At 43.8% G+C, this 117,397-nt stretch overlaps 2 protein-coding genes, 1 long non-coding RNA gene and 2 gene segments (V, D, J or C); all 5 read left to right on the plus strand.

Moving 5' to 3' along the window:
• Window positions 1–19,977: 19,977 nt before the first annotated feature.
• LOC125741966 (SCAN domain-containing protein 3-like) lies at window positions 19,978–23,538 on the plus strand. The gene is made up of 2 exons (XM_049013556.1): window positions 19,978–22,344; window positions 22,625–23,538. The coding sequence occupies exon 1, from the start codon at window positions 20,665–20,667 to the stop codon at window positions 21,940–21,942; it is 1,278 nt and encodes a 425-aa protein (XP_048869513.1). The 5' UTR covers window positions 19,978–20,664; the 3' UTR covers window positions 21,943–22,344; window positions 22,625–23,538.
• Window positions 23,539–31,302: 7,764 nt separating this feature from the next.
• On the plus strand, window positions 31,303–71,719 carry LOC125741972 (immunoglobulin heavy variable 3-30-like). The segment is given in 3 exon segments: window positions 31,303–31,636; window positions 46,855–47,099; window positions 71,377–71,719. Coding segments are annotated over 3 exon segments (531 nt in total).
• Window positions 71,720–83,086: 11,367 nt separating this feature from the next.
• LOC125741978 (probable non-functional immunoglobulin heavy variable 3-38-3) lies at window positions 83,087–114,192 on the plus strand. The segment is given in 2 exon segments: window positions 83,087–83,167; window positions 113,860–114,192. Coding segments are annotated over 2 exon segments (360 nt in total).
• On the plus strand, window positions 96,883–97,784 carry LOC125741971 (uncharacterized). The gene has a single exon (XM_049013562.1). It carries the CDS (start codon window positions 96,897–96,899, stop codon window positions 97,770–97,772), a length of 876 nt encoding a protein of 291 aa, XP_048869519.1. The 5' UTR covers window positions 96,883–96,896; the 3' UTR covers window positions 97,773–97,784.
• On the plus strand, window positions 99,868–109,140 carry LOC125741989 (uncharacterized). Of its 2 annotated transcripts, none has more exons than XR_007397956.1 (3): window positions 99,868–100,644; window positions 106,738–107,533; window positions 108,476–109,140. It is a non-coding gene; the product is annotated as an uncharacterized LOC125741989 (long non-coding RNA). The 2 variants fall into 2 exon arrangements; XR_007397955.1 differs by having other exon boundaries at window positions 99,869–100,644; window positions 104,463–107,533.
• Window positions 114,193–117,397: the final 3,205 nt, after the last annotated feature.

Genomic DNA, 117,397 nt, shown 5'->3' on the forward strand with positions numbered 1-117,397 from the left:
TATTTATTTCATTATGTTTTACCTTAATAAAATTTCATATATTTGGAAAATTGTAATTAATGCAAACTGAACAATGAAAAATGTATATTTATGAAATTGTTTGTGTCCACTTTTTGGCCACTAAAATAGACGAGGCGACACACCAGGTTGTTACCGGAAAAAAATCAAAAGGAAAATATGGAAAAGAAAGAACAATATTTTCCATTTTTTCGGCAAATGACAGAACCCAAGCTGAGCAGAAATTCCATCCATCCATCCATTTTCTTAACCACTTATCCTACTGGGTCACGGGGGGTCCGGAGCCTATCCCGGAAGCAATGGGCATGACGCAGGGAACAACCCAGGATGGGGGGCCAGCCCATCGCAGGGCACAGTCACACACCATTCACTCACACACCATTCACTCACACACCAATCACTCCTACAGGCAATTTATTAAGTCCAATTAGCCTCAGCATGTCCTTGGACTGTGGGGGGAAACCGGAGTACCCGGAGGAAACCCCACGACGACATGGGGAGAACATGCAAACTCCGCACACATGTGACCCAGGCGGAGACTCGAACCCGGGTCCCAGAGGTGTGAGGCAGCAGTGCTAACCACTGCACCACCATGCCACCCCTTACAGTGCTAACCACTGCACCACCATGCCGCCCCCTGAGCAGAAATGAACAATAAAATCTGTCAGGAGAAGAAGCAGAAACGTAAAGGAGCAGCATTTAGTGGAGGCTAATGCTAATGAGACAGATCTCAGGAAGGAGTAAGAAAAGTGCGACGCAGGTAAAAAGTTTGATGTAACCTGCAGGTGGCGATAGTGTATATCACATTGCTGCATGTTTAAGTAACTAATAACACATTATCATTATGTGAATGACGCCATCATGGTCTTTATGAGCTCCCACACCTCAGAGTTTATATATTAATCACTTCCTATAGGGCACCAACAAACGGCTTATGCAAAGGTACAAAATGGCTGCATAGAACATGGAGAAGTCCTGGTCCTGCCAGTTAGAGTAGCTGTGTGACATTCACAAACGACTGGTTCATAGGGAGCAGGTTCCTTACAAGAACTGTACTCTTGAACACTGTGCGGCATGTTCTCCGCATGTCGTCGTGGTACTCCGGGTTCCCCCCACAGTCCAAAAACATACTTAGGTTAATTGGAGTTACGAAATTTCCCATATGTGTGAGTGAATGGTGTGTGAGTGTGCCCTGCGATGGGCTGGCCCCCCATCCTGGGTTGTTCCCTGCCCATTGCTTCTGGGATAGGCTCCGGACTCCCTGCGACCCAGTATGATAAGCGGTTTGGAAAATGGATGGATGGATAAACCTGGGTCTATTAAAAGAAGGTGATGCTGCCTGAACCACCAACCAAGGCTGGGAGGAAAGGGAGGAACACTAGTCAAATGAAGGAAGAAAAACAGCCCACCCTATCTCATGGTCACGGATACAAAAGTCAGGTAGTGTTATGAAGAAGACACCACACTTAAGACCATTGGTTTTATGCAGTGAATTACACCAGAGAGAGTTTTTGCATTTTAGCTGTGTTATGTAACATTCCTCAGACTTCATTTTAATGTTTTCTTCAACACAACAAAGTCCCACGGTAACAAAAGCGCTGAGGCCAGGATCGTTAAATGCAATGTGGGGAGTGCAGACCAGCTGCGCTGGGGGATCGTGCTCAGTCACGGTAAAAGGCAAACGGGTAATTTGTGAATAAGCTCATAATCTAACTACAGCTTCTTGTATTGTGGGAGGCGTGTGTAACATAACGTTGTTCCACATACCAATATCACTACGTATCAGTATCACAAAACAAAATATTAAATGTTAAGATTCTGTCATTCTTAAAATCTGAGTATTTAACATTATGTTCCATAGCGATTTGTGGAGATAAATGCCCTCGGACAGTAGCGTTCATTTCACAATTAAGTCTCTTTAAGTCATTGTTTTATGTTATGCAGGATGAATGTGCGATTTTTAATTAATCAACCTTTAAGGGTTATATGCTTACGGTGTTGTATACTATTCTCGGTGTACAAGTCAATTTATAAAAGTTTGTTCCTCTATTTATAGAATAATATATAGAATAATTATACAAGAGCTATAATTATTATGATGTTATTATTTAATTGTGTGGGCCGTGCTGCTTGATTACATTTGACTCCTCGGCACGTGGGACGCTGCCGGTTTGAAAGACGCGGCTTCACTTGTTTTCTGCGCCAAGATGACGAGGTGGGTTGCCATTCTGCTCCCATTTTATCAGATAATTTATCTTATTATTTAGTATCTGTCAAATTTGCATATATATTAAAATATGTTTGGTGAGGGCTCTGTTGAACAACTCCGCTTTGACCAGAAGGGGGACCACTAGCAGGTTCTGCTTTACTTGTCCCTGTATGAGGTGTTGCGGTGTTAAGCTGGTGATGCAGGTGGAGAGGTTTGAACACTATCAGGTGTCCCTCCTGAACAGGGCACGTCCCACAAGCTCAATCCCAGCCAAGCAGGCCTGAGTCCAGCTCTCACTCCCCCGATCCCCAGCAATGTCAACTTGGAAGGGGGTGTTCTGTACGCACAACTGAGACAACCCAGGTGGGGCTCAGCTTATCGACTGCACTACCTGAGGCCTGACTCGACCAAGGTTGGCAAAATGGCCTTTAGGTATCACCCACCCTAGTGAGTGTCCAAGCTAGGGCCGTTCTCAGAACTCACCCTAGACGAGGTCCTGCTCAAAAGTTGTAATGACCGCCTGAGGTACCTGTCAGCCTTGCCCTTAATGAGTCAGTGGGTGCAGCCGGGCTGGCACACTTTTGGGCGTCCAATTGCTGAGAACTCCCCTTCGGTTCTGACAAACTGTACGATCGCAAGCAGTGACAGCAGAGCCACAGACAAGCTCAACCAACAGAGAGCGAATGGTAAGCACCTAGCACAGGAAGAGCTCAACCGATTAGGTCCAGAACGACTCCCTGATGTGATTGTGTATGTAACTGGTTGATTGTTGTTAATAGTGATTGAACTTCTATGCAAGTCACCTTGTTGGGGGAGAGGGAATGAATGACAGCATGAAATGAAATAAAACCTAAATTAAATCAAAAAGGTAAAACATAAATCAAACCAAATGAATTGTGTTTCTTATTCAATTGTAAACATCAATTAGTTATGCAGCAATAACCAAATTAGATGTTAATGTGTTGTAATCAAATTGATTTAGTTCGTGAAGTTGATTAATGCTTTCCGGCAAGAACCTGTGTGTCCAATTATGCGTGTTGGTATTACCGCAGTTGACCACCAGAGACCCAACTCAGATGTTATTAACCTACTATGGCTGACCACTAGAGGTGCAATTTCAATGGAGTGGCGCTGCTCTGGCTTGCCACTAGAAGTGCAATTTCGAAATGGAGTGGTAGTTTTATGCCTGACCACTGGAAGCGCGATTTCGTAATGGAGTGGTAGTTCTATGCCTGACCACTAGAGGCGCGATTTCGTAATGGAGTGGTAGTTCTATGCCTGACCACTAGAGGCGCGATTTCGTAATGGAGTGGTAGTTCTATGCCTGACCACTAGAGGCGCGATATCGAAAGAGTGGTAGTTCTCCGGCTGACCACTAGAGGCGCGATTTCGAAATGGAGTGGTAGTTCTACGTCTGACCACTAGAGGCGCGATTTCGAAAGAGTGGTAGTTCTACGGCTGACCACTAGAGGCGCGATTTCGAAAGAGTGGTAGCTCTACGTCTGACCACTAGAGGCGCGATTTCGAAAGAGTGGTAGTTCTACGCCTGACCACTAGAGGCGCGATTTCGAAAGAGTGGTAGTTCTACGCCTGACCACTAGAGGCTCAATGGGGCGTTGCTCCTTCTGTGGGGGGGGGGGGTCCCAGGCAAGTGAGCCTAAGGGGTAACAAAACAAATGGCGTCAGGCAGGCCTTCAGGGCTCTGACCTCTAAGTGGTTAGAGTGGCGTTCGCTGACTGCACGCGTAACCAAAGATATAGCTTGGCGGTTGCCAACGCTAAATGAGTGACTTTTACTGCATGCGCATGCCGCTTGCGGCCTTCTTCTGCGTCTTGTGCAGTTTAACCCATTAAAACAATTACTGAAGCGAGACAGCGCTCGCGTTACGGCGACGGATCTAAATGGTGAGTGCACTGTATCTCGTCGCAAATGGTGCTTAAACCACGGCGGGTCGCAAGCATAGGAGACTCCCAATTTCTAAATGACACACACACTTGGCTCACAGCGAAAGTGGTGTTAAACTTACTTTGTCTAAAGCAGGCACACACATATGAGTAAGATCCTGATAGGTAGCTGAGCTATCGGTCTTATCTCAGGGAGTCCAAGCGCAACAGAATTCAGGTTAGAACCTCGTAACAAGATTTCCTGTTCGCTAATAGAGAGATCTCTGCCAGGATATATAGAAACGGAGAAACTCGTCCGAGTCGATCCTAGAAACAACGCGCTATATCTGAGAATCTCGTCAGATATAGGGTTAAGGTTTACTGCAGTTTAAAACGAAATAAACTAAAATAAAATAACCAAAAATAAAACAAAATAATATAACTACTAATAACAGAAATAAAATAACTATAATAAGCCCGTATGATCCCGCTTAAATGCCTTCAGATTGCACAGAGTGCGATTGATCCTCAACTTTTGCAACCAGTTAACAGTAGCGCTTATTCAACTGTACGTTCGATCATAAAAAGTTAAAATTGTGTGCTCACAATAAGTTTAAAGCTTGTGCCCGCATTCTTCACCAATAAATGTAGGAATTATTAGTTCAGGTAAATTTTAATATCTCCACCAATATGTTTTGAAATTAATTAACTTAATTATTATTTAATGCTGATTATTAACCAATTGTTATGCCGAATGTTATGCTCCTCCAAACTCAATTGTGAATCGCCGTGAGTCTGTTAATGTGAGACTTAAATGGGATTCATTAATAACCAGTATCGCTCAATAACCTGGGTTAGAAGGCTGGTCCAGCGAGCTGCGTCAGCAGGTAATGTAAATGCTCGGTAGCGAAGCTCCCCTCACGGCCGATGAGAGAGAGTCTCGCGATATTTCAGGCGAGTTTGAGGTTTCAGAGCGTAGTAGCCAGATCGCACAGAGGCAGGTACTATTGTTGAGCACTGAATGACGGAGGCTGAAGTTGTGTAAAAGACATGCATTTATTCCTACAACTAACATAAGACAGACATTACACCTAACAAACAATAAACATGAAATTACGGAATACACACAATGTAATCATGAAAATGCAATGCCCAGATTTAAAATGAGTAACCTAAAAAGGGAAAAACTGTTCTGCAAAGCAAGCAGTTTATGGAAACACGACCCTAAAGCAATATAGTAGGTGAATAGGACAGTTTAGCTTGTTAGAAATGAAAGGAAGTTAGTTTATTTGGCTGCAGGAAAGGGGGGGGGGGCTCTTGGCAGTTGCTTGCAGTGGCTGATGAGCTGATGGGTGATGGCACTCAGGGAGGCGCGGTGTTTGCAGCGGTTGTTGGAGTGGAGCCCCTCTGATTCTCTCTCCTGGTGAATCTTGGGCTTGGTTGCAGTTCTCTGTCCAGCTGGGCCTTCACTGGCAGGCTTCAGGAGGGCTTCTTGTTGGCTTCTCTTCTCTTGGGCTGATGTTCTCTGCCTCTCTTTGGGCTGATGGTATTTTGTTTTCTCCTCCCTTCTGTTTCTCCTCTCCTGGCTTTGTTCGGAGGTGCCAGGTTTTATAGTGTAAAGTTCGTGAATAGGAGTGACCAGGAATTCCACTCCTGGACCAATGGCTGACCATCCATTTGGCGGCTTTCAGAAGGGGGTCTCTATCAGTCCTTTTGAGATTTATGACCAGACTGATTTCCCTTGTATTGATGATTTTCGTTAGGCTGGTGTAACTTTTGATATATTCACTTTCGTGGTGACCACTGACCAGATTTGTAAACTGAAGTGATTTTCCATCGGTTTGATACCAAACATGCCGTACCAGCCTAGCGGTTCACACCGAATACCATCTGTAATGATTAATTAATGATTACTTATATTATGTCATTATGTTATATTACTCACACCAGTACCTGGTCCAGGTGGTCTAGGTTGCACCTCAATCAGAGGTTACCCTTTATACAGACATTATATGATATATTCTCATTCCAACAACACATCTCACCCTTAGGCATGGTAGAATACAAAGATCAGATAAGGGCTGCTGAGGAATGTGGAAAAGAAAAGGGGGACGAAGGTTTGTCAGTCAAGGAAAAAGAATCTGTGAAAGTTAGGACACATTACAAACATAACCTATCTGTATATTGAGACTAGTAGTCATGAGTAAATAAGTATACAGATATACAACAGCCAGACTTAAAAGAAACTTTCTTTAGGGTGTTGGGTGAGTGGTATGTAAGGCAGGATGTCTGGGGAGGGGGTTGTGTGCCAAGTCGAGGGACCCCTGTCCTTGAGGTCCACTCTGCTGTCTGTAGGTCGTTAAAACTTTGAGCAATAAAAGTTGGAGTGCTGGCCTCCCTTGTTATCTGTGTGTGTTTAAGTGTGTCTGTGTGTGGGGTCACGAACCCCCTTTGAGGCCTTGGCCAACGTGTGCCTCTCGTACCAGGGTAGGCCTTGTCTCAGGCCATCTGGAATTTAAGCTTTGTGATATGTGCATGTGTGATCCTACAGGGGCTTCAAGCATGCTGAGGCAATCCAGGACGATCATCAGCAGAAGATGACCCTGGGGTTAGAGTGGGGGGAGGGATTTTATATTCCCTGGCCTGCTCGTCGTCATGTGAATGATAAGAGCATCTGTCTTTTTCGTTTTTAAAAGAAGCAAACTTATTATTAAGCTACATCCAGAAAAGACGCTACACACTGAATACAGTACAGCTGCAGGCTGCACACGACATCTGCTCCTAACGGGACAGTGTGAAACAATGAGGCGAAGCTGCAGTGATATTTCATTTTGCGTCGCCCCAGTTCGTTTGATATGGGCATTTTAACGCTACTGTTTCGATGAGTGATTAGGTCACGCTGACGTTTCTCTGCAGTCCCTCACAAACTTTGTGTCACGTAGACTTCTGCGTCACATGGAAAATGTTGTACTGACACATTTTGACTTGAAAAGATGCTGGGCAGTTTACGTCGTGATACCGCACCAAGGTTGAATCCTTATAATAGTAATGGGTGGAGTGGGGACCCTGTAATGCACCTTCGTCCCCAAAAGCATGTGATTGGTCAAATGAGGTCTGCAAATTTCTCATAATGGCTGCACTGTTAATGATTCATAATAATGATGCAGCTAATACGCTACATCATGGCCATGTGGTTTCGGCTGATGTCAGAACGTAAAGCCCCTCCCACTGGACTAGTCAGGAAAGATGAAAACCTAAAGACTCAGATTTAGGAGCACAGGATTGAGGGTGGGATAGGAGCAGCCGCAGCAGAATTGGCATCTCACCGGGACGGCTTTTTCCGGAAGCTGGGCGCTCTCCTCCAGACGCTTGCTTCTCACATGGCTGCTGTCTGTGCACACTGAACAATCCATGTGGCAATTTGCTCAGACTTTTTATTTTCATCCAAGACTGTTACAGAATCCTATTTTAAAAACAGATTTTAAAAGCAATTGTCAACTGTTGCAGCTGCAAGAATTCCTAAAACAAATGTGCCATGTCTTTTATAGTATCAGTAAAGAATGCAAATTCTTTATGATTCACTCTCTGATATGCTTAGTTACTTCTGGAAGTGCAGAGAGACTCCCTGGGTGGGCTGCTGGTCTGTTTTAGGGTTCATCCATTTGGATATAAATTCAGTTCTATAGATTACCTATTACAAAGCACACAAGCACAGCCAACAACTATCCTGGGCTCCATGAATTTACTTATTTATGGAGGTTAGGTGACAAAGAGAAGAAGTTGCAGAAGCCCTCAACTGCACAAGACAAATCTAGCTGAGCTTCTTCATGACATTTTTAGTCAGAACGAACTCCAGGCTGTACCCTTCAAATCCTAGTCCTACACCTCCTTCAAACTGACCAAACCTCAGTGTAGCTCCTCCTTCAAACTGACCAAACCTCAGTGTAGCTCCTCTTTCAAACTGACCAAACCTCAGTGTAGCTCCTCCTTCAAACTGACCAAACCTCAGTGTAGCTCCTCTTTCAAACTGGTCAAACCTCAATGTCGCTCCTCCTTCAAACTGGCCAAACCCCAATGTTGCTCCTCCTTCAAACTGGCCAAACCCCAGTGTCGCTCCTCCTTCAAACTGGCCAAACCCCAGTGTAGCTCCCCCTTCAAACTGGTCAAACCCCAGTGTAGCTCCTCATTCAAACTGGCCAAATCCCAGTACAGCACCTCTTCCAAAGTAACCAAAGTACAGTACCCCGGCTCTGTTTGTGAAATATTGTGGTGAGTCCGCATTTCTGCAGTCAGTGTACCGTTCTAGCTTTGCTGTATCTGGTTTAAATAAAAATGTAAATGAAACGGTCTTGAGCCTTTCGGATGCGGCTCTGAAGGGATCTGAGCTACCATGTTTGCTCCTGTTGCTGCACAGCATGTTTCAAAAGCCAGCAAATTTGTTTCTGTAACACAGTGACATTTGTTTCATGGCCATGACAGGTCCTTCTCCCAGATTTAATCACAGGAGCCTGGCTCTAAATCACCCCGCAAAATCCTTTTGTCGGGCTTGTTTTAGGGCTCAGCCACACCCCATGTCCCTTCATCTGCTATTGTTTGAGACAAAAATCATCATTTAAATCTGAAGTTATTCAGGATGCAACGCATCACTGATTTTCTGAGCGTTCATCACAAAATCTCCATTCATTTTCAGCACTCCAAAGGTCTGGACACCTTTGAAACAGGATGTTTCTCTGGTAGTCGGAAGTATGTGTTGAGTGTAGAGCCGTCCTGTTGTTCAGCTGCTCTCCGTTTGCATCCGATGGTGCAGCCTATAGACTCGACGACTACAGAACATTGGGAAAACAACACTGACAGCCTGCATACCTGCTGGTGGTGGCTGCCCCAGGGAGACCCTGATTGGTCAGAAAGCCTGGCTCAGTTTGCCTTTCAAAGGAGGCACAAGGTGTGGACATTCTCGCTGGAGCTGACGGCTGATTGACAGATAGCGGCGGAGGTCCCTGGGGCTTGTTCTGAGTCGTCACTGGCAGGCAGTGACAGCACAGCTGTGCTTGTGTGGATGGTGCTGGGAATCCATAAATGGACTGCAAGCTCTTCTGCAAGTTACTGGCCCACAGCCAAAGGAGCCGTCTCCCTGTAACTGTAGTGGGTAGGGACTGGTGAATACGGACGGGCAGACAGATGGATATTTTTATTATTAGTGCTCTTAAAGGTGTGATTATGAGCTTTTTCAAATAGAAAAAGAGCATCTTTCATTAGCATACTGGGGCCAGAAGACAGGAAGCTGCTCGGCTTCCCAGCAGGACGGCCGCTGAGCGTGAATAACGGTGGCTGTTTAAAGGCTGTCCTGTAACTCACTCTATTCGGTTAACAGAAATGTTCAGGACACCATGTCCTAAAATGTAATAAGCTTGCTCCCCTGCAAATGTTTGGCTTATTACCAAGGTTCGGAAAAACATCATTAAAATAACTCTCAGTAAAGCTGAAAGTAGACAAACTGGTGGTATTATGGTAAATGAGTCAACCGAAGCTGGAAACAAAGGCAATGTAAAAATGGCAGGTGATAGATTTTTAGCTTTTCGAAGCCGTGTGGAAAGAACATTTAACCCGCATTTTATCTCTGCTGTACACCGACTCCACGCTCTGTCTCCATCCCTACCTAACCTCTGACACCAGCATTTCTCTCAGGGCATTTTGATGTTTTGTTGACCAAAGTGGGAATGTTTTGAGGGTGCTGGAATAGTGGTGGCTGATTTTCTGCTTATTTACGTGACTGTGGAGGCCATGCGGTCGAGTCCATTTCAGACCACATCATTAACACATCATTGATGTGTTAACAAACATAGTTAGGACTGATGACTCAACTTTGAAGACAAGTTCATCAAATTCTGATAGATCTTCTTATTTCTAGGCTACTAGTAGCATAAGGAAAGTGCATTCCTATAGTTACCTATCCACGGTGATATGACTTTCAGACTAAGGTCTTTACAGCACACATTGGAACAGGGCACCGAATCTTAATGAGGTTCTCCTCGTCTAATGAGCTGTGGCTAAGATCACATCCTTCTGCAGGCAGGATTATCTCCTTAGGTTATTCGGTTTTGGAGCATATGATGTGGCCTTGAGCAATAACAGTATGCTGGCTTTAGACGGCTCCTATTGACTTACGGGGAGAGTACCATTCCATCAAGGAAAGGGGACAGAGGGTCATTACACACTCAGGTAGGTAATAGGGTTTTTCAGAAGCTTTACACATTTCTTGGAATTGTACGACAATTTCGAAAGACTTTGAAGTTGAGAAGCTAACAAATTGCGGGAAGATGTTCTGATATTCAGTTGAAAAGGCAGCAAACATGGGTCACTGAATCCTTCTATGCAGCCCAGTGACTGTTACGTAATGGATAAAAGGGGAACATTGCCAGTTGTTCCAGGTTTTCTTTTGTTTACTACCATATTACACCTAGAATTTTGCTGCTGTAGGTTTCTGTAATGTAGGAAGGCCAGTTTAACCAAAGAACCAGCCGCCAGGTGATGGGTCACAGCAAGGAGGGGTATGGGGTTGGGTGTCAGTGTTTGGGTACATTTAATAGAGGTGAGATAGGAATATAACAATGAAAAGATACAAACATCAGGATTTTATAGGGCATATTTAGGGATTTGCAATCAAATTTTCCAGCATTTTACAAAAATACCCAGAGGATGACATTCAGCGCCAGTACTGGCAGCAAACAGCCATTCAGCCCCAGTGTCCTGCCTTCCGAGTCAGACGGCCATGCTTATCACTTTTGTTACTGATTCGTGGTAGCAGGAATGATGTTCGCTTGTGTGTGTGTCACCCAGTCATGGTGTGCCTTCATTACTGTGTCCCCAGCAAACTTTTTCTGTGCTGTAATTTCCTGCAGTGATTACAGTCCGCGCTACACTACATACTAATGAAGCGTAATGCTTCAGAGTGTGAAAACATACTTCACTCGCTCTGCTCCTTCACTCCTAAGGTGGACCAGGTGAATTTTCTTTATTGAAAGCCAACTGTGGTATAGAATGAGGTCATTTTGGACCTGATTTTTAAAATGTCCTTGCAGTGTGATGTATATAGGTTCCAATGCGTGCAGATAGCAAATTTGGATCATTTGATGCAAACCGAAGCCTGCGTTTGATGGCAGCCGTATTCTGCTATTCCTGTTAGACCTGTGCTTTTAAGTTCCCCTTGGAAACAGCCATCAGCTTACAATGAATGTGCCATAATGATGCGGACTGCTGGGTCACTTTCTGAGCTGAAATAGCCAGGATGGGGGCAAACGTTCTCAAGGAAAGTTCCTCCAGGGATGGCAGACTGAGCTCCAGTGGATCAGGAAGGGCTCACAAGCTGGGCTTTAATCCCCTGGTGAAGCTGGTGGCGGATGTGATCTTGGCATGGCGAGCCAGAGTTGGAGTGACAGCGAGCCCTATGCCTGCCAAGTTTCCTTTTTACATCCCATCATAACGTGGAAACCAACCCCTCCCGACTGCAGCTTGGCCAACCAATCAGAGGCTCCAATTACTTGTGAAGGATTTCTTTTCACTACTTCTGCAAAGAAGTCTGACATCACTAAGAATCGCAGATGACCTTGGCGTGCAAACGTGGCTCTCACCATGCTTAAATCTGCAGGCCTGCTCTTCGTTGAATAAAAGATGTGAGTCGTCACTTCTACTCCTCTTTCGTCATCCTCATGGATCTTTCCATCACCCTTATTTCTGACTCTCTCCTGTTCCATCTTCATTTTAGAGAATGCTGCCACAATACCTAATGGTGAAACACGCAAATTGGTGAGATGAATAAAAAATTCTGGAAGAGAACACCTGGGATTGGGTTTGATATTATTCTGAAAATATGACACTTTCAAAATACACAGTAGCAGTTCTAACTAATTATAGTTTTTGGTAACACTTTATTTGAGGGGGCAGAAATAATATAGTATTATGCTATTACTGATGTATTAATTAACCACAATATACATCTCAGTTACACAAGGATCTCATGTTTGTTCATCGTTAATGAATAAGACAAGTGAAATACTGATCTGATGTTTGCATCATTAATATATCGTGAGGCATCTCAAGCTGTTACTATATTTGTTACTGTGTTTGTTCTGTAACCCTTTGTGAGCTACTTACTAATTACTGAAGGTGAAATGCACAATATATGCTCATCTGTTCATCATAAAAAATCATGATGCATCATTTATCTAAAGCAGTGACTATATTTGTCCATGATTTGTACTTCAGTAGTAACTGACTTACTTCTAAGTAATTTGTGGCCGACTGTCTTTGGGGAGGTGGCCATAACCTTATAAGAGTGTCATATTCCATTCCTGTTGGGTTTCTTATTAAACGTTAAATAAAGAGCAAATGAATCACAGTTAATACAATCTTTAATTTACGGGCAGGTTTTACTTTACTGACAACTTACACATGCCTCACTGTTATGCCTTCGTTTGCACACGTCACGACCCAGTTTAGACCGGAAACCCGAACTGGACTGTGCATGAGTAGATAAGTATCATTTCCGCTCACTACTTCTTCACGGCGGCTGGGCGATTTCACAAATTGATTTATTGCAGTTTATTTAAACATAGGTTGTACTTTGCACTTATTTGAATTATTGTGTATATATGTGTTTTTAGGAGGTGGTGCAGTGGTTAGCTCTTTTGCCTCACATCTCTGGGACCTGGGTTCGAGTCTCCACCGGGGTCACATGGTGTGTGAGTGTGCCCTGCGATGGGCTGATTGGCCGAGGGGTTATCTCCATATACCATACATTGCCGATAGGGGGCCATATGGTTTGGGTGATAAGGGTTGCCGTTAAACTTTAATAGAATAAAAATACATTACATGTATTTATTTGTGTTATTTTTAATTACGTTTTCAAGGAATAATAAAACATATGGCAGGATGAATGCAAGCTAGTGCATACACGTCCAGCGGGGCCCGTCCGGCCGCAGGCATGGGCTGTTAGGAGTAGGCACAAGCGCCACAGCGTATTTTAAAAGAATGTGGGGATCTGAACGGGCTGGTAGGAGTAGTTGCACGGCACTGGTAATTACACCATATTGGCAACCACTTGAGCCAGGTCATATGACCTACCAGGAAGTTATAAAAGGCTGCCAAGATGGACTCTCATTCTCTTGCTGCTGTGTTTTACAACTGGACATGGGATGGGTTCTTCTTCCCTGTGGGTAAGGAAAAGAGGAGAGGGTTTGTTTGAGAACTTGAATGTTTAATTTTAATTTTACCAGGGTGACTGCTAGCAGCATGTAACTCTTCATGGAGGACGCGGAGGTGACTGGAATTTTATCATTTGACGTGATCCCCTACGGGCTGCTGGACTACAGACATTGAGGCTCTGGTAACTTGGGTTATACTGTGGGATTTAAAAGGGTCTATGTTTCTTTGTTGATTGTTTCTTTGTACCTGTAGTATTGGAACGCTTCCTTTTGGTGTTGCTGTGCTGCGAGGGCATTATGCATTCCTGCAAAGGACCAGAGTAGCTGCTGTTTTAGGCTTATTTGATAGGCTTTTGGTTTTCTTTTTAGTGCCCTGGTTGTTGCTATGGGCTAAGTTGTAACTAATTTTAGTATTGTATTTTGGGCGGTGGACATCGGCCGCTACCCTCCCCTTATGTTTGTACATGGGATCTTTCTGTACAAGGTCGGATCCACACAGGCTTTTGCTCTCTGCTGTTGGGGTGCCACACTGAGCGGACACTGTACTGTTGTGTGTAGTGTTTGTCGTGTTGCATGCTGTGGTTTTGCTCTTTTCTTTGTCACCAGGGGCCTCCTGAGCTGAGAGCTGCGCGTGCCGATCTGACCTTACTATCTGGAGGATAGTCAGCCGCCCCCCAACCCTACCCCCCCAGCAACCTTCTTTGTCTAATAGTTTTTAGATATTTGTAATAAAGTGGATTGGGTTTTATTTTTACATGCCTCTTTGTTATTATCCTTTGCGGGGAGGGTTCGAACTTAGCCACGTTACAGAAGGAACATTAGCAGTTCCTCCTGCCCTTACCAGGAGGTGGCGTAGTCAGAGCAGTGTGGGTATTCTGTGCTTTGGGCACCACAAGAAAGCACCGAAATGTTTTAAAGAAAAACTTTAGCGTTATTTTAAAAGAAAACAATCAAGGAAATAAACCTGTTAATTCTTGTTTAAATAAATTAACGCAAGAGAGTCGGCTCTTTAAAGAAAATACTGTGTGGCTCTATGAGCATGCGCTACATGAGAGCGAGCCAGAGAGGAGAGCGCATGCGCTCATTAACCGCGTTATTTCTTGATTATTGAAATGCTTCGAGCGTTTTACTTTATTATTCACATTGGCAGAAAAGTGCTTCATTACTTAAAAAACGTTATGGTTATAGGGGTTTATTTGAAATAACAGGCGCTCCGCTGGTGTCGCCATTTTGAAACGGGCTGGCCACTTCGGTCTATCATTTGACCGCATTGTTCAAACAGACCTGCCGATTATGGCCGAGCTCTGGGACTCGGTCATTTAGCCTTTTGGCCTATTAAAGTTTGCTGTTAAAATGCTTTCTTCAACCTAACACTGGTAAATACCGCTAAAGTTTTTCTTCTTATTCTTTAAGCATGTTGATTAAATGTAACGAGTTGAAGTGCTTTCTTTTAAAACGACGTGCTGTATGTTGGTTTCACTTGTGCTTGTTTAAACTCGGCATTTGCTCTTTTGCTTCTTTCGGGCATGTTTGTACTTGTTTAAATTCCGCCTGCTTTTCTTTTAAAATAACACTAAAGTTCTTTAAAACATTTTGGTGCTTTTAAAATACGCCGTGGCGCTTGTGCCGCCTACTAACACTACATGGCTGCGGCCGGACGGGTCCCCGCTGGACGTGTATCTTACATTCGTCCCGTTTGTTTTATTCCTTAAACGTAATTAAAAATACAATATGAATACATGTAATGTATTTTCATTCTATTAAAGTTCAAAGGCAAGGGGCCATACTTTATTAAGTACGCACGAAAGGGGAAGGGGTCTAAAAATTTGACCGAATTTTGCGTGCGTATGCTGGGGGGGGGGGGTGAACCAATTTGAGAAATTTCAAATGTAAGCGTTTCGTTCCCGATACCTGACCTGCTGGATTGCATTCCATACGTGCATATAACTCAAAATGCAACATGAGATTTTTAAGACGATCGGACTGTTTAAACAATATCTCATAAATTATCTAAAAAAAATACAGGTTGGCAATGCACCACGGACCTCCGAAATATCTGGTTTAGAAGGTGCTATAACATTATGGAAATGGCGACCCATTTAGTTTTATTTGAAAGTGATTTTATTACGGTAAATCTCATGACATCCCATCTCATTTGTTATCCCTAAAGTTAACAGGAACGTTTGTAGTTCCAAAAAGCAGTGCATAAGTCGACTGACGATCGCCCGTGCGTACGTACGCGGGGGGGTCAACTACCCAGCGCACGTGTGCTTACGGGGGATGGGGGTTACAAAAATCGGTAAAATGTGCGTACGTACTAAAAGTATGGCCCCAACCCTTATCACCCAAACCATATGCCCCCCTATCGGCAACACGTGTAATAGACTTTTGGAATATTCCTGACACCTACTCACATTCAAATGAAAACACCTGTCTCTTCTTCGTTTTTAATGCTTTATTTACAAGAATTTACATATTTAAATAGAACTTTGACTATCAGTACTATGTTCTCATCCACTATTGGCATATTCATCTTGCATCATCTCCTCCATTGCCTTGCCTTGTACTCCTCCATTGCCTTATACTCCTCCTCAATTGCCTTATTCTCCTCCTCCATTGCCTTTCTCTCCTCCTCCTCCCTTGCCTTGTACGCCTCCTCCATTGCCTTGTTCTCCTCCTCCATTGCCTTTCTCTCCTCCTCCTCCCTTGCCTTGTACTCCTTCACCATTGCCTTGTACGCCTCCTCCATTGCCTTGTTCTCCTCCTCCATTGCCTTTCTCTCCTCCTCCTCCCTTGCCTTGTACTCCTTCACCATTGCCTTGTTCTCCTCCATTGCCTTGCTCTCCTCCTCCTCCCTTGCCTTGTACTCCTTCACCATTGCCTTGTACTCCTCCTCCATTGCCTTGCTCTCCTCCTCCTCCATTGCCTTGCTCTCCTCCTCCTCCCTTGCCTTGTACTCCTTCACCATTGCCTTGCACTCCTCCATTGCCTTGCTGTCCTCCTCCTCCCTTGCCTTGTACTCCTTCACTATTGCCTTATACTCCTTCACCATTGCCTTGTACTCTTTCACTGTTGCCTTGTACTCCTTCTCCATTGCCTTGCACTCCTCCTCCATTGCCTTGCACTCCTCCTCCATTGCCTTGCACTCCTCCATTGCCTTGCACTCCTCCTCCTCCCTTGCTTTGTACTCCTTAACCATTGCCTCCTCCACCACCACTGCTTGGCTGTCCACCACCACTGCCTGGCTCTCCTCCTCCACCACCACTGCCTGGCTCTCCTCCTCCACCACCACTGCCTGGCTCTCCTCCTCCTCCTCCACCACTGCCGGGCTCTCCTCCTCCTCCCTTGCCTTGTACTCCTCCTCCATTGCCTTGTACTCCTCCTCCATTGCCTTTCTCTCCTCCTCCTCCCTTGCCTTGTACTCCTTCACCATTGCCTTGTACTCTTCCTCCATTGCCTTGTTCTCCTCCTCCATTGCCTTGTTCTCCTCCTCCATTGCCTTGCTCTCCTCCTCCATTGCCTTGCACTCCTCCACCAATCCCTTGCACTCCTCCTCTATTGCCTTGTACTCCTCCTCTATTGCCTTGTACTCCTCCATTATTGCCTTGCACTCCTCCACCAATCCCTTGCACTCCTCCTCCATTGCCTTGTACTCCTCCTTCATTGCCTTGCACTCCACCACCACTGCCTGGCTCTCCTCCTCCTCCACCTCTGACTGGCTCTCCTCCTCCACCACCCTTGCCTGGCTCTCCTCCTCCACCACCCTTGCCTGACTCTCCTCTTCCACCACCCTTGCCTGGCTCTCCTCTTCCTCCACCCTTGCCTGGCTCTCCTCCTCCACCACCCTTGCCTGGCTCTCCTCTTCCACCACCCTTGCCTGGCTCTCCTCTTCCTCCACCCTTGCCTGGCTCTCCTCCTCCACCACCATTGCCTGGCTCTCCACCACCATTGCCTTTTTTCCTTTCCCTTTTTTTGAAAAAAACTTCTTTATCCAGGATATCTTTTTTTTCCCTCCATTTTCCTTCCTTTCTTTAGCTTCCCCAGCATCGTTTGGTACCGCTGGCAGCCTAAAGCAGTTCAGAGTAAAACACTTCATTTTGAGATGTGTCTCGCTCGATGTCTGATTTGTTTTGAAGTGGTATTAGTGCCTACAGCTCAGTTTATACCTTCAGAATGATAACATCAGAGTTGTCACGGTAACATTCTGTTCTAGAATTCTATTTGAAAAACAACTATAGGTGCCATATTTGGTCAGTGGTTCATTTTTTTTAATTCTTTGCATTTTTAATATGCTTTATTCAGCTCATATTCTACAGCATATATTGTATGAATTTCCATATTTATCTTAATTAGGTTACGCGCAGATAATATTCTGTACTTGCAAACAATGCAGAAACCTACCAAACATTGCCGGGCCGTTCCTGTGCTCACAGAGCGTAGTGAGCTTTACTTTACTCAGGAAGAGGACAGGCTCACATTTTCTGACCGTGGCCATGCCTTGTGAAAGGTGCTGAACTTAGTGATGAGACAGTTAATACCGAGATTCTGGAGATCGCCTCCTCAAAGTGAGGCCCAGCGACTTCAAGCTGGGAATCAGGGCTTGCTAAGTTTATGCAATATCACGTGACCGATGACTTCCGATTCATCCTGAGGTGTAAGAGGCTTTGAATCCTGTTGGCTCTTCAAAACTTTTATATGAGTGAGATGATTCTGATTAGCAATGGTAGTGGGGGCCAGTTTAACCAAGGAACCAGCCGTCAGGTGATGGGTCACAGCAAGGAGGGGTATGAAGTTGGGTATCAGTGTTTGGGTACATTTAGTGGAGGTGAGATAAAACATTTGGTAAGGTTTAGCACCGTCTGTAATGTCCCTGCATTGTAGACAGAGCTTTCTGGATAGATTCTGGACACACACACCCCTGTATTGGACAAATGAAATCAGATAATTGATGGATTGCAGTGTTTTTCATGTTTTCATGAGTGGAAGTGAACTTTTACAGAACTGAGTATTTGATTAAAATCCATTTTTGATTAATCTCATTGCCTGTAATTTTGCCCCTTATTTTGAGTTGTTTTAAATGCTGCACTGTTCTGTTGCAAATGGTAGGTCCCTCTGAATCCCATCTTCGCTTTTCTCCACCTCATGTTATTCACAGGTATCTGACTCTTGAATCTGGCTGAAATGATCCCAGTCGATTTTCCAAACTCCGCCTTTTCTATTTGGCCGAATGCACAGCCTGGATCCAAACTGCCTTCCTTCCCAGTTGGACTAACAGTTGGCTCCACCTGACACTTTATACCATTTAAACCTCAGCTGATCACAGAACTTATTGCAGGATGTGCGTTTATTCCTCTCCATGTGTAGTGGGGCTGCCTTGCCTAACCCCTATAGTAAGGAGAAGGTCATAAACTTGTGGTCTTATGTTTTATTAATTATGAAATGGGTAAGAAATGAGCAGCAGGACAATATAGAGCTAAAAGGTGCGATTTTTCTAGCACTGCGATGTAATCCAAGGAGAAAGGCAGCACTGACTTGCTGAATGTAATTTCTGTGGCAAAAAGATGGTGATATTGATGGCAAGCGGTCTTTTTATGAAACTCAAATGTAACTCTGTCAAAGTACAATTTTACCAGGGTCCCTGAATTCGCTTGAGACGCTCTGTTAAAATAACCCCCCAGAAGACAGAATGAAGCTGTAATTCATACAGGTGGCAAAACTAAAATGTCTCTTGGTAATTTCATCAGGGCGGTGATGGAATTACAAATGTGCATGTTTTCGGCGAGTGATGGATGAGGTGATATGAAACATGCAGTTGTCTGTAATCGCTGCAGCTTCGGGGAAAAGACTAGCATCCCTTTAAAATTCATTACATTAGGATGGCAGGCAGAGGTCACTGCAGTTTGGACGTGCCAGGAACAGAGGAATAAAGCCAAGTAGAATGTATGGAACTTGCAGTCTGTAATATGTCATAGAGTAAGGCATAACTAAACGCACTGCTGAGCGTAGAGGATTTCAGTAGTATAATGCTAATCCCTACTATATACACGCCATATACGATACACATTTTATATACATTTTATTATGTATACATATTTTATATACAGCTCTGGAAACAAGAGACCGCATGTTAGAAAGGCTCTTGTAGCTTTAAGGAACACCGGTAAGTGCAAAGGACTGTGGGCGCATGCGTGACGAGAGCGCGCGGGAGAGCCTGCAGGAATAGGCAGCACGTCGGCGAGCTGCAGTTTATGTGTAGTTAGTTTAGTTGTTCCTGGCAGTAAATAGAGTCACTGACTAATGTAAGTACTAAGTTTATTGATTATGAGTGATAAGTGACGCTGTACTAATTTAGTTTACTTAATTGCGCGGCTAGGTTAACGTGACCTAGCTTGCGTACTGTTATAATTATCGCTGACGAGTGTTCCGTTGTATACCTCGGAAAAATATTTGCGTTTATTTCCCGCCCAATCATTCCCTCTAATACGAATTGCTGCTAATGTAATGTATTGTTGTGGGTATAGCCCAACTGTTAAGGCGATATGGTAAAATTATGCATTATGTTAGTGTATTATGGTAATAACCATTGTAAGCACTGTGGTAATTTGTTTTTCCTGTTTATTTGTTATAGAACCATACATAAATACAAACCTACTTACCAACCCACTTCGTCTGAGTGTGCATCCAACTGACCTCTAATAAGATAAGCCAGGGTACAACTAATTGCTCCCCCCTCCTGATTGAGAACATGTATCTGGTGAAATACGGTTAGCAGCCCCCCCCCCCCCCGAATCATGTTTATCCTGAATCGTGACTGATATCCCACAGCGAGTACTACCCTCCTGCAGCAACCCCTTACAGTTTCCCAGGGGAGTGTGGCCCCCCTTTCCCTCACCGCATCAAATTTTTCAGTTTCACTCATTTCTCAGTTTATGGATTAGGGGTATGAGCCCGTGTAAAATACACATTTTTTTTTGCAAACTCCAGCCTGGCTCTTCCCTGCTTCTCATTGATGAAGGGCTTCTTCCTTGCTTAATGGGTCTTCACCACTGCTTCTAGGACAGTGATTCCCAACCGGGGGTACGCGTACCCCTAGTGGTACGCGAGCACATTACAGGGGGTACGTGGAAAAAATTTTTATATTTAATTTCCCTGATGATGGGTAAATATTATCAGCCATTCCATTAGCTGTGCCCTGGTATAGAAAGAAAATCTATCTGGGATGTGTTGCTTAATGAATAACAAACCCAGCTTTTATCAATGAAAAGAGCAAAAAAAGACATAAACAACAACTACATGACGGAAAGACTAGAGCAGGGCTGTGCATCTGCACGACGCTCCGCTACCGACAGAGGGCATGAGAGAAAGTACAAGACAGACAAAAGTCACTGACGGGTCAAAGCAGCCACAGTCAAATATGGATAAATGGCTGAAACGTCCCGTTGCTCTGGATCCAGGAGAGGGTTCAGCAGACCCCAAGACACGCAAAATAGAAACCAAACGTAAACCTAGGCAGTACAATGACAATTATATTTTCTTCGGGTTCACTTCTACGTCTGCGGACCTGCCACAGCCTCAGTGCTTCTTTTGCGGGGAAATCCTAGCAAATAGCGCAATGAAGCCGGCCCATTTACAACGACATCAGAGCACCAAACACTCGGGAAGTATCGGTAAAACAGAGGCTTTTTACAAACGAAAGTTATCGGAATTTAGGTCAGGTCAGACTGTAATGATGAAAGCTACGTCTGTATCAAGCAAAGCACTGGAGGCATCATACGCCGTATCCCTGCTTGTGGCTAAGTCAAAAAAGCCACACTCAATTGTCGAAGAGCTCATTCTCCCTGCAGCTAGTGTTATGGCTGAAATTATGATTGACAAGAAAGCAGCTGACACACTAAAAAAAGTCCCCCTGTCGAACAACACTGTGTCCCGTCGGATCAACAATATGTCAGTTAATATTATTGGACAAGTGGTGAAGAAAATAAAACAAGCCGGTCAGTTCGCTTTGCAGCTGGATGAAATGACAGATGTGAGTGGAGATGCTCAGCTCCTGGCTTTCGTTCGTTACAAAGATGTGTCGGACATAAATGAGCATATTTTATTTTGTAAAAAGCTGCCAGGAAAGACAACCGGAGGAGAAATGTTCCAGGTTATAGACAGCTTTTTCAAAGAACATGATCTGCAGTGGAATACATGCAGCCACGTCTGTACTGATGGTGCGGCTGCGATGACGGGAAGCGGGAAGGGACTGTTCGGACACATCAAAAAGGTAAACAACGACATTAAATGGATGCACTGTATTATTCATCGTGAAGCACTCGCTAGTAAGAGGGTTTGTCCTGATTTATGTGCTGTTATGGATGATGCTGTGAAGATGATAAACTTCATCCAATCCCGACCACTGAATCATAGACTGTTTGAAACTCTCTGTCATGAGAATGGCGCAGAGCACGAACAGCTATTGCTCCACACAGACGTGCGCTGGCTTTCACGCGGAAAAACGCTCCTGAGACTCTATGAGCTTCGCAATGAAGTTTTTATGTTCCTCAAGGAGCATCTGCATCCTCTTGCTGTGGTGTTTGAGGATGCAAACTGGGTGGCACGCCTTGCATATCTCGTTGATGTGTTGACCTAACTTAACGAGCTCAACCAATCACTTCAGGGGAAGGAGTCACACATCCTTAAAATGTATGACAGAGTGAAAGGATTCACTAAGAAGCTCGAACTATGGGAGAGGAAATGTGATGAGGGAGATGTGAGCCGTTTCCCACTACTTGATGCCCATCTTGCCACCACTGATGTTGCCCGGGGTCCAGTGGTCAAACTGGTGAAAGCACATCTGTCCAAACTCAGCATGTATTTTAGCCAGTATTTTCAGGACATTGAAAAAAATTCAGAAAGACTGGACTGGGTGAGGGACCCATTCATTGTGAGTGAGAGCAGCAGCAACCTTCATGCAAGGCTGCAGGAGCATCTCATGGATTTGTCATCTGACCGTGGGCTGAAAATAGCATTTGCTGAGAAGACATTGACTGAGGTTTGCATGTTCTCCCCATGTCGTCGTGGGGTTTCCTCCGGGTACTCCGGTTTCCCCCCACAGTCCAAAAACATGCTGGGGCTAATTGGAGTTGCTGAATTGCCCGTAGGTGTGTGTGTGTGAGTGGATGGTGTGTGAGTGTGCCCTGCGATGGGCTGGCCCCCCATCCTGGGTTGTTCCCTGCCTCGTGCCCATTGATTCTGGGATAGGCTCCGGACCCCCCGCGACCCAATAGGATAAGCGGTTTGGAAAATGGATGGATGGATGGACATTGACTGAGTTTTGGTGTGATGTGGAGAAGGAATATCCTGAACTGGGAAAACATGCACTGTTTGAACTTTTACCTTTTGGTTCTACCTATATGTGTGAGGTGACCTTCTCAGCTTTGACACACATCAAAACCAAGCAGAGGAATAGACTGGATGTGGAGAACAGCCTGGTAACAGCTGTTTCCACACTGCCCCCAGATCTATCAGAGCTTATCAAAGATAAGCAAGCTCAGGTGTCTCATTAAACTAAACTAAGTTGAATGATGAAAACAAAGTAAAACTGATATGGTTATTTATTTTAGTGTTTTGCTCCTGATGTTCTAAGTTTAAATGTCTGTTTAAAGGGGACTCATTCAGCTTTTGTTATAACAAAGGGAGGTTTCTTTACTTTTTTTTAAATTTAGTATTTATTTTCAGATTTATCATTCACTTTCGTGGCAACATATATATTTATGTTAAATTTAAACTGAAAAGAATAAAATGCCCAATAATTAAATGTTCAAGTTATGGAGATTTAATAAAATGTTTTAAATTTGATAATCAGTTGTACGTTCTACTTTTATTGAATCATCAACACATTTGACAAAGGGGGTACTTGTGGTATGAGAAAATCTCTCAGGGGGTACACAATTCAAAAAAGGTTGGGAAACACTGTTCTAGGAGCCTGTCCTACCAGTACACTTCACACTTAATGTTTTCTATTCCTTTTGAAGGTCACTTGAGGTCATCCTCCGATTTGTTAGACACTGACGGATAAGTTGATGGTCATCTGTGGCATTAGAAGGTTACTTCTGCCCACTACCTGGCTGGTTTTTGATTTTTCCCAGTGTCTCCTGCTTCTTCACCCTGTTCTTGTGTACTGCAGTCTTAGAAACTCATGAGCATGGAAGCAGCCTGCCTCACAGTGTAGCCTTCTGCCAGCAGAACCAGGATTAAACCAGAATTTAACAATGCAGATTTTAAAAAAGTATATAGAGTGGTCTCTTAATGTTTTACAGAGCTGTGTATTGTTTATATGTATTTATTTTATGTTATAGCTGCATGTTTGAACCTGAGACCAGTTTTGAAATGCAATCTGTTTCAGAATACTACATTCACACCCCCAATGCCTTCATATCCCAAATACTGCATCATGAAAGGTGAAAATTGGTAGGTTTATGCTGGTGAAATAATGAAGATAGATGCTGCTGCTTTTAAATCATTCACAAGGTTGTTTATTGAAATGGTTTATTGAAAGGCATCTAACAATTTGAAACACATATGGAGATATAATAGACATTCGCCTCAGAATTATATTTCTGGTATGTAATTTTATCTTTAAAGTGACCTTATTAAATTTGTTCCCCGAAGTAATAATTTCATCCCACACCCTGAGGGCTTTTGCACGCTGGTTATATGTGCTGTTAGTATGCTAACAGCATTTTCTACCCAGGGAGTCTGATCGAAAACCAAAATCAAGCTGCTGCTGTGAGCTCCTGCTGAGCACCCTGCTTGGAGGCATGTAGACTCGACGGACGCTACGGAGTGTTCCAGTGACCGCCCACTAATACATATCTGCATCATATATGTGGGAATGATGAGATTCCTCCCATTGTTCAGCTTAATCTTAATCATTAACAATTGTTTGTTTATAAGTAAATGAATTTTCTCTCTGTGTTCTTCCTATCACGTTCCCTTGGGGTGTATCGTATTACATTTTTAAATGTTTTAATGACATATAGTTTTAGGAACATCAGCACCTGCACTGTAGTATTCAATTTATTTTATATAGCGCCTTTTAATAAAGAAAGCCAGAAGACAATGGAGGAGAGGAACCAAAAGCTCCCAAGTAAGGAGAAAAAAAACCTCTGGGGGTCCAAGATCAACTGTCTGCCGAACCCCCCTGGGAAAACTAACATTACCGAAAACAGAAAAGAGTGGACATGCTTGTGAAAAGAGAGATTTATGCTGGGATTAAGAATGAAGACAAAGTCCATCAATGAGTCCATTCTCCACGTTGGGCTGTGCCAGGTGGCACTGAAGGCTGCACCCACGGTGATATATTTGGTATGACCCATTCGTGATGTCACCCCTCCATGGGACTGACCCAGGACTCCAGCTCAGATGCTGCCCACTTCGGGCTCCACCCAGACATGTGGGAAGGCAGAGAGTATGGATGGTCAGAACATGTGTTAACACATAAACGGACAAGCATAGTAGATAAAAATGACATGTACAGCAGCACCAGCAGCCATAGTTATGGTGCGGTAGGTCGTGGGCAAGATAAACTGAAGTAATGGGTCTTAAAGGCCGAGAATGAATCGGCATCCCGAACATAGGCTGGTAAACCATTCCACAAGTATCACTCCTACAGTAGTTTGTAAATCTTCCGGAACATCAGCACCTGCACTGTAGTATCACTCCTCCTGTCCTTTAATACTACAAAGGGCATTTCATACTCCACCCCTGTGCAAATGAGTCCCTGTTTCCTTCCTCCCTCCTCATTTAAACAGCACATTGTTGACTCTCTTTAAACCCTCAGTAGTTCCTAAGGAACACGGTGAAGAGCAGCTCACAGCAGATCATCTTCAGCACCGACCATGATCTCTGTGTCTCTGCTGCTGCTGGCAGCTGCATCCTGTGAGTCTCTGTGTTTCTTCAAAAAGAACAAAGATCAACAGAACAACAGAAGAGTGAATAAAGAACCAGCAGTGATGTATGTTAATGATATTGTCTGTTTCACACTCATATGTACTTTGCTTTCTTCTTGATTACAGGTGTTCACTGTAATGTTCAACTCTCACAGCCAGGATCTATGACAGTGAGACCAGGAGAGTCTCTGACCATCTCCTGTAAAGTCTCTGGTTATTCACTGACTGACAGCAGCTATGCTACACTCTGGATCCGACAGCCTGTGGGGAAAGAGCTGGAGTGGGTTTGTGGTATATGGTCTGGTGGAAACACTTATTTCAAGGATTCACTTAAGAATAAATTCACCATCTCCAGAGACACCTCCAGCAGCACAGTGTCCTTACAGGGGAGGAGCCTGCAGACTGAAGACACAGCTGTGTACTACTGTGCACGACAATCACAGCGAGAGAATGTAATGGGAGAGTGATACAAAAACTGATTCATAAGAGATGAGACACGATAATACTAGTAATTGACTTTCCGTCATTTTACCCACAAATTTATTTTTTTTACATGTTTATACTGTATTACTTTATGTCATCTGCCACTTGTGTTGAATTTCTCTTCTTTCTAAACACTTCCACTTTGCAATAATACCACATACAGCTGACTGTGGAGTATCTAGCAGGGAAGAAATTCACAGCCTGACTTATTACAAAGTTGGCATCCTGTGACAGTATCACGCCTGAATTCACTGAGCTCTTCAGAACATCCCATTCCTTCCCAGAAGTTTGTAAACCTGACTGTATGACTAAGCGCTTGATGTTATACAGCTGTGGCAATGAGCCTGAAGAAAAGACCTGAATTCAGTGATTAAGACGACTGTCTCAATACGTCCATATAGTGTGTGTCAAATCCTCCATAACAGCAGATACTATTAATCAGTAATCTGCCCTATAATAATGAAAATGATGCTGATGTAAGGCTCTGCTCCCCCCGCTACCCTGAATTGGACAAGAGGCTACAGAAAGTGGATGGATGGATTTATGTTCATGTATAATATAATTTATCTATAAAAAGACTTACATTTGACAATGATTTTTAATGACTGAGGATTCAAACGTTTTGAGGCTCCCTGACATTTGACTTTTCATTTCTTTTTAAAGTAATGAGTTTACAGGGTGTGTGAGTCTGAACACTTCTGATGAAGCTACACCCAAGCGGCCAGGACAGGACAACTTAATAACTATGTTTATTGTGAGGGATACTCGGACAGGAAGACACGGATCCAGGAATGCAAGCGTTTTATTGGCGAGATCAGATCGGTGGTACAGGTAGGGAAAAGCAAAGATCATGGTCGGTAATGGAGAGCGGGGGTCGAAAACCAGGAAATCTGTCCTACGAGAAGGCACGGGACAGGACCACACAGGGGAGCGGGAACGGGACGTGCCGGTCTTGGCAGGGGAGTCAGGTCAGGAGCGGTTCTGGGGAAGGAAAGGGGAGCAGGTAAGGAGAACACACCAGGCAGACAGAACATGCGCGGGAACCGGGGAAGACAATAGACAAAGAATCGCTCAGTGTGGCACAAAGACATTCGCCTCAGTACTTCACGTGTGCTGGGGTAAGTTGGTTTCTTTTGTTAATCAGCTGTAACACAGCAACACCCGGTAGGTCCTGCCTGAGTGGGCGTGTCATTTATAGTTTTACAAAATCTTTGCTAAAATCATGACTTTTTTAAAACCTAGACTCAATGTGTATAGAGCCACTCAGCTTACTGTAAATGCCAGGATAAAAAGCCTTAAGATGATGAGAAAAAGAAATTAATTTTGAAAAGTGTTTAATATAATTCCTGTGGTCTATAGAACGGGTTATCCTAGGATTTGGGTTGATACTTTTCTGTAACAAAAAATTCAGATGGGCTGAGAAAAAAAATAAGATGAAGTGTGTGGAATCGCCTGTGGCCTGTGGAAACAGAACGATTATAATCATCAACCTACAAACAATCACTGCAGTTCCAGCAGGAACCACAAGATGTCCTCAGTGTGACAGTAAATGTAGGCAGCAGAGGGACACAAATATCAGACTGAGACCCATTTTAGATAGACTGTAGCAACTGTGTTAAATTTTTTAATGTTAAATTGTGTTTAAAATGTGTAAATTGTGTAATATAGTTGTTATAATTTTAAATATGAATTGCTTCATACTTATATTCCATTTTATTCTGTTAAAAACGGATTAACTGATTTGGTAAAAGAATATAAGAAAACATTTCAACTCTACACAACACACAATAACACAAATTAATTTAATAAAATCTCTTCCCTTTTGCTGTAGCAGCTGTACTGCTTTATAAACTGCTGTTGTGAATCATGCCAAAATGTTGTAATATGGTTCTTATAGTTATTATGAATTCCCTACAAAACCTCTTCAAACAACAAATCTTTATTCGAAACAATAAATTCTTCATTAAAATTCTAAAAGCATATAATGTTGAATCATTGACCATGAAATCCAGCACTACAACGTGTTAACATGAACATAGAGGTATGAATGTAAATAGTTGAACTCTTACAGTATATTTTATTCTATTAAAAACATAGTAAATGACTTGGTAAAAATGTGAGAAAATAATATTTTTACTTTGCACAACACATAATAAAAAAAGTAATTAAATACATGTTATTACCTATTAATGCATTTCATGACATTTAGAAATTTAGGATGAGGTCATAGTGAAATTGGTTTTACTACAAAAATTGAGCGATTATCACTTTTGGAGTGCATTGTCCAAAGATAATGTTTGTATAGTAAGTCTCTGCAGAGCAAATTAATCATGTGATGATTTCCCCCCCAAACCACCCCACGCCCATCAGAGGAGGATCCTGTACAAACCTGCCACAGCTTTTAAAGGAGCCAGTGTCAGTGTGTGACAGAGAGCAGCAGTCACTGGGACTCAGTGTGTACTTTACCTCAGTGCTCCTCCCTCTGTCCTGCAGCCATGAAGCTCCTACCAGCCCTGCTCACCCTCACAGCACTGGCTCTCTCAGGTCCCTGTCTCTCTCCTCTCTGTCTCTCTTTCTCTCTGCATCTTTCTTTGTGCTCATCTAAAAGTTTGCTTTACCTCTTTATTTACAGGTGCGAAGGCTCAGATTGTACTGACTGAGTCTGAACCAGCAGTGAAGAGACCAGGAGAATCACACAGACTGACATGTACAACCTCTGGGTTCACAATCAGTAGCAACTGGATGAGCTGGATCAGACAGGCTCCTGGGAAGGGACTGGAGTGGATCGCTGCCCATGCTAGTGGTAGCACTTACTACTCCCAGTCCTTTCAGGGCAGATTCACCATCTCTGGAGACAACAGCAGGAACCAGGTGTATTTAGAGATGAACAGCCTGAAAGCTGAAGACACGGCTGTGTACTACTGTGCCAGAGAGTCACAGTGGTGGGGGCTGTGGGGAAGCCGTACAAATACTACTTCCTCAAACATGTATTTCAAATATTGCAAATCTTTTGACACACTTTAGGAAAGAACAGGATGGCCAGTGACAGCTGTCGGCCAAACAGGAAAACAGGCAGAACAGATCAAGGCAGAGACTGACCCCGACACATGATGGAGAAAAATGAGAGAGATTAAGTTTTCACACCCATTGTAACAGGCCAGTCTCTTTTAGTTTTTTTAATGGAACTAAATAATGAAGGAACATCATGACAAGTAAATCGTAAGAAATCATAAGAAATAAACCAGCTGGTTTACTGGTTAAATTACGTAACTGTATTGACCCAAGGGAGGAATTCATGAAAACTTCGCTTAAATGTACATGCAAAAAAAACATGAGATTGCTCTGCTGGGTAACAGAACTATTTTATTAAAAAATAAAAATATGTAATGCATATTTTATATAGTGTTTTGAATACATAGGAAGCTTTATAATGGAATTTTACTGGTATAGTTTTATTAACATTTCATGTATTATCCAATGTGCTATTATTTCTTTTTCTTTGAGAAGGCAGGATCAGAGAGCCCCTTGAGCTGTCAGATAAGCGCATTGTGCAGGGGCTGAATGGTGAAATCACTCTATTGACCTGGGGATTTGAACTATCAGCCTTCCGATCTCAAACCGCTGATTCACACACCTCCCCCAATGCTGTCTGTGCAGGTGGAAAGTCTGGGTGTGTTTGTGTTTAAACAGTGTTGCTTATGAATCAAAGCACAAGTGTATTAATATTTCCAGTCTGACATCACTAGTGATGCCCACAGCAGCTCTACTCCTGTGTCCCGTTTAGCCGCCTCAGCTTGGTGCCTCACAGTCGGCGGCTCCAGGCCTCTCAGCACTGAGCACTCAGAGGCTCCCCTGCTGATGAGCAAAGGGCTGGCAGGCAGAAGACCTGCCATGTGGGTGTGTGCAGGTTGGCTGTGACCTTCTGCCTCTGTCTGTGCATCTTGTCGATAAACTCTTAGGTCACTCAGGGTACAAGGCTGGGGGCACTATGGACAGGATGCCAGTTAATCAAAATAAATAAATATAAATAAATGCTAAAAGTATAATGAATGTAGGTGGATATGAGCAGCTGTACAGCCATGAAGTCCATCAGAACGTGTCTCCATATGATCTCCATCTGAGGCCCCACACTGACTTTGACCAGCTGTGTTTGTGCTTTTCTTGCTCACAACCAAATTCCCCAGAGATTCAATATTTCAGTAGGATGTATGAAAGCAACTGTGATGTCATCAGCTACAGAGTAACTGAGGGCTCTCTTCTGTCAGAATGCTTACAGTAACACAGCTACAGTGGGAATGATGAGATCCCACCCTCTATTCATCTTAATCCTTAATATTCACAATTGTTTGTTCATAAGTAAATAAACTTTATGTTTTTTTCTATCCCACGCCCGTGGGCTTTATCATTTTGACTTTTTAAATGTATCAATGATATATAGTCTTGTACAATGTTTATTTCTCTTTTACTGGGTAAAATATTGAAGTGTCCTTATGGTAAAACTTCCTTTTACTATATGTGGCAGGTTTAGTGTGTAAATCTTCCGGAACATCAGCACCTGCACTGTAGTATCACTCCTCCTGTCCTTTAATACTACAAAGATCATTTCATACTCCACCCCTGTGCAAATGAGTCCCTGTTTCCTTCCTCCCTCCTCATTTAAACAGCACATTCTTGACTCTCTTTAAACCCTCAGTAGTTCCTAAGGAACACGGTGAAGAGCAGCTCACAGCAGATCATCTTCAGCACCGACCATGATCTCTGTGTCTCTGCTGCTGCTGGCAGCTGCATCCTGTGAGTCTCTGTGTTTCTTCAAAAAGAACAAAGATCAACAGAACAACAGAAGAGTGAATAAATAACCAGCAGTGATGTATGATGATGATATTGTCTGTTTCACACTCATATGTACTTTGCTTTCTTCTTGATTACAGGTGTTCACTGTAATGTTCAACTCACACAGCCAGGATCTATGACAGTGAGACCAGGAGAGTCTCTGACCATCTCCTGTAAAGTCTCTGGTTATTCACTGACTGACAGCAGCTATGTTACACACTGGATCCGACAACCCGAAGGGAAAGCACTGGAGTGGATAGGATATATTAACAGTGGCGGAGGCACTGGTTACAAAGAGTCTCTTAAGAATAAATTCACCATCTCCAGAGACACCTCCAGCAGAACAGTGTCCTTACAAGGGAGGAGCCTGCAGACTGAAGACACAGCTGTGTACTATTGTGCACGACAATCACAGTGAGAGAATGTAATGGGAGAGTGATACAAAAACTCACTGAGGCCTAATGTGATGCAGGTCTTATGGCTCCCCTGGAGTCTCTAACCAGCAGGCCTGTCCTTTCCCCACCAGACCCGAATACAGCTGTTGGCGGCGGTGACCATGATCCGCCACTTCCGCTGTGATTTCTGTGACCAGCCTTTCACCCTTTGCACTGATCTCGCCACACTGCAGTGGCTCTTGCTGATTAAAGATCCAGAAGGACAGGTGGTGCACTGGATATAGCAGAGCTTCAGTCTTATTCTCTCACAGTAGCCCATCGCGCTGGGGAATGGCACAGCAGTGTGGATGCACTGTCAGGGTGAGAGGCAAGAGGGCAGGGAACGGGGGTCAGATAATAGTGAGGGTGAAGAGGCACAGGAATGCAGTGGACTGGGAGGCCCTGCAGCCAGTGTTGCAGTGACTGGGGGCAATGCAGAGGCCGAGGTGGGAAGGAGTGGTGGGGCTGTCCCCCGTCACTAAGGGATTGTGGTCAATGTGGGACGTTATGCGGTTGCAGGTTGGGGTGGGGGGTCTGGAAGGAACCTGCGACGGTGGAAGAGAGGTGGGAAGTCATGGTACCATGGGGGCTGCAGAAAGCTGTACTGCGTGCTATGCATGGCCCTGCGGGGTCGAGGAACTTCAAGGTGATGAAGACATTCCATTGTGACTGTCAGAGTTTGTACTGGGGCCGGTTGCGTTGCGATGTAGAAGATTACTGCAGGCACTTTAATATCTGCACAGCACATTCAGGCACCCAGGGCCAAGTACTGTGTGCAATATAGAAGAAATTAATTATTTCTCTATACGTAATTTATAGTAATTTAACATTATTTCCTGAAAATATTCCTTATTTTTGCAGACCTTCACCATATGGGGGCGCCAGAGCCCCTTATAGAGGGCAGTACAGTATGACCATCAGTGATTATGAAGACACTTCCACACTCCCCCAGAGAGATAAACAAGTGCATCCATCTGAGCTTCATATAAATCAGCTTCCCCTAAACATGCAGGCTTTACCCACAGCTGAATGACAATAGGAGGCCTCATACTTTTAAAGGCTTTTTTCATGCAAGATCTTGCTTCCTGGTAATTGATTGCTTACATGTAGTTTGCATTGTACTTGAATACTTCTGTTTTCTGAATTTTACTAAACACTTTTATATACTGTGTCTGTCAGAGTATAGTGCTGTATTTAAATTTTGTATAATGAAGGTGCACAATGAAATTATGTATTATAACTTGTTATTGAATATTGATATTGTAACAACAGTACCCCTTTATCTAATAGGATACATTTGTCTTTGGTTTTAGCTCACTTATTAGCATGAGTTAAGGTGCTGAACCCACCTTTTCATTCTCTGGGAAGATCCAAGCAAGAAACACACAAAGGGTATCAGAGATATGCTCTTCCTTAAATATATCGCAGTTGTAGGGCTTTCCAGAGGGCAAACCTAACCAGGTACAGGGAAGCAGCATACTCTAGGTCAGGGGCGGCCAGTCTTATGCGTTTTCTCACATGAGTCCCTGTATAATAGTACAGATCCTGTTTCTCATACGAGTCCCTGTATAATAGTACAGATCCTGTTTCTCATATGAGATCCCTGTATAATAGTACAGATCCTGTTTCTCATATGAGATCCCGCACTGCCCTGACTCTGCCACTTGCCTTCAGTATATCTGCCCACCCAGTGAGGAGGAGTTCATGCAAATCCTGACATCATCATCATATATTTATCTCTCTGCACTGACAGGTGACTGGATCTGAATCTGTCAGTCATGGCGTCTTTAACACGATTTCCAGTAGTTCTGATGGTTATATACTTAACAGGTAAATATTCAGTAACAGGTTTATATTTCAATGATAGATGTCAGTAATTCTCATTTCTTGATTCTCTCTGTTTCTCTAGGTGTTGATACACAGACTCTGACTGAGTCTGAACCAGCAGTTAAAAAGCCTGGAGAATCACACAGACTGACATGTACAGCCTCCGGCATCACAATCAGTGGTTGGTGGATGAGCTGGATCAGACAGGCTCCTGGGAAGGGACTGGAGTGGATCGCTAATGTTAGGAGTAATGGTAACACTGACTACTCCCAGTCTGTTCAGGGCAGATTCACCATCTCCAGAGACGACGGCAGGAACCAGGTGTATTTACAGATGAACAGCCTGAAAGCTGAAGACACAGCTGTGTACTACTGTGCCAGAGACTCACAGTGATGGGGGCTGTGGGGAAGCTGTACAAATACTACTTCCTCAAAAACCATGAGGAAGACCCATTATTGATTTATTTAGGTATTTTAATAATTTAATATAGTATTTGAATCTAGAAATAAGTTGAATCTTATTTCTAAGTTGTTTGTGCTGTGGGACTTACATTCAGATTTATATCGAACAAATATGTCTGAAACTTCATTTCTTATACTTCATAAAACAGAAACACGTGCCTGACATTAGTCTGTGTACCACTCTCCTGTGCAGCCGCTCTGCCCCCCCTCCCATCTCCCACACATGGTCCATCGCTGTTCCGTGGGGGGGGGGGCTGCTGTCCCCAGCCTCTGTATATAATACTGAGTCATCCTTTGGGAGGATTGGGGTGAATCCCACGGCGGACCTCCCTTGTCACGAATGACACACGTGATTATTTTTAAATTGCATTTTGTTCTACTGACTACCTATATTTTGCATTATAGTACTATATTTAAATGCAGTTTCCCCCAACAGAAGCAGTTTCTTTTCCTACAGGTGCCCAGTGTCATACTGAGCTCATTATCCAGCTGCTATGATTGTTAAACCAGGAGAGTCTCTGATCATCTCCTGTAAAGTCTCTGCTTATTCACTCACTGACAGCAGCTACTGTAGCAGCTTCATTCGACAGCCGACAGGAGAAGCACTGGGGTGGTTTGCTGGGGTTTGTGGTGATGGGGACACTTATTACAGGGCCTCACTAAAGAATAAAACCCACAGTCCTGCGATTAATTAATGTACTATAGATAAAACTGAGAAGTACACAGTATGTCCTTAGTAATGTATGGTCATTTTAACATAAATGTAAATATAAAAACTAATATAAAACTATTAATCTATAAATTTTAATTTAATAGCAATACTTTGAAATATGTCAATTAAGAATGTCTTAGGGAACAAGATATATATGTAGTGAAATGTCCCAAAGTATGAATCATTTCACCCATTTCGTACATGAACACAACAGACTGCCAGGATAAAAAGCTTTATGATAAGAAAAATAAATTTCAAAGACATTTAATATAATTCCTGTGTTCTCAGTGTTCTGTAACAGGGGTGATTATATGGATCAGGGCTGCCACTGTCAGTCTAAGGAAATATGGGATCCAATTCATATGAAATGTGAAAATAGGCTGAAGGGTGTAGAATCGCCTGTGGTCTGTAGAAACAGAAGGATTATTAAACTACGAACAATCACTGCAGTTCCAGCAGGAACCACAAGATGTCATTAGTGTGACAGTAAATTCAGGCAGCAGGACACAAATATCAGACTGAGAGCCATTTTAGATAGACTGTAGAGACTGTGTTAATTTCCTCTTGTAAATCATTGCCTAAATTGTGCTTAAAATGTGTAAATTGTGTAATACAGTTGTTATAGTTTAAAATATGAATAGCTTCATACTTATATTCCATTCTATTCTGTTAAAAACTGAGTAACTGATTTGGTAAAAGAATATAAGAAAATAACATTTCAATTATACACAACACACAATAACACAAATTAATTTAATAAAATATATTCCCTATTGCTGAATTTCAATATGGATTTAATATTAGACGCTGGGCAATGTAGATTACACAAAAGGTGTTATTATTATTTGTGGACTGTATCGCACATGAACTATTTGTTTATTTATGTTTTACATATCAAATTGATCTGATTATCACATGACCACGCCCACTACATGCATGGCAGAGGAGGATCCTGTACAAACCTGCCACAGCTTTTAAAGGAGCCAGTGTCAGTGTGTGACAGAGAGCAGCAGTCACTGGGACTCAGTGTGTACTTTACCTCAGTGCTCCTCCCTCTGTCCTGCAGCCATGAAGCTCCTACCAGCCCTGCTCACCCTCACAGCACTGGCTCTCTCAGGTCCCTGTCTCTCTCCTCTCTCTCTCTCTTTCTCCTTGCATCTTTCTTTTTGCTCATCTGAAAGTCTGCTCTACCTCTTTATTTACAGGTGTGAAGGCTCAGATTGTACTGACTGAGTCTGAACCAGTGGTGAAGCGACCAGGAGAATCACATAAACTGACATGTACAGTCTCTGGGTTCACAATCAGTAGCAACTGGATGAGCTGGATCAGACAGGCTCCTGGGAAGGGACTGGAGTGGATCGCTGGCATTGACCCTGCAGATGACAGCACTTACTACTCCCAGACTTTTCAGGGAAGATTCACCATCTCCTGTGACAACAGCAAGAATCAGGTGTATTTACAGATGAACAGCCTGAAAGCTGAAGACACGGCTGTGTACTACTGTGCCGGAGAGTCACAGTGATGGGGGCTGTGGGGAAGCCGTACAAATACTACTTCCTCACAGAGAGTAAGGATGTGACATTATTATTTATCCTGGAGCTGGCAGTATCTGTTCATTTTTTGACATTCAAATGAGGTTGTAAAAAACTTAATTATTAGAAATATAAATTAAAAAAATGACAATATTTCAATTTCGTAAAGACAGAGACTTTCTCCTATATCGACATTTAAGAGTCACAATTCTTAAAAATTGTAGCCTCTGCAGCCAAATGACCAGAGATGGTCATACTTTACCCGCTGTGGGGTGATCAGGATGGGCGCTGTGACTCTGTCCCAAACCATCACTTCTAATTTCAGGGTCTGTATAATGACTGTCTGAGCTTTGCTCCAGGCTCAGCCATGTTTGCTGTTGTTCTGGACAGGATGTACAGCCGCTGTGAACCTCCCTGTAATCCGTCAGCTAGATTTTCAGTTCCTGTTGTAATTCTGAGCTGTGTCTCATAGCCCCTAGTCCACTGGAGACCCCTTTCCTGGTCTGGTTCCACACTTTTCCTTGTATCCTGTGACCATCAGCCCTCCTCACTTGAGTCCTGCCTCACAGAACTTGTTCCCCAGCCGTTTGACCCCTCAGAAGCCCAAAGCCTGGTTGGCTGCCTGTTTCCCACAGTGTGGCTTTTGCCAAAGGACTAAGGGACTGTCATTACTGTGCTCGACAGTGACAGTGACAAGAGAGACTGCAGGGCTTTACAGAACCTTCAGCTCTGAGGGTCCCTCAGGATGTCGGAGGCAGTGTCCCACATAGTAGACAGGTCTGGCCCGGATCAGGCATCAACCCGGCACTGCTGGCTGAGTTCTGGCATGGCAAGTGGTATGTCAACCAGATATGGGCCAGGTCTGACAATGATAGCACTGTTTATATTATGGCATGCCAGATGTGGTCCAATTGTGGTTTGGTCTATGTGGCCCAGGCACATAGAAAACAGGGCTGGCCCAGATTTGGCCTCAATCTGGCTGAGTTCTGGCATAGCAAGTGGTATGTCAGCCAGATATGGGCCAAGTCTGGCAATTAAGACACTGTTCCCAGTTACGCACGGCGAGCGATTCTGGCTGACTGTCTGACTTTTCTTGTCGGACGACTTTGGCTGACAGTCATCCATTTCAGCATTGTGCAGTACCTAGCCCTCACCTGGCGAAAATTCTGGCCTGATGTCAGACAAATATTCTCCAAAAAATTCAAACCAGAACTAGTCTTAACATGGAAGATCATTCTGACTACAGTCTATAGCAGGGCTCACCAACATATAGGGCCAATGGTCGACATACAAAAAGACTCAAGCAGCAGCTGCTGGCATAGTACAGTCCCACTGATATGATCATTCTTTGTTTAGCATTGGAAAACCATTAAAACTTATTGGATTTTTTTAAACTATATCGTCAATCATTATTTCTTCTTTTGACTCTTCTCTAAAATCTTGTCTGTTAAAAATATAAATCTGTTTGGAATACTTTGTGTATAGGGCATTTCCTATTGACCGTTTAGTATTTGGTCAGCTATGCTGAATAACCAATCCTGAAATAGGTGGGCTTTAACGTTTCAGTTTAGACCAATCAATGTCTTTTAGGCATCACTGCAATTTGACCAGACTCCATTTGAGGCTGTTGACGGCATCGATTGACTTCAGATTGCTGATTCAGTTCGAATAATGACGAGCGATTTGTGGTAAGTGAAATACTTCAGTTACTTTTAAAGTTCCATTTAAAATGTGTGTTTGCGGGGTGTCTGTGTGGATGGTGGGGGCCTGGGTCCAGGGCTTGCTGCTCCGTCCTGGGTGCAGTTGGTCTCCTGGGCATGGTTGCTGGCTCCTTTCTTCAGGGTGGTGGCCCGGGGGGGGGGGGCTCGGGCCTCCCCGGCATGGATGGGGCTCTCTACCGGGGGCAGGTCGCACCCGGCCGCCTGGGGTCCCAGGGGCCCTGGCCTTGGCTCGTACGGGAGCGGCCGCGCCCTCGCGGGGTTGGCTACCTGTTGCCTCTGGCTCTCTGGGTCTCATGCCCTTTTGGCTGCGGGGGCTGCGTCTTATATGCTTGTATAGTTGTGTTACTGTCTGCACGCTTTAATTTTGTTTACTCCTTTCTGAATCTATCCACACCTTTTTTTCTTTATTTTTTCTTCTCCTTTTCCTTTTTTCCTTCTTTTTTCCCTCCTCCTAATATGTCCCTCCTCTACAGCCAGCTCACCCACTGCAATGTTTTTATATGTGTGAAAAATGGAATAAATAAAATTCAAATAAAAAGAAATCGATCAACATGAGGGGTCTATACAGAGCTTATAGAGCCCCTCATGGTAAAGCAAACATGTTTGGCACAGCAGTGCATTCAGACCATGATTCTGCTAAAGCTACCGGACAGGACAAAGGGAAAAAAAGTTCCATTTAACCTTTTTAGTCAGAGATTTCAGCTTAAGACTCTGTCGGGACGGTATGTTGGAAATGATCGTTCATTTTAAAAAGCCGGTTCAAAAAAGTCACACACCTTGACGTAACATAAACACAGGGCTCAAGTTTAATCAGATGTTTAACGTTAGATTACATCTGCAGAGCTCTCAAGTCCCATGTATTGTCTGTGGGACACACGCATTTAGCACAACACTCTGCCACGCCGAACGACATTTCTCTCTCTGAGAAGTGATAAAGCTTGCACCACAGAAACTAACAGCTAATCCAAACCTGCACCCTCTATTTTTTCTGTTCATGGAGGACATGACAGTTCTGTCCATATTTATATGCGTCTAATGTCAAATTGATCAATCGATAGATTTATCAGTTATGCATGATCGTAAATTGGTCAAGTTGTGTGTCATATTGAAGTCACAGCAAAGAAAATCAGGGATGAAATTCGTATGGAAAAATCAGGGGCATACTGTCTATCCTGTGCAGTGTTGGATATCGCAGCCTTCTGGACAGTTACAGTTCAAGAATAAGTGTTTATTTTTGTCAGGCCAAAACAGAGATTACAGACCAGATTGCATACCTACATGCATACAATTACTTTGACTTGTTATTGTGAATAAAATGGTGAAATGAATAACCCTGTTTATTGTTTACTTGTTTATGACATTCTGTCATGGATATAATGATTCATATTTCCTTATTTGTGTACTACTGTATGTGTTTTGGAATAGTTTTATCCTAAAAATGCCGGGTGCTGTCTTGATCTTGAAGGTATGATTTATTTTCTATGCTTTAGAACCAGGTGGCATTAATAGTTTTGTGTTGTGTGTTTTAGAACCACTTCTGGGCCATCACTGGGCCTGTTATGGCCCAAATCGGGAAGAACTACTTCTGGGCCGTAACTGGGCCTGTTATGGCCCAAATCACGAAGAACCACTTCTGGGCCGTCACTGGGCCTGTTATGGCCCAAATCGGGAAGAAGTACTTCTGGGCCGTAACTGGGCCTGTTATGGCCCAAATCGGGAAGAACTACTTCTGGGCCGTCACTGGGCCTGTTATGGCCCAAATCGGGAAGAGCCACTTCTGGGCCGTCACTGGGCCTGTTATGGCCCAAATCGGGAAGAACTACTTCTGGGCCGTAACTGGGCCTGTTATGGCCCAAAATGGGAAGAACTACTTCTGGGCCGTCACTGGGCCTGTTATGGCCCAAATCCGGAAGAACAACTTCTGGGCCTTCACTGGGCCGGTTATGGCCCAAATCCGGAAGAACCACTTCTGGGTCGTAACTGGGCCGGTTATGGCCCAAATCCGGAAGAACCACTTCTGGGCCGTCACTGGGCCTCTTATGGCCCAAATCCGGAAGAACCACTTCTGGGCCGTCACTGGGCCTCTTATGGCCCAAATCCGGAAGAACCACTTCTGGGTCGTAACTGGGCCGGTTATGGCCCAAATCCGGAAGAACCACTTCTGGGCCGTCACTGGGCCGGTTATGGCCCAAATCAGAAAATCCATGTCTAAGTCATCACTGGGCCGTCATTCATTGCAGTATCTGGGCCAGAGGAAAATGAATAGTGTGGCCCAAAATAATTTAGCTATCTGGGCTGTGGCTCAGTGGGTTACGACCATGATCAGATGGTCGCTGGTATAAATCCTGCGACAGCGAGCTCTAGCTGCAGGATGCTGGTGGGCTGCGCGGCTGTGGGCTGCAACCTGCAGGGAGTCGGTGGTCTTCTTCCACTTGATCCCCCCTTTTCTCTGGTCAGGGGAGCTCATCGGAAAAGCCACTTAGCGTTTAGATCCTGTTTACTAAAGAATGAAACAATGGTCATATTAAATTTGAAATTTACAGTATGGATGGGGCGGGGGGGATGGGCCACTGTGCCCATGATCTGAAGGTTGCCAGTGAGAGCCCCCGCCTCAGCAAAACAATCACATGTCTTTGGCAAGGCCTTTAACCACCCAAAATGCTTCAGCGCACCTGAAAAATGCCCCAACCCTGCATCCAAACCCCCAGGCTTTGCTGTCAGCTGTAAATATGTAAATATGTCAAAAAGGAAAGTGTGGTGGGAGACGTGAGAAGAAGCGCTCCAGTGTACCTGCACTCACACCTCTGCTAATGGCGGATTAAGCTTCAATTCATTTCAAATCAATAAACCTTTTTAAAATGTGAAAAACAGAAAAATAGAAGACAGGGGAAGCAAACTGTAAGTGTCAGAACATGAACACAGAATTACTCAAAACTGTATAGAAACTTATTTGGCTCCATGTGTGTGGAGTTTCCATGTTCTCCGCATGTCCTCATGGAGTTTCCATGTTCTCCTCATGTCCTCATGGAGTTTCCATGTTCTCCCCATGTCGTCATGGAGTATCCATGTTCTCCACATGTCCTCATGCAGTTTCCATGTTCTCCGCATGTCCTCATGGAGTTTCCTCAGGGTTCTGATGATTCCCATCCTCAGGAAAACTAGGATTGTCAAATTGTTTGTAGGTGTAAATGTGCGTGTGAATAATGCGAGTGACCTACGATGGGTTGGTGCCTCATCCTGGGTCATTCCCAGGATTGTGCCCATAGCTTCTGGACCATTGTGACCCTGCATAGGCCAAGCAGTGTTAGAAGATGGATGGATGGATGGATGGATGAATGGATGGATGTAAACCAATTTTGAACCATCTTGTACAGTTTTTTTAAACAGTGAAATATTTCCAGATCCATGTGACCCTGTCGTGAAATACGTAAAAATCCATAATTTATTTTAAATTAAGTACTTCATACACTGTAAGGGGACTAGGATAATAACGCATTTCTATATAATATTAGTAGTATGCAAATGATTAGAAAAGATATTTGCAACGTGTTCACCAGCAGACCTTGTCCTGTTCACACTCATGCTGACAGACTCTTCCTCTGTGTCGTCTCTGGCGTGTGGCTCAGTGCCTTAGGACTCATGATCGGAAACTCAGCAGCTGCAAAAGCCTGGCTGACAGAGCGATGCCACTGCTGGGCGCCTTGAGCAAGACCCTAAATCCCAATAGGGCCCTTAATCCCAAATGGGCCCTTAATCCCAATCTGGCCCTTAATCCCAAATGGGCCCTAAATCCCAAATGGGCCCTAAATCCCAATCTGGCCCTTAATCCCAAATGGGCCCTTAATCCCAATCTGGCCCTAGAGTATATTTGCTCATTCATTATAAACAGTGACATTTTTTAAATACTTTTTTTAATATAGAAAAGTCATACATTAATTTATAATAAAGTTCAAAATTAAGAGTGGTTATCATTCTTAATAATGATGATAATCTTCATCCATCCATCTTCTTACTGATTATGCTGGTCAGGGTCTCATGCAGTTCTGTTTCCCTTCTCCAAATTTAAAAGCAGTATTTTTTACATTTATCCTTTACTTGATAAATTCCTCCCAGTGTATGATCATCAGAGCAGCTTATGAAGGGAAGTATGACCATCTGTCTTTAATAAGCTAAGAGGCTCCTTCAACCCCCCAGGGAGGTAAACAAATTCACCCACCTGCCCGTCATATAAATGAGGTTCCTCTAAACACACAGACTTCACCATCAAATCAGCCAAAGACTTTGTGTTACAATGGAAGCTCTGAGAGTCCTGATACTTTTAATGCCTTTATTTCCATGTAAGATAACGACCTTCTGGATGGTTTTTATAGTTTTTATCATACTTTTGTACTTACTTTGTTCCTATATACAATTATATACTGTATTCACAGCATGTTACTGCATTTAAAATGACTTTTAATTAAACATGTTAATTCTCTACAGGTGCACAGTGTAATATTGAATTCTCTCAGCCAGTTTCTAAGACTGTTAAACCAGGAGAGTCTCTGACCATCTCCTGTAAGGTCTCTGGATACTCAGTGACTGATGACAGCTATGCTACAAACTGGATCCGACAGCCTGCAGGGAAAGAGCTGGAGTGGGTTGGTATAATATGGTATGATGGAGACACAGATTACAAAGAGTCACTTAAGAATAAATTCACCATCACCAGAGACACTTCCAGCAGCACAGTGTCCTTACAAGGGAGGAGCCTGCAGACTGAAGACACAGCTGTGTACTACTGTGCCAGATACTCACAGTGAGAGAATGTAATGGGAGAGTGATACAAAAACTCACTGAGGCCTAATGTGATGCAGGTCTTATGGCTCCCCTGGAGTCTCTAACCAGCAGGCCTGTCCTTTCCCCACCAGACCCGAATACAGCTGTTGGCGGCGGTGACCATGATCCGCCCCTTCTGCTGTGATTCCTGTGACCAGCCTTTCACCCTTTGCACTGATCTCGCCGCACTGCAGTGGCTCTTGCTGATTAAAGATCCAGAAGGACAGGTGGTGCACTGGCTATAGCAGAGCTTCATTCTTATCTTCTCACAGTAGCCCATCGTGCTGGGGAATGGCACAGCAATGTGGATGCACTGTCAGGGTGAGAGGCAGGAGGCCAGGGAACGGGGGTCGGATAATAGCGAGGGTGAAGAGGCACAGGAATGCAGTGGACTGGGAGGCCCTGCAGCCAGTGTTGCAGTGACTGGGGGCATAAGAGATGAGACACAATAATACTGATAATGATTAGCTGAAATTTCGACATTTTACCCTCAAATTTAATTATTTTACATGTTTATAATGTATTACTTTATGTCATCTGCCACTTTGTGGTTGAATTTCTCTTCTTCCTAAACACTTCCACTTTGCAATAATACCACATACAGCTGACTGTGGAATATCTAGCAGGGAAGAAATTCACAGCCTGACTCATTACAAAGGTGCCATCCTGTGACAGTATCACGCCTGAATTCACTGAGCTCTTCAGAACATCCCATTCCTTCCCAGAAGTTTGTAAACCTGACTGTATGACTCGGTGCTTGATGTTATACAGCTGTGGCAATGAGCCTGAAGAAAAGACCTGAATTCAGTGATTAAGACGTCTGACTCAATACGTCCATAGAGTGTATGTCAAATCCTCCATAGCGGCAGATACTATTAATCACTAATCTGCCCTATAATAATAAAAATGATGCTGATGTAAGGCTCTGGATCCCCCGCTACCCTGAATTGGACAAGAGGCTACAGACAGTGGAGGGAGGGATGGATGTCGATGTATAATATAATTTATCTATAAAAAGACTTACATTTAACAATGATTTTGATGACTGATGATTCAAACGTTTTGAGGCTCCCTGACATTTGACTATTCATTTTTTTTTTAAAGTAATGGGTTTACAGGGTGTGTGAGTCTGAACTCTTCTGATGAAGCTACACCCAAGCAGCCTGGACAGGACAACTTAATAATTAAGTTATAAGTTAAGTTATTAGTTAATAACTAAGTTTTGCAAAATCTTTGATAAAAGAAATGACTTTTTTTAATCCAGATGTAATGAGTATAGAGCCGCTCATTTTAATTAAATTTCAGGATAAAAAGCATTAAGATGATAAGACAAAGAGATAAATTTCAAAAAGTGTTTAATATAATTCCTGTGATCTGTAGCAGGCGTGATTATATGGATCAGGGCTGCGGCTTTCAGTCTAAGGAAATATGGGATCCAATTCGTATGAAATGTGAAAAAAGTCTGAAGGGTGTAGAATTGCCTGTGGTCTGTAGAAACAGAAGGATTATCAAACTACAAACAATCACTGCAGTTCCAGCAGGAGGCGCCAGAACTACTTATGGAGGGTCATACAGACTTCTGTGTTCAGGGTGACTCAGAACAGCAGGCTGTAAAGCTTATGGCACTGCAGTGTGTTACTCTACTCAGGATTCAGTGAGAGACGTCTGACTATAATCCTCTGTCTGTGACCTTCATCACACAGGAATCATTAGGGAATCCAATCTAATTCTGGCCCTTAGATTCAGAAGTTTATTTAAGTTTAACTTATCTATCAAACACTTTATTCCAAAGTGGCATAAGAGGGAAGAAAGCTTGTGGTCAGAGAGCAGGTCAGCCAGCGTCCCTGGAACAGTCAGAGTTAAGGGTCGTGCTCAAGGGCCCAACAGTGATATAAATACTCAGAGCAGCTGAACCCATGACCTTCCAGACATGGGCGCAGAGCCCTACCCTGCTGGGCTGTACACTCTGTGTTAATGTCATTATGGCTACATGCATATTTATGTTGCATGTGAAAGCTATATTATCTCAAATTATTTGCACAGAATTTATTATTATTGTTAAACAACAACCAGGAGTCTCATTACAATGTTGATTCTCCAGCCTCATGAGTGTGTGTCCCATCCCTGACTGTCAGGTTCTTTTATTGGAATTGTAGGCAGTTGCCATGTTACTATTAACTTATTACAAGTAATAACTATTAGTCAGAATTGAAGTGCCAGTTCTGAAAGGTCATTGAGATAATGGCAACTGGGGTTTATAAGTAGGCAACTAAGTCAAACATACTGTACCTACTACACCTTCTGCAAAGTTAAAAAGAGCTATTTTATACATTATCAAATACCAAAGGTAATCAGACACGATTAGACCATCAGCAGATCTATAAGCCATTAATGCTCATTCTTCAGCTTGTGTCCATCTCAAACAGCACAGTTATCCATATACAGCAGTACAGCCATCTGTCTTTCTGCTTCACTTGATTTCAATCAACAATCCCCAGAGATTCATTTGCTTCTGCTGGACTTTGTATAAAAGCCAGAGTGACACCTTCAAACACACAGACAACAGTCACATTCAAGGACGCCTCTGTAACACAATGGCTGCTACAGCCACTTTATTCTTTTTACTGGGTGTTTTCACATGAAAGTCTATCTGCTGTAGTCAGTTAAACATGAAATTTAAGTGCAGTTCTTGGTAATGATTTGTTCTGTATTTCTTGACGTACAAAAACACTCTTTTTCCCTTCAGGTGTTTATTGTAATGTTGAACTCACCCAGTCAGAGTCCATCACTGTGAAACCTGGAGGATCTCCAAGCATCTCATGTAAAGTCTCTTACTCAGTAACTAGCTATGACACACACTGGATCCGACAACCTGAAGGGAAAGCACTGGAGTGGATTGGAGTAATATGGGCTAGTGGGAGCACTGCTTACAAAGAGTCACTTAAGAATAAATTCACCATCTCCAGAGACACCTCCAGCAACACAGTGTCCTTACAGGGGAGGAGCCTGCAGACTGAAGACACAGCTGTGTACTACTGTGCACGAAACTCACAGTGAGAGAATGTAATGGGAGAGTGATACAAAAACTCCCTGAGGCCTAATGTGATGCAGGTCTTATGGCTCCCCTGGAGTCTCTAACCAGCAGGCCTGTCCTTTCCCCACCAGACCCGAATACAGCTGTTTGTCAGAGTTTGTACTAGGGTACTGTAATATCTGCACAGCACATTCAGGCACCCAGGGCCAAGTACTGTGTGCAATATAGAAGAAATTAATTATTTCTCTATACGTAATTTATAGTAAATTAACATTATTTCCAGAAAATATTCCTTATTTTTGCAGACCTTCACCATGTGGGGGCGCCAGAGCCCCTTATAGAGGGCAGTACAGTATGACCATCAGTGATTATGAAGACACTTCCACACTCCCCCAGAGAGATAAACAAGTGCATCCATCTGAGCTTCATATAAATTAGTTTCCCCTAAACATGCAGGCTTTATCCACAGCTGAATGACAATAGGAGGCCTCATACTTTTAAAGGCTTTTTTCATGCAAGATCTTGCTTCCTGGTAATTGATTGCTTACATTTGGTTTGCATTGTACCTGAATACTTCTGTTTTCTGAATTTTACTAAATACTTTTAAATACTGCATCTGTCAGAGTATAGTGATGTATTTAAATTTTGTATAATGAAGGTGCACAGTGTAATTATGTATTATAACTTGTTATTCAATTTTGATATTGTAACAACAGAATCCCTTTTTCTAATAGGATACATTTATCTTTGGTTTTAGCTCACTTATTAGCATGAGTTAAGGTGCTGAACCCACCTTTTCATTCTCTTGGAAGATCCAAGCAAAAAACACGCAAAGGGTATCAGAAATATGCTCTTCCTTAAATATATCGCAGTTGTAGGGCTTTCCAGAGGGCAAACCTAACCAGGTACAGGGAAGCAGCATACTCTAGGTCAGGGGCGGCCAGTCTTAGCCAGAAAGGGCCGCTGTGTGTGCAGGTTTTCGCTGCAACTCCCTAATTAAATGACTAATTAGAGGACTGATTGGCTGAAGAGTCCTCACACCTGGGTTTGAACAGCTGACCCAAAGGTTACCCCAAAAACCCGCACACACACCGGCCCGTTTCTCTGGTTACTCTGTGCAATATTGCACCTCCACTGTAAGGTATGTCTGTCTTTACATGTACATTACAACTTTTAGAGAAGCAGTAGTAAAACAAATAAGCAAATAAACAAATGCACTGCAATATTTTTGTAAAATATAACGTACAATATTCGTATGCAACAACTGCCTATATAACGTGCAATATTTTGTGTCTGTTAGACTGTACATTTAAAACATTTACAATGAGATCATATTGAAATTGGATTTTGGATTCTACTGAAAGTGTGTGATTATCGCTTGTGGACTGAACTGCACATAGATAATGTTTGTATAATAAGCCTTTGCATAGCAAATATATCACTTTATCATGTGACCATTTTCCCCCCACAACCCCCCCCCCCCCCCACGCCCATCAGAGGAGGATCCTGTACAAACCTGCCACAGCTTTTAAAGGAGCCAGTGTCAGTGTGTGACAGAGAGCAGCAGTCACTGGGACTCAGTGTGTACTTTACCTCAGTGCTCCTCCCTCTGTCCTGCAGCCATGAAGCTCCTACCAGCCCTGCTCACCCTCACAGCACTGGCTCTCTCAGGTCCCTGTCTCTCTCCTCTCTGTCTCTCTTTCTCTCTGCATCTTTCTTTGTGCTCATCTAAAAGTCAGCTCTACCTCTTTATTTACAGGTGTGAAGGCTGAGATTGTACTGACTGAGTCTGAACCAGCGGTGAAGAGACCAGGAGAATCACACAGACTGACATGTACAGCATCTGGCTTCACATTCAGTAGCTATGGCATGCACTGGGTCAGACAGGCTACTGGAAAGGGACTGGAGTGGATCGCTACTATTATCAATGACGGTAGCAGCACCTGGTACTCCCAGTCCGTTCAGGGCAGATTCACCATCTCCAGAGACAACAGCAAGAACAAGGTGTATTTACAGATAAACAGCCTGAAAACTGAAGACACGGCTGTGCACTACTGTGCCAGATACTCACAGTGATGGGGGCTGTGGGGAAGCCGTACAAATACTACTTCCTCAAACATGCATTTCAAATATTGCAGATCGTTTGACACACTTTAGCTCCAAAATATAGAACATTTTTTTTCATCACTGGAAGGTGAGGGTACCTAATAATATAATTAATCAAACACCAGGAACTATGAGTAATGAGAAAGAAGTGGATAATTACAATTAGTCAAACACTAGGGCTACACCGGAAACATGGGGAACAAAGGTGAGAGAATTACAGACTAGATGCAAAGTGGATAGAGTAACTGTCACGGGAAGCGTTCGGCGATAGTGGGCAGAGCGGCGATCGTGCGGGTAAGGAGCAGACAGGCAAGCGGGATACGGGGAAAACGGGGGTTTATTTGGAGCAGGACGGGAAACAGGCATTGACTCTCACAAACATCAATGACGGACGAAGGACTAAGGTAAGACACGGACTGAAATACACTGGACTGATTGAAAAGAAGCAGACACAGCTGGGTACAATCGGGAAAGAACACGTGGGTAATCCGGGGGCGTGGCACACAGGAGGAGCGGACGAGCCGGGCATGACTGTAACAAAGAAAAAAGAACAAAGATTCATACAAAACTTAACAAGATGCATAAGACAAAAAATCCAAAATGGTTGTAGTGGGTCTCTAGCTCAACCCATAATGGGGGAAATAATTGCTTCCTACCTGCTCACTTAGTCCATCCAGCCACACGGCATCCTGGGGCACAGAAGAACACACTGGGAACCACAGAAGAGGCCACAACACTGAGGAAAGAACAGGATGACCAGTGACAGCTGTCGGCCAAACAGGAAAACAGGCAGAACAGATCAAGGCAGAGACCGACCCCGACACATGATGGTGAAAAATGAGAGAGATTAAGTTTTCACACCCGTTGTAAGAGGCCAGTCTCTTTTGGTTTTTTTATTGGAACCAAATAATGAAATAACATCATGACAAGTAAATCGTAAGAAATCATAAGAAATAAACCAACTGGTTTACTGGTTAAATTACGTAACTGTATTGACCAAAGGGAGGAATCCATGAAAACTTTGCTTAAATGTATATGCAAAAAAAAAAAAAACATCAGATTGCTCTGCTGGGTAACAGAACTATTTTATTAAAAAGTAAAAACATGTAATGCATATTTTATATAGTGTTTTGAATACATAGGAAGCTTTATAATGGAATTTTAGTTATTAACATTTCATGTATTATCCAACGTACTATAATTTCTTTTTCTTTGAGAAGGCAGGATCAGAGAGCCCCTTGAGCTGTCGGCACATTGTGCAGGGGCTGAATGGTGAAATCACTCTATTGACCTGGGGATTATCAGCCTTCCGATCCCAAACCGCTGATTCACACACCTCCCCCAATGCTGTCTGTGCAGGTGGAAAGTCTGGGTGTGTTTGTGTTTAAACAGTGTTTCTTATGAATCAAAGCACAAGTGTATTAATATTTCCAGTCTGACATCCCTAGTGATGCCCACAGCAGCTCTACTCCTGTGTCCCGTTTAGCCGCCTCAGCTTGGTGCCTCACAGTCGGCGGCTCCAGGCCTCTCAGCACTGAGCACTCAGAGGCTCCCCTGCTGATGAGCAAAGGGCTGGCAGGCAGAAGACCTGCCATGTGGGTGTGTGCAGGTTGGCTGTGACCTTCTGCCTCTGTCTGTGCACCTTGTCGATAAACTCTTAGGTCACTCAGGGTACAAGGCTGGGGGCACCATGGACAGGATGCCAGTCGATCAAAATAAATAAACATAAATAAATGCTAAAAGTACAATTAATGTAGGTGGATATGAGCAGCTGTACAGTCATGAAGTCCATCAGAACGTGTCTCCATATGATCTCCATCTGAGGCCCCACACTGACTTTGACCAGCTGTGTTTGTGCTTTTCTTGCTCACAACCAAATTCCCCAGAGATTCAATATTTCAGTAGGATGTATGAAAGCAACTGTGATGTCATCAGCTACAGAGTAACTGAGGGCTCTCTTCTGTCAGAATGCTTACAGTAACACAGCTGCAGTGGTAATGATGAGATCCCACCCTCTGTTCAGCTTAATCCTTAATATTCACAATTGTTTGTTCATAAGTAAATAAACTTTCTCTATCTGCTTTTCCATCTCATCTCCGTGGGCTTTATCATATTGACATGAACGTTTTAAATGTGTCAAAGACTTATGGTTTTATATAGTGTTTTCTCTTTCTCTTTTACTGGGTAAAATACTGAAGTGTCCTTATGGTAAAACTTCCTTTTACTCTATGTGGCAGGTTTAGTGTGTAAATCTTCCGGAACATCAACACCTGCACTGTAGTATCACTCCTCCTGTCCTTTAATACTACAAAGGGCATTTCATACTCCACCCCTGTGCAAATGAGTCCCTGTTTCCTTCCTCCCTCCTCATTTAAACAGCACATTGTTGACTCTCTTTAAACCCTCAGTAGTTCCTAAGGAACACGGTGAAGAGCAGCTCACAGCAGATCATCTTCAGCACCGACCATGATCTCTGTGTCTCTGCTGCTGCTGGCAGCTGCATCCTGTGAGTCTCTGTGTTTCTTCAAAAAGAACAAAGATCAACAGAACAACAGAAGAGTGAATAAAGAACCAGCAGTGATGTGTGATGATGATATTGTCTGTTTCACACTCATATGTACTTTGCTTTCTTCTTGATTACAGGTGTTCACTGTAATGTTCAACTCACACAGCCAGGATCTATGACAGTGAGACCAGGAGAGTCTCTGACCATCTCCTGTAACGTCTCTGGTTATTCACTGACTGACAGCAGCTATGCTACACACTGGATCAGACAACCTGCGGGGAAAGAACTGGAATGGGTTGGTGGTATATGGTATGATGGGAGCACTGCTTACAAAGAGTCTCTTAAGAATAAATTCACCATCTCCAGAGACACCTCCAGCAGCACAGTGTCCTTACAGGGGAGGAGCCTGCAGACTGAAGACACAGCTGTGTACTACTGTGTACGAGACTCACAGTGAGAGAATGTAATGGGAGAGTGATACAAAAACTGATGTATGTGAGATGAGACACAATAATAGTGAAAAAGCTTAACTAAAATTATGCCATTTTAGTCTCAAATTTAATTGTTTTACATGTTTATACTGTATTACTTTATGTCATCTGCCACTTTGTGGCTGAATTTCTCTTCTTCCTAAACACTTCCACTTTGCAATAATACCACATACAGCTGACTGTGGAATATCTAGCAGGGAAGAAATTCACAGCCTGACTCATTACAAAGGTGGCATCTTGTGACAGTATCACACTTGAATTCACTGAGCTCTTCAGAACATCCCATTCCTTCCCAGAAGTTTGTAAACCTGACTGTATGACTAGGTGCTTGATGTTAAACAGCTGTGGCAATGAGCCTGAAGAAAAGACCTGAATTCAGTGATTAAGACGTCTGACTCAATACGTCCATATAGTGTGTGTCAAATCCTCCATAGCGGCAGATACTATTGATCAGTAATTTGGTTGATAATAATGAAAATGATGCTGATGTAAGGCTCTGGATCCCCCGCTACCCTGAGTTGGACAAGAGGCTACAGGAAGTGTATGGATGGATGGATGTTGATGTATAATATGATTTATCTATAAAAAGACTTACATTTAACAATGATTTTGATGACTGAGGATTGAAAAGTTTTGAGGCTCCCTGACATTTATTTATTAAATTCTTTTTAAAGTAATGAGTTTACAGGGTGTGTGAGTCTGAACATTTCTGATGAAGCTACACCCAAGCGGCAACTTAATAACTATCTTTATACTTTTACAAAATCTTTGATAAAATCATGATGTATTTAATCCAGATGTAATGTATATGGAGCTGCTCATTTTAATTGGAATGCCAGGATAAAAATGTCATGCCCGGCTCCTCTGATCCTCGTGTGTGAAACACCCCCTGATTATCCACGTGTGCTTCCCCGATCTTGCCCAGCTGTGTCCTGTTATTTTTGCCCAGTCTTATCTATTTGAGTCCATGTCTTGCCCTGGATTTTGTCCGTTATTGATGTTAGTCGATGTCAGTGCTATTGTTTTGCTCTGTTCTGTCCTGCCCCGCAATAAATTTCCTTTTTCCCCCAACTTTCGCCTGCCTGCCTGATCCTTCCATGCCTCCTTCCTGCCCGCCTGCCAACCGCAACCGCGATCCTGACAGAATGACGGACCTACCGAAGAGAGCATCTTCCGTGATCGAGGAGGAGTACCTTGGTATTGTCGACCAGATGCTATTCTGGATCACCCAGCCCGGCATCCGGGAAGATCCCAGGGCGTGAGATCTGCTGAGCCAGAACCGGGACATCCAAGAGGGGCTGTCCCTCGAGGAGGACACACACCTCACGGAGGAGGTGCACGAAAACCTCCGGCAGCTGGCCCAGCGCAGGACGGAGCGGTGGGTCGCACCGCGCGTCGCGGGGACTGTCCTCCCGCCATCCGCCATGTCAAACAGTGCGCAGCCTCCCTCCCCGATCGTGACCCGTAGGTGGAAGAGGAGGAGAAAGCCGGCGATTGCCCCGACGATCGTCCTGGAGGCGTGCGCGCTCGTCCCCGCTTCCCTCCCAGCTGGTGAGCGGGAGGACTCCCCGGTCGAGCCTGACGTCACCACCGCCACTGTGCAGGCAGCTCCTCCTTTGCCTGTCTCTCGCCCTGCCTCCTCAGCCCCTTCGAGGTCCCCTCCTGCTCCAGCCTCCCGGCCGCCTGTGGCCACTCTGGCTTCTGCCCGTCGCCCGCCGTGGCTCCCTCGGGCTCCCCTCTGTCCACCGACTTTTCCCGTCTGGCCTCCTGTCTCTGCTCCTCGTCCCCCTGTGTTCCCTCCTCTGTTTGTTCCTCGTCCCTTTGTTCTTCCTGTCTCTGCTCCTCATCCTCCGTGTTCCCTCCGTTCACTCATGGCCCTTTCATCCCACCTGTTCCCTCAGTGTTTCCTTTCCTGATCTGTCTGTCCGCGTTCCCCATCCTGTGTCAGGTCCTGTTGTGGCTTTTGCCCCTATGCCAGTTTTGTCTGTCCGTTCTGTTCCCTGTTTCTCGTTAATGGTTCTGTTCTTGTTTTCCAGGTCCCGTATTCCTCGTCTCGTCCGTTGCCTCCCCTTTGGGGGGGGGGGGGGGGGGGGGGGGGGGGTTCTGTCATGCCCGGCTCGTCCACTGCTCGTGTGTGCCACACACCCCCTGATTTATCCACGTGTCCTTCCCTGATCTTACCCAGCTGTGTCCTATTATTTTCGCCAGGTCTTGTCTATTTGAGTTCACGTCTTGCCCTAGTTTTTGTCCGTCATTGATGTTAGTCGATGGCAGCACTCTGTTCTGTCCGATCCCATCCCATCCCATCCCATCCCATCCCATCCCATAATAAATCCCCAGTTTCCCCGACTTTCGCCTGCCTGCCTGATCCTTCCTGCCAGCCTGCCCATCGCGCACCCGCAATCCTGACAAAAAAAGCTTTAACATGATAGGGAAAAGAAACACATTTCTGTGGTCTGTAGCAGGGGTGATTCTAGGATTTGGGTTGATACTTTCATCTAATGAAATATGGGATGCCAATTTATACAAATCAGGGGGAAAAAATTCAGATTGGCTGAGAAAAAAATAAGCTGAAGGGTGTAGAATCGCCTGTGGTCTGTAGAAACAGAACGATTATCAAACTACAAACAATCACTGCAGTTCCAGCAGGAAGCACAAGATGTCCTCAGTGTGACAGTAAATGCAGGCAGCAGAGGGACACAAATATCAGACTGAGACCCATTTTAGATAGACTGTAGCAGCTGCACTACTTTATAAACTGCTGTTGTGAATCATGCCAAAATGTTGTAATATGATATATGATATGAGAAACATTTATTGCTGTTGCAATACACCATGTCACTAGTCACAAGTACCAGCGAAAAAACTGGCCATCAACCCGACCATACATATACACAGACATCACAGTAGGGGGAGACAGGTCGGAAGACAGGGGCAAACAGAAAGAAGATAAGAAAGAGAATAACATGAGGAGAGAGGAGGAGAATAAAAAAACAGCCCCCAGACTGTACTCCAGTGGGAAGGACATTGTAGGAACCGAAAAAAACACCTCAGCAACATAAGCACATGGTCACTACACCTTACAACATAAAATGACACAACTTGCAACAGGTGAGGGAGTTGGGGAGGTGGAGGTAGTCCAGCATAGACAGACAGCCATCCGGTCCTGCAGCCATGTGGGGGCGCTGGTCAACAGATCAGCCTGTCCACGCTGGGGGAATGAAGCGGCGAAGGCGTGGGATGGGGGGAGGGTGCGGTAGTCTTTGGGATTGGGGGAGAGGAATGCAAGAGAGTCTCGCTGCCTTCTTATTCTGGGGGAGTTGTTAGTTCAGCAGCGGCCTTGGCCGAGGCCAATGCTGACTGGGGGGAGCCAAAACCTGATAGGATAGGGTTGTTTGGGTTTCCGGGCGAGAAGCTGTAATTTCCAGCTCCCTTAATGTCCACGCTGGTCTCCGCCATCCAATAATTTTTGCAAAGCCGTGAGCTTCTCCGTGATGTTATCCAATTTGCGATCCATGGTCACAGTGATGTTATCCAGTTTGCGATCAATTGTCACAGTCTGAGTGCTGACAGCTCTGCCCACTCCATCAATCATTCCGGCCAGCCTAGTGGGGCTTTGAGCGGCTGTCACTGTCTTCTTCAATCTTTGATAAACCAGGGCAATGCCTAATCCAATCAGCATAATACCTGTAATCATGGTTCCGAATAGGTAGATGTCTTCAATGTCCTCCACGGAAAGAGCTGCCAGGCACACGACCCTCCACTTCCCCCATCTGTCCATCGTGTAGCCAGCTGCATCCGTTCCTGCTGGACAGTTAGGTTCCCCCGAACCTAGGCTTCTCGTCGAGAAGATGGTGTCAATTGCGTTGAGAGACCAGCTGATCAAATCCATCATTTTACTTAGTTTGGAGAGCAGGGTTGAGAGAGTCTCTCAAGTATAAGACAGTAGACTAGACGAGACGAGAGGAGAAAAGCAGGGAAGATAAGGGGAGGGAGAGGGAGAGAAGTGCGTCCGCCTCCACTGAGAGCCAAAGGAGAATATGGTTCTTATAGTTATCATGAATTCCCTACAAAACCCCTTCAAACATCAAACCTTCAATCAAAACAAATTTGTTGAATCATTGATTCTGACATTCAGCAGTACAACATGTTAACATGAACATATGAATATAAATAGTTTAACAATTACAGTATATTAAATTCTATTAAAAACAGAATAATTGAATTTGCAAAATTTTAAGAAAATAACATTTTAACCTTGTAAAACACAATAACACAAAGTAATTCAAAATATACTGTTAACCATTAATGCAATTCAAAAAACTTACAATGAGATTGTAGTGAAACTGGATTTTGGATTCTACTGAAAGTGTATGATTATCGCTTGTAGACCGAATTGCCCAAATATAATGTTTGTATAATAAGTCTTGACATCGTAAATGAATCTCTTCATCATGTGACCATTTTCCCCCCACGCCCATCAGAGGAGGATCCTGTACAAACCGGCCACAGCTTTTAAAGGAGCCAGTGTCAGTGTGTGACAGAGAGCAGCAGTCACTGGGACTCAGTGTGTACTTTACCTCAGTGCTCCTCCCTCTGTCCTGCAGCCATGAAGCTCCTACCAGCCCTGCTCACCCTCACAGCACTGGCTCTCTCAGGTCCCTGTCTCTCTCCTCTCTGTCTCTCTTTCTCTCTGCATCTTTCTTTGTGCTCATCTAAAAGTCTGCTCTACCTCTTTATTTACAGGTGTGAAGGCTGAGATTGTACTGACTGAGTCTGAACCAGTGGTGAAGAGACCAGGAGAATCACACAGACTGACATGTACAGCCTCTGGGTTCACATTCAGTAGCTACTGGATGAGCTGGATCAGACAGGCTCCTGGGAAGGGACTGGAGTGGATCGCTTATGCACATGGCAGTAGCACTTACTACTCCCAGATTTTTCAGGGCAGATTCACCATCTCCAGAGACGACAGCAGGAACCAGCTGTATTTACAGATGAACAGCCTGAAAGCTGAAGACACGGCTGTGTACTACTGTGCCAGATACTCACAGTGATGGGGGCTGTGGGGAAGCCGTACAAATAATACTTCCTCAAAAACCATGAGGAAGACCCAATATTGATTTATTTAGGTATTTTAATAATTTAATATAGTATTTGAATCTAGAAATAAGTTGAATCTTATTTCTAAGTTGTTTGTGTTGTGGGGCTTTCATTCAGATTTATATCGAACAAATATGTCTTAAACTTCGTTTCTTATACTTTATAAAACAGAAACACATGCCTGACATTAGTCTGTGTACCACTCTCCTGTCCATCACTGTTCCATGGGGGGGGGCTGCTGTCCCCAGCCTCTGTATATAATACTGAGTCATCCTTTGGGAGGATTGGGGTGAATCCCACGGCGGACCTCCCTTGTCACAAATGACACACGTGATTATTTTTTAATTGCTTTTTGTTCTACTGACTACCTATATTTTGCATTATAGTACTATATTTAAATGCAGTTTCCCTCAACAGAAGCAGTTTCTTTTCCTACAGGTGCCCAGTGTCATACTGAGCTCATTATCCAGCTGCTATGATTGTTAAACCAGGAGAGTCTCTGACCATCTCCTGTAAAGTCTCTGCTTATTCACTCACTGACAGCAGCTACTGTAGCAGCTTCATTCGACAGCCGACAGGAAAAGCACTGGGGTGGTTTGCTGGGGTCTGTGGTGATGGGGACACTTATTACAGGGCCTCACTAAGGAATAATAAATATAGATAAAATAGAAGTATACAGTATGTCCTTATTAATGTATGGTCATTTTAACATAAAAATGTAAATATAATAACTATTAATCTATAAACATTAATTAATTAGCAATACATTGAAATATGTCAATTAAGAATGTCTTAGGGAACAAGATAAATATGCAGAGAAATGTCCCAAAGTATGAATCATTTCACTCATTTCGTACATGAACACAACAGACTGCTAGGATAAAAAGCTTTAAAAATGAATTTTAAAGATGGTTAATATAATTTCTGTGTTCTCAGTGTTCTGTAGCAGGGGTGATTAGATGGATCAGAGCTGCGAATTTCAGTCTAAAGAAATATGGGTTCCAATTCATATGAAATGTGAAAATAGTCTGAAGGGTGTAAAATCGCCTGTGGTCTGTAGAAACAGAAGGATTATCAAACTACAATCACTGCAGTTCCAGCAGGAAGCACAAGATGTCCTCAGTGTGACAGTAAATGCAGGCAGCAGAGGGACACAAATATCAGACTGAGACCCATTTTAGATAGAAGAGCAGCTGTATTGCTTTATAAACTGCTGTTGTGAATCATGCCAAAATTCTGTAATATGGTTCTTATTCTAACAGCATGTACACGATGTTCACAATGTTGAATCATTGACTCTGAAATCCAGCAGTAAAACATGATAACATGAACGCATTAATGTAAATAGTTTGAGGACTGAATTGCACAGAAATATCCATCCCTCAGTGTAGCCACTTAATCCGAACTGGGGTCATGGGGGGACCCGAACCCATCCCGGGAACAAGGGGTGCAGGTGTGAACCAACACACCTCAGGACACACACAGAGAACCAATTACAGGGCCAACTCAGAGTCGCGAATCAACCTACTGAGGACATTTTTGGACTGTGGACGGAAACCAGAGGCCCTTGTGGAAACGCACATGACGCAGGGAGAGCATGCAGACTCCACACAGGAAGGTCCACAGGACGCCCAACCTGAGCAAAGAACCCAGGACCTTCCTGCTGTGAGGCAGCAGCACCAACCACTGTGCCAACATGCTGCCCCAGCACAGAGATAATGTTTATATAACAAGTCTTTGCATAGCTAATAAATCTCTTCATCATGTAACCATTGTCCCCCCCACGACCCGCCCCACACCCATCAGAGGATCTCTGACAATAACACTCCTTGTGTGTTTATACTACAAGTTAATACCACAAGTGCCACTAGGGAATTCAGTCTATAATTATATGCAGAGAAAGATACAGCAGCAGATACTATGAGCAGGAAAATGTGACATTTTTCATAAAATAATAATTTGTGCACATTTAGGAGGATTTATCAGGAATATTTTATTTAATGAACCAAAAATATCTCCTTCACTGCTCTGAGGAAGGAGATGCAAGATATGAGAGAAAGCAGGTAACACTGAGGAACGTCTATGCAAATTTATAGCTGCATCAATGGCTGCTGGTCAGGACTTATATACAGACATGGAAAAAATAAGAGACAACTTTATATTTTTAAACGAATCTGAAATTTCAAATCCGGGTCTAACTGTGGTTCTGCTTCCATCTTCAACGTTTCTAAGACAGCAGCACAGAAGGATACGGTGAAGCAGGAGACTCTGGGAACGAGCAGAAACCAGCCACAAAGAGGGCAGAAGTGACTTTCTAATGGCAGAGATGACTGTTAACTTATTTGACAGTTTCTCATGAATAATAGGATGATATCAGGTGACCTTCAAAAGGGAAGCATTAAGTGCAGGTGAGAAGTGCAGTGCTAGGACAGTTCTTATCAGGCTCCTAGAAGCAGGACTGAAGTCCCATGAAGCCAGGAAGAAGCCCTTCATGAATGAGAAAGAAGAACCAGGCGGCAGTTTGCATATATATATATATATATATATATATATATATATATATATATATATGTATATATATATATATACTGTATAAATAAAACACTTTCATCTGTGTGTATATATATTTATATATATATATTCATTCACAATTAAGCAAATAAAGCAAAAAAACTCATTTTTTATATTTTTTATAAAAACACTTTCATCTGTAATAAGTTGAAAAAATATTGACTGTAATGAAGTGATGAAGGATCTTACAGGGAGCTGTTTGCTGCTGTTTAAGTTCTTCTCCATAAGGGGGCGCCAGAGCTCCTTACGGAGGGTCATACAGACTTCTGTGTTCAGGGTGACTCAGAACAGCAGGCTGTAAAGCTTATGGCTCTGCAGTGTGTTACTCTACTCAGGATTCAGTGAGAGACGTCTGACTATAATCCTCTGTCTGTGACCTTTATCACACAGGTATCATTAGGGAATCCAATCTAATTCTGGCCCTTAGATTCAGAAGTTTAACTTATCTAGCAAACATGTTTTTCCATTGCAGCATATGAGTGAAGAAAACTTGTGGTCACAGGCCAGAGTCAGCCAGCATCCCTGGAACAGTCAGAGTTACAGCTCAAGGGGCAGCGTGTGGCGCAGTGGGCTAAGCAGCAGGTAATGAGTTCAAACCCAGCCTCAGCACGTCGGCGGGTCCTTGACCAAGGCCCTTAAGCCCCAGATCCCTGGGCGCCCCAACAGGTGGCTGTTCTTCATGGACAACTTACCCTAAAAAAGGTCAAGTAGAGGGAGGCATAAAGACAATTTCCCCATGGGGATTAGTAAAGTGATAATGACCTAAGAGTGATTTAAACACTCAGAGCAGCTGAACCCATGACCTTCCAGACATGGGCGCCGAGCCCTACCCTGCTGGGCTGTACACTCTGTGTTCATGTCATTATGCCTTAGAGGCAAATTTTCTTTCTCTGTGAAAGCTTCATTATCTTATATTATTAGCATAAACGTTAATATTATTGTAAAAAAACAAGAGTCTCTCTCATTACAATGTTGATTCTCCAGCCTCATGAGTGTGTGTCCCATCCCTGACTGTCAGGTTCCTTTATCTGAAATTGTAGGCAGTTGCGAAATTACTGTTTATTAAAGTCAAACTGACAAATCTGAAAGGTCTCTGAGATAATGGCAGCCAGGGCTTCTGAAAAAAACTAAACCAATCATATCTACTATATCTACTGCAAAGGTAAACCAAGATATTTTTAAATATAACAATATAATTATTTAACAAATACCAAAGGTAATCTGACATGATTAGAGCATCAGCAGATCTATAAGCCATTAATGCTGATTCTTCAGCTTGTGTCCATCTCAAACAGCACAGTTATCCATATACAGCAGTACAGCCATCTGTCTTTCTGCTTCACTTGATTTCACTCAACAATCCCCAGAGATTCATTTGCTTCTGCTGGACTCTGTATAAAAGCCAGAGTGACACCTTCAAACACACAGACATCAGTCACATTCAAGGACGCCTCTGTAACACAATGGCTGTTACAACCACTTTATTCTTTTTACTGGGTGTTTTCACATGCAAGTCTATCTGCTGTAGCCAGTTAAACATGAAATTTAAGTGCAGTTCTTGGTAATGATTTGTTCTGTATTTCTTGACGTACAAAAACACTCTTTTTTTCCATCAGGTGTTTATTGTAATGTTGAACTCACCCAGTCAGAGTCCATCACTGTGAAACCTGGAGGATCTCCAAGCATCTCCTGTAAAGTCTCTTACTCAGTAACTAGCTATGGCACACACTGGATCCGACATCCTGTGGGGAAAGCACTGGAGTGGATTGGAGTAATATGGGCTAGTGGGAGCATTGAATACAAAGAGTCACTGAAAAATAAATTCACCATCTCCAGAGACACCTCCAGCAACACAGTGTCCTTACAAGGGAGGAGCCTGCAGACTGAAGACACAGCTGTGTACTACTGTGCACGACTATCACAGTGAGAGAATGTAATGGGAGAGTGATACAAAAACTCACTGAGACCTAATGTGATGCAGGTCTTTTTTGACACGTTTCTGTAGTTTATAATACTTTACCTTACAATGTTTGTGCAACATCTGATATTAATACTACACATTAATTCTGATAATTTTATAAGGTGGATATAAAAAGTGTGCAAACACAAGACATTGTTGAAGCACTGTTTGATTTGCTTATAGCATTCGGTCTTTCTGGGTAGGAGTCGGCCAGCGAGCCACATCTTGACTTGGCACTGTTTGTCCACTCTTCCTTGCAAACGAGCTCACTATCTGTCAGACCACGAGGGCATCTCTTGTGCACAGCTCTCTTCAGGTCACCCCACAGCAGATTTTTAATTGGGTTTAGCTCTGGGCTCTGGCTGGGCCATTCCAAAGCTTTACTCTTCTTCTGGTGAAGCCTTCCTTTGGTTGACTTAGATATATGCTTGGTGTCCTACTGTAGTCATGCGGAAAGGTGAAATTCCTCATTATCTTTAGCTTTCTAGCAAACACCTGAAAGTTTTGGGCCAAAATTGACCAGTATTTTGAACTGGTCATAATTCCCTCCCCCTTGACTAAAGCCCCAGTTCCAGCTGAAGAAAAACAAACCCTAAGCATGATGCTGCCCCCAGGGTTGGGGCCATTCTGCAGTGCATTCATCAATTCCAGTGTAAATCAGGAAATGGAACTGGATTTGGGATCTGAGAATGAAAAAGAAACTGGGTAACAGATTTAGAAATGAATTTGAACTTTAGGGAGGTTAAAATTCCAACTCCAGTTCTATTCCCTGATCTGGATTGGAATTGATGAATGCATTCCGGAATGGCCCCCACCCTGACTGCCACCACCATGCTTCACTGTGGGTTTGGTCTTATTTTGGAGATGCTTACTGGTGTTTTTGCGCCAAACCTACCTTTGCGAATTGTGGCCAAAAAAAATCCAACATTGCTTTAATCAGGATGGGGTGCCAACCCCCCACAGGGACCACACTTATGGGGAATTTGGTCACTCCAACTAACCTCAGCATGTCGGACTACAGGGGGAAACCAGAGCACCCCCATGACGACAGGAGGATAACATACAAACTACAGGCACTTGGAACCACAGCAGAGACTCAAACCCTGGTCTCAGTGCTAACCAAAGCCCCACCATCCCATGGAAAAACCGAATCATTTTTCCTAAATGAAACTTCAATATTCACATACGTTGTAAAGGAATTATATACTATTGATAAAGCCATAAAAATGAATTCAAGAATGATTTATGTCTGATAGCAAAATTAAAAGTCCATAAAAGACACTCCTTAGTTTTTGTGACAAATTCTTCATTGCCCAGTGTTATCAAACTAAAAAGACATGACTGCAGTTCCAGCAGGAACCACAAGATGTCCACAGTGTGACAGTAAATGCTAGACTATAGCAACTGTGTTAATTCTAGTATATATATTTCTATACTATATATTTCTAGTGAATCATTGCCTAAATTGTCCCTAAATTATGTATATTGTGTAAAACATTTGTTGTAATGTAATTTAAAATATGAATATCTTCATACTTATATTCCATTCTATTCTGTTAAAAACTGAGTAACTGATTTGGTAAAAGAATACTGTATAAGAAAATAACATTTCAACTATACAAAACACACAATAACATAAATTAATTTAATAAAATCTCTTCCCTATTGCTGAATTTCAAAATGGATTTAATATTAGACGCTGGGCAATGTAGATTACACAAAAGGTGTTATTATTGTTTGTGGACTGTATCGCACATGAACTATTTGTTTATTTATGTTTTACATATTAAATTAATCTGATTATCATGTGACCACACCCACTACCTGCCTGGCAGAGGAGGATCATGTACAAACCTGCCACAGCTTTTAAAGGAGCCAGTGTCAGTGTGTGACAGAGAGCAGCAGTCACTGGGACTCAGTGTGTACTTTACCTCAGTGCTCCTCCCTCTGTCCTGCAGCCATGAAGCTCCTACCAGCCCTGCTCACCCTCACAGCACTGGCTCTCTCAGGTCCCTGTCTCTCTCCTCTCTGTCTCTCTTTCTCTCTGCATCTTTCTTTGTGCTCATCTAAAAGTCTGCTCTACCTCTTTATTTACAGGTGTGAAGGCTCAGATTGTACTGACTGAGTCTGAACCAGTGGCAAAGAGACCAGGAGAATCACATAAACTGACATGTACAGCCTCTGGGTTCACATTCAGTAGCTTGTGGATGCACTGGGTTAGACAGGCTCCTGGGAAGGGACTGGAGTGGGTTGCTCGGATCCACAGTAGTGGTAGTAGCACCTGGTACTCCCAGTCCCTTCAGGGCAGGTTCACCATCTCCAGAGACAACGGCAAGAACCAGGTGTATTTACAGATGAACAGCCTGAAAGCTGAAGACACGGCTGTGTACTACTGTGCCGGAGACTCACAGTGATGGGGGCTGTGGGGAAGCCGTACAAATACTACTTCCTCACAGAGAACAAGGTTGTCTTAGTTTCTAATTAAATTAAATTTAGAATCTTTCAAGCTCTCTGCACTAATAAAGGTACAGGCACATTTTATGTGGAATTATCTATTGTGAAAATCCTTATTCTTCAAGGTTGTATAATAGAAGTACTGTTACCCCTGGTCATATATGAGAACTTTACATGTGAGATTGATCAGGAAGATTTGATGATCGTCGTAGTTAATTAACATGGAGCATGAGCCTGTTTATACACTAACAGCAAAGAGACGGTTCCGTTACAGAGATGGTGAACTCAGGTGCAGTGAAGGAAAACAGCAGCAGTGCTTGTAATCTCTACTAAACCTGTACTGGTAAAGAGCTGGCGAGAGTCTGTAATCAAACCTGCTGTTCAACAAGCTGAAAGGTGAAGAAAAGCGATGTTTTCAGCTGCTCCCATCCACCGCCGTTTGTCTTCCACAGCAGCAAAGCTACAGTAAAGCTATACAAGTTAAAATAGAAGCTGTTTGTATGCAGATAAACTGTTAGCTTAGTTTGACACAATATTTAAATTTGGCAACTTGCAGCAGGCTGACAGCAGCCGTCACACTTTGTCGCAATGATACCTGCAGCATGCAGGGGTGAGTCTAAAGGGGAGCATGGCGTGTACTCAACTAGATCTATTTCAAGGCTTTAGTAATATTATTCTGCCGATTTAGATTAATATGAATAATATTACATAGTTATAATAATTTAAATAATATATTATAAATATAACATAAAAATTACCCACCCCCTCCCCCAACAGCCTTGGGCCGCTGAAACTCTGAGACACTGAATTATCCAACCACCACACATGCTCCTTTAAAGGCTTACAAACACACTCATTCTCTAACACACTTAAACACACACACTCATTCTCTAACAAACCTAAACACACACACTCTTACTCACATTCACTTACACACACGAACATGAGCACAGCATTCCTATCTCATCCAGGAGATACAATCCTGTCAGAACTTTTTTTATGCCTCCAATAAATGTACAAGAACACAGACAGTAAAGGCCGTTTTAATTTATGCCTTAGTTTAAGATATATGTACTGTATACCTTTTTCAGTAATTTTATTTTACATTTTATTTATTTTTGCATTTAAGAAAGTGTTTTCTTTTAAAAAGCAAAACAAATATGTACATAAATGCACTAAAAGGGTTTAGTTCTTTTGTCAGTTGTTGTATGGAGTTCAATCATTGAAAATATTCCTAAAACGGAAACCCATGAGTTATTCATTTTAAGAATAGGTACGATTGGTCTTTAATAAGACAAAAGTATTTCTTATCCGATTACTCGATTAATCGATGGAATAATCGATAGAATACTCGATTTCTAAAATAATCGAGAGCTGCAGCCCTAATGCACATCTAAACAGTGAAACTTATAAATGCAGTTCCGCTAAAAACCAAAAGATGTCCCTAGTCTCAAAATAAAAGCAGACAGTTAATCAACATGGAATATTTTGGGATGCATCCATTTGCAACGAATGAAGCAAACTACATTGCATTTATAAACTGTTCACAATAGCATAAACATATTGTGATGCCCGTCCGCTCCTCGTGTGTGCCACGCCCCCTAATTACCCACGTGTGATTCCCTGATTGTGCCCAGTCGCGTCATGTTCTTTTCTGATTAGTTCCCTGTATTTAAGTCTCTGTTGTACACTAACCCGTTGTCTGTCATTGATGTTACCTGGTGTTCGTTGACCTGCCCTGAATAAACCCCTGTCTGCCCCGATTTCTGCCTGCCTGCCTGTTTGTGGATCGCTCGCACTTCCTGAGCGATCTTCCGTCTTGCTCGCCCGTGACACATATACATTGTAAAATACATTTTATTGCATTAAATATGTATATTTGAACACCTTACAGAAACAAAACAACATATTTAGCTTGCAGGATTGCTATTAAAAAGATATAGAACATAAGAACATTCAGGACATAAGAATGAACTATCACTTCTCCATTTGCCACCATCTGTCTTTGAGCTTTAGTTGTTTTCATATTCAAATTCCCCAGAGTTTTCATGCATTTTTCACTGTACATTTTGTAAAAAATATTGTGATGTTCAGACAATCTCACAAATACTGGTTACAATAATACATTTATAATGTAACTGTATCTATATCATGTGCTGATACTGCATATGATTCAGAATTAGCTTGTGATTTTTATGGTTAAAACACAAAACTATGGTTAAATGGAAGCACCTTGTCCTCCGAGACACAACAAACTGGTAAAAATGAGAATATTACTTTACACTTTACAACATCTTGGCCAATGGTTTATTCCCCCTTTCAGAAATTGCACTATTTAAAATACAAAATGGTAGAGCTCAGTTTCAAGTGAATTCATCCTCTCATTTTGTTTTTATTTCACTAAACAATGATAAACCAGATGTGACAAATGCTTTTCTTGCTTTTCTTTCTGCCCCAGAGGAATCAAGCAGGAGGTTAAGTCAGTGACCCACCAGGAATTCTCCACATTCTCCCAGTTCACCCACTGACTCTGCAGGGCAACTAAGCGGGACAAGATTTGGTCAGAACAGCAAGCAGAAGATGCTCGTTCAGTCAAACAAAGTACAATGTACAAGTCAAACCCAGAATAGACAGAAGAAAGTCAAACCCATTTGGGTAACCAACAGATGTAGCTGGGGCAGAAGGCAGGACGACAAAACGACAGACAGGGACACTGACAGTGAGTATGAGAACTGGGAGTGTGAGTGATCGTTTGAGGCACCTGCAGGTGGAGATGGCCAGAGAGGATGAGCATTCCTGCAGCAGGTACCGAGTACTGGACAGACGCATTGATCCATAACTGAACTACAGGCATTGATATAAAAAATGCTTCTCTGATCGACTTGTCTAGTTGTGTAAAAAGAGCCACTGTCAATGACATCATGGAAATCATATGCAAAACGGTCACCTATTAAAGGGGAGGTGTCACTGTGTGGATGCTGTATCACCCAGTAAAGACGTCCTCAGTCATGGACGTGTTTCTAGGGCTTTGGATTTTTGTACATTTACTGAAAGGTAAGATGATATTTATGCTGCAATTTGTGTTGTTACAAGAACAAGAAGATGGATCAGTAAAGTATGTCTGTCTTTGGTCACATCTCTTGTTTCACAGGGTCTCTCAGCATCCCCTTGACCCCATCCACATACTCAGAGGTAAAGACTCCAGGTCAGTCTCTAAGCATCACATGTCACGGTTCAGGCTACACTTTTTCAAGCTACTGGATTCACTGGGTTCGTCAGGCTCCTGGAAAGGGCTTGGAATGGCTGGGATATGATGGTGGCACAAGCTACGCAAACAGTGTGAAGGGTCGCCTGAACCTGAACAGAGAAAGCTCCAACAGCAGGTCATCTCTCACACTGACTGATCTCAGAGCGGAGGACACCGCTGTGTATTACTGCGCCCGAGACGCACAGCGTGAGAGGGGAACAGGGCAGCTGCACAGTAAGTAGCTGGAGAACACAAGAGGACATACGTTACTTAAAGGAGCGGTACAGAGGTGCGGCAGTAAGCATAGTCACCTCACACCTCGATTCCTCTCCCAAAATATCTCCAGTCCTCCCCCCTCACAGCAGGCTCCCCCTTTTCTAACCTGTACACCTGAACATGGGTAAAGGAGCCTGTGAATTCTGCCTGAACGTTAGTAGCTCCTACAGTGGAGTCCCTGGTACAGTGTGATCCAGGATCCAAAATAAACACTCACCAGATGTCAAATTCAGGTAGAATGTGGTTGATTGTCGCTTGCAACACAAATGTTTATGTGACAGAAAAAGGTAATTTGTTATTGTGGCTCGTGAAGAACAGGCTTGGCCATTTTTTTCATTTATCAGCCACCTTGACCTGTGAGTGAAAAAGCGAATTTTGGACCCTGGTGTGATCTCTCTCTTACAGGAAGGTGGGTGGCTTGTCAGGGCACACTCACACACAGGCTGTTTGTACACACGAGGGCAATTTGGAATCAACAGCTTACCTGGAGGGAACCCCACAACAACACATACAGTACTGGGGTGGAAACTCGAACCCTGGCCCTAGAGCTGCGAGGCAACAGGGCAAACCACTGCATCACAGTGCCACCCCCAGTTCCAAAATATAGTATGAAAACTGGTGGCAGTGGTGATACTCTTACACCAACTGGTGGCAGTGGTGATACTCTTACACCAACTGATGGCAGTGGTGATACTCTTACACCAACTGATGGCAGTGGTGATACTCTTACACCAACCGGTGGCAGTGGTGATACTCTTGCACCAACAGGTGGCAGTGGTGATACTCTTGCACCAACAGGTGGCAGTGGTGATACTCTTGCACGAACTGGTGGCAGTGGTGATACTCTTACACCAACTGGTGGCAGTGGTGATACTCTTGCACGAACTGGTGGCAGTGGTGATACTCTTACACCAACTGGTGGCAGTGGTGATACTCTTACACCAACTGGTGGCAGTGGTGATACTCTTACACCAACTGCTGGCAGTGGTGATACTCTTACAGCAACCGGTGGCAGTGGTGATACTCTTACACCAACTGGTGGCAGTGGTGATACTCTTACAACCACTGGTGACAGTGGTGATACTCTTACACCAACTGATGGCAGTGGTGATACTCTTACACTAACTGGTGTTGGGAGCCATCAAGTCAGGGCCCTTAAAAATCTTATTTGTTCATCACCACAAAATCGATCAGAGCCACAAAGGCTGATCCATTTAGTACATAGAGGGCAAATAACATTAACAATCTGGGGCAAACACAAAGACACACACATATAATGTATGTATGTACTGGATTCACTGGGTTCGTCAGGCTCCTGGAAAGGGCTTGGAATGGCTGGGATATGATGGTGGCACAAGCTACGCAAACAGTGTGAAGGGTCGCCTGAACCTGAACAGAGAAAGCTCCAACAGCAGGTCATCTCTCACACTGACTGATCTCAGAGCGGAGGACACCGCTGTGTATTACTGCGCCCGAGACGCACAGCGTGAGAGGGGAACAGGGCAGCTGCACAGTAAGTAGCTGGAGAACACAAGAGGACATACGTTACTTAAAGGAGCGGTACAGAGGTGCGGCAGTAAGCATAGTCACCTCACACCTCGATTCCTCTCCCAAAATATCTCCAGTCCTCCCCCCTCACAGCAGGCTCCCCTGTACCCTGTACACCTGAACATGGGTAAAGGAGCCTGTGAATTCTGCCTGAACGTTAGTAGCTCCTACAGTGGAGTCCCTGGTACAGTGTGATCCAGGATCCAAAATAAACACTCACCAGATGTCAAATTCAGGTAGAATGTGGTTGATTGTCGCTTGCAACACAAATGTTTATGTGACAGAAAAAGGTAATTTGTTATTGTGGCTCGTGAAGAACAGGCTTGGCCATTTTTTTCATTTATCAGCCACCTTGACCTGTGAGTGAAAAAGCGAATTTTGGACCCTGGTGTGATCTCTCTCTTACAGGAAGGTGGGTGGCTTGTCAGGGCACACTCACACACAGGCTGTTTGTACACACGAGGGCAATTTGGAATCAACAGCTTACCTGGAGGGAACCCCACAACAACACATACAGTACTGGGGTGGAAACTCGAACCCTGGCCCTAGAGCTGCGAGGCAACAGGGCAAACCACTGCATCACAGTGCCACCCCCAGTTCCAAAATATAGTATGAAAACTGGTGGCAGTGGTGATACTCTTACACCAACTGGTGGCAGTGGTGATACTCTTACACCAACTGATGGCAGTGGTGATACTCTTACACCAACTGATGGCAGTGGTGATACTCTTACACCAACCGGTGGCAGTGGTGATACTCTTGCACCAACAGGTGGCAGTGGTGATACTCTTGCACCAACAGGTGGCAGTGGTGATACTCTTGCACGAACTGGTGGCAGTGGTGATACTCTTACACCAACTGGTGGCAGTGGTGATACTCTTGCACGAACTGGTGGCAGTGGTGATACTCTTACACCAACTGGTGGCAGTGGTGATACTCTTACACCAACTGGTGGCAGTGGTGATACTCTTACACCAACTGCTGGCAGTGGTGATACTCTTACAGCAACCGGTGGCAGTGGTGATACTCTTACACCAACTGGTGGCAGTGGTGATACTCTTACAACCACTGGTGACAGTGGTGATACTCTTACACCAACTGATGGCAGTGGTGATACTCTTACACTAACTGGTGTTGGGAGCCATCAAGTCAGGGCCCTTAAAAATCTTATTTGTTCATCACCACAAAATCGATCAGAGCCACAAAGGCTGATCCATTTAGTACATAGAGGGCAAATAACATTAACAATCTGGGGCAAACACAAAGACACACACATATAATGTATAATCAGAAAAATGTCAAACATACTTTAGTTGATAATAAAATTTTGTATTCCAATTTAAACTACCTGTAAAAAGAATAAAAATTCTTCCAAGCAGTTTCTTTTCTCTTCATTTAACAGTCAGATTTCATGAAAAGTCTGCAATAAACTGACATCCCGCCCAGGATGTACCACAACCTGAGATGGGCTCCAGACCCCCTGAAACCCTGATCAGAATAAGCACCTAGAAGGTGAAAGGATTGATTTCTTGAAAAATGTTTCTTAATTTTGTAGTTTTTCCCCATATGGGGGCAGCAGAGCTCTTTATGAAGACAAGTATGACCATCTGCATTTATTAAGAGGCTCCTTCTACCCCCCAGGGAGGTAAACAAATTCACCCACCTGCCCGTCATATAAATGAGGTTCCTCTAAACACACAGACTTCACCATCAAATCAGCCAAAGACTTTGTGTTACAATGGAAGCTCTGAGAGTCCTGATACTTTTAATGCCTTTATTTTCATGTAAGATCACTGTACTTTATAGATTATTTTTTTTTACTCAAACTCCAGATATTTTTCTATATACTGTTTGCATTTTAAAAATTGCATCAATTAATGAAGTTAATAATCTTATTTTTTTACAGGTGCACATTGCAATACTGAGCTCACTCAACCAGACTCAGTGACTGTAAAACCAGGAGAGTCTCTGACCATCTCCTGTAAGGTCTCTGGTTATTCACTCACTGACAGCAGCTACTGTACATGTTTCTTTTGAAAATCATCTGATAAAGCACTGCAGTGGTTTTCTAGTGTTTGTGGTGATGGGAACACGTATTACATGGATTCACTAAAGAATAAATTCACCATCTCCAGAGACACCTCCAGCAGCACAGTGTCCTTACAAGGGAGGAGCCTGCAGACTGAAGACACAGCTGTGTACTACTGTGCACGACAATCACAGTGAGAGAATGTAATGGGAGAGTGATACAAAAACGTTGACTTAATGTGCAATCTTATGAAATAGGTAATATCACTGCCGGTCAAAATTTAAGAAACTAAATCATTTTATATTAAATAAAAATACCTGATGTTTATGGTGGTTGGGAAGTTTGGGCTGTCAAATCTATTAAAATTCCCTGACACTTCCTTCCCCACCTATTTTTAATGCAATAACTTAGTGGTGAGTGAGAGTGAGACGCCCTTTGATCCCCGTGGCTGAACATCCATCCATCATCCATCTATCCATCCATCCATCCATCCATCCATCCATCCATCTATCCAATCTTCTTGCAGCCACTAATTCTCGTCACGTTACAGGGGGGCTTAGAACTCAATCCAGGCAGCATAGGGCACCAGGCCAGGATACATCCTAGACGGGATGCCTAAAAGCACGTCTATGGACATCAGAGAACCCAGTGGAAAGAGATGGGATTCAACACGCAATATTGGAGGTTTGAGAAAATAAGGTTACCGACAAAGGATAAGATTTTAGATGCAAAACAATGTTTTTTAACTTTTGTTTTGCCACATGTGGTACTAAGGCTGAAGTAAATACACAGAATGCACCAGGAGTATTACTAGGATCTTAAGACACCAGGGTCTCAGCCCAGAGACCTGACCTGTCTGAGGGTCATACTGAATTCTCTCTCTCTCTCTCTCTCTCTCTCTCTTTCTGAAGTTATCAGCACTGCAGCACTGCAGAGGTTTTGGGAAACGCAGCCCTGGACTGGCACTGCTGTGATGTATGAGATTCTCAGAATGAGAGTCTAGGCTTTAAAGATCTGAGCTAAACAATCATTCGGGACTCATTTGGATTCATTTGGGGCTTCAGTCCTTAATCCCCCAGGCTTGTGATGCATCTGTAATATACATTAAGATAAGACAGTGACAACTACTGCTCTGGGTTATATGGATTTGGTTTGGGTATAATCATGTGTCGTATGTGTCAAATATAGTCTAATAAATCACTGAATCAGTAAGTATTTATGAAAATAAACATGCAATTTCAACTGCAAATCTTTTGAAATTATGTTGAAAAACCTGAGTATATGAAGTTATGAGTCCCTGTACAATAGTACAGATTCTGTTTCTCATATAAGTCCCTATATAATAGTACAGATCCTGTTTCTCATATTAGTCCCTATATAATAGTACAGATCCTGTTTCTCATATGAGTCCCTGTATAATAGTACAGATCCTGTTTCTCATATGAGTCCCTGTATAATAGTACAGATCCTGTTTCTCATATGAGATCCCGCACTGCCCTGACTCTGCCATTTACCTTCAGTATATCTGCCCACCCAGTGAGGAGGAGTTCATGCAAATTCTGACATCATCATCATATATTTATCTCTCTGCACTGAGTGGTGACTGGATCTGAATCTGTCAGTCATGGCATTTTTAACGAGGTTCCCAGTAGTTCTGATGGTTATATACTTAACAGGTAAATATTCAGCAAAAGGTTTATATTTCAGTTTTAAATGTCAGTAATTCTCATTTCTTGCTTTCTCTGTTTCTCTAGGTGTTGATACACAGACTCTGACTGAGTCTGAACCAGCAGTTAAAAAGCCGGGAGAATCACACAGACTGACATGTACAGCCTCTGGGTTCACATTCAGTAACTATCCTATGAACTGGGTCAGACAGGCTCCTGGGAAGGGACTGGAGTGGATCGCTTATGCATATAGCAGTAGCACTTACTACTCCCAGTCTGTTCAGGGCAGATTCACCATCTCCAGAGACAACGGCAGGAACCAGGTGTATTTACAGATGAACAGCCTGAAAGCTGAAGACACGGCTGTGTACTACTGTGCCAGACACTCACAGTGATGGGGGCTGTGGGGAAGCCGTACAAATACTACTTCCTCATAGAGAATAAGGATGTCTTAGTGTCTAATTTAATCAAATTCAGATCTCTCTTCACTTATAAATTTACAAATATAAATTAGCACTGTCGCCTCACACCTCTAGGACCCGGGTTCGAGTCCCCGCCTGGGTTATATGTGCGTGGAGTTTGCAATGTTCTCCCCATGTCGTCGTGGGGTTTCCTCCGGGTACTCCGTTTTCCCCCCGCAGTCCAAAAACATGCTGAGGCTAATTGGAGTTCTTAAATTGCCCGTAGGTGTGCATGTGTGAGTGAATGGTGTGTGTGTGTGCCCTGCGATGGGCTGGCCCCCCATCCTGGGTTGTTCCCTGCCTCATTCCCATTGCTTCCGGGATAGGCTCCGGACCCCCCGCAACCTAGTAGGATAAGCGGTTTGGAAAATGGATGGATGGATGGGTGGCATCTGTAATAAGTTGAAAACATATTGGGTGTAATGAAGTGATGAAGGATCTTACAGGGAGCTGTTTGCTGCTGTTTAAGTTCTTCTCCATAAGGGGGCGCCAGAGCTCCTTACGGAGGGTCATACAGACTTCTGTGTTCAGGGTGACTCAGAACAGCAGGCTGTAAAGCTTATGGCACTGCAGTGTGTTACTCTACTCAGGATTCAGTGAGAGACGTCTGACTATAATCCTCTGTCTGTGACCTTCATCACACAGGAATCATTAGGGAATCCAATCTAATTCTGGCCCTTAGAAGTTTATTTAAGTTTAACTTATCTAGCAAACACTTTATTCCCATGTGGCATACGAGTGAAGAAAGCTTGTGGTCAGAGAGCAGGTCAGCCAGTATCCCTGGAACAGTCAGAGTTAAGGGCCGTGCTCAAGGGCCCAACAGTGATATAAAAACTCAGAGCAGCTGAACCTATGACCTTCCAGACATGGGCGCAGAGCCCTACCCTGCTGGGCTGTACACTCTGTGTTAATGTCATTGTGGCTACAGGCATATTTTCTGATTTGCACAAAATGTGTCATTATTGTTACACAATAACCACGAATCTCTCTTATTAAAATGTTAATTCTCCAGTTTCATTAGAGTGTATCCCTGCTTGTCAGGTTCCTTTCCTGGAGTTGTAGGCAGTTGCTATATTACTATTTATTGAAGTTGAAGTGTCAAATCTGAGAGGTCACTGAGATAATGGCAACAGGGGATTATGAAAATTGAATCAAAATACCTACTATATCTACTGCAACGTTAAAAATAGAGAAAAATATCTATATATAAGCATATATTTACCAAAGGTAATCAGACACGATTAGACCATCAGCAGATCTATAAGCCATTAATGCTCATTCTTCAGCTTGTGTCCATCTCAAACAGCACAGTTATCCATATACAGCAGTACAGCCATCTGTCTTTCTGCTTCACTTGATTTCACTCAACAATCCCCAGAGATTCATTTGCTTCTGCTGGACTTTGTATAAAAGCCAGAGTGACACCTTCAAACACACAGACATCAGTCACATTCAAGGACGCCTCTGTAACACAATGGCTGCTACAACCACTTTATTCTTTTTACTGGGTGTTTTCACATGTAAGTCTATCTGCTGTAGTCAGTTAAACATGAAGTTTAAGTGCAGTTCTTGTTAATGATTTATTCTGTATTTCTTGACGTTCAAAAACACTCTTTTTTCCGTCAGGTGTTTATTGTAATGTTGAACTCACCCAGTCAGAGTCCATCACTGTGAAACCTGGAGGATCTCCAAGCATCTCCTGTAAAGTCTCTTATTCAGTCTCTAGTTATACTACACACTGGATCCGACAGCCTGCCGGGAAATCAATGGAGTGGATTGGGTATATTAACAGTGGTGGAGGCACTGGTTACAAAGAGTCACTTAAGAATAAATTCACCATCTCCAGAGACACCTCCAGCAGCACAGTGTCCTTACAAGGGAGGAGCCTGCAGACTGAAGACACAGCTGTGTACTACTGTGCACGAGAGTCACAGTGAGAGAATGTAATGGGAGAGTGATACAAAAACTCACTGAGACCTAATGTGATGCAGGTCTTATGCAAAGTGATTCTGTACTTAATATAATTCTCCTTACAATCTGTGGACAAAATATTACACCTTAATTAAGATTTATGACAGTAATTTTCAATTTATATGCTGCAATTTTTATTTCTATATTGAATCAAAATTCCTTTAATTTCTCTGATTATTTTATATATGACCATTATTTCATTTATCTTTGCTCTGATTGTATCCTAGTTATTCATTAAATCCAGTCATTCTGGCTTTTGACGTCACACAGGATTCACTTTGGCCGTCTCACAGACTGTAGTTTGTCTCTCTGACTCATCTCATAGGCTTCAATCCGAATACAATATTATACAGCTATTCACCTCCAGGTTAATTAACCCAAGTTATTAGTCTGAAAACTATCATCATTCATTTATAATATTCCATGTACCTGCACCAGCTAAAATATCAATCATATTTCAAAGTATGACCTTGACATCTTTCCGAATGGCCACTTGGCTGCATAAATACACCAGGCATGCAAAACAAACATAAGACTCAGAGTAATACATGCCCAGGAGAAGGTACAGACGGTAAATATCAGAGATCTGATTACAGGGTCCTGTGTACAATGAGGTTTGTCTAACTTTCTGCATGTTTATAATAGTACACTGTCTGAGACTATGGCCATTGTATCAGTGGCACTGAGACCATTCAAATGAGACAAAGCACAAGTCTGTACAGTGCTGTATATCACTTACAGACATAAAACAATGTTTCTCACATGTAAACATTCTGTGAGAGCTTTGTGTGACCTGCGTCTAGTAAAAGGTAAGAGGAGGTGGAGAGAAGAAGGGATGGGATTACAGTAGGAGGGTCTGTGAGACCAGGCCTGTCAGTCACTTCTCACTCGGGTGACATTCTGCTGCATCGTGTGTAATGGTCCCTTATTAACCCCAAAAATGTGGCACCAGAGCTCAATATGGGGAGAAGTATGAGCAGCTGTGTTCATGGAGACGCTCTTCATGCATTCATCTGTCCTTCATAACAATGATCTTCCACATGAGAAGCATCATTCCAGCCAGTTCTCTCGTGTGGCTCCCCACCTTTTAGAAATGCTTCCAGACCCATCTGTTCCATGAATTTCTCTGCCAGTCTTTCTGGTCCTTGAAAAGTCTTATCAGGTTCCTGCTTTGTTAGAAGTAGATGGATGCAGTTTTAATAGCAACCAGCAGATGTCCCCAGTGTCACAGAAAATACAGGCAGCAGAAGGACACAATAATTATACAGATGCTCCTCGACTAACGACGGTATGACGTCCCGATAAACTCATCGTAAGATGGAAATATGATCGATATGACACATAAATATATAAATAACTACTTACACTAAACATGAAAATAAACAAATTAATACTGTAATTAACTATTATTCATCCATCTGTGCATTTTCTGTACCTGCAGGTCTGCAGCCTGTCTCAGACTGGGGCACCAAGCAGTCACAGCGAAACTAAGTACCAGGAAATGAAAAGTAAATATATGAATACAAGTTTATCATTAGATGTGCAGTATTGTTTGGTTAAACACAGAATGAAAACACCATACCATGCGCTAAACACTATGAAATTCAAAGTTTGATAACTACTGAGTGCATCACTGTCACACAACCATACAGTCAGGAGGACGGTGGGGGAACTGGGGTGCTACGGCTATGGGGGGGAGGGGGGGGGAGGCTCGGAACTGCCTGGAGTGCTGCCAGGACTTGGTGGGGGTACAGGGACCGGTTAGGAGGGGGGCAGTGTACCACGAGGGGAACCCAATGAGCAAAGCATGCTGGGCTGGTGCCAGTACAGTGAACAGCTCTGTGTATTTATCGTGTTGTTATTGTCCTCTACATTAATGTCCTGTACAGTGTTAATGTTAATTGGGGGGGTGTGCACCCACCATCTGTAACATGAGGAGTCGGAACGGTCAGTGTGTGCTGTAAGTGTGACTGACGTAACATCAGTAAATGCCATTTCACACTGTGTTCCTGCACTACTGTGCATTCACTGTACTCATTTATTCACTCAACACCATAATATTTAATATTTACTGTAGTATTTATAGTAATAATTAATAGACAGTCAGGACTGAAATTATAACAGGGAGAGGGTATGACTCTAAAATTTGAGACTAATTAAACTATACAGTTAGTCCTGTTTGTTAATGTTGCCTTACAGTGAGGTCATACAGTCATACAGTGAGGTTGTATTCTGCAAAAGCGTGATTGTTGCTTGTGCACAGCCTTCCAGAAGAATACGTTCAGTTAGTTAGGCGTTACAAAGCAAATCAATTTGACGTGATGAATGTGATGAATTTTGGCTCCTCTAGCTCCACCCCTACCTCTATTGGAGTATTCAGTGCATATCTGCCACAGCTTTTAAAGGAGCCAGTGTCAGTGTGTGACAGAGAGCAGCAGTCACTGGGACTCAGTGCGTACTTTACCTCAGTGCTCCTCCCTCTGTCCTGCAGCCATGAAGCTCCTACCAGCCCTGCTCACCCTCACAGCACTGGCTCTCTCAGGTCCCTGTCTCTCTCCTCTCTGTCTCTCTTTCTCTCTGCATCTTTCTTTGTGCTCATCTAAAAGTCTGCTCTACCTCTTTATTTACAGGTGTGAAGGCTCAGGTTGTACTGACTGAGTCTGAACCAGTGGTGAAGAGACCAGGAGAATCACACAGACTGACATGTACAGCCTCTGGCTTCACAATCAGTGGTTGGTGGATGAACTGGGTCAGACAGGCTCCTGGGAAGGGACTGGAGTGGATCGCGTTTATCACTAGTGACAGTAGTAGCACTTACTACTCCCAGTCAGTTCAGGGGAGATTCACCATCTCCAGAGACAACGGCAAGAACCAGCTGTATTTACAGATGAACAGCCTGAAAGCTGAAGACACGGCTGTGTACTACTGTGCCAGACACTCACAGTGATGGGGGCTGTGGGGAAGCCGTACAAATACTACTTCCTCACAGAGAATAAGGATTTCACATTATTATTTATCCTGGAGTTGAGTGTATCTGTTCATTTTTTGACATTCAGTTGAAGTTGTAAAAAACCAACTTATTAGACATTTATAAATTCAAAAATTACAATATTTAAAATTCTTAAAACAGTGACTTTCTCCTATCGCCACACTTACGAGCAGCAATACTTTAAAATTGTAACCTCTGCAGCCAAGTGACCAGAGATGGTCATACTTTACCCGCTGTGGGGTGATGAGGATGGGCGCTGTGACTCTGTCCCAAACCATCACTTCTAATTTCAGGGTCTGTATAATGACTGTCTGAGCTTTGCTCCAGGCTCAGCCATGTTTGCTGTTGTTCTGGACAGGATGTACAGCTGCTGTGAACCTCCCTGTAATCTGTCAGCTAGATTTTCAGTTCCTGTTTTAATTCTGAGCTGTGTCTCATGGCCCCTAGTCCACTGGAGACCCCTTTCCTGGTCTGGTTCCACACTTTTCCTTGTATCCTGTGACCATCAGCCCTCCTCACTTGAGTCCTGCCTCACAGAACTTGTTCCCCAGCCGTTTGACCCCTCAGAAGCCCAAAGCCTGGTTGGCTGCCTGTTTCCCACAGTGTGGCTTTTGCCAAAGGACTAAGGGACTGTCATTACTGTGCTCGACAGTGACAGTGACAGGAGAGACTGCAGGGCTTTACAGAACCTTCAGCTCTGAGGGTCCCTCAGGATGTCGGAGGCAGTGTGTGGCTCAGTGGGTTATGATTGTACTCATGATCAGATGGTCACTGGTTTAATCATGTGATCAGCAGAGTGATGTCACTGAGGGCCCCTGAGCAAGAGCCTTAACCCTCCGGTGTCCAGCAATTGTCTGATCCTGCTTTATGAAAAAGGTCTTTTACTTTGAATAGAAGCAGTTGCTAAATAAACCAAGTATAAGTACATCTGTGTCAAAACTTTATTAAAATACATTCCATTGAGGGTATTTTTTGAAGAATGCAGTATATTGACATATTCAAGTAAAGCAACTAAAAAAGATGAATTGCCCAGCTGAATGGTGTCAAAAAGTTATCAAAATAAAATGCAATCAATGCAGTTCCAGCCAGAACCACAAGATGTCCTCAGAGTGACAGTAAATGCAGGCAGCAGAGGGACACAAACATTACAGTGATACTCATTTTCAACAGCAACTATGTTACATTTGTCTTGTGAATCATTGCCTGATTTATGTAATATGACTGATAAAGTTTTAAATATGACCAGTTTCATACATATATATGATTCTATTTGTTGAAAACTGAGTAACTGACTTAGTAAAGGAATATAAGAAAATAACTTTGCACAACAGACAATAACATCCATCCATTTTCCGAACTGATTATCCTACTGGGTCACGGGGGGTCCAGAGCCTATCCCAGAAGCAATGGGCACGAGGCAGGGAACAGACCAGGATGGGGGGCCAGCCCATCGCAGGGCACACTCACACACCATTCACTCTCGCATGCACACCTACGGGCAATTTAGTAACTCCGATTAGCCTCAGCATGTTTTTGGACTGTGGGGGGAAACCGGAGTACCCGGAGGAAACCCCACGATGACATGGGGAGAACATGCAAACTCCACACACATGTGACCGAGGCAGGGACTCGAACCCGGGTCCCGGAGGTGTGAAGCAACAGTGCTAACCACTGCACCACCATGCCACCCCAGACAACAACATAAATTAATTAAATAAAATCTATTCCCTATTAATGAATTTTATTTATTTTTTTTTCTCTGTAGAATTTTGATTTTACAAAAAGTGTTATTATTTCTAGACTCCATGGCACATGAACTATTTGTATATTTATGTTTTACATATTAAATTAATCTGATTATCATGTGACCACACCCACTACCTGCCTGGCAGAGGAGGATCCTGTACAAACCTGCCACAGCTTTTAAAGGAGCCAGTGTCAGTGTGTGACAGAGAGCAGCAGTCACTGGGACTCAGTGTGTACTTTACCTCAGTGCTCCTCCCTCTGTCCTGCAGCCATGAAGCTCCTACCAGCCCTGCTCACCCTCACAGCACTGGCTCTCTCAGGTCCCTGTCTCTCTCCTCTCTGTCTCTCTTTCTCTCTGCATCTTTCTTTGTGCTCATCTAAAAGTCTGCTCTACCTCTTTATTTACAGGTGTGAAGACTGAGATTGTACTGACTGAGTCTGAACCAGCGGTGAAGAGACCAGGAGAATCAAACAGACTGACATGTACAGCCTCTGGGTTCCCACTCAGTAGCTATTACATGAACTGGATCAGACAGGCTCCTGGGAAGGGACTGGAGTGGATTGCTAGAATTGACCCTGCCGATAACAGAAAATGGCATTCCCAGTCTATTCAGGGCAGATTCACCATCTCTTGTGACAACAACAAGAAGGAAGTGTATTTACAGATGAACAGCCTGAAAGCTGAAGACACGGCTGTGTACTACTGTGCCAGAGAGTCACAGTGATGGGGGCTGTGGGGAAGCCGTACAAATACTACTTCCTCACAGAGAATAAGGATGTTATTTCTATTATATTTATCTGTTAATTTTTTGACATTCAGATGAGGTTGTAAAAAACTAAATTATTAGAAATAAAAATTGAAAAAAATACAATATTTCAAATTCATTAATACAGAGGCTTTCTCCACATTTAAGAGCAATAATACTTAAAAATTGTAAGTTTTGCAGTCAAATGACCACTGATACTTTTCCCGCTGTGGGGTGATGAGGATGGGCGCTGTGACTCTGTCCCAAACCATCACTTCTAATTTCAGGGTCTGTATAATGACTGTCTGAGCTTTGCTCCAGGCTCAGCCATGTTTGCTGTTGTTCTCGACAGGATGTACAGCCGCTGTGAACCTCCCTGTGGTGAGAATAGTGATGTTACTCTTGGACCCTTAAACAAGCCCATAAATCTCTTATTACTCCTGCAATTGTCTGACCCAGCTTTCTCGAAAACATGTGTGGCTTTGAGTAAAAGCAGCTGCTAAATAAAGAGAATGTAAGCACATCCGTGTTAAACTTCAAATAAATATATATTCCTTTGAGTGAACTTTGTGGAAGAATGCAGTTCATTCACTTCTTCAGTAAAAGAATATAAAAATATATGGCAAAAGAAATCTGGATGGATTGTTACTGTGGAATGAAAATTGCATCGGTCTACTTTTTGAAAATTGCGACATGTTACTATAGATTTAATACGCCAATTCTCCTCTGTCTACTGAATTTACCATCGAAATCCATCCATTTTCAGTAACTGCTTGTCCTATGGGGCATTTGGAGCTCAAATCTCAGAGGCTACAGGTGCAGGGCAGGGAACAACCCAGCAGGGGTACCAACCCAAGACAGGGCATCAACCCAAGACAGGGCATCAACCCATCGCAGGGCACCAACCCAAGACAGGGCCTCAACCCATCGCAGGGCACCAACCCAAGACAGGGCTTCAACCCATCGCAGGGCACCAACCCAAGACAGGGCCTCAACCCATCGCAGGGCACCAACCCAAGACAGGGAATCGACCCATCGCAGGACACCAATCCAAGACAGGGCATCGACCTATTGCAGGGCACCAACCCAAGACAGGGAATCGGCCCATCGCAGGACACCAATCCAAGACAGGGCATCGACCTATTGCAGGGCACCAACCCAAGACAGGGAATCGACCCATCGCAGGACACCAATCCAAGACAGGGCACCGACCTATCTCAGGGCACATCCACACACCTACAAACAATTTGGTGACTCTAATTAACCCCCCCATGTCATCGTGGGGTTTCCTCTGCTTTCCCCCCACAGTCCAATTGTCAAGACAAACAGGTCAAATTCCAAGCAGATGTGGCCTTGAAAGACTATTTTAAAGGAGCTGACGCTGCCACTTTCTGCTTCCGAATGGTCCTGGAGACAGTGTTCAGGTCTGAGGAAAATAGTCCTGTACATTTTGACCATGTTCAGCTCCACATACAGCTGTGAGGCAACTTCTCCACAATGAACATTATCGAGTCGAAATATCATTCTAGGCTCACGAGTGAGAACCTGCACGTATGTATGAGAATGGCCCTGTCACCATTCCAGACCAGATTTAAAATCCTGGCAGGACAAGCTAAAGTTCACTGGGATACAGGAGGAAAGAAAGTGAAAAGGAGATATTAAAGCTGTTCAGTTGTTTAGTTGTGTTAAGATTGTTTATAATAAAATTAGTAGAAACTGTTAAGATGTGAAATAATGTTCCGGACCTTTGCTCGAGGAAGTTTTCCATAACTGGACCTCTTTGAATTTTAATTGAATACCCCTGATATACCGTATAAAATGTGGGCTACATTAAACTGAAGATGTCCCATTGTTCTAGCAATAGTTAGCTAGCCAAAGGCACACAGTAATCTTACTATCTGGTGTTAGCACTAGCTACAGGGCTTGAAATTCATTTTTCACAATGGGGAGAATTCCCCTATTATGAGTAGCACAGGGTGAGGAATTTTATATTTTCAGGGCGCAGGGCTGCAATAAAAAGAAAAGAAAATCCTGCATGGATTCAATAACCATGTGATTTTTAGTGGAATCCGCTTCCCTGTTTGTCTTGACAAACCCTGCTTGGTTACTGGCACCTGGGTGGAAATAGCATCTGCCGACATTAAATCCTCATGTAAACATAGTATATTTATACCTATCTAACAGCAAACCTATTTTGCATCCACTTGTATACATAGTGAAATATGTAAATTAGACTTTTAAAAAATTATTTTAAATTATACAATTTATATACTTCATCTTCAGGGCTGAGGATGATATTAAATCTCTTAAGCAGAGCACTTTATGTAGGGAAGTACGACCAACTGCATTTATAAAGAGGCTCCTTCAACCCCCCAGGGAGGTAAACAAATTCACCCACCTGCCCGTCATATAAATGAGGTTCCTCTAAACACACAGACTTCAGCATCAAATCAGCCAAAGACTTTGTGTTACAATGGAAGCTCTGAGAGTCCTGATACTTTTAATGCCTTTATTTTCATGTAAGATAACGACCTTCTAGAAGATATATAGTTTGCATAGTAATATACAATCATATGCTGTATTCACAGCATGTTACTGCATTTAAAATGACTTCTGATTAAACATGTTAATTCTTTACAGGTGCACGGTGTAATATTGAATTCTCTCAGCCAGTTTCTATGACTGTTAAACCAGGAGAGTCTCTGACCATCTCCTGTAAGGTCTCTGGATACTCAGTGACTGATAACAGCTATGCCACAGGCTGGATTCGACAGCCTGCAGGGAAAACTCTGGAGTGGATCACACATATCTGGGGAGGTGGGACCATTCGTTTTAAGGAGTCTCTTAAAAGCAGATTCAGCATCTCGAAAGACTCCTCTAGCAGCACAGTGTCCTTACAAGGACAGAGCCTGCAGGCTGAAGACACAGCTGTGTACTACTGTGCTCGATACAGACACAGCGAGAGGATGTAATGAGAGGTTGGTACAAAAACCTGACCATCTGTGACTGTCTCAGTTGCTGTCATTCAAATCCCCCAAAAAGTTACATATAGGTCAATTCTGTTGTTTCAGTAACGGCCACAGTGTCCCCTTCAGACATTAAGGCAATCCCAGCATTATCGATGTGGAACTTAGACTCAAACTGGAAAACGAAATGCCTCAGGGCGCAGAAAGCTTTGTATGAATTAGTCTTTTCATGCAACCTCTTTAAGCTAAAATTTAATTGAAATATTATAAATACATAGCATTTTATCTGTGTTATGGATGTGAAATCAAACAAACCACTGCGTGTAACTGCCGTTCAGCTTAATTACATTTATCAAGGTTTCCCTCTGCGATACAAAACACGTCATTAGTTGAACTGGTGCCTCCAAATTGCCCATTGTGTGAGAGTGTCTGTCCTGTGATAGTCTGGTATCTTACTGGATGTCTTCTGACTTATACCCTGTGATTCCTGGAAAGGTCTCTAGGTGCATTCTGACATTATACTCAACAACTGGTATGGAAGTTACATGGATGGTAGCATGTGCAATTGCAATTCAAGCCATAAGATGTCCTCAGTTTCCAAGTAAAATCAAACTGTACGACAGAATGCACACTGGAATCACTAGCCAGTAGCAAAATGTATTACATGTATATTATATTCATAAACTGTTCGAAATACCATGTGTAAATATTTACATGCATTTTAGAGGGTATTAAAGATGTGTATATTTGCGTTTCATATGTCGTACAATCAGTTCAAATCTAAAGAAAAATTATATTTATCTTGCAAGAAACTAAAAATTTCAAATTAATTTGAAGAGTATTGTGATCTATATATATATGGACATTTTTAAGAATTTCTCTTATTAGTGTCACGAAATAAATATCTACACTCCTTTAAATCGCTTCATAGTCTATGGCCATTATAAACAAAATTGTCCGGAGTTAATATATATTTATAGAAACCTTTACTTTTAGTTTCTGAAAACTAAATTAGTTGGTTTTGAATGTGAACACTGTCCGCTCCTTCATGGACCCCTCCTCCAACGAGAGGAGGATCCTGTACAAACCTGCCACAGCTTTTAAAGGAGCCAGTGTCAGTGTGTGACAGAGAGCAGCAGTCACTGGGACTACTTTACCTCAGTGCTCCTCCCTCTGTCCTGCAGCCATGAAGCTCCTACCAGCCCTGCTCACCCTCACAGCACTGGCTCTCTCAGGTCCCTGTCTCTCTCCTCTCTGTCTCTCTTTCTCTCTGCATCTTTCTTTCTGCTCATCTAAAAGTCTGCTCTACCTCTTTATTTACAGGTGTGGAGGCTCAGATTGTACTGACTGAGTCTGAACCAGTGGTGAAGAGACCAGGAGAATCACACAGGCTGACATGTACAGCCTCTGGGTTCACATTCAGTAGCTATCATATGCACTGGGTCAGACAGGCTCCTGGGAAGGGACTGGAGTGGGTCGCTTATATTAGTAGTGGCAGCAGCTATATTTACTACTCCCAGTCTGTTACAATTTGGAAAATTGTAATTAATGCAAACTGAACAATGAAAAATGTATATTTATGAAATTGTTTGTGTTTCTTTTACATTCACCTGCATAAATTAGTTGTGCATTTGAATAATTTGAAAGAGAAAAATCATACAGAAAAATCCACTTTTTGGCAACTAAAATAGACGAGGCGACACACCAGGTTGTTACCGCAAGATAATCAAAAGGAAAATATGGAAAAGAAAGAACAATATTTTCGGCAAATGACAGAACCCAAGCTGAGCAGAAATTCCATCCATCCATCCATTTTCTTAACCGCTTATCCTACTGGGTGACGGGGGGTCCGGAGCCTATCCCGGAAGAAATGGGCATGAGGCAGGGAACAACCCAGGATGGAGGGCCAGCCCATCACAGGGCACAGTCACACACCATTCATTCACATACGCACTCCTACAGGCAATTTAGTAACTCCAATTAGACTCAGCATGTCCTTGGACTGTGGGGGGAAACCGGAGTACCCGGAGGAAACCCCACGACGACATGGGGAGAACATGCAAACTCCGCACACATGTGACCCAGGCGGAGACTCGAACCCGGGTCCCAGAGGTGTGAGGCAACAGTGCTAAATACTGCACCACCATGCCGCCCCCTGAGCAGAAATGAACAATAAAATCTGTCAGGAGAAAAAGCAGAAACATAAAGGAGCAGCATTTAGTGGAGGCTAATGCTAATGAGACAGATCTCAGGAAGGAGTAAGAAAAGTGCAACGCAGGTGAAAAGTTTGATGTAACCTGCAGGTGGCGATAGTGTATATCACATTGCTGCATGTTTAACTAATAGCACATGATCGTTATGTGAATGACGCCATCATGGTCTTTATGAGCTCCCACACCTCAGAGTTTATATATTAATCACTTCCTACAGGGCACCAACAAACGGCTTATGCAAAGGTACAAAATGGCTGCATAGAACATGGAGAAGTCCTGGTCCTGCCAGTTAGAGTAGCTGTGTGACATTCACAAACGACTGGTTCATAGGGAGCAGGTTCCTTACAAGAACTGTACTCTTGAACACTGTGCGGCATGTTCTCCGCATGTCGTCGTGGTACTCCGGTTTCCCCCCACAGTCCAAAAACATACTTAGGCTAATTGGAGTTACGAAATTTCCCATATGTGTGAGTGAATGGTGTGTGAGTGTGCCCTGCGATGGGCTGGCCCCCCATCTTGGGTTGTTCCCTGCCCATTGCTTCTGGGATAGGCTCCGGACCCCCTGCGACCCAGTATGATAAGCGGTTTGGAAAATGGATGGATGGATAAACCTGGGTCTATTAAAAGAAGGTGATGCTGCCTGAACCACCAACCAAGGCTGGGAGGAAAGGGAGGAACACTAGTCAAAGGAAGGAAGAAAAACAGCCCACCCTATCTCATGGTCACGGATACAAAAGTCAGGGAGTGTTATGAAGAAGACACCACACTTAAGACCATTGGTTTTATGCAGTGAATTACACCAGAGAGAGTTTTTGCATTTTAGCTGTGTTATGTAACATTCCTCAGACTTCATTTTAATGTTTTCTTCAGCACAACAAAGTCCCACGGTAACAAAAGCGCTGAGGCCAGGATCGTTAAATGCAATGTGGGGAGTGCAGACCAGCTGCGCTGGGGGATCGTGCCCAGTCACGGTAAAAGGCAAACGGGTAATTTGTGAATAAGCTCATAATCTAACTACAGCTTCTTGTATTGTGGGAGGCGTGTGTAACCTGATGTTGTTCCACATACCAATATCACTACGTATCAGTATCACAAAACAAAATATTAAATGTTAAGATTCTGTCATTCTTAAAATCTGAGTATTTAACATTATGTTCCATAGCGATTTGTGGAGATAAATGCCCTCGGACAGTAGCGTTCATTTCACAATTAAGTCTCTTTAAGTCATTGTTTTATGTTATGCAGGATGAATGTGCGATTTTTAATTAATCAACCTTTAAGGGTTATATGCTTACGGTGTTGTATACTATTCTCGGTGTACAAGTCAATTTATAAAAGTTTGTTCCTCTAATTATAGAATAATATATAGAATAATTATACAAGAGCTATAATTATTATGATGTTATTATTTAATTGTGTGGGCCGTGCTGCTTGATCACATTTGACTCCTCGGCACGTGGGACGCTGCCCGTTTGAGAGACGCGGCTTCACTTGTTTTCTGCACCAAGATGACGAGGTGGGTTGCCATTCTGCTCCCATTTTATCGGATAATTTATCTTATTATTTAGTATCTGTCAAATTTGCATACATTTTAAAATATGTTTGGTGAGGGCTCTGTTGAACAACTCCGCTTTGACCAGAAGGGAGACCACTAGCAGGTTCTGCTTTACTTGTCCCTATATGAGGTGTTGCGGTGTTAAGCTGATGATGCAGGTGGAGAGGTTTGAACACAGTGTCCCTCCTGAACAGGGCACGTCCCACAAGCTCAATCCCAGCCAAGCAGGCCTGAGTCCAGCTCTCACTCCCCCGATCCCCAGCAATGTCAACTTGGAAGGGGGTGTTCTGTACGCACAACTGAGACAACCCAGGTGGGGCTCAGCTTATCGGCTGCACTACCTGAGGCCTGACTCGACCAAGGTTGGCAAAATCGCCTTTAGGTATCACCCACCCTAGTGAGTGTCCAAGCTAGGGCCGTTCTCAGAACTCACCCTAGACGAGGTCCTGCTCAAAAGTTGTAATGACCGCCTGAGGTACCTGTCAGCCTTGCCCTTAATGAGTCAGTGGGTGCAGCCGGGCTGGCACACTTTTGGGCGTCCAATTGCTGAGAACTCCCCTTCGGTTCTGACAAACTGTACGATCGCAAGCAGTGACAGCAGAGTCACAGACAAGCTCAACCAACAGAGAGCGAATGGTAAGCACCTAGCACAGGAAGAGCTCAACCGATTAGGTCCAGAACGACTCCCTGATGTGATTGTGTATGTAACTGGTTGATTGTTGTTAATAGTGATTGAACTTCTATGCAAGTCACCTTGTTGGGGGAGAGGGAATGAATGAAAGCATGAAATGAAATAAAACCTAAATTAAATCAAAAAGGTAAAACATAAATCAAACCAAATGAATTGTGTTTCTTATTCAATTGTAAACATCAATTAGTTATGCAGCAATAACCAAATTAGATGTTAATGTGTTGTAATCAAATTGATTTAGTTCGTGAAGTTGATTAATGCTTTCCGGCAAGAACCTGTGTGTCCAATTATGCGTGTTGGTATTACCGCAGTTGACCACCAGAGACCCAACTCAGATGTTATTAACCTACTATGGCTGACCACTAGAGGTGCAATTTCAATGGAGTGGAGCTGCTCTGGCTTGCCACTAGAAGTGCAATTTCGAAATGGAGTGGTAGTTCTATGCCTGACCACTAGAAGCGCGATTTCGTAATGAAGTGGTAGTTCTATGTCTGACCACTAGAGGCGCGATTTCGAAATGGAGTGGTAGTTCTACGTCTGACCAATCGAGGCGCGATTTCGAAAGAGTGGTAGTTCTCCGGCTGACCACTAGAGGCGCGATTTCGAAATGGAGTGGTAGTTCTACGTCTGACCACTAGAGGCGCGATTTCGAAAGAGTGGTAGTTCTACGCCTGACCACTAGAGGCTCAATGGGGCGTTGCTCCTTCTGTGGGGGGGGGGGGGTCCCAGGCAAGTGAGCCTAAGGGGTAACAAAACAAATGGCGTCAGGTAGGCCTTCAGGGCTCTTACCTCTAAGTGGTTAGAGTGGCGTTCGCTGACTGCACGCGTAACCAAAGACATAGCTAGGCGGTTGCCGACGCTAGATGAGTGACTTTTACTGCATGCGCATGCCGCTTGCGGCCTTCTTCTGCGCCTTGTGCAGTTTAACCCATTAAAACAATTACTGAAGCGAGACAGCGCTCGCGTTACGGCGACGGATCTAAATGGTGAGTGCACTGTATCTCGTCGCAAATGGTGCTTAAACCACGGCGGGTCGCAAGCACAGGAGACTCCCAATTTCTAAATGACACACACACTTGGCTCACAGCGCAATGTGGTGTTAAACTTACTATGTCTAAAGCAGGCACACACATATGAGTAAGATCCTGATAGGTAGCTGAGCTATCGGTCTTATCTCAGGGAGTCCAAGCGCAACAGAATTCAGGTTAGAACATCGTAACAAGAATTCTTGTTCGCTAATAGAGAGATCTCTGCCAGGATATATAGAAACGGAGAAACTCGTCCGAGTCGATCCTAGAAACAACGCGCTATGTCTGAGAATCTCGTCAGATATAGGGTTAAGGTTTACTGCAGTTTAAAACGAAATAAACTAAAATAAAATAACCAAAAATAAAACAAAATAATATAACTACTAATAACAGAAATAAAATAACTATAATAAGCCCGTATGATCCCGCTTAAATGCCTTCAGATTGCACAGAGTGCGATTGATCCTCAACTTTTGCAACCAGTTAACAGTAGCGCTTATTCAACTGTACGTTCGATCATAAAAAGTTAAAATTGTGTGCTCACAATAAGTTTAAAGCTTGTGCCCGCATTCTTCACCAATAAATGTAGGAATTATTAGTTCAGGTAAATTTTAATATCTCCACCAATATGTTTTGAAATTAATTAACTTAATTATTATTTAATGCTGATTATTAACCAATTGTTATGCCGAATGATCGGCTCCTCCAAACTCAATTGTGAATCCCCGTGAATCTGTTAATGTGAGACTTAAATGGGATTCATTAATAACCAGTATCGCTCAATAACCTGTGTTAGAAGGCTGGTCCAGCGAGCTGCGTCAGCAGGTAATGTAAATGCTCGGTAGCGAAGCTCCCCTCACGGCCGATGAGAGAGAGTCTCGCGATATTTCAGGCGAGTTTGAGGTTTCAGAGCGTAGTAGCCAGATCGCACAGAGGCAGGTACTATTGTTGAGCACTGAATGACGGAGGCTGAAGTTGTGTAAAAGACATGCATTTATTCCTACAACTGACATAAGACAGACATTACACCTAACAAACAATAAACATGAAATAACGGAATAGACACAAACAATGTAATCATGAAAATGCAATGCCCAGATTTAAAACGAGTAACCTAAAAAGGGAAAAACTGTTCTGCAAAGCAAGCAGTTTGTGGAAACACAACCCTAAAGTAATATAGCAGGTGAATAGGACAGTTTAGCTTGTTAGAAATGAAAGGAAGTTGGTTTATTTGGCTGCAGGAAAGGGGGGGGGGGGTCTTGGCAGTTGCTTGCAGTGGCTGATGGGTGATGGCACTCAGGGAGGCGCGGTGTTTGCAGCGGTTGTTGGAGTGGAGCCCCTCTGATTCTCTCTCCTGGTGAATCTTGGGCTTGGTTGCAGTTCTCTGTCCAGCTGGGCCTTCACTGGCAGGCTTCAGGAGGGCTTCTTGTTGGCTTCTCTTCTCTTGGGCTGATGTTCTCTGCCTCTCTTTGGGCTGATGGTCTTTTGTTTTCTCCTCCCTTCTGTTTCTCCTCTCCTGGCTTTGTTCGGAGGTGCCAGGTTTTATAGTGTAAAGTTCGTGAATAGGAGTGACCAGGAATTCCACTCCTGGACCAATGGCTGACCATCCATTTGGCGGGCTTTCAGAAGGGGGTCTCTATCAGTCCTTTTGAGATTCATGACCAGACTGATTTCCCTTGTATTGATGATTTTCGTTAGGCTGGTGTAACTTTTGATATATTCACTTTCGTGGTAACCACTGACCAGATTTGTAAACTGAAGTGATTTTCCATCGGTTTGATACCAAACATGCCGTACCAGCCTAGCGGTTCACACCGAATACCATCTGTAATGATTAATTAATGATTACTTATATTATGTCATTATGTTATATTACTCACACCAGTACCTGTTCCAGGTGGTCTAGGTTGCACCTCAATCAGAGGTTACCCTTTATACAGACATTATATGATATATTCACATTCCAACAGCACATCTTACCTTTAGGTATGGTAGAATACAAAGATCAGATAAGGGCTGCTGAGGAATGTGGAAAAGAAAAGGGGGACGAAGGTTTGTCAGTCAAGGAAAAAGAATCTGTGAAAGTTAGGACACATTACAAACATAACCTATCTGTATATTGAGACTAGTAGTCATGAGTAAATAAGTATACAGATATACAACAGCCAGACTTAAAAGAAACTTTCTTTAGGGTGTTGGGTGAGTGATATGTAAGGCAGGATGTCTGGGGAGGGGGTTGTGTGCCAAGTCGAGGGACCCCTGTCCTTGAGGTCCACTCTGCTGTCTGTAGGTCGTTAAAACTTTGAGCAATAAAAGTTGGAGTGCTGGCCTCCCTTGGTATCTGTGTGTGTTTAAGTGTGTCTGTGTGTGGGGTCACGAACCCCCTTTGAGGCCTTGGCCAACGTGTGCCTCTCGTACCAGGGTAGGCCTTGTCTCAGGCCACCTGGAATTTAAGCTTTGTGATATGTGCATGTGTGATCCTACAGGGGCTTCAAGCATGCTGAGGCAATCCAGGATGATCATCAGCAGAAGATGACCCTGGGGTTAGAGTGGGGGGAGGGATTTTATATTCCCTGGCCTGCTCGTCGTCATGTGAATGATAAGAGCATCTGTCTTTTTCGTTTGTAAAAGAAGCAAACTTATTATTAAGCTACATCCAGAAAAGACGCTACACACTGAATACAGTACAACTGCAGGCTGCACACGACATCTGCTCCTAACGGGACAGTGTGAAACAATGAAGCGAAGCTGCAGTGATATTTCATTTCGCGTCGCCCCAGTTCGTTTGATATGGGCATTTTAACGCTACTGTTTCGATGAGTGATTAGGTCACGCTGACATTTCTCTGCGGTCCCTCACAAACTTTGTGTCACGTAGACTTCTGCGTCACATGGAAAATGTTGTACTGACACATTTTGACTTGAAAAGATGCTGGGCAGTTTACGTCGTGATACCGCACCAAGGTTGAATCCTTATAATAGTAATGGGTGGAGTGGGGTTCCTGTCACCCCCAATTTGAGCTGAATTAACTCCCTGTAATGCACCTTCGTCCCCAAAAGCATGTGATTGGTCAAATGAGGTCTGCAAATTTCTCATAATGGCTGCACTGTTAATGATTCATAATAATGATGCAGCTAATACGCTACATCATGGCCATGTGGTTTCGGCTGATGTCAGAACGTAAAGCCCCTCCCACTGGACTAGTCAGGAAAGATGAAAACCTAAAGACTCAGATTTAGGAGCACAGGAGTGAGGGTGGGATAGGAGCAGCCGCAGCAGAATTGGCATCTCACCGGGACGGCTTTTTCCGGAAGCTGGGCGCTCTCCTCCAGACGCTTGCTTCTCACATGGCTGCTGTCTGTGCACACTGAACAATCCATGTGGCAATTTGCTCAGACTTTTTATTTTCATCCAAGACTGTGTTACAGAATCCTATTTTAAAAACAGATTTTAAAAGCAATTGTCAACTGTTGCAGCTGCAAAAATTCCTAAAACAAATGTGCCATGTCTTTTATAGTATCAGTAAAGAATGCAAATTCTTTATGATTCACTCTCTGATATGCTTAGTTACTTCTGGAAGTGCAGAGAGACTCCCTGGGTGGGCTGCTGGTCTGTTTTAGGGTTCATCCATTTGGATATCGATTCAGTTCTATAGATTACCTATTACAAAGCACACAAGCACAGCCAACAACAATCCTGGGCTCCATGAATTTACTTATTTATGGAGGTTAGGTGACAAAGAGAAGAAGTTGCAGAAGCCCTCAACTGCACAAGACAAATCTAGCTGAGCTTCTTCATGAGATTTTTAGTCAGAACGAACTCCAGGCTGTACCCTTCAAATCCTAGTCCTACACCTCCTTTAAACTGACCAAACCCCAGTGTAGCTCCTCCTTCAAACTGACCAAACCCCAGTGTAGCTCCTCCTTCAAACTGGTCAAACCTCAATGTAGCTCCTCCTTCAAACTGGTCAAACCCCAGTGTCGCTCCTCCTTCAAACTGGCCAAACCCCAGTGTCGCTCCTCCTTCAAACTGGACAAACCCCAGTGTCGCTCCTCCTTCAAACTGGACAAACCCCAGTGTCGCTCCTCCTTCAAACTGGCCAAACCCCAGTGTCGCTCCTCCTTCAAACTGGACAAACCCCAGTTTCGCTCCCCCTTCACACTGGTCAAACCCCAGTGTAGCTCCCCCTTCAAACTGGTCAAACCCCAGTGTAGCTCCTCATTCAAACTGGCCAAATCCCAGTACAGCACCTCTTTCAAAGTAACCAAAGTAACCACAGTACAGTACCCCGGCTCTGTTTGTGAAAAATTGTGGTGTGTCCGCATTTCTGCAGTCAGTGTACCGTTCTAGCTTTGCTGTATCTGGTTTAAATAAAAATGTAAATGAAACGGTCTTGAGCCTTTCGGATGCGGCTCTGAAGGGATCTGAGCTACCATGTTTGCTCCTGTTGCTGCACAGCATGTTTCAGAAGCCAGCAAATTTGTTTCTGTAACACAGTGACATTTGTTTCATGGCCATGACAGGTCCTTCTCCCAGATTTAATCACAGGAGCCTGGCTCTAAATCACCCCGCAAAATCCTTTTGTCAGACTTGTTTTAGGGCTCAGCCACACCCCATGTCCCTTCATCTGCTATTGTTTGAGACAAAAATCATCATTTAAATCTGAAGTTATTCAGGATGCAACGCATCACTGATTTTCTGAGCGTTCATCACAAAATCTCCATTCATTTTCAGCACTCCGAAGGTCTGGACACCTTTGAAACAGGATGTTTCTCTGGTAGTCGGAAGTATGTGTTGAGTGTAGAGCCGTCGTCTTGTTCAGCTGCTCTCCGTTTGCATCCGATGGTGCAGCCTATAGACTCGACGACTACAGAACATTGGGAAAACAACACTGACAGCCTGCATACCTGCTGGTGGTGGGTGCCCCAGGGAGACCCTGATTGGTCAGAAAGCCTGGCTCAGTTTGCCTTTCAAAGGAGGCACAAGGTGTGGACATTCTCGCTGGAGCTGACGGCTGATTGACAGATAGCGGCGGAGGTCCCTGGGGCTTGTTCTGAGTCGTCACTGGCAGGCAGTGACAGCACAGCTGTGCTTGTGTGGATGGTGCTGGGAATCCATAAATGGACTACAAGCTCTTCTGCAAGTTACTGGCCCACAGCCAAAGGAGCCGTCTCCCTGTAACTGTAGTGGGTAGGGACTGGTGAATACGGACGGGCAGACAGATGGATATTTTTGTTATTAGTGCTCTTAAAGGTGTGATTATGAGCTTTTTCAAATAGAAAAAGAGCATCTTTCATTAGCATACTGGGGCCAGAAGACAGGAAGCTGCTCGGCTTCCCAGCAGGACGGCCGCTGAGCGTGAATAACGGTGGCTGTTTAAAGGCTGTCCTGTAACTCACTCTATTCGGTTAACAGAAATGTTCAGGACACCATGTCCTAAAATGTAATAAGCTTGCTCCCCGGCAAATGTTTGGCTTATTACCAAGGTTCGGAAAAACATCATTAAAATAACTCTCAGTAAAGCTGAAAGTAGACAAACTGGTGGTATTATGGTAAATGAGTCAACCGAAGCTGGAAACAAAGGCAATGTAAAAATGGCAGGTGATAGATTTTTAGCTTTTCGAAGCCGTGTGGAAAGAACATTTAACCCGCATTTTATCTCTGCTGTACACCGACTCCACGCTCTGTCTCCATCCCTACCTAACCTCTGACACCAGCATTTCTCTCAGGGCATTTCGATGTTTTGTTAACCAAAGTGGGAATATTTTGAGGGTGCTGGAATAGTGGTGGCTGATTTTCTGCTTATTTACGTGACTGTGGAGGCCATGCGGTCGAGTCCATTTCAGACCACATCATTAACACATCATTGATGTGTTAACAAACATAGTTAGGACTGATGACTCAACTTTGAAGACAAGTTCATCAAATTCTGATAGATATTAGATATTATTTCTAGGCTACTAGTAGCATAAGGAAAGTGCATTCCTATAGTTACCTATCCACGGTGATATGGCTTTCAGAATAAGGTCTTTACAGCACACATTGGAACAGGGCACCGAATCTTAATGGGGTTCTCCTCGTCTAATGAGCTGTGGCTAAGATCACATCCTTCTGCAGGCAGGATTATCTCCTTAGGTTATTCGGTTTTGGAGCATATGATGTGGCCTTGAGCAATAACAGTATGCTGGCTTTAGACGGCTCCTATTGACTTACGGGGAGAGTACCATTCCATCAAGGAAAGGGGACAGAGGGTCATTACACACTCAGGTAGGCAATAGGGTTTTTCAGAAGCTTTACACATTTCTTGGAATTGTACGACAATTTCGAAAGACTATGAAGTCGAGAAGTTGACGAATTGCGGGAAGATGTTCTGATATTCAGTTGAAAAGGCAGCAAACATGGGTCACTGAATCCTTCTATGCAGCCCAGTGACTGTTACGTAATGGATAAAAGGGGAACATTGCCAGTTGTTCCAGGTTTTCTTTTGTTTACTATCATATTACACCTAGAATATTGCTGCTGTAGGTTTCTGTAATGTAGGAAGGCCAGTTTAACCAAAGAACCAGCTGCCAGGTGATGGGTCACAGCAAGGAGGGTATGGGGTTGGGTATCAGTGTTTGGGTACGTTTAATGGAGGTGAGATAGGAATATTACAATGAAAAGATACAAACATCAGGATTTTATAGGGCATATTTAGGGATTTGCAATCAAATTTTCCAGCATTTTACAAAAATACCCAGAGGATGACATTCAGCGCCAGTACTGGCAGCAAACAGCCATTCAGCCCCAGTGTCCTGCCTTCCGAGTCAGACGGCCATGCTTATCACTTTTGTTACTGATTCGTGGTAGCAGGAATGATGTTCGCTTGTGTGTGTGTCACCCAGTCATGGTTTGCCTTCATTACTGTGTCCCCAGCAAACTTTTTCTGTGCTGTAATTTCCTGCAGTGATTACAGTCCGCGCTACACTACATATTAATGAAGCGTAATGCTTCAGAGTGTGAAAACAAACTTCACTCGCTCTGCTCCTTCACTCCTAAGGTGGACCAGGTGAATTTTCTTTATTGAAAGCCAAGTGTGGTATAGAATGAGGTCATTTTGGACCTGATTTTTAAAATGTCCTTGCAGTGTGATGTATATAGGTTCCAATGCCTGCAGATAGCAAATTTGGATCATTTGATGCAAACCGAAGCCTGCGTTTCATGGCAGCCGTATTCTGCTATTCCTGTTAGACCTGTGCTTTTAAGTTCCCCTTGGAAACAGCCATCAGCTTACAATGAATGTGCCATAATGATGCGGACAGCTGGGTCACTTTCTGAGCTGAAATAGCCAGGATGGGGGCAAACGTTCTCAAGGAAAGTTCCTCCAGGGATGGCAGACTGAGCTCCAGTGGATCAGGAAGGGCTCACAAGCTGGGCTTTAATCCCCTGGTGAAGCTGGTGGCGGATGTGATCTTGGCATGGCGAGCCAGAGTTGGAGTGTCAGCGAGCCCTATGCCTGCCAAGTTTCCTTTTTACATCCCATCATAACGTGGAAACCAACCCCTCCCGACTGCAGCTTGGCCAACCAATCAGAGGCTCCAATTACTTGTGAAGGATTTCTTTTCACTACTTCTGCAAAGAAGTCTGACATCACTAAGAATCGCAGATGACCTTGGCGTGCAAACGTGGCTCTCACCATGCTTAAATCTGCAGGCCTGCTCTTCGTTGAATAAAAGATGTGAGTCGTCACTTCTACTCCTCTTTCGTCATCCTCATGGATCTTTCCATCACCCTTATTTCTGACTCTCTCCTGTTCCATCTTCATTTTAGAGAATGCTGCCACAATACCTAATGGTGAAACACGCAAATTGGTGAGATGAATAAAAAATTCTGGAAGAGAACACCTGGGATTGGGTTTGATATTATTCTGAAAATATGACACTTTCAAAATACACAGTAGCAGTTCTAACTAATTATAGTTTTTGGTAACACTTTATTTGAGGGGGCACAAATAATATAGTATTATGCTATTACTGATGTATTAATTGGCACCAGGACACCCTAGGCCGCAGTTCGATGATCGACTTTGTAGTCGTGTCGTCGGACTTGCGGCCGCATGTTTTGGACACTCGGGTGAAGAGAGGGGCGGAGCTGTCAACCGATCACTACCTGGTGGTGGGTTGGCTCCGCTGGTGGGGGAGGAAGCCGGCCAGGCCTGGCAGGCCCAAGCGTATAGTGAGGGTCTGCTGGGAACGTCTGGCGGAATCCCCTGTCAGGGAGAGTTTCAACTCCTACCTCCAGCAGAACTTCTCCCATATCCCGGGGGAGGCGGGGGACATTGAGTCCGAATGGGCCATGTTCCGTGCCTCCATTGTGGAGGCGGCTGACCGGAGCTGCGGCCGCAAGGTGGTCGGTGCCTGTCGCGGCGGTAATCCCCGAACCCGCTGGTGGACACCGGTGGTAAGGGATGCCGTCAAGCTGAAGAAGGAGTCTTATCGGGCCTTTCTGGCCTGTGGGACTCCAGACGCAGCTGACGGCTACCGGCAGGCCAAGCGGAATGCGGCTTTGGCGGTCGCTGAGGCAAAAACTCGGGTGTGGGAGGAGTTTGGTGAGGCCATGGAGAACGACTTCCGGACGGCTTCGAGGAGATTCTGGTCCACCATCCGGCGGCTCCGGGCGGGAAAGCGGTGCAGCATCAACACTATTTATGGTGGGGATGGTGCGCTGCTGACCTCAGCTCGGGACGTTTTGGGTCGGTGGAGGGAGTACTTCGAAGACCTCCTCAATCCCACCGACACGCCTTCCAATATGGAAGCAGAGTGTGGGGACTTGGGGGTGGACTCACCTATCTCGGGGGTGGAGGTCGCTGAGGTGGTCAAAAAGCTCCTCGGTGGCCGGGCCCCGGGGGTGGACGAGATTCGCCCAGAGTTCCTCAAGGCTCTGGATGCTGCGGGGCTGTCCTGGTTGACACGCATCTGCAGCATCGCGTGGACATCGGGGGCAGTACCTCTGGACTGGCAGACCGGGGTGGTGGTCCCCCTCTTTAAGAAGGGGGACCGGAGGGTGTGCTCCAACTACAGGGGGATCACACTCCTCAGCCTCCCTGGTAAGGTCTATTCGGGGGTCCTGGAAAGGAGGGTCCGCCGGATTGTCGAACCTCGGATTCAGGAGGAGCAGTGTGGTTTTCGCCCTGGCCGTGGAACAGTGGACCAGCTCTATACTCTCAGCAGGGTTCTGGAGGGTTCATGGGAGTTTGCCCGACCAGTCTACATGTGTTTTGTGGACTTGGAAAAGGCATTCGACCGTGTCCCTCGTGGGGTCCTGTGGGGAGTGCTCCGGGAGTATGGGGTACCGGGCTCCCTTTTAAGGGCGGTTCGGTCCCTGTATGACCGGTGCCAGAGTTTGGTCCGCATGGGCGGCAATAAGTCGGACTCGTTCCCGGTGAGGGTTGGACTCCGTCAGGGCTGCCCTTTGTCACCGATTCTGTTCATAGTTTTTATGGACAGAATTTCTAGGCGCAGCCAGGGCGTTGAGGGCGTCCGGTTCGGTGACCTCAGGATTAGGTCTCTGCTTTTTGCAGATGATGTGGTTCTGTTGGCCTCATCGAGCCATGACCTTCAGCTCTCGCTGGAGCAGTTCGCAGCCGAGTGCGAAGCGGCTGGGATGAGAATCAGCACCTCCAAATCCGAGACCATGGTTCTCAGCCGGAAAAGGGTAGAGTGCTCTCTCCGGGTTGGGGATGGGGTCCTCCCCCAAGTGGAGGAGTTTAAGTATCTCGGGATCTTGTTCACGAGTGGGGGAACGATGGAGCGGGAGATCGACAGGCGGATCGGTGCGGCGTCGGCAGTCATGCGGGCGCTGCATCGGTCTGTCATGGTGAAGAGAGAGCTGAGCCAAAAGGCGAAGCTCTCGATTTACCAGTCGATCTACGTTCCTACCCTCACCTATGGTCATGAGCTTTGGGTAGTGACCGAAAGAACGAGATCGCGGGTACAAGCGGCCGAAATGAGTTTCCTCCGCAGGGTGGCTGGGCTCTCCCTTAGAGATAGGGTGAGGAGCTCAGTCATTCGGGAGGGACTCAGAGTAGAGCCGCTGCTCCTCCGCATCGAGAGGAGCCAGATGAGGTGGCTCGTGCATCTGATCAGGATGCCTCCGGGACGCCTCCCTGGGGAGGTATTCCGGGCATGTCCCACTGGGAGGAGGCCCCGGGGAAGACCCAGGACACGCTGGAGAGACTATGTCTCTCGGCTGGCCTGGGAACGCCTCGGGGTCCCCCCAGAGGAGCTAGACGAAGTGGCCGGGGAGAGGGAAGTCTGGGTCTCCCTGCTGAGGCTGCTGCCCCCGCGACCCGACCCCGGATCAAGCGGGAGATGATGGATGGATGGATGGATGATGTATTAATTAACCACAATATACATCTCAGTTACACAAGGATCTCATGTTTGTTCATCGTTAATGAATAAGACAAGTGAAATACTGATCTGATGTTTGCATCATTAATATATCGTGAGGCATCTCAAGCTGTTACTATATTTGTTACTGTGTTTGTTCTGTAACCCTTTGTGAGCTACTGAAGGAATTACTGAAGGTGAAATGCACAATATATGCTCATCTGTTCATCATAAAATATCATGATGCATCATTTATCTAAAGCAGTGACTATATTTGTCCATGATTTGTACTTCAGTAGTAACTGACTTACTTCTAAGTAATTTGTGGCCGACTGTCTTTGGGGAGGTGGCCATGACCTTATAAGAGTGTCATATTCCATTCCTGTTGGGTTTCTTATTAAACGTTAAATAAAGAGCAAATGAATCACAGTTAATACAATCTTTAATTTACGGGCAGGTTTTACTTTACTGACAGCTTACACATGCCTCACTGTTATGCCTTCGTTTGCACACGTCACGACCCAGTTTAGACCGGAAACGCGAACTGGACTGTGCATGAGTAGATAAGTATCATTTCCGCTCACTACTTCTTCACGGCGGCTGGGCGATTTCACAAATTGATTTATTGCAGTTTATTTAAACATAGGTTGTACTTTGCACTTATTTGAATTATTGTGTATATATGTGTTTTTAGGAGGTGGTGCAGTGGTTAGCTCTTTTGCCTCACATCTCTGGGACCTGGGTTTGAGTCTCCACCGGGGTCACATGGTGTGTGAGTGTGCTCTGCGATGTGCTGACATCCCATCCTGGGTTGTTCCCTGCCTTGTGCCCATTGCTTCTGGGATAGCCTCCGGACCCCCCACGACCCAATAGGGTAAGCGGTTTGGAAAATGGATGGATGGATGATCGTATTTTTAAATAATTTATACTTTAAAAAATAGTCTGTGGTACATGGGCGGAGTTTAAATTTGGACGTCATTATTTTTATGAATTATGACATCATAAGCGGGAGGGGGAGCGTATCCCTTATTCTGATTGGTCGAGGGGTTATCTCCATGTACCATACATTGCCGATAGGGGGCCATATGGTTTGGGTGCTAAGGGTTGCCGTTAAACTTTAATAGAATAAAAATACATTACATGTATTTATTTGTGTTATTTTTAATTACGTTTTCAAGGAATAATAAAACATTTGGCAGGATGAATGCAAGCTAGCGCATACACGTCCAGCGGGGCCCGTCCGGCCGCAGGCACGGGCTGTTAGGAGTAGGCACAAGCGCCACAGCGTATTTTAAAAGAATGTGGGGATCTGAACGGGCTGGTAGGAGTAGTTGCGCAGCACTGGTAATTACACCATATTGGCACCCACTTGAGCCAGGTCATATGACCTACCAGGAAGTTATAAAAGGCTGCCAAGATGGAATCTCATTCTCTTGCTGCTGTGTTTTACAACTGGACATGGGATGGGTTCTTCTTCCCTGTGGGTAAGGAAAAGAGGAGATGGTTTGTTTGAGAACTTGAATGTTTAATTTTAATTTTACCAGGGTGACTGCTAGCAGCATGTAACTCTTCATGGAGGACGCGGAGGTGACTGGAATTTTATCATTTGACGTGATCCCCTACGGGCTGCTGGACTACAGACATTGAGGCTCTGGTAACTTGGGTTATACTGTGGGATTTAAAAGGGTCTATGTTTCTTTGTTGATTGTTTCTTTGTACCTGTAGTATTGGAACGCTTCCTTTTGATATTGCTGTGCTGCGAGGGCATTAGGCATTCCTGTAAAGGACCAGAGTAGCTGCTGTTTTAGGCTTATTTGATAGGCTTTTGGTTTTCTTTTTAGTGCCCTGGTTGTTGCTATGGGCTAAGTTGTAACTAATTTTAGTATTGTATTTTGGGCGGTGGACATCGGCCGCTACCCTCCCCTTATGTTTGTACATGGGATCTTTCTGTACAAGGTCGGCTCCACACAGGCTTTTGCTCTCTGCTGTTGGGGTGCCACACTGAGCGGACACTGTACTGTTGTGTGTAGTGTTTGTCGTGTTGCATGCTGTGGTTTTGCTCTTTTCTTTGTCACCAGGGGCCTCCTGAGCTGAGAGCTGCGCGTGCCGATCTGACCTTACTATTTGGAGGATAGTCAGCCGCCCCCCAACCCTACCCCCCCAGCAACCTTCTTTGTCTAATAGTTTTTAGATATTTGTAATAAAGTGGATTGGGTTTTATTTTTACATGCCTCTTTGTTATTATCCTTTGCGGGGAGGGTTCGAACTTAGCCACGTTACAGAAGGAACATTAGCAGTTCCTCCTGCCCTTACCAGGAGGTGGCGTAGTCAGAGCAGTGTGGGTATTCTGTGCTTTGGGCACCACAAGAAAGCACCAAAATGTTTTAAATAACTTTAGCGTTATTTTAAAAGAGAACAATCAAGGAAATAAACCTGTTAATTCTTGTTTAAATAAATTAACGCAAGAGAGTCGGCTCTTTAAAGAAAATACTGTGTGGCTCTATGAGCATGCGCTACATGAGAGCGAGCCAGAGAGGAGAGCGCATGCGCTCATTAAAACAGGAATTAACCGCGTTATATCTTGATTATTGAAATGCTTCGAGCGTTTTACTTTATTATTCACATTGGCAGAAAAGTGCTTCATTACTTAAAAAACGTTATGGTTATAGGGGTTTATTTGAAATAACAGGCGCTCCGCTGGTGTCGCCATTTTGAAACGGGCTGGCCACTTCGGTCTATCATTTGACCGCATTGTTCAAACAGACCTGCCGATTATGGCCGAGGTCTGGGACTCGGTCATTTAGCCTTGGCCTATTAAAGTTTGCTGTTAAAATGCTTTCTTCAACCTAACACTGGTAAATACCTCAAGTTTTTCTTCTTATTCTTTAAGCATGTTGATTAAATGTAACGAGTTGAAGTGCTTTCTTTTAAAACGACGTGCTGTATGTTGGTTTCACTTGTGCTTGTTTAAACTCGGCATTTGCTCTTTTGCTTCTTTCGGGCATGTTTGTACTTGTTTAAATTCCGCCTGCTTTTCTTTTAAAATAACGCTAAAGTTCTTTAAAACATTTTGGTGCTTTTAAAATACGCCGTGGCGCTTGTGCCGCCTACTAACACTACATGGCTGCGGCCGGACGGGTCCCCGCTGGACGTGTATCTTACATTCGTCCCGTTTGTTTTATTCCTTAAACGTAATTAAAAATACAATATGAATACATGTAATGTATTTTCATTCTATTAAAGTTCAAAGGCAAGGGACCATACTTTATTACATACGCACGAAAGGGGAAGGGGTCTAAAAATTTGACCGAATTTTGCGTGCGTATGCTGGGGGGGGGGGGGGAGTGAACCAATTTGAGAAATTTCAAATTTAAGCGTTTCGTTCACGATACCTGACCTGCTGGATTGCATTCCATACGTGCATATAACTCAAAATGCAACATGAGATTTTTAAGACGATCGGACTGTTTAAACAATATCTCATAAATTATCTAAAAAAAATACAGGTTGGCAATGCACCACGGACCTCCGAAATATCTGGTTTAGAAGGTGCTATAACATTATGGAAATGGCGACCCATTTAGTTTTATTTGAAAGTGATTTTATTACGGTAAATCTCATGACATCCCATCTCATTTGTTATCCCTAAAGTTAACAGGAACGTTTGTAGTTCCAAAAAGCAGTGCATAAGTCGACTGACGATCGCCCGTGCGTACGTACGCGGGGTGGGGGGGTCAACTACCCAGCGCACGTGTGCTTACAGGGGATGGGGGTTACAAAAATCGGTAAAATGTGCGTACGTACTAAAAGTATGGCCCCAACCCTTATCACCCAAACCATATGCCCCCCTATCGGCAACACGTGTAATAGACTTTTGGAATATTCCTGACACCTACTCACATTCAAATGAAAACACCTGTCTCTTCTTCGTTTTTAATGCTTTATTTACAAGAATTTACATATTTAAATAGTACTGATAGTCAAAGTTCTATGTTCTCATCCACTATTGGCGTATTCATCTTGCATCATCTCCTCCATTGCCTTGCCTTGTACTCCTCCATTGCCTTATACTCCTCCTCAATTGCCTTATTCTCCTCCTCCATTGCCTTTCTCTCCTCCTCCTCCCTTGCCTTGTACTCCTTCACCATTGCCTTGTACGCCTCCTCCATTGCCTTGTTCTCCTCCTCCATTGCCTTTCTCTCCTCCTCCTCCCTTGCCTTGTACTCCTTCACCATTGCCTTGTACGCCTCCTCCATTGCCTTGTTCTCCTCCTCCATTGCCTTTCTCTCCTCCTCCTCCCTTGCCTTGTACTCCTTCACCATTGCCTTGTTCTCCTCCATTGCCTTGCTCTCCTCCTCCTCCCTTGCCTTGTACTCCTTCACCATTGCCTTGTACTCCTCCTCCATTGCCTTGCTCTCCTCCTCCTCCATTGCCTTGCTCTCCTCCTCCTCCCTTGCCTTGTACTCTTTCACCATTGCCTTGCACTCCTCCATTGCCTTGCTGTCCTCCTCCTCCCTTGCCTTGTACTCCTTCACTATTGCCTTATACTCCTTCACCATTGCCTTGTACTCTTTCACTGTTGCCTTGTACTCCTTCTCCATTGCCTTGCACTCCTCCTCCATTGCCTTGCACTCCTCCTCCATTGCCTTGCACTCCTCCATTGCCTTGCACTCCTCCTCCTCCCTTGCTTTGTACTCCTTAACCATTGCCTTGTTCTCCTCCTCCACCACCACTGCTTGGCTGTCCACCACCACTGCCTGGCTCTCCTCCTCCACCACCACTGCCTGGCTCTCCTCCTCCACCACCACTGCCTGGCTCTCCTCCACCACCACTGCCTGGCTCTCCTCCTCCACCACTGCCGGGCTCTCCTCCTCCTCCCTTGCCTTGTACTCCTCCTCCATTGCCTTGTACTCCTCCTCCATTGCCTTTCTCTCCTCCTCCTCCCTTGCCTTGTACTCCTTCACCATTGCCTTGTTCTCCTCCTCCATTGCCTTGTTCTCCTCCTCCATTGCCTTGCTCTCCTCCTCCATTGCCTTGCACTCCTCCACCAATCCCTTGCACTCCTCCTCTATTGCCTTGCTCTCCTCTTCTATTGCCTTGTACTCCTCCTCCATTGCCTTGCACTCCTCCTTTATTGCCTTGCACTCCTCCACCAATCCCTTGCACTCCTCCTCCATTGCCTTGTACTCCTCCTTCATTGCCTTGCACTCCTCCACCAATCCCTTGCACTCCTTCTCCATTGCCTTGCACTCCTCCACCTTTGCATTGCACTCCACCACCACTGCCTGGCTCTCCTCCTCCTCCACCTCTGACTGGCTCTCCTCCTCCACCACCCTTGCCTGGCTCTCCTCCTCCACCACCCTTGCCTGGCTCTCCTCTTCCACCACCCTTGCCTGGCTCTCCTCTTCCACCACCACTGCCTGGCTCTCCTCTTCCACCACCATTGCCTGGCTCTCCACCACCATTGCCTTTTTTCCTTTCCCTTTTTTTGAAAAAAACTTCTTTATCCAGGATATCTTTTTTTTCCCTCCATTTTCCTTCCTTTCTTTAGCTTCCCCAGCATCGTTTGGTACCGCTGGCAGCCTAAAGCAGTTCAGAGTAAAGCACTTCATTTTGAGATGTGTCTCGCTCAATGTCTGATTTGTTTTGAAGTGGTATTAGTGCCTACAGCTCAGTTTATACCTTCAGAATGATAACATCAGAGTTGTCACGGTAACATTCAGTTCTAGAATTCTATTTGAAAAACAACTATAGGTGCCATATTTGGTCAGTGGTTCATTTTTTTTAATTCTTTGCATTTTTAATATGCTTTATTCAGCTCATATTCTACAGCATATATTGTATGAATTTCCATATTTTTCTTAATTAGGTTACGCACAGATAATATTCTGTACTTGCAAACAATGCAGAAACCTACCAAACATTGCCGGGCCGTTCCTGTGCTCACAGAGCGTAGTGAGCTTTACTTTACTCAGGAAGAGGACAGGCTCACATTTTCTGACCGTGGCCATGCCTTGTGAAAGGTGCTGAACTTAGTGATGAGACAGTTAATACCGAGATTCTGGAGATCGCCTCCTCAAAGTGAGGCCCAGCGACTTCAAGCTGGGAATCAGGGCTTGCTAAGTTTATGCAATATCACGTGACCGATGACTTCCGATTCATCCTGAGGTGTAAGAGGCTTTGAATCCTGTTGGCTCTTCAAAACTTTTATATGAGTGAGATGATTCTGATTAGCAATGGTAGTGGAGGCCAGTTTAACCAAGGAACCAGCCGTCAGGTGATGGGTCACAGCAAGGAGGGGTATGAAGTTGGGTATCAGTGTTTGGGTACATTTAATGGAGGTGAGATAAAACATTTGGTAAGGTTTAGCAGCGTCTGTAATGTCCCTGCATTGTAGACAGAGCTTTCTGGATAGATTCTGGACACACACACACCTGTATTGGACAAATGAATTCAGAAAATGGATGGATTGCAGTGTTTTTCATATGTTTTCATGAGTGGAAGTGAACTTTTACAGAACTGAGTATTTGAGTAAAATCCTTTTTTGATTAATCTCATTGCCTGTATTTTTGCCCCTTATTTTGAGTTGTTTTAAATGCTGCACTGTTCAGTTGCAAATGGTAGGTCCCTCTGAATCCCATCTTCGCTTTTCTCCACCTCATGTTATTCACAGGTATCTGACTCTTGAATCTGGCTGAAATGATCCCAGTCGATTTTCCAATCTCCGCCTTTTCTATTTGGCAGAATGCACAGCCTGGATCCAAACTGCCTTCCTTCCCAGTTGGACTAACAGTTGGCTCAACCTGACACTCTATACCATTTAAACCCCAGCTGATCACAGAGCTTATTGCAGGATGTGCGTTTATTCCTCTCCATGTGTTGTGGGGCTGCCTTGCCTAACCCCTATAGTAAGGAGAAGGTCATAAACTTGTGGTCTTGTGTTTTATTAATTCTGAAATGGGTAAGAAATGAGCAGCAGGACGATATAGAGCTAAAAGGTGCGATTTTTCTAGCACTACGATGTAATCCAAGGAGAAAGGCAGCACTGCCTTGCTGAATGTGATTTCTGTGGCAAAAAGATGGTGATATTGCTGGCAAGCGGTCTTTTTATGAAACTCAAATGTAACTCTGTCAAAGTACAATTTTACCAGGGTCCCTGAATTCGCTTGAGATGCTCTGTTAAAATAACCTCCCAGAAGACAGAATGAAGCTGTAATTCATACAGGTGGCAAAACTAAAATGTCTCTTGGTAATTTCATGAGGGCGGTGATGGAATTACAAATGTGCATGTTTTCGGCGAGTGATGGATGAGGTGATATGAAACATGCAGTTGTCTGTAATCGCTGCAGCTTCGGGGAAAAGACTAGCATCCCTTTAAAATTCATTACATTAGGATGGCAGGCAGAGGTCACTGCAGTTTGGACGTGCCAGGAACAGGAATAAAGCCAAGTAGAATGTATGGAACTTGCAGTCTGTAATATGTCACAGAGTAAGGCATAACTAAACGCACTGCTGAGCGTAGAGGATTACAGTAGTATAATGCTAATCCCTACTATATACACTCCATATACAATACACATTTTATATACATTTTATTATGTATACATATTTTATATACAGCTCTGGAAACAAGAGACCGCATGTTAGAAAGGCTCTTGTAGCTTTAAGGAACACCGGTAAGTGCAAAGGACTGTGGGCGCATGCGTGACGAGAGCGCGCGGGAGAGCCTGCAGGAATAGGCAGCACGTCGGCGAGCTGCAGTTTATGTGTAGTTAGTTTAGTTGTTCCTGGCAGTAAATAGAGTCACTGATTAATGTAAGTACTAAGTTTATTGATTATGAGTGATAAGTGACGCTGTACTAATTTAGTTTACTTAATTGCGCGGCTAGGTTAACGTGACCTAGCTTGCGTACTGTTATAATTATCGCTGACGAGTGTTCCGTTGTACACCTCGGAAAAATATTTGCGTTTATTTCCCGCCCAATCATTCCCTCTAATACGAATTGCTGCTAATGTAATGTATTGTTGTGGGTATAGCCCAACTGTTAAGGCGATATGGTAAAATTATGCATTATGTTAGTGTATTATGGTAATAACCATTGTAAGCACTGTGGTAATTTGTTTTTCCTGTTCATTTGTTAAAGAATCATACATAAATACAAACTTACTTACCAACCCACTTCGTCTGAGTGTGCATCCAACTGACCTCAAATAAGATAAGCCAGAGTACAACTAATTGCTCCCCCCTCCTGATTGAGAACATGTATCTGGTGAAATACGGTTAGCAGCCCCCCCCCCCCAGAATCATGTCTATCCTGAATCGTGACTGATATCCCACAGCGAGTACTACCCTCCTGCAGCAACCCCTTACAGTTTCCCAGGGGAGTGTGGCCCCCCTTTCCCTCACCGCATCAAATTTTTCAGTTTCACTCATTTCTCAGTTTATGGATTATGGGTATGAGCCTGTGTAAAATACACATTTTTTTTTGCAAACTCCAGCTTGGCTCTTCCCTGCTTCTCATTGATGAAGGGCTTCTTCCTTGCTTAATGGGTCTTCACCGCTGCTTCTAGGAGCCTGTCCTACCAGTACACTTCACACTTAATGTTTTCTATTCCTTTTGAAGGTCACTTAAGGTCATCCTCCGATTTGTTAGACACTGACGGATAAGTTGATGGTCATCTGTGGCATTAGAAGGTTACTTCTGCCCACTACCTGGCTGGTTTTTGATTTTTCCCAGTGTCTCCTGCTTCTTCACCCTGTTCTTGTGTACTGCGGTCTTAGAAACTCATGAGCATGGAAGCAGCCTGCCTCACAGTGTAGCCTTCTGCCAGCAGAACCAGGATTAAACCAGAATTTAACAATGCAGATTTTAAAAAAGTATATAGAGTGGTCTCTTAATGTTTTACAGAGCTGTGTATTGTTTATATGTATTTATTTGATCTTATAGCTGCATGTTTGAACCTGAGACCAGTTTTGAAATGGAGTCTGTTTCAGAATACTACATTCACACCCCCAAAACCTTCATATCCCAAATACTGCATCATGAAAGGTGAAAATTGGTAGGTTTATGCTGGTGAAATAATGAAGATAGATGCTGCTGCTTTTAAATCATTCACAAGGTTGTTTATTGAAATGGTTTATTGAATGGCATCTAACAATTTGAAACACATATGGAGGTATAATAGACATTCGCCTCAGAATTATATTTCTGGTATGTAATTTTATCTTTAAAGTGACCTTATTAAATTTGTTCCCCGAAGTAGTAATTTCATCCCACACCCTGAGGGCTTTTGCACGCTGGTTATATGTGCTGTTAGTATGCTAACAGCATTTTCTACCCAGGGAGTCTGATCGAAAACCAAAATCAAGCTGCTGCTGTGAGCTCCTGCTGAGCACCCTGCTTGGAGGCATGTAGACTCGACGGACGCTACGGAGTGTTCCAGTGACCGCCCACTAATACATATCTGCATCATATATGTGGGAATGATGAGATTCCTCCCATTGTTCAGCTTAATCTTAATCATTAACAATTGTTTGCTTATAAGTAAATGAATTTTCTCTCTGTGTTCTTCCTATCACATTCCCTTGGGGTGTATCGTATTACATTTTTAAATGTTTTAATGACATATAGTTTTAGGAACATCAGCACCTGCACTGTAGTATTCAATTCAATTTATTTTATATAGCGCCTTTTAATAAAGAAAGCCGGAAGACAATGGAGGAGAGGAACCAAAAGCTCCCAAGTAAGGAGAAAAAAAACCTCTGGGGGTCCAAGGTCAACTGTCTGCCGACCCCCCCTGGGAAAACTAGCATTACCGAAAACAGAAAAGAGTTGACATGCTTGTGAAAAGAGAGATTTATGCTGGGATTAAGAATGAAGACAAAGTCCATCAATGAGTCCGTTATGCATGTTGGCCTGTGAAGGATGGCCAAGGTCCATTCTCCACGTTGGGCTGTGCCGGGTGGCACTGAAGGCTGCACCCACGGTGATATATTTGGTATGACCTATTCGTGATGTCACCCCTCCATGGGACTGACCCAGGACTCCAGCTCAGATGCTGCCCACTTCGGGCTCCACCCAGACATGTGGGAAGGCAGAGAGTATGGATGGTCAGAACATGTGTTGACACATAAACGGACAAGCATAGTAGATAAAAATGACATGTACAGCAGCACCAGCAGCCATAGTTATGGTGCGGTAGGTCGTGGGCAAGATAAACTGAAGTAATGGGTCTTAAAGGCCGAGAACGAATCGGCATCCCGAACGTAGGCTGGTAAACCATTCCACAAGTATCAGTCCTACAGTAGTGTGTAAATCTTCCAGAACATCAGCACCTGCACTGTAGTATCACTCCTCCTGTCCCTTAATACTACAAAGGGCATTCTGTGCAAATGAGTCCCTGTTTCCTTCCTCCCTCCTCATTTAAACAGCACATTGTTGACTCTCTTTAAACCCTCAGTAGTTCCTAAGGAACACGGTGAAGAGCAGCTCGCAGCAGATCATCTTCAGCACCGACCATGATCTCTGTGTCTGCTGCTGCTGGCAGCTGCAACCTGTAAATCTCTGTGTTTCTTCAAAAAGAACAAAGATCAACAGAAGAGTGAATAAAGAACCAGCAGTGATGTATGTTAATGATATTGTCTGTTTCACACTCATATGTACTTTGCTTTCTTCTTGATTACAGGTGTTCACTGTAATGTTCAACTCACACAGCCAGGATCTATGACAGTGAGACCAGGAGAGTCTCTGACCATCTCCTGTAAAGTCTCTGGTTATTCACTGACTGACAGCAGCTATGCTACACACTGGATCCGACAACCTTCAGGGAAAGAACTGGATTGGGTTGGTTTTATATGGTATCATGGAATCACTGGTTACAAAGAGTCTCTTAAGAATAAATTCACCATCTCCAGAGACACCTCCAGCAACACAGTATATTTACAAGGGAGGAGCCTGCAGACTGAAGACACAGCTGTGTACTACTGTGCCAGACGTGCACAGTGAGGGAATGTAACGGGAGAGTGATACAAAAACTGGACACCTGTGCCCACCCCAGGCGGGAGGCCCACCATGCACCGGAGAGCAGTGGCGTCAAAAGTACACGCATTCTTCACTCAAGTAGAAGTATAGATACCTGTTTTTAAAAATACTCTAGCAAAAGTTGAAGTATTGACTTCACTTTTTTACTCAAGTTAAAGTGAAAAGTACAGGCTTTAAAACTTACTTAACGTATAAAAGCATAAAGTACCCTTGCAAAGCTACCATTTTAGGGCAGAGCTGACTGGACCCCATGTACAAGTATTATGTAGAACGCAAGCAGAGTAAAATAAAGCCACATAAATATTTAAAGCTCCAGCGGCCATTACCATCATTACACATGACGATTGCCTTTTTCCTAAACACATCATGCAAAAAATATTATAGTAACTGTAAAAGATGGAGGGATTAGATACTCAATGTGCATGGCGTTCAAAAAACTTTATTTGTATGCAAATATATTACGTGTTTGTGTTAGCTAGAAGAACTCAGGCACACACCATAAACTACCAAAACCCTCTGTTTAGCTTTGGGACCCCAACCCACAGCAGCAAGGCCCAGGCCCCCACCTGGCCCACCACTGCCGGAAGGGTCCACCCCCCCAGCAGGACCACGCACAACACCTCCAAACCGCCTCGTCCCACCCCTCCATACAGCACAGGCCCAAAGAGAGGGGATCAAAGGGGCCCCCCCTCAGGCTCCCATCGCACCCCCCCCCCCCCTCACTCAGTGTGTGTGTATAAGGTGTGTACATGTGGGTGTGTGTGAATGAGTGTGTGAACTGAAGTGTATGCAAACTAAAAACTGTCATGCATTAAAAGTGAAGGAGGGGTCCGGGTCCTGATTCTCCACCACTGGCAGAATCCTGCGCGCCCCAGCCTCTTCCCCCCCTCCCCCACAAAAAAAAGGTGTATCAGGACTAGATGGACTGTATGAATAACTGAGGTGCATTAAAATTGGGTGAGCAATTTTCTGCCCCAGTTTGGCCAGCTGATGTCACTGCTAGCCAAGCAGAAGACTAGAAGACTAAATGAATTAGGTCAGTCTTTATCCTTTGTAGTGCTTATCACATATAAATCTTAAATCTTTAGTTTTAATTGTCACATGATTTTTATCTTTTAAAGAAGAAAGCCATATCAAAAACAAGAATAGTATCAGTCTGCAGCACAGGAGGTTAATTTTTAAATATTAGCAAGTAACAGGGATGATATGTTCTCTACACCCCCCCAAAAAAAAAAAATATATACACTAATTATTTGAATAGTGTGCCAAGGGGGCGTGGCTGCAGGTGGGTGGGGGATGGGCAGTGCCCACTGAAATGGCAGACTAAATCACCGCTGCCACGCCCACCCCCCTCTGGTTGCCACACCCACCCCTCTCTGGTTGCCACGCCCACCCCGCTCTGGTTGCTACGCCCACCCCCCTCTGGTTGCCACCCCCACCAGTTTAAGCCACTGTCATTTTCATCAGGCCCTTCGCCACCTTTTCATAAACCTCCAGTGACTCTCTGGGCAAGAAACTATGTAAGCAAACCTGCACTGAAAAGTGTCTCAGATCAGTTAGTTCATGTGGATCATATTTTAAACTAATAAATAGTTTAACAAGCATTCTGTTGTAAATCTTAGAAGAAAATCTGACATAGTTTCACAAAAGATGAAAAAAATATGTATTCAAATTTGTTTATTTAAATATGTATTTATAGACATAGGCTTTAGTGTACTGGTGCATGACAATGTGTTCCAACAGGATGCACCTGTTTGATGAAGAAAACATGCCCATTATTTTAGTATTTAGACAAGTTTGCAATGAAGACAATGTGTCAAACACCATTAGCATTAGCATGACTTAAATGAGAATTAGGGACATTTAAATTTCTGTTCACTACCAACACATCAGCTGCTGGAAAATGCTTTTCATCACAGAGAAACTGATCCACCCCCCCCCCCCCCCCAGAAAAAACATTTTCATATACCACTAATTTATGATACATTTTTCATAAGAACGTTACCTCTCTCTCTCTCTCTCTCTCTCTCTCTCTCTCTCTCTCTCTGTAGGTGTTGTCAAAAAGAGTTTCACTTCCTGCACTGACCTCAGGGGATCCGCATACAAATCACACCCTCGTCTGCCTATGTATGCCATAGAGTTTCCGTCCTGAATCAGGCTGAATCTCCCTACATCCAGGATGGCAGACAAACTCTCACTGCTCCTGCTCTTACTTGGTCTCCCTGGTAAGAAGAAATATTCCCTGTTTCACACCAAAAATGTTTGATTCAGGCTCCTCATTCAAAAACAGTGTGTTCATCTGATTATTGTATTTTTTATAGGTGTAACATGTGATGGTCTGGAGTCCATTCCATCAAATTCAGTGCTACAGGAGCCTGGTACAACTCTCAGTCTCTCCTGTAAGGGTTCTGGATTTAATTTTGGAAGCTATGACATGCACTGGATAAGACAACCTGCTGGGAAGCCCCTGGAGTGGATGGGGGTTATCTGGTATGATGCCAGTAAAACTGTCTATGCAAAGAGTGTGGAGGGACGGATAGAAATCACCAGGGACAATGGCAACAGCATGGTGTATCTGAAACTGTCTGCTCTGAAAGCTGAAGACACATCTGTGTATTACTATGCTAGATACACAGTGTCACATATGTGTGGCTGAGCCGTACAAAAAGGCCACGGATTGATGAGAAGCTCCCAGCAGATCTCAGACATTCTGGAGACAGTCAGCCACCATTAGGCTTAGAACAAGCTGTCATTGTGAACATTTCCTCTATGAAATATGTTGTTGTACGTGCCTTTGCAATCATTTTTATTTGTTTATATATATATATCACGTGTAATTGAAGAGCAAGTTACCTAAACTCACTGAGTCCATGGGATATTTGTGAATAAGTACATTGCTGTTGAGTTTTGGATATTTAACTTAAGCTGTTCATTGGGTTACATGTGGACTAAGTGAGTTTTGGTTCCCAGTACTGTAACATATCATGAGGAAGCCGGACTTTGGGTCATTGGCGGCATCATCTCAAGAACAATAGAAAAGGGACTGAATAAGGTTTGAAAATATGCTATTCAATTATAAAGCAAATCCCATCTATATTAATATATTTTATAATGATCTTCCATTGACATGCAACATTTCTTCTTCTTTTTCAGTTAATTCACTCGGTTCTAGATTCATGTAAAATGACAGACAGTGAACTGACGGACAGAGGAAGCTGAAACACATAACGCCTGTACACTATTCAGACATATTCTCTTTACAACCAATTTGAAAATCACCATCTCCTAGTTTGTCTGCCATTACCAGGGGGGCAGCTAAGTAACTGTGGGCCCCCTGAGAAAATGTCACACATATTCAATACTTTGTATTAAGGCCCCCCTGAATGTGCCAGACTCTTACACTTATGCATGGCCATGTAAGTCAGAATTTATGTAAACAGTGAGCAGGGGTTACATTAGCTTTCTCCAAGTTCATGTTAAAGTTTGAATAAAGCAGCAGATTGCAAACTGTTCTTAAGGAGAAATTGTAAGTTAAAAAGTGCATTTTATTCGATAATTATAATGAGAGAAATGAGAGAATACTTGTCGTATTCAGGGTCGTGGGGGTCTGGAGCCTGTCCTGGAGGTTATGGGTACAAGACAGAGAACAACCCAGGATGGAGCGCGAACCCATTGCAGGGCACAGACACACACCAGTCACTCACACGGGCACACCTACTGTACGGGCAATTGGGAGATCCAGTTAACCTCAGCATGTTTTGGAGGGTGGAGGAAAACCAGGGTACCTGGAGGAAACCCAACGATAATGCAGGAAGAACATGCAAACTCCGCACATGTGGAACCACTGCGGAAGCTGGTCCCAGAACTGTGAGGCAACAATGTGAACCACTGCACCACCAAGGGGGCAGCATGTAGTTCGGTCGGCTAAGTCTCTGTACCAGTGATTGGAAGGTCGCTGGTTCAAGCCCGGCCTCGGCACATCTGTGGGTCCTTCAGCACGGCCCTTAATCCATGGGGGCTACAACAAGTGGCTGCCCTTCATGGCCAGCTTGCTCTACTCTACAGAGAGCCGGTTGGGGGAGGTGTAAAGAGAATTTCCCCATGGGGATCAAAAAACCATCAATTCTGCTTTTACATATTTTTATTGAAATACAATGTTTTCTAAAATAAACGTTAATACTCCAGAACATTCTTAATAAGAAATGATGTACTATTAATATAGCCTAAAAATGACATCACTCACAGACTATGTCTATAGCAAAATTCTGAGTTCATTTCTAAATCAGCATTAAAATGTACTTAAAAGACACCCTTTAGATTTTCTCTGACAGAATCATTGTTCACCAGAAGAAACTAAAAAGCAATCAGTGCAGTTCCAGCAGTAACCAGAAGATGTCCTCAGTGCGACAGTAACTGCATGCAGCACAGCGGAAATATCAGACTCATGCCGATTTTCAATACACTGTAGGAACTGTAGCTTTTATTATTTTATCTTTACCAATCATTTCCTAAATTATGTACTATTGCTGTTAAAGTTTAAAAATATGAACAGACATTTAATTCAATCATGCTGTTAAAAGTGAGAGACTAAGTAAAAACATATAAGAACAGAACATATGTTGTGTTTCAATTTCAGAAAAATTGTGTGATCGTTGCTTGTGGACTGCATTGCACAAAGATAATGTTTGAACATATAATGCATCCATTTGGTTATTTAGGCAAATTCATCTGTTTATCACGTGACCCCCCTGCCTCATGCCTGCCAGAGGAGGATCCTGTACAAACCTGCCACAGCTTTTAAAGGAGCCAGTGTCAGTGTGTGACAGAGAGCAGCAGTCACTGGGACTCAGTGTGTACTTTACCTCAGTGCTCCTCCCTCTGTCCTGCAGCCATGAAGCTCCTACCAGCCCTGCTCACCCTCACAGCACTGGCTCTCTCAGGTCCCTGTCTCTCTCCTCTCTGTCTCTCTTTCTCTCTGCATCTTTCTTTGTGCTCATCTAAAAGTCTGCTCTACCTCTTTATCAACAGGTGTGGAGGCTCAGATTGTACTGACTGAGTCTGAACCAGTGGTGAAGAGACCAGGAGAATCACACAGACTGACATGTACAGCCTCTGGGTTCACAATCAGTAGCTACTGGATGCACTGGGTCAGACAGGCTCCTGGGAAGGGACTGGAGTGGATCGCTGCCCATACTGGCAGTAGCACTTACTACTCGCAGTCTGTTCAGGGCAGATTCACCATCTCCAGAGACAACGGCAGGAACCAGCTGCATTTACAGATGAACAGCCTGAAAGCTGAAGACACGGCTGTGTACTACTGTGCCAGAGACTCACAGTGATGGGGGCTGTGGGGAAGCCGTACAAATACTACTTCCTCATAGAGAATAAGGATGTCATATTATTATTTATTTAGTTGGATCTTTTAATTTTTAAAATATTTGGAAAAGTACATTATAACATGCAAGACGTTCCATTACCAGAGATAATGTCAGCAAAAATGGGCCGTTTTAAATCCTCTGAATAGAGGCAGGACATTCAGCCATGTTTGTTTTGTGAAGTCAAACCTCTTTTGTTGTTTCATAAATAAAGGCAATAATGAATATAAACAACATTTTAAATTTCAAAAAGAGTAAATGTCCTTAAAGATGACGTCTAATCACCCAAAGGTAACGTTATACACTGAAAGCTGGTGACAGAGAGAGAACTCACTCCTTGTGCAATTTACACTTTTAATCCAGTATAAAGCTCACAGCCGACCTGCAGCAGCTATGATCCACATACAGTAATCACTAGCTAACTGGGAGCATAACAAGGACCCTCCTTACGACAGACAGCTGACCAGTACCTGTCCCATCCAGACTGCGCCCCTGAACACTCTGCGGACCGGGTCCAGTACCTGTCCCGTCCACACTGCGCCCCTGAACACTCTGCGGACCGGGTCCAGTACCTGTCCCGTCCAGACTGCGCCCCTGAACACTCTGCGGACCGGGTCCAGTACCTGTCCCGTCCAGACTGCGCCCCTGAACACTCTGCGGACCGGGTCCAGTACCTGTCCCGTCCAGACTGCGCCCCTGAACACTCTGCGGACCGGGTCTAGTACCTGTAGCTCCATCAGCAGTTCGCGACCCCAGCGATTCTACGAGGTTCCGCAGACAGTCTGTGACTCCTTGTGTTAATCCATTCATCATTTTATTTTTGCTATCCGGTGTGTCTGATCTGAACTATCAGGGACAGTGTTAGATAGGGGGAGATTAATGGTAACATTACAATTGGATGGTATCAGTGGAAAAATGTTTCATTGGTTTGGCTCAAAAAGATTTAAAATGTAATGAAAAAAATTGTGAGACTAATAAGTTCATACAACAGTAAAAGTATGAGCCCAGGAGTTACTTGTATCTTTATTATATATAATTGCAATTTAAACATAATTAAATAGGTCTGCTCAATAAAAGCTGGTGCTCCACCTTCTGGGCATTGGAAGGTACTACGCCCCCCATGGGCGCATCTACTACATATCTTACGACTCAACAAAAGACTAAAGGCATTTCGTGATTCAGCAAAAGATGAAATACACTTTGAGGTGCCTTTTCTGAGTCAGCAAAAATGAAACATTCCTTTGGATTTCTGTGCACGAAGGAAAGTTAAGTCTTTATGCTTTATGCTTCGTGGACAAAATGCAGTCAGGCATTGACTCCTGGCGCCCCATACAAGAGCTGCAAGAATTTCATTGTATGGCATTGTAATGTGGAAAAAAACTTGATTAGCCGAATTCTGCCCATGATATGGTCTCTGATGTCCTTAGAGATGCTATGAATTTATAATAAATAATCTGCATAAATATATCTTTTTTGAAGGTAAAATAACATCTAAAAATCTGGGAAATATGCAAAGACAAACATAGTATACATAACAGAAAAATGTGAGATACTTTATTTGATAATGAAATTTGCAAAGTATTCCATTATAAATTACTTGCAAAAAGAATAAAAAATTCTTACAAACAGAAATAATTGCCTTTCTCTCCACTCAACAGCAAGATTTCATGAAAATCCTGAGATAAGCGACTGGAAGATGAATGGATGGATTTCTTGAAAAATGTTTCTCAATTTTGTAGTTTTTCCCCATATGGGGGCAGCAGAGCTCCTTACAGAGGCAAGTATGACCATCTGCATTTAAGAAGAAGCTCCTTCAACCCCCCAGGGAAGTAAACAAATTCACCCACCTGCTCGTCATATAAATGAGGTTCCTCTAAACACACAGACTTCACCATCAAATCAGCCAAAGACTTTGTGTTACAATGGAAGCTCTGAGAGTCCTGATACTTTTAATGCCTTTATTTCCATGTAAGATCACTGTACTTTATAGATGATTTTTTTTTACTCAAACTCCAGTGTTTGTGTTCTTATTTTTTCTATATACTGTTACATTTGAAAATTTCTATTAATGAAGTTAATAATTTTTTTTTTTTACAGGTACACATTGCAATATTGAACTCACGCAGCCAGACTCAGTGACTGTAAAACCAGGAGAGTCTCTGACCATCTCCTGTAAAGTCTCTGGATACTCAGTGATTGATGAAGTGATTGATGAAGTCTCTGAATATTCATTCACTGTTAGCAGCTACTGCACATGTTTCATTCGACAGCCTTCAGGGAAAGCACTGGAGTGGACTGCTTGTGTTTGTGGTGATGGGAACACTTATTACAAGGACTCACTAAAGAATAAATTCACCATCTCCAGAGACACCTCCAGGAACACAGTGTCCTTACAGGGGAAGAGTCTGCAGACTGAAGACACAGCTGTGTACTACTGTGCACAACAATCACAGCGAGAGAATGTAATGGGAGAGTGATACAAAACTGATCTAGACTTAATGTGTGAAACAGGTAATATCACTGACTGTTTAAGTTTAAGTTAATCCTTTTGTTTAAAATGAAAAGACTTGATGTTCAGGTTTGGGCTGTCAAATCTATTCAAATTCCCTGACACTTCCTTCCCTGCCTAATTTTACTGTAATACATTAGTAATGAGTCAGACTGAGACGCCCTTTAATCCCCATGGCTGAACACCCATCCATCCATCCATCCATCCAATCATCTTATAATCAGTAATTCTGGTCACGTTACAGGGGGGCTTGGAGCCCAATCCAGGCAGCATCGGGCACCAGCTCAGGGTACATCCTAGACGGGATGCCTAAAAGCATGTCTATGGACACCAGAGAACCCAGTGGAAACCTGCATAACAAATGAGAACCTGCTGACTCTACACACAAAGAGCAGAGGTGGGATTCAACAGGCAGTGTTGGAGGTTTGAGGAAATAAGGCTTCCCACAGAGGATAGGATTTTAGATGCAAAAACTGTTTTATTGACTTTTTTAACTTTTGTTTTGCCACATGTGGTACTAAGGCTGAAGTAAATACACAAAATGGACCAGGAGTATTGCTAGGATCTTAAGACACCAGGGTCTCAGCCCAGAGACCTGACCTGTCTGAGGGTCATACTGAGTTCTCTCTCTCTCTGAAGTTATCAGCACTGCAGCACTGCAGAGGTTTTGGGAAACGCAGCC

This window comes from Brienomyrus brachyistius, chromosome 5 (genome assembly GCF_023856365.1).
Source record: "Brienomyrus brachyistius isolate T26 chromosome 5, BBRACH_0.4, whole genome shotgun sequence".
Taxonomy (NCBI): domain Eukaryota; kingdom Metazoa; phylum Chordata; class Actinopteri; order Osteoglossiformes; family Mormyridae; genus Brienomyrus; species Brienomyrus brachyistius.

What these genes read in the sequence shown, in the direction of transcription:
- LOC125741966 (XM_049013556.1), top strand. Translation starts at nt 20,665, where the DNA reads ATGAGAGAAAGTACAAGACAGACAAAAGTCACTGACGGGTCAAAGCAG.
- LOC125741971 (XM_049013562.1), top strand. Translation starts at nt 96,897, where the DNA reads ATGGACAGAATTTCTAGGCGCAGCCAGGGCGTTGAGGGCGTCCGGTTC.